Genomic DNA, 141,941 nt, shown 5'->3' with positions numbered 1-141,941 from the left:
CCCTCCTCACATTACGGACCCCATTTGAGTTAGGATTAGGGTTAGGGTTAGGAGAGAGAATAAGCGTGGAGCCCTGTGTGGAGTGGGGCTGCAAAGGCCATGCCAAAGCATATGCGGCGCTGCAACAACACTCCTCCCAACACCACTTGGGCCTCTCCGACCTCAAGGGCACTGTATGGCTCCCGTGCAGGCCTCCCCTCCCATTAGGGTCCCCGTTGGCATTAGGCCTAGGGTTAGGTTTAGGAAAGAGAGAAAGTGGAGAGCCCCATGTGGAGTGGGGCTGCAAAGGCCATGCCAAAGCACATGTGGAACTACAACAACATTCCTCCCAACACCACATGGGCCTTTTTGACAACAAGCATGCTCCAGACTTCTGGTACAGGCCCCGCCTCACATTAGGGTCCCCGTTGGCATTAGGCCTAGGGTTAGGGTTAGGAAAGAGAGAAAGCGTGGAGCCCCATGTGGAGTGGGGCTGCAAAGGCCATGCCAAAGCACATGCGGCGCTGCAACAACACTCCTCCCAACACTGCTTGGGCCTCTCCGACCTCAAGGGCGCTGTATGGTTTCCATGCAGGCCACCCCTCACATTAGGGTCCCCGTTGGCATTAGGCCTAGGGTTAGGGTTAGGAAAGAGAGAAAGCGTGGAGCCCCATGTGGAGTGGGGCTGCAAAGGCCATGCCAAAGCACATGTGGCACTACAACAACATTCCTCCCAACATCACTTGGGCCTCTCCAAAAACAAGGGCGATATATGTCTCTGGTGGAGGCCCCGCCTCCCATTAGTGTCCCCGTTGGCATTAGGCCTAGGGTTAGGGTTAGGAAAGGAAGAAAGCGTGGAGCCCCATGTGGAGTGGGGCTGCAAAGGCCATGCCAAAGCACATGCAGCGCTGCAACAACACTCCTCCCAACACCACTTGGGCCTTTCCAAAAACAAGTGCGCTGTACGGCTCCCGTGCAGGCCTCCCCTCACATTAGGGTACCCGTTGGTGTTAGGGTTAGGGTTAGGGTTAGGAAAGAGAGAAAGCGTGGAGCCCCATGTGGAGTGGGGCTGCATAGGCCATGCCAAAGCACATGTGGAACTACAACAACATTCCTCCCAACACCACTTGGGCCTTTCCGACAACAAGCATGCTCCAGGCTTCTGGTACAGGCCCCACCTCACATTAGGGACCCCGTTGGCATTAGGCCTAGGGTTAGGTTTAGGAAAGGGAGAAAGCGTGGAGCCCCATGTGGAGTGGGGCTGCAAAGGCCATGCCAAAGCACATGCGGCGCTGCAACAACACTCCTCCCAACACCACATGGGCCTCTCCAAAAACAAGGGCGCTGTATGGCTCCCGTGCAGGCCTCCCCTCACATTAGGGTACCCGTTTGCGTTAGGCCTAGGGTTAGGGTTAGGAAAGGGAGAAAGCGTGGAGCCCCATGTGGAGTGGGGCTGCAAGGGCCATGCCAAAGCACATGCCGCGCTGCAACAACACTCCTCCCAACACCACTTGGGCCTTTCCGAGAACAAGCATGCTCCAGTCCTCTGGTACAGGCCCCGCCTCATATTACGGACCCCATTTGGGTTAGGATTAGGGTTAGGGTTAGGAGAGAGAATAAGCGTGGAGCCCCGTGTGGAGTGGGGCTGCAAAGGCCATGCCAAAGCACATGCGGCGCTGCAACAACATTCCTCCCAACACCGCTTGGGCCTCTCCGACCTCAAGGGCGCTGTATGGCTCCCGTGCAGGCCTCCCCTCACATTAGTGTCCCCGTTGGCATTAGGCCTAGGGTTAGGTTTAGGAAGGAGAGAAAGCGTGGAGCCCCATGTTGAGTGGGGCTGCAAAGGCCTTGCCAAAGCACATGTGGAACTACAACAACATTCCTCCCAACACCACTTGGGCCTTTCCGACAACAAGCATGCTCCAGGCTTCTGGTACAGGCCTCGCCTCACATTAGGGTCCCCGTTGGCATTAGGCCTAGGGTTAGGGTTAGGAAAGAGAGAAAGCGTGGAGCCCCATGTTGAGTGGGGCTGCAAAGGCCTTGCCAAAGCACATGTGGCACTACAACAACATTCTTCCCAACACCACTTGGGCCTTTCCGACAACAAGCATGCTCCAGGCTTCTGGTACAGGCCTCCCCTCACATTAGGGTCCCCGTTGGCATTACGCCTAGGGTTAGGGTTAGGAAAGAGAGAAAGCGTGGAGCCCCATGTGGAGTGGGGCTGCAAAGGCCATGCCAAAGCACATGTGGCACTACAACAACATTCCTCCCAACACCACTTGGGCCTTTCCGACAACAAGCATGCTCCAGGCTTCTGGTACAGGCCCCGCCTCACATTAGGGTCCCCGTTGGTGTTAGGGTTAGGGTTAGGGTTAGGAAAGAGAGAAAGCGTGGAGCCCCATGTGGAGTGGGGCTGCAAAGGCCATGCCAAAGCACATGCGGCGCTGCAACAACACTCCTCCCAACACCACTTGGGCCTCTCCGACCTCAAGGGCGATGTATGGCTTCCATGCAGGCCACCCCTCACATTAGGGTCCCCGTTGGCATTAGGCCTAGGGTTAGGGTTAAGAAAGGGAGAAAGCGTGGAGCCCCATGTGGAGTGGGGCTGCAAAGGCCATGCCAAAGCACATGCAGCGCTGCAACAACACTCCTCCCAACACCACTTGGGCCTCTCCAAAAACAAGGGCGCTGTACGGCTCCCGTGCAGGCCATCCCTCACATTAGGGTACCCCTTGGTGTTAGGCCTAGGGTTAGTGTTAGGAAAGAGAGAAAGCGTGGAGCCCCATGTGGAGTGGGGCTGCAAAGGCCATGACAAAGCACATGTGGCACTACAACAACAGTCCTCCCAACACAACTTGGGCCTTTCCGACAACAAGCATGCTCCAGTCCTCTGGTACAGGCCCCTCCTCACATTACGGACCCCATTTGAGTTAGGATTAGGGTTAGGGTTAGGAGAGAGAATAAGCGTGGAGCCCTGTGTGGAGTGGGGCTGCAAAGGCCATGCCAAAGCATATGCGGCGCTGCAACAACACTCCTCCCAACACCACTTGGGCCTCTCCGACCTCAAGGGCACTGTATGGCTCCCGTGCAGGCCTCCCCTCCCATTAGGGTCCCCGTTGGCATTAGGCCTAGGGTTAGGTTTAGGAAAGAGAGAAAGTGGAGAGCCCCATGTGGAGTGGGGCTGCAAAGGCCATGCCAAAGCACATGTGGAACTACAACAACATTCCTCCCAACACCACATGGGCCTTTTTGACAACAAGCATGCTCCAGGCTTCTGGTACAGGCCCCGCCTCACATTAGGGTCCCCGTTGGCATTAGGCCTAGGGTTAGGGTTAGGAAAGAGAGAAAGCGTGGAGCCCCATGTGGAGTGGGGCTGCAAAGGCCATGCCAAAGCACATGCGGCGCTGCAACAACACTCCTCCCAACACTGCTTGGGCCTCTCCGACCTCAAGGGCGCTGTATGGTTTCCATGCAGGCCACCCCTCACATTAGGGTCCCCGTTGGCATTAGGCCTAGGGTTAGGGTTAGGAAAGAGAGAAAGCGTGGAGCCCCATGTGGAGTGGGGCTGCAAAGGCCATGCCAAAGCACATGTGGCACTACAACAACATTCCTCCCAACATCACTTGGGCCTCTCCAAAAACAAGGGCGATATATGTCTCTGGTGGAGGCCCCGCCTCCCATTAGTGTCCCCGTTGGCATTAGGCCTAGGGTTAGGGTTAGGAAAGGAAGAAAGCGTGGAGCCCCATGTGGAGTGGGGCTGCAAAGGCCATGCCAAAGCACATGCAGCGCTGCAACAACACTCCTCCCAACACCACTTGGGCCTTTCCAAAAACAAGTGCGCTGTACGGCTCCCGTGCAGGCCTCCCCTCACATTAGGGTACCCGTTGGTGTTAGGGTTAGGGTTAGGGTTAGGAAAGAGAGAAAGCGTGGAGCCCCATGTGGAGTGGGGCTGCATAGGCCATGCCAAAGCACATGTGGAACTACAACAACATTCCTCCCAACACCACTTGGGCCTTTCCGACAACAAGCATGCTCCAGGCTTCTGGTACAGGCCCCACCTCACATTAGGGACCCCGTTGGCATTAGGCCTAGGGTTAGGTTTAGGAAAGGGAGAAAGCGTGGAGCCCCATGTGGAGTGGGGCTGCAAAGGCCATGCCAAAGCACATGCGGCGCTGCAACAACACTCCTCCCAACACCACATGGGCCTCTCCAAAAACAAGGGCGCTGTATGGCTCCCGTGCAGGCCTCCCCTCACATTAGGGTACCCGTTTGCGTTAGGCCTAGGGTTAGGGTTAGGAAAGGGAGAAAGCGTGGAGCCCCATGTGGAGTGGGGCTGCAAGGGCCATGCCAAAGCACATGCCGCGCTGCAACAACACTCCTCCCAACACCACTTGGGCCTTTCCGAGAACAAGCATGCTCCAGTCCTCTGGTACAGGCCCCGCCTCATATTACGGACCCCATTTGGGTTAGGATTAGGGTTAGGGTTAGGAGAGAGAATAAGCGTGGAGCCCCGTGTGGAGTGGGGCTGCAAAGGCCATGCCAAAGCACATGCGGCGCTGCAACAACATTCCTCCCAACACCGCTTGGGCCTCTCCGACCTCAAGGGCGCTGTATGGCTCCCGTGCAGGCCTCCCCTCACATTAGTGTCCCCGTTGGCATTAGGCCTAGGGTTAGGTTTAGGAAGGAGAGAAAGCGTGGAGCCCCATGTTGAGTGGGGCTGCAAAGGCCTTGCCAAAGCACATGTGGAACTACAACAACATTCCTCCCAACACCACTTGGGCCTTTCCGACAACAAGCATGCTCCAGGCTTCTGGTACAGGCCTCGCCTCACATTAGGGTCCCCGTTGGCATTAGGCCTAGGGTTAGGGTTAGGAAAGAGAGAAAGCGTGGAGCCCCATGTTGAGTGGGGCTGCAAAGGCCTTGCCAAAGCACATGTGGCACTACAACAACATTCTTCCCAACACCACTTGGGCCTTTCCGACAACAAGCATGCTCCAGGCTTCTGGTACAGGCCTCCCCTCACATTAGGGTCCCCGTTGGCATTACGCCTAGGGTTAGGGTTAGGAAAGAGAGAAAGCGTGGAGCCCCATGTGGAGTGGGGCTGCAAAGGCCATGCCAAAGCACATGTGGCACTACAACAACATTCCTCCCAACACCACTTGGGCCTTTCCGACAACAAGCATGCTCCAGGCTTCTGGTACAGGCCCCGCCTCACATTAGGGTCCCCGTTGGTGTTAGGGTTAGGGTTAGGGTTAGGAAAGAGAGAAAGCGTGGAGCCCCATGTGGAGTGGGGCTGCAAAGGCCATGCCAAAGCACATGCGGCGCTGCAACAACACTCCTCCCAACACCACTTGGGCCTCTCCGACCTCAAGGGCGCTGTATGGCTTCCATGCAGGCCACCCCTCACATTAGGGTCCCCGTTGGCATTAGGCCTAGGGTTAGGGTTAAGAAAGGGAGAAAGCGTGGAGCCCCATGTGGAGTGGGGCTGCAAAGGCCATGCCAAAGCACATGCAGCGCTGCAACAACACTCCTCCCAACACCACTTGGGCCTCTCCAAAAACAAGGGCGCTGTACGGCTCCCGTGCAGGCCATCCCTCACATTAGGGTACCCCTTGGTGTTAGGCCTAGGGTTAGTGTTAGGAAAGAGAGAAAGCGTGGAGCCCCATGTGGAGTGGGGCTGCAAAGGCCATGACAAAGCACATGTGGCACTACAACAACAGTCCTCCCAACACAACTTGGGCCTTTCCGACAACAAGCATGCTCCAGTCCTCTGGTACAGGCCCCTCCTCACATTACGGACCCCATTTGAGTTAGGATTAGGGTTAGGGTTAGGAGAGAGAATAAGCGAGGAGCCCCATGTGGAGTGGGGCTGCAAGGGCCATGCCAAAGCATATGCGGCGCTGCAACAACACTCCTCCCAACACCACTTGGGCCTCTCCGACCTCAAGGGCACTGTATGGCTCCCGTGCAGGCCTCCCCTCCCATTAGGGTCCCCGTTGGCATTAGGCCTAGGGTTAGGTTTAGGAAAGAGAGAAAGTGGAGAGCCCCATGTGGAGTGGGGCTGCAAAGGCCATGCCAAAGCACATGTGGAACTACAACAACATTCCTCCCAACACCACATGGGCCTTTTTGACAACAAGCATGCTCCAGGCTTCTGGTACAGGCCCCGCCTCACATTAGGGTCCCCGTTGGTGTTAGGGTTAGGGTTAGGGTTAGGAAAGAGAGAAAGCGTGGAGCCCCATGTGGAGTGGGGCTGCAAAGGCCATGCCAAAGCACATGCGGCGCTGCAACAACACTCCTCCCAACACCACTTGGGCCTCTCCGACCTCAAGGGCGATGTATGGCTTCCATGCAGGCCACCCCTCACATTAGGGTCCCCGTTGGCATTAGGCCTAGGGTTAGGGTTAAGAAAGGGAGAAAGCGTGGAGCCCCATGTGGAGTGGGGCTGCAAAGGCCATGCCAAAGCACATGCAGCGCTGCAACAACACTCCTCCCAACACCACTTGGGCCTCTCCAAAAACAAGGGCGCTGTACGGCTCCCGTGCAGGCCATCCCTCACATTAGGGTACCCCTTGGTGTTAGGCCTAGGGTTAGTGTTAGGAAAGAGAGAAAGCGTGGAGCCCCATGTGGAGTGGGGCTGCAAAGGCCATGACAAAGCACATGTGGCACTACAACAACAGTCCTCCCAACACAACTTGGGCCTTTCCGACAACAAGCATGCTCCAGTCCTCTGGTACAGGCCCCTCCTCACATTACGGACCCCATTTGAGTTAGGATTAGGGTTAGGGTTAGGAGAGAGAATAAGCGAGGAGCCCCATGTGGAGTGGGGCTGCAAGGGCCATGCCAAAGCATATGCGGCGCTGCAACAACACTCCTCCCAACACCACTTGGGCCTCTCCGACCTCAAGGGCACTGTATGGCTCCCGTGCAGGCCTCCCCTCCCATTAGGGTCCCCGTTGGCATTAGGCCTAGGGTTAGGTTTAGGAAAGAGAGAAAGTGGAGAGCCCCATGTGGAGTGGGGCTGCAAAGGCCATGCCAAAGCACATGTGGAACTACAACAACATTCCACCGAACACCACATGGGCCTTTTTGACAACAAGCATGCTCCAGGCTTCTGGTACAGGCCCCGCCTCACATTAGGGTCCCCGTTGGCATTAGGCCTAGGGTTAGGGTTAGGAAAGAGAGAAAGCGTGGAGCCCCATGTGGAGTGGGGCTGCAAAGGCCATGCCAAAGCACATGCGGCGCTGCAACAACACTCCTCCCAACACCACTTGGGCCTCTCCGACCTCAAGGGCGATGTATGGCTTCCATGCAGGCCACCCCTCACATTAGGGTCCCCGTTGGCATTAGGCCTAGGGTTAGGGTTAAGAAAGGGAGAAAGCGTGGAGCCCCATGTGGAGTGGGGCTGCAAAGGCCATGCCAAAGCACATGCAGCGCTGCAACAACACTCCTCCCAACACCACTTGGGCCTCTCCAAAAACAAGGGCGCTGTACGGCTCCCGTGCAGGCCATCCCTCACATTAGGGTACCCCTTGGTGTTAGGCCTAGGGTTAGTGTTAGGAAACAGAGAAAGCGTGGAGCCCCATGTGGAGTGGGGCTGCAAAGGCCATGACAAAGCACATGTGGCACTACAACAACAGTCCTCCCAACACCACTTGGGCCTTTCCGACAACAAGCATGCTCAGGTCCTCTGGTACAGGCCCCTCCTCACATTACGGACCCCATTTGAGTTAGGATTAGGGTTAGGGTTAGGAGAGAGAATAAGCGTGGAGCCCTGTGTGGAGTGGGGCTGCAAAGGCCATGCCAAAGCATATGCGGCGCTGCAACAACACTCCTCCCAACACCACTTGGGCCTCTCCGACCTCAAGGGCACTGTATGGCTCCCGTGCAGGCCTCCCCTCCCATTAGGGTCCCCGTTGGCATTAGGCCTAGGGTTAGGTTTAGGAAAGAGAGAAAGTGGAGAGCCCCATGTGGAGTGGGGCTGCAAAGGCCATGCCAAAGCACATGTGGAACTACAACAACATTCCTCCCAACACCACATGGGCCTTTTTGACAACAAGCATGCTCCAGGCTTCTGGTACAGGCCCCGCCTCACATTAGGGTCCCCGTTGGCATTAGGCCTAGGGTTAGGGTTAGGAAAGAGAGAAAGCGTGGAGCCCCATGTGGAGTGGGGCTGCAAAGGCCATGGCAAAGCACATGCGGCGCTGCAACAACACTCCTCCCAACACTGCTTGGGCCTCTCCGACCTCAAGGGCGCTGTATGGTTTCCATGCAGGCCACCCCTCACATTAGGGTCCCCGTTGGCATTAGGCCTAGGGTTAGGTTTAGGAAGGAGAGAAAGCGTGGAGCCCCATGTGGAGTGGGGCTGCAAAGGCCATGCCAAAGCACATGTGGCACTACAACAACACTCCTCCCAACACCACTTGGGCCTTTCCAAAAACAAGTGCGCTGTACGGCTCCCGTGCAGGCCTCCCCTCACATTAGGGTACCCGTTGGTGTTAGGGTTAGGGTTAGGGTTAGGAAAGAGAGAAAGCGTGGAGCCCCATGTGGAGTGGGGCTGCATAGGCCATGCCAAAGCACATGTGGCACTACAACAACATTCCTCCCAACACCACTTGGGCCTTTCCGACAACAAGCATGCTCCAGGCTTCTGGTACAGGCCCCACCTCACATTAGGGACCCCGTTGGCATTAGGCCTAGGGTTAGGGTTAGGAAAGGGAGAAAGCGTGGAGCCCCATGTGGAGTGGGGCTGCAAAGGCCATGCCAAAGCACATGCGGCGCTGCAACAACACACCTCCCAACACCACATGGGCCTCTCCAAAAACAAGGGCGCTGTATGGCTCCCGTGCAGGACTCCCCTCACATTAGGGTACCCGTTGGTGTTAGGGTTAGGGTTAGGGTTAGGAAAGGGAGAAAGCGTGGAGCCCCATGTGGAGTGGGGCTGCAAGGGCCATGCCAAAGCACATGCCGCGCTGCAACAACACTCCTCCCAACACCACTTGGGCCTTTCCGAGAACAAGCATGCTCCAGTCCTCTGGTACAGGCCCCGCCTCATATTACGGACCCCATTTGGGTTAGGATTAGGGTTAGGGTTAGGAGAGAGAATAAGCGTGGAGCCCTGTGTGGAGTGGGGCTGCAAAGGCCATGCCAAAGCACATGCGGCGCTGCAACAACATTCCTCCCAACACCGCTTGGGCCTCTCCGAACTCAAGGGCGCTGTATGGCTCCCGTGCAGGCCTCCCCTCACATTAGTGTCCCCGTTGGCATTAGGCCTAGGGTTAGGTTTAGGAAGGAGAGAAAGCGTGGAGCCCCATGTGGAGTGGGGCTGCAAAGGCCTTGCCAAAGCACATGTGGAACTACAACAACATTCCTCCCAACACCACTTGGGCCTTTCCGACAACAAGCATGCTCCAGGCTTCTGGTACAGGCCTCGCCTCACATTAGGGTCCCCGTTGGCATTAGGCCTAGGGTTAGGGTTAGGAAAGAGAGAAAGCGTGGAGCCCCATGTTGAGTGGGGCTGCAAAGGCCTTGCCAAAGCACATGTGGCACTACAACAACATTCTTCCCAACACCACTTGGGCCTTTCCGACAACAAGCATGCTCCAGGCTTCTGGTACAGGCCTCCCCTCACATTAGGGTCCCCGTTGGCATTACGCCTAGGGTTAGGGTTAGGAAAGAGAGAAAGCGTGGAGCCCCATGTGGAGTGGGGCTGCAAAGGCCATGCCAAAGCACATGTGGCACTACAACAACATTCCTCCCAACACCACTTGGGCCTTTCCGAAAACAAGCATGCTCCAGGCTTCTGGTACAGGCCCCGCCTCACATTAGGGTCCCCGTTGGTGTTAGGGTTAGGGTTAGGGTTAGGAAAGAGAGAAAGCGTGGAGCCCCATGTGGAGTGGGGCTGCAAAGGCCATGCCAAAGCACATGCGGCGCTGCAACAACACTCCTCCCAACACCACTTGGGCCTCTCCGACCTCAAGGGCGATGTATGGCTTCCATGCAGGCCACGCCTCCCATTAGGGTCCCCGTTGGCATTAGGCCTAGGGTTAGGGTTAAGAAAGGGAGAAAGCGTGGAGCCCCATGTGGAGTGGGGCTGCAAAGGCCATGCCAAAGCACATGCGGCGCTGCAACAACACTCCTCCCAACACCACTTGGGCCTCTCCAAAAACAATGGCGCTGTACGGCTCCCGTGCAGGCCTCCCCTCACATTAGGGTACCCCTTGGTGTTAGGCCTAGGGTTAGTGTTAGGAAAGAGAGAAAGCGTGGAGCCCCATGTGGAGTGGGGCTGCAAAGGCCATGACAAAGCACATGTGGCACTACAACAACAGTCCTCCCAACACCACTTGGGCCTTTCCGACAACAAGCATGCTCCAGTCCTCTGGTACAGGCCCCTCCTCACATTACGGACCCCATTTGAGTTAGGATTAGGGTTAGGGTTAGGAGAGAGAATAAGCGTGGAGCCCTGTGTGGAGTGGGGCTGCAAAGGCCATGCCAAAGCATATGCGGCGCTGCAACAACACTCCTCCCAACACCACCTGGGCCTCTCCGACCTCAAGGGCACTGTATGGCTCCAGTGTAGGCCTCCCGTCCCATTAGGGTCCCCGTTGGCATTAGGCCTAGGGTTAGGTTTAGGAAAGAGAGAAAGTGGAGAGCCCCATGTGGAGTGGGGCTGCAAAGGCCATGCCAAAGCACATGCAGCGCTGCAACAACATTCCTCCCAACACCACTTGGGCCTCTCCGACCTCAAGGGCGCTGTATGGCTCCCGTGCAGGCCTCCCCTCCCATTAGAGTCCCCGTTGGCAATAGGCCTAGTGTTAGGGTTAGGAAAGAGAGAAAGCGGAGAGCCCCATGTGGAGTGGGGCTGCAAAGGCCATGCCAAAGCACATGTGGAACTACAACAACATTCCTCCCAACACCACTTGGGCCTTTCCGACAACAAGCATGCTCCAGGCTTCTGGTACAGGCCCCACCTCACATTAGGGTCCCCGTTGGCATTAGGCCTAGGGTTAGGGTTAGGAAAGGGAGAAAGCGTGGAGCCCCATGTGGAGTGGGGCTGCAAGGGCCATGCCAAAGCACATGCAGCGCTGCAACAACACTCCTCCCAACACCACTTGGGCCTCTCCAAAAACAAGGGCGCTGTATGGCTTCCATGTAGGCCTCCCCTCACATAAGGGTCCCCGTTGGCATTAGGCCTAGGGTTAGGGTTAGGAAAGAGGGAAAGCGTGGAGCCCCATGTGGAGTGGGGCTGCAAAGGCCATGCCAAAGCACATGTGGAACTACAACAACATTCCTCCCAACACCACTTGGGCCTTTCCGACAACAAGCATGCTCCAGGCTTCTGGTACAGGCCTCGCCTCACATTAGGGTCCCCGTTGGCATTAGGCCTTGGTTTAGGGTTAGGAAAGAGAGCAAGCGTGGAGGCCCATGTGGAGTGGGGCTGCAAAGGCCATGCCAAAGCACCTGCGGCGCTGCAAGAACACTCCTCCCAACACCACTTGGGCCTCTCCAAAAACAAGGGCGATGTATGGCTTCCATGTAGGCACCCCTCACATTAGTGTCCCCGTTGGCATTAGGCCTAGGGTTAGGGTTAGGAAAGAGAGAAAGCGTGGAGGCCCATGTGGAGTGGGGCTGCAAAGGCCATGCCAAAGCACATGTGGCACTACAACAACATTCCTCCCAACACCACTTGGGCCTCTCCAAAAACAAGGGCGATGTATGTCTCTGGTGGAGGCCCCGCCTCCCATTAGTGTCCCCGTTGGCATTAGGCCTAGGGTTAGGGTTAGGAAAGGGAGAAAGCGTGGAGCCCCATGTGGAGTGGGGCTGCAAAGGCCATGCCAAAGCACATGCAGCGCTGCAACAACACTCCTCCCAACACCACTTGGGCCTTTCCAAAAACAAGGGCGCTGTACGGCTCCCGTGCAGGCCTCCCCTCACATTAGGGTACCCGTTGGTGTTAGGGTTAGGGTTAGGGTTAGGAAAGGGAGAAAGCGTGGAGCCCCATGTGGAGTGGGGCTGCAAGGGCCATGCCAAAGCACATGCGGCGCTGCAACAACACTCCTCCCAACACCACTTGGGCCTTTCCGACAACAAGCATGCTCCAGTCCTCTGGTACAGGCCCCGCCTCATATTACGGACCCCATTTGGGTTAGGATTAGGGTTAGGGTTAGGAGAGAGAATAAGCGTGGAGCCCTGTGTGGAGTGGGGCTGCAAAGGCCATGCAAAAGCACATGCGGCGCTGCAACAACATTCCTCCCAACACCGCTTGGGCCTCTCCGACCTCAAGGGCGCTGTATGGCTCCCGTGCAGGCCTCCCCTCACATTAGTGTCCCCGTTGGCATTAGGCCTAGGGTTAGGTTTAGGAAGGAGAGAAAGCGTGGAGCCCCATGTGGAGTGGGGCTGCAAAGGCCTTGCCAAAGCACATGTTGAACTACAACAACATTCCTCCCAACACCACTTGGGCCTTTCCGACAACAAGCATGCTCCAGGCTTCTGGTACAGGCCTCGCCTCACATTAGGGTCCCCGTTGGCATTACGCCTAGGGTTAGGGTTAGGAAAGAGAGAAAGCGTGGAGCCCAATGTGGAGTGGGGCTGCAAAGGCCATGCCAAAGCACATGTGGCACTACAACAACATTCCTCCCAACACCACTTGGGCCTTTCCGACAACAAGCATGCTCCAGGCTTCTGGTACAGGCCCCGCCTCACATTAGGGTCACCGTTGGTGTTAGGGTTAGGGTTAGGGTTAGGAAAGAGAGAAAGCGTGGAGCCCCATGTGGAGTGGGGCTGCAAAGGCCATGCCAAAGCACATGTGGCGCTGCAACAACACTCCTCCCAACACCACTTGGGCCTCTCCAAAAACAAGGGCGATGTATGTCTCTGGTGGAGGCCCCGCCTCCCATTAGTGTCCCCGTTGCCATTAGGCCTAGGGTTAGGGTTAAGAAAGGGAGAAAGCGTGGAGCCCCATGTGGAGTGGGGCTGCAAAGGCCATGCCAAAGCACATGCAGCGCTGCAACAACACTCCTCCCAACACCACTTGGGCCTCTCCAAAAACAAGGGCGCTGTACGGCTCCCGTGCAGGCCTCCGCTCACATTAGGGTACCCCTTGGTGTTAGGCCTAGGGTTAGGGTTAGGAAAGGGAGAAAGCGTGGAGCCCCATGTGGAGTGGGGCTGCAAAGGCCATGACAAAGCACATGTGGCGCTGCAACAACAGTCCTCCCAACACCACTTGGGCCTTTCCGACAACAAGCATGCTCCAGTCCTCTGGTACAGGCCCCTCCTCACATTACGGACCCCATTTGAGTTAGGATTAGGCTTAGGGTTAGGAGAGAGAATAAGCGTGGAGCCCCATGTGGAGTGGGGCTGCAAAGGCCATGCCAGAGCATATGCTGCGCTGCAACAACACTCCTCCCAACACCACCTGGGCCTCTCCGACCTCAAGGGCACTGTATGGCTCCAGTGTAGGCCTCCCCTCCCATTAGGGTCCCCGTTGGCATTAGGCCTAGGGTTAGGTTTAGGAAAGAGAGAAAGTGGAGAGCCCCATGTGGAGTGGGGCTGCAAAGGCCATGCGAAAGCACCTGCGGCGCTGCAACAACACTCCTCCCAACACCACTTAGGCCTCTCCGACCTCAAGGGCGCTGTATGGCTCCCGTGCAGGCCTCCCCTCACATTAGGGTCCCCGTTGGCGTTAGGCCTAGGGTTAGGGTTAGGAAAGACAGAAAGCGTGGAGCCCCATGTGGAGTGGGGCTGCAAAGGCCATGCCAAAGCACATGTGGAACTACAACAACATGCCTCCCAACACCACATGGGCCTTTCCCACAACAAGCATGCTCCAGTCCTCTGGTACAGGCCCCACCTCACATTAGGGACCCCATTTGGGTTAGGGTTAGGGTTAGGGTTAGGAAAGAGAATAAGCGTGGAGCCCCGTGTGGAGTGGGGCTGCAAAGGCCATGCCAAAGCACATGCCGCGCTGGAAGAACAGTCCTCCCAACACCACTTGGGCCTTTCTGACAACAAGGGTACTGTATGCCTCCTCTGGAGGTCCCACCTCACATTGGGGACCCCGTTGGCATTAGGGCTAGGGTTAGGGTTAGGAAAGGGAGAAAGCGTGGAGCCCCATGTAGAGTGGGGCTGCAAGGGCCATGCCAAAGCACATGCGGCACTGCAACAACACTCCTCCCAACACCGCTTGGGCCTCTCCGACCTCAAGGGCGCTGTATGGCTCCCGTGCAGGCCACCCCTCACATTAGGGTACCCGTTGGCGTTAGGGTTAGGGTTAGGGTTAGGAAAGAGAGAAAGCGTGGAGCCCCATGTGGAGTGGGGCTGCAAGGGCCATGCCAAAGCTCATGCGGCGCTGCAACAACACTATTTCCAACACCGCTTGGGCCTTTCCGAGAACAAGCATGCTCCAGTCCTCTGGTACAGGCCCCGCCTCACATTAGGGAACCCATTTGGGTTAGGGTTAGGGTTAGGGTTAGGAAAGAGAATAAGCGTGGAGCCCCGTGTGGAGTGGGGCTGCAAAGGCCATGCCAAAGCACATGCCGCGCTGGAAGAACAGTCCTCCCAACACTACTTGGGCCTTTCCGACAACAAGGGTACTGTATGCCTCCTCTGGAGGTCCCACCTCACATTACGGACCCCGTTGGCATTAGGCATAGGGTTAGGGTTAGGAAAGGGAGAAAGCGTGGAGCCCCATGTGGAGTGGGGCTGCAAGGGCCATGCCAAAGCACATGCGGCACTGCAACAACACTCCTCCCAACACCACTTGGGCCTTTCCGACAACAAGCATGCTCCAGGCTTCTGGTACAGGCTCCACCTCACATTAGGGACCCCGTTGGCATTAGGCCTAGGGTTAGGGTTAGGAAAGAGAGAAAGTGGAGAGCCCCATGTGGAGTGGAGCTGCAAAGGCCATGCCAAAGCACATGTGGCACTACAACAACACTCCTCCCAACACCACTTGGGCCTTTCCGACAACAAGCATGCTCCAGGCTTCTGGTACAGGCTCCACCTCACATTAGGGACCCCGTTGGCATTAGGCCTAGGGTTAGGGTTAGGAAAGGGAGAAAGCGTGGAGCCCTATGTAGAGTGGGGCTGCAAAGGCCATGCCAAAGCACATGCCGCGCTGCAACAACATTCCTCCCAACACCACTTGGGCCCCTCCGACCTCAAGGGCGCTGTTTGGCTCCCGTGCAGGCCTCCCCTCACATTAGGGTACCCGTTGGCGTTAGGGTTAGGGTTAGGGTTAGGAAAGAGAGAAAGCGTGGAGCCCCATGTGGAGTGGGGCTGCAAGGGCCATTCCAAAGCACATGTGGCACTACAACAACATTCCTCCCAACACCACTTGGGCCTTTCCCATAACAAGAATACTCCAGGCTTCTGGTACAGGCCCCGCCTCACATTAGGGTCCCCGTTGGCATTAGGCCTAGGGTTAGGGTTAGGAAAGGGAGAAAGCGTGGAGCCCCATGTAGAGTGGGGCTGCAAGCGCCATGCCAAAGCACATGCGGCGCTGCAACAAAACTCCTCCCAACACCGCTTGGGCCTCTCCAAAAACAAGGGCGCTGTATGACTTCCATGTAGGCCACCCCTCACATTAGGGTCCCCGTTGGAATTAGGCCTAGGGTTAGGATTAGGAAAGAGAGAAAGCGTGGAGCCCCATGTGGAGTGGGGCTGCAAAGGCCATGCCAAAGCACATGCGGCGCTGCAACAACACTCCTCCCAACACCGCTTGGGCCTCTGCGACCTCAAGGGCGATGTATGGCTTCCATGCAGGCCCCGCCTCACATTAGGGTCCCCGTTGGCATTAGGCCTAGGGTTAGGGTTAGGAAAGAGAGAAAGTGTGGAGCCCCATGTGGAGTGGGGCTGCAAAGGCCATGCCAAAGCACATGCGGCGCTGCAACAACACTCCTCCCAACACCACTTTTGCCTCTCCAAAAACAAGGGCGATGTATGGCTTCCATGTAGGCACCCCTCACATTAGTGTCCCCGTTGGCATTAGGCCTAGGGTTAGGGTTAGGAAAGAGAGAAAGCGTGGAGCCCCATGTGGAGTGGGGCTGCAAAGGCCATGCCAAAGCACATGTGGCACTGCAACAACATTCCTCCCAACACCACTTGGGCCTTTCCGACAACAAGCATGCTCCAGGCTTCTGGTACAGGCCCCGCCTCACATTAGGGTCCCCGTTCGCGTTAGGGTTAGGGTTAGGGTTAGGAAAGAGAGAAAGCGTGGAGCCCCATGTGGAGTGGGGCTGCAAAGGCCATGCCAAAGCACATGCAGCGCTGCAACAACACTCCTCCCAACACCAATTGGGGCTCTCCGACCTCAAGGGCGCTGTATGGCTCCCGTGCAGGCCTCCCCTCACATTTGGGTCCCCGTTGGCATTAGGCCTAGGGTTAGGGTTAGGAAAGGGAGAAAGCGTGGAGCCCCATGTGGAGTGGGGCTGCAAAGGCCATGCCAAAGCACATGTTGCACTGCAACAACATTATTTCCAACACCGCTTGGGCCTGTCCGAGAACACGCATGCTGCAGTCCTCTGGTACAGGCCCCGCCTCACATTAGGGACCCCATTTGGTTTAGGATTATGGTTAGGGTTAGGAAAGAGAATAAGCGTTGAGCCCCGTGTGGAGTGGGGCTGCAAAGGCCATGCCAAAGCACCTGCGGCGTTGCAACAACACTCCTCCCAAAACCACTTGGGCCCCTCCGACCTCAAGGGCGCTGTATGGCTCCCGTGCAGGCCACCCCTCACATTAGGGTACCCGTTGGCTTTAGGGTTAGGGTTAGGGTTAGGAAAGAGAGAAAGCGTGGAGCCCCATGTGGAGTGGGGCTGCAAAGGCCATGCCAAAGCACATGTGGAACTACAACAACATGCCTCCCAACACCACATGGGCCTTTCCCACAACAAGCATGCTCCAGTCCTCTGGTACAGGCCCCACCTCACATTAGGGACCCCGTTTGGGTTAGGGTTAGGGTTAGGGTTAGGAAAGAGAATAAGCGTGGAGCCCCGTGTGGAGTGGGGCTGCAAAGGCCATGCCAAAGCACATGCCGCGCTGGAAGAACAGTCCTCCCAACACCACTTGGGCCTTTCTGACAACAAGGGTACTGTATGCCTCCTCTGGAGGTCCCACCTCACATTGGGGACCCCGTTGGCATTAGGGCTAGGGTTAGGGTTAGGAAAGGGAGAAAGCGTGGAGCCCCATGTAGAGTGGGGCTGCAAGGGCCATGCCAAAGCACATGCGGCACTGCAACAACACTCCTCCCAACACCGCTTGGGCCTCTCCGACCTCAAGGGCGCTGTATGGCTCCCGTGCAGGCCACCCCTCACATTAGGGTACCCGTTGGCGTTAGGGTTAGGGTTAGGGTTAGGAAAGAGAGAAAGCGTGGAGCCCCATGTGGAGTGGGGCTGCAAGGGCCATGCCAAAGCACATGCGGCGCTGCAACAACACTATTTCCAACACCGCTTGGGCCTTTCCGAGAACAAGCATGCTCCAGTCCTCTGGTACAGGCCCCGCCTCACATTAGGGACCCCATTTGGGTTAGGGTTAGGGTTAGGGTTAGGAAAGAGAATAAGCGTGGAGCCCCGTGTGGAGTGGGGCTGCAAAGGCCATGCCAAAGCACATGCCGCGCTGGAAGAACAGTCCTCCCAACACTACTTGGGCCTTTCCGACAACAAGGGTACTGTATGCCTCCTCTGGAGGTCTCACCTCACATTACGGACCCCGTTGGCATTAGGCATAGGGTTAGGGTTAGGAAAGGGAGAAAGCGTGGAGCCCCATGTAGAGTGGGGCTGCAAGGGCCATGCCAAAGCACATGCGGCGCTGCAACAACACTCCTCCCAACACCGCTTGGGCCTTTCCGACCTCAAGGGCGCTGTATGGCTCCCGTGCAGGCCACCCCTCACATTAGGGTCCCCGTTGGCATTAGGCCTAGGGTTAGGGTTAGGAAAGAGAGAAAGTGGAGAGCCCCATGTGGAGTGGAGCTGCAAAGGCCATGCCAAAGCACATGTGGCACTACAACAACACTCCTCCCAACACCACTTGGGCCTTTCCGACAACAAGCATGCTCCAGGCTTCTGGTACAGGCTCCACCTCACATTAGGGACCCCATTTGGGTTAGGATTAGGGTTAGGGTTAGGAAAGGGAGAAAGCGTGGAGCCCTATGTAGAGTCGGGCTGCAAAGGCCATGCCAAAGCACATGCCGCGCTGCAACAACATTCCTCCCAACACCACTTGGGCCCCTCCGACCTCAAGGGCGCTGTTTGGCTCCCGTGCAGGCCTCCCCTCACATTAGGGTACCCGTTGGCGTTAGGGTTAGGGTTAGGGTTAGGAAAGAGAGAAAGCGTGGAGCCCCATGTGGAGTGGGGCTGCAAGGGCCATGCCAAAGCACATGTGGCACTACAACAACATTCCTCCCAACACCACTTGGGCCTTTCCCATAACAAGAATACTCCAGGCTTCTGGTACAGGCCCCGCCTCACCTTAGGGTCCCCGTTGGCATTAGGCCTAGGGTTAGGGTTAGGAAAGGGAGAAAGCGTGGAGCCCCATGTAGAGTGGGGCTGCAAAGGCCATGCCAAAGCACATGCCGCGCTGCAACAAAACTCCTCCCAACACCGCTTGGGCCTCTCCAAAAACAAGGGCGCTGTATGACTTCCATGTAGGCCACCCCTCACATTAGGGTCCCCGTTGGAATTAGGCCTAGGGTTAGGATTAGGAAAGGGAGAAAGTGTGGAGCCCCATGTGGAGTGGGGCTGCAAAGGCCATGCCAAAGCACATGCGGCGCTGCAACAACACTCCTCCCAACACCACTTGGGCCTCTCCGACCTCAAGGGCGCTGTATGGCTCCCGTGCAGGCCTCCCCTCACATTAGGGTCCCCGTTGGTGTTAGGCCTAGGGTTAGGGTTAGGAAACAGAGAAAGTGGAGAGCCCCATGTGGAGTGGGGCTGCAAAGGCCATGCCAAAGCACATGTGGAACTACAACAACATTCCTCCCAACACCACTTGGGCCTTTCCGACAACAAGCATGCTCCAGTCCTCTGTTACAGGCCCCGCCTCACATTACGGACCCCATTTGGGTTAGGCCTAGGGTTAGGGTTAGGAGAGAGAATAAGCGTGGAGCCCCATGTGGAGTGGGGCTGCAAAGGCCATGCCAAAGCACATGCGACGCTGCAACAACACTCCTCCCAACACCGCTTGGGCCTGTCCAACTTCAAGGGCGCTGTATGGCTTCCATGTAGGCACCCCTCACATTAGTGTCCCCGTTGGCATTAGGCCTAGGGTTAGGGTTAGGAAAGACAGAAAGCGTGGAGCCCCATGTCGAGTGGGGCTGCAAGGGCCATGCCAAAGCACATGCCGCGCTGCAACAGCACTCCTCCCAACACCACTTGGGTCTTTCCCACAACAAGCATGTTCCAGTATCTCTGGTACAGGCCCCGCCTCACATTAGGGACCCCATTTGGGTTAGGGTTAGGGTTTGGGTTAGGAAAGACAATAAGCGTGGAGCCCCGTGTGGAGTGGGGCTGCAAAGGCCATGCCAAAGCACATGCCGTGCTGGAAGAACAGTCCTCCCAACACTACTTGGGCCTTTCCGACAACAAGGGTACTGTATGCCTCCTCGGGAGGTCCCACCTCACATTACGGACCCCGTTGGCATTAGGCATAGGGTTAGGGTTAGGAAAGGGAGAAAGCGTGGAGCCCCATGTAGAGTGGGGCTGCAAGGGCCATGCCAAAGCACATGCGGCACTGCAACAACACTCCTCCCAACACCGCTTGGGCCTTTCCGACCTCAAGGGCGCTGTATGGCTCCCGTGCAGGCCACCCCTCACATTAGGGTCCCCGTTGGCATTAGGCCTAGGGTTAGGGTTAGGAAAGAGAGAAAGTGGAGAGCCCCATGTGGAGTGGAGCTGCAAAGGCCATGCCAAAGCACATGTGGCACTACAACAACACTCCTCCCAACACCACTTGGGCCTTTCCGACAACAAGCATGCTCCAGGCTTCTGGTACAGGCTCCACCTCACATTAGGGACCCCGTTGGCATTAGGCCTAGGGTTAGGGTTAGGAAAGGGAGAAAGCGTGGAGCCCTATGTAGAGTCGGGCTGCAAAGGCCATGCCAAAGCACATGCCGCACTGCAACAACATTCCTCCCAACACCACTTGGGCCCCTCCGACCTCAAGGGCGCTGTTTGGCTCCCGTGCAGGCCTCCCCTCACATTAGGGTACCCGTTGGCGTTAGGGTTAGGGTTAGGGTTAGGAAAGAGAGAAAGCGTGGAGCCCCATGTGGAGTGGGGCTGCAAGGGCCATGCCAAAGCACATGTGGCACTACAACAACATTCCTCCCAACACCACTTGGGCCTTTCCCATAACAAGAATACTCCAGGCTTCTGGTACAGGCCCCGCCTCACCTTAGGGTCCCCGTTGGCATTAGGCCTAGGGTTAGGGTTAGGAAAGGGAGAAAGCGTGGAGCCCCATGTAGAGTGGGGCTGCAAGCGCCATGCCAAAGCACATGCGGCGCTGCAACAAAACTCCTCCCAACACCGCTTGGGCCTCTCCAAAAACAAGGGCGCTGTATGACTTCCATGTAGGCCACCCCTCACATTAGGGTCCCCGTTGGAATTAGGCCTAGGGTTAGGATTAGGAAAGAGAGAAAGCGTGGAGCCCCATGTGGAGTGGGGCTGCAAAGGCCATGCCAAAGCACATGCGGCGCTGCAACAACACTCCTCCCAACACCACTTGGGCCTCTCCGACCTCAAGGGCGCTGTATGGCTCCCGTGCAGGCCTCCCCTCACATTAGGGTCCCCGTTGGTGTTAGGCCTAGGGTTAGGGTTAGGAAACAGAGAAAGTGGAGAGCCCCATGTGGAGTGGGGCTGCAAAGGCCATGCCAAAGCACATGTGGAACTACAACAACATTCCTCCCAACACCACTTGGGCCTTTCCGACAACAAGCATGCTCCAGTCCTCTGTTACAGGCCCCGCCTCACATTACGGACCCCATTTGGGTTAGGCCTAGGGTTAGGGTTAGGAGAGAGAATAAGCGTGGAGCCCCATGTGGAGTGGGGCTGCAAAGGCCATGCCAAAGCACATGCGACGCTGCAACAACACTCCTCCCAACTCCGCTTGGGCCTGTCCAACTTCAAGGGCGCTGTATGGCTTCCATGTAGGCACCCCTCACATTAGTGTCCCCGTTGGCATTAGGCCTAGGGTTAGGGTTTGGAAAGACAGAAAGCGTGGAGCCCCATGTCGAGTGGGGCTGCAAGGGCCATGCCAAAGCACATGCCGCGCTGCAACAGCACTCCTCCCAACACCACTTGGGTCTTTCCCACAACAAGCATGTTCAAGTATCTCTGGTACAGGCCCCGCCTCACATTAGGGACCCCATTTGGGTTAGGGTTAGGGTTTGGGTTAGGAAAGACAATAAGCGTGGAGCCCCGTGTGGAGTGGGCCTGCAAAGGCCATGCCAAAGCACATGCCGTGCTGGAAGAACAGTCCTCCCAACACTACTTGGGCCTTTCCGACAACAAGGGTACTGTATGCCTCCTCGGGAGGTCCCACCTCACATTACGGACCCCGTTGGCATTAGGCATAGGGTTAGGGTTAGGAAAGGGAGAAAGCGTGGAGCCCCATGTAGAGTGGGGCTGCAAGGGCCATGCCAAAGCACATGCGGCACTGCAACAACACTCCTCCCAACACCGCTTGGGCCTTTCCGACCTCAAGGGCGCTGTATGGCTCCCGTGCAGGCCACCCCTCACATTAGGGTCCCCGTTGGCATTAGGCCTAGGGTTAGGGTTAGGAAAGAGAGAAAGTGGAGAGCCCCATGTGGAGTGGAGCTGCAAAGGCCATGCCAAAGCACATGTGGCACTACAACAACACTCCTCCCAACACCACTTGGGCCTTTCCGACAACAAGCATGCTCCAGGCTTCTGGTACAGGCTCCACCTCACATTAGGGACCCCGTTGGCATTAGGCCTAGGGTTAGGGTTAGGAAAGGGAGAAAGCGTGGAGCCCTATGTAGAGTCGGGCTGCAAAGGCCATGCCAAAGCACATGCCGCGCTGCAACAACATTCCTCCCAACACCACTTGGGCCCCTCCGACCTCAAGGGCGCTGTTTGGCTCCCGTGCAGGCCTCCCCTCACATTAGGGTACCCGTTGGCGTTAGGGTTAGGGTTAGGGTTAGGAAAGAGAGAAAGCGTGGAGCCCCATGTGGAGTGGGGCTGCAAGGGCCATGCCAAAGCACATGTGGCACTACAACAACATTCCTCCCAACACCACTTGGGCCTTTCCCATAACAAGAATACTCCAGGCTTCTGGTACAGGCCCCGCCTCACCTTAGGGTCCCCGTTGGCATTAGGCCTAGGGTTAGGGTTAGGAAAGGGAGAAAGCGTGGAGCCCCATGTAGAGTGGGGCTGCAAGCGCCATGCCAAAGCACATGCGGCGCTGCAACAAAACTCCTCCCAACACCGCTTGGGCCTCTCCAAAAACAAGGGCGCTGTATGACTTCCATGTAGGCCACCCCTCACATTAGGGTCCCCGTTGGAATTAGGCCTAGGGTTAGGATTAGGAAAGAGAGAAAGCGTGGAGCCCCATGTGGAGTGGGGCTGCAAAGGCCATGCCAAAGCACATGCGGCGCTGCAACAACACTCCTCCCAACACCGCTTGGGCCTCTGCGACCTCAAGGGCGATGTATGGCTTCCATGCAGGCCCCGCCTCACATTAGGGTTGCCGTTGGCATTAGGCCTAGGGTTAGGGTTAGGAAAGAGAGAAAGCGTGGAGCCCCATGTGGAGTGGGGCTGCAAAGGCCATGCCAAAGCACATGCGGCGCTGCAACAACACTCCTCCCAACACCACTTTTGCCTCTCCAAAAACAAGGGCGATGTATGGCTTCCATGTAGGCACCCCTCACATTAGTGTCCCCGTTGGCATTAGGCCTAGGGTTAGGGTTAGGAAAGAGAGAAAGCGTGGAGCCCCATGTGGAGTGGGGCTGCAAAGGCCATGCCAAAGCACATGTGGCACTGCAACAACATTCCTCCCAACACCACTTGGGCCTTTCCGACAACAAGCATGCTCCAGGCTTCTGGTACAGGCCCCGCCTCACATTAGGGTCCCCGTTCGCGTTAGGGTTAGGGTTAGGGTTAGGAAAGAGAGAAAGCGTGGAGCCCCATGTGGAGTGGGGCTGCAAAGGCCATGCCAAAGCACATGCAGCGCTGCAACAACACTCCTCCCAACACCACTTGGGCCTCTCCGACCTCAAGGGCGCTGTATGGCTCCCGTGCAGGCCTCCCCTCACATTAGGGTCCCCGTTGGCATTAGGCCTAGGGTTAGGGTTAGGAAAGGGAGAAAGCGTGGAGCCCCATGTGGAGTGGGGCTGCAAGGGCCATGCCAAAGCACATGTTGCACTGCAACAACATTATTTCCAACACCGCTTGGGCCTGTCCGAGAACACGCATGCTCCAGTCCTCTGGTACAGGCCCCGCCTCACATTAGGGACCCCATTTGGTTTAGGATTAGGGTTAGGGTTAGGAAAGAGAATAAGCGTTGAGCCCCGTGTGGAGTGGGGCTGCAAAGGCCATGCCAAAGCACCTGCGGCGTTGCAACAACACTCCTCCCAAAACCACTTGGGCCCCTCCGACCTCAAGGGCGCTGTATGGCTCCCGTGCAGGCCACCCCTCACATTAGGGTACCCGTTGGCTTTAGGGTTAGGGTTAGGGTTAGGAAAGAGAGAAAGCGTGGAGCCCCATGTGGAGTGGGGCTGCAAAGGCCATGCCAAAGCACATGTGGAACTACAACAACATGCCTCCCAACACCACATGGGCCTTTCCCACAACAAGCATGCTCCAGTCCTCTGGTACAGGCCCCACCTCACATTAGGGACCCCATTTGGGTTAGGGTTAGGGTTAGGGTTAGGAAAGAGAATAAGCGTGGAGCCCCGTGTGGAGTGGGGCTGGAAAGGCCATGCCAAAGCACATGCCGCGCTGGAAGAACAGTCCTCCCAACACCACTTGGGCCTTTCTGACAACAAGGGTACTGTATGCCTCCTCTGGAGGTCCCACCTCACATTGGGGACCCCGTTGGCATTAGGGCTAGGGTTAGGGTTAGGAAAGGGAGAAAGCGTGGAGCCCCATGTAGAGTGGGGCTGCAAGGGCCATGCCAAAGCACATGCGGCACTGCAACAACACTCCTCCCAACACCGCTTGGGCCTCTCCGACCTCAAGGGCGCTGTATGGCTCCCGTGCAGGCCACCCCTCACATTAGGGTACCCGTTGGCGTTAGGGTTAGGGTTAGGGTTAGGAAAGAGAGAAAGCGTGGAGCCCCATGTGGAGTGGGGCTGCAAGGGCCATGCCAAAGCACATGCGGCGCTGCAACAACACTATTTCCAACACCGCTTGGGCCTTTCCGAGAACAAGCATGCTCCAGTCCTCTGGTACAGACCCCGCCTCACATTACAGGCCCCATTTGGGTTAGGATTAGGGTTAGGGTTAGGAGAGAGAATAAGCGTGGAGCCCTGTGTGGAGTGGGGCTGCAAAGGCCATGCCAAAGCACCTGTGGCGCTGCAACAACACTCCTCCCAACACCACTTGGGCCTCTCCGACCTCAAGGGCGCTGTATGGCTCCCGTGCAGGCCTCCCCTCACATTAGGGTCCCCGTTGGCGTTAGGCCTAGGGTTAGGGTTAGGAAACAGAGAAAGTGGAGAGCCCCATGTGGAGTGGGGCTGCAAAGGCCATGCCAAAGCACATGTGGAACTACAACAACATTCCTCCCAACACCACTTGGGCCTTTCCGACAACAAGCATGCTCCAGGCTTCTGGTACAGGCCCCGCCTCATATTAGGGACCCCGTTGGCATTAGGCCTAGGGTTAGGGTTAGGAAAGGGAGAAAGCGTGGAGCCCCATGTGGAGTGGGGCTGCAAAGGCCATGCCAAAGCACATGCAGCGCTGTAACAACACTCCTCCCAACACCACTTGGGCCTCTCCGAAAACAAGGGCGCTGTATGGCTCCCGTACAGGCCTCCCCTCCCATTAGGGTCCCCGTTGGTGTTAGGCCTAGGGTTAGGGTTAGGAAAGAGAGAAAGCGTGGAGCCCCATGTGGAGTGGGGCTGCAAGGGCCATGCCAAAGCACATGTGGAACTACAACAACATTCCTCCCAACACCACTTGGGCCTTTCCGACCACAATCATGCTCCAGGCTTCTGGTACAGGCCCCGCCTCACATTAGGGTCCCCGTTGGCATTAGGCCTAGGGTTAGGGTTAGGAAAGAGAGAAAGCGTGGAGCCCCATGTGGAGTGGGGCTGCAAAGGCCATGCCAAAGCACATGCCGCGCTGCAACAGCACTCCTCCCCACAACACTTGGGTCTTTCCCACAACAAGCATGTTCCAGTATCTCTGGTACAGGCCCCGCCTCACATTAGGGACCCCATTTGGGTTAGGGTTAGGGTTAGGGTTAGGAAAGAGAATAAGCGTGGAGCCCCGTGTGGAGTGGGGCTGCAAAGGCCATGCCAAAGCACATGCCGCGCTGGAAGAACAGCCCTCCCAACACCACTTGGGCCTTTCCGACAACAAGGGTACTGTATGCCTCCTCTGGAGGTCCCACCTCACATTAGGGTCCCCGTTGGCATTAGGCCTAGGGTTAGGTTTAGGAAAGAGAGAAAGCGTGGAGCCCCATGTAGAGTGGGGCTGCAAGGGCCAGGCCAAAGCACATGCGGCGCTGCAACAACACTCCTCCCAACACCGCTTGGGTCTCTCCGACCTCAAGGGCGCTGTATGGCTTCCATGTAGGCCACCCCTCACATTAGGGTCTCCGTTGGCATTAGGCCTAGGGTTAGGGTTAGGAAAGAGAGAAAGCGGAGAGCCCCATGTGGAGTGGGGCTGCAAAGGCCATGCCAAAGCACCTGCGGCGCTGCAACAACACTCCTCCCAACACCACTTGGGCCTCTCCAAAAACAAGGGCGATGTATGGCTTCCATGTAGGCACCCCTCACATTAGTGTCCCCGTTGGCATTAGGCCTAGGGTTAGGGTTAGGAAAGAGAGAAAGCGTGGAGCCCCATGTGGAGTGGGGCTGCAAAGGCCATGCCAAAGCACATGTGGCACTGCAACAACATTCCTCCCAACACCACTTGGGCCTTTCCGACAACAAGCATGCTCCAGGCTTCTGGTACAGGCCCCGCCTCACATTAGGGTCCCCGTTCGCGTTAGGGTTAGGGTTAGGGTTAGGAAAGAGAGAAAGCGTGGAGCCCCATGTGGAGTGGGGCTGCAAAGGCCATGCCAAAGCACATGCGGCGCTGCAACAACACTCCTCCCAACACCACTTGGGCCTCTCCGACCTCAAGGGCGCTGTATGGCTCCCGTGCAGGCCTCCCCTCACATTAGGGTCCCCGTTGGCATTAGGCCTAGGGTTAGGGTTAGGAAAGGGAGAAAGCGTGGAGCCCCATGTGGAATGGGGCTGCAAAGGCCATGCCAAAGTACATGTTGCACTGCAACAACATTATTTCCAACACCGCTTGGGCCTGTCCGAGAACACGCATGCTCCAGTCCTCTGGTACAGGCCCCGCCTCACATTAGGGACCCCATTTGGTTTAGGATTAGGGTTAGGGTTAGGAAAGAAAATAAGCGTTGAGCCCCGTGTGGAGTGGGGCTGCAAAGGCCATGCCAAAGCACCTGCGGCGTTGCAACAACACTCCTCCCAAAACCACTTGGGCCCCTCCGACCTCAAGGGCGCTGTATGGCTCCCGTGCAGGCCACCCCTCACATTAGGGTACCCGTTGGCTTTAGGGTTAGGGTTAGGGTTAGGAAAGAGAGAAAGCGTGGAGCCCCATGTGGAGTGGGGCTGCAAAGGCCATGCCAAAGCACATGTGGAACTACAACAACATGCCTCCCAACACCACATGGGCCTTTCCCACAACAAGCATGCTCCAGTCCTCTGGTACAGGCCCCGCCTCACATTAGGGACCCCATTTCGGTTAGGGTTAGGGTTAGGGTTAGGAAAGAGAATAAGTGTGGAGCCCCGTGTGGAGTGCGGCTGGAAAGGCCATGCCAAAGCACATGCCGCGCTGGAAGAACATTCCTCCCAACACCACTTGGGCCTCTCCGACCTCAAGGGCGCTGTATGGCTCCCGTGCAGGCCTCCCCTCACATTAGGGTCCCCGTTGGCATTAGGCCTAGGGTTAGGGTTAGGAAAGAGAGAAAGTGTGGAGCCCCATGTGGAGTGGGGCTGCAAAGGCCATGCCAAAGCACTTGCCGCGCTGCAACAACACTCCATCCAACACCACTTGGGCCTCTCCAAAAACAAGGGCGATGTATGGCTTCCATGTAGGCACCCCTCACATTAGTGTCCCCGTTGGTATTAGGCCTAGGGTTAGGGTTAGAAAAGAGAGAAAGTGTGGAGCCCCATGTGGAGTGGGGCTGCAAAGGCCATGCCAAAGCACATGCGGCACTGCAACAAAACTCCTCCCAACACCGCTTGGGCCTCTCCAAAAACAAGGGCGATGTATGGCTTCCATGTAGGCCACCCCTCACATTAGTGTCCCCGTTGGTATTAGGCCTACGGTTAGGTTTAGGAAAGAGAGAAAGCGGAGAGCCCCATGTGGAGTGGGGCTGCAAAGGCCATGCCAAAGCACATGCGGCGCTGCAAGAACACTCCTCCCAACACCACTTGGGCCTCTCCGACCTCAAGGGCGCTGTATGGCTCCCGTGCAGGCCTCCCCTCACATTGGGGTCCCCGTTGGCATTAGGCCTAGGGTTAGGGTTAGGAAAGGGAGAAAGCGTGGAGCCCCATGTGGAGTGGGGCTGCAAAGGCCATGCCAAAGCACATGCCGCGCTGCAACAACACTCCTCCCAACACCACTTTGGCCCCTCCGAACTCAACGGCGCTGTATGGCTCCCGTGTAGGCCTCCCCTCACATTAGGGTCCCCGTTGGCGTTATGCCTAGGGTTAGGGTTAGGAAAGGGAGAAAGCGTGGAGCCCCATGTGGAGTGGGGCTGCAAGGGCCATGCCAAAGCACATGCGGTGCTTCAACAACATTATTTTCAACACCACTTGGGCCTGTCCGAGAACAAGCATGCTCCAGGCTTCTGGTACAGGCCCCGCCTCACATTAGGGTCCCCGTTGGCATTAGGCCTAGGGTTAGGGTTAGGAAAGAGAGAAAGTGTGGAGCCCCATGTGGAGTGGGGCTGCAAAGGCCCTGCCAAAGCACTTGCCGCCCTGCAACAACACTCCTCCCAACACCACTTGGGCCTATCCAAAACAAGGGCGATGTATGGCTTCCATGTAGGCACCCCTCACATTAGTGTCCCTGTTGGTTTTAGGGTTATGGTTAGGGTTAGGAAAGAGAGAAAGAGTGGAGCCCCATGTGGAGTGGGGCTGCAAAGGCCATGCCAAAGCACATGCGGCACTTCAACAACACTCCTCCCAACACCGCTTGGGCCTCTCCAAAAACAAGGGCGCTGTATGGCTTCCATGTAGGCCACCCCTCACATTAGGGTCCCCGTTGGTATTAGGCCTAGGGTTAGGTTAAGGAAAGAGAGAAAGCGGAGAGCCCCATGTGGAGTGGGGCTGCAAAGGCCATGCCAAAGCACATGCGGCGCTGCAACAACACTCCTCCCAACACCACTTGGGCCTCTCCGACCTCAAGGGCGCTGTATGGCTCCCGTGCAGGCCTCCCCTCACATTGGGGTCCCCGTTGGCATTAGGCCTAGGGTTAGGGTTAGGAAAGGGAGAAAGCGTGGAGCCCCATGTGGAGTGGGGCTGCAAAGGCCATGCCAAAGCACATGCGGCGCTGCAACAACACTCCTCCCAACACCACTTTGGCCCCTCCGAACTCAACGGCGCAGTATGGCTCCCGTGCAGGCCACCCCTCACATTAGGGTACCTGTTGGCGTTAGGCCTAGGGTTAGGGTTAGGAAAGAGAGAAAGCGTGGAGCCCCATGTGGAGTGGGGCTGCAAGGGCCATGCCAAAGCACATGCGGCGCTGCAACAACATTATTTCCAACACCACTTGGGCCTTTCCGACAACAAGCATGCTCCAGTCCTCTGGTACAGGCCCTGCCTCACATTACGGACCCCATTTGGGTTAGGATTAGGGTTAGGGTTAGGAGAGAGAATAAGCGTGGAGCCCTGTGTGGAGTGGGGCTGCAAAGGTCATGCCAAAGCACATGCAGCGCTGCAACAACATTCCTCCCAACACCACTTGGGCCCCTCCGACCTCAAGGGCGCTGTTTGGCTCCCGTGCAGGCCTCCCCTCACATTAGGGTACCCGTTGGCGTTAGGGTTAGGGTTAGGGTTAGGAAAGAGAGAAAGCGTGGAGCCCCATGTGGAGTGGGGCTGCAAGGGCCATGCCAAAGCACATGTGGCACTACAACAACATTCCTCCCAACACCACTTGGGCCTTTCCCATAACAAGAATACTCCAGGCTTCTGGTACAGGCCCCGCCTCACCTTAGGGTCCCCGTTGGCATTAGGCCTAGGGTTAGGGTTAGGAAAGGGAGAAAGCGTGGAGCCCCATGTAGAGTGGGGCTGCAAGCGCCATGCCAAAGCACATGCGGCGCTGCAACAAAACTCCTCCCAACACCGCTTGGGCCTCTCCAAAAACAAGGGCGCTGTATGACTTCCATGTAGGCCACCCCTCACATTAGGGTCCCCGTTGGAATTAGGCCTAGGGTTAGGATTAGGAAAGAGAGAAAGCGTGGAGCCCCATGTGGAGTGGGGCTGCAAAGGCCATGCCAAAGCACATGCGGCGCTGCAACAACACTCCTCCCAACACCGCTTGGGCCTCTGCGACCTCAAGGGCGATGTATGGCTTCCATGCAGGCCCCGCCTCACATTAGGGTTGCCGTTGGCATTAGGCCTAGGGTTAGGGTTAGGAAAGAGAGAAAGCGTGGAGCCCCATGTGGAGTGGGGCTGCAAAGGCCATGCCAAAGCACATGCGGCGCTGCAACAACACTCCTCCCAACACCACTTTTGCCTCTCCAAAAACAAGGGCGATGTATGGCTTCCATGTAGGCACCCCTCACATTAGTGTCCCCGTTGGCATTAGGCCTAGGGTTAGGGTTAGGAAAGAGAGAAAGCGTGGAGCCCCATGTGGAGTGGGGCTGCAAAGGCCATGCCAAAGCACATGTGGCACTGCAACAACATTCCTCCCAACACCACTTGGGCCTTTCCGACAACAAGCATGCTCCAGGCTTCTGGTACAGGCCCCGCCTCACATTAGGGTCCCCGTTCGCGTTAGGGTTAGGGTTAGGGTTAGGAAAGAGAGAAAGCGTGGAGCCCCATGTGGAGTGGGGCTGCAAAGGCCATGCCAAAGCACATGCAGCGCTGCAACAACACTCCTCCCAACACCACTTGGGCCTCTCCGACCTCAAGGGCGCTGTATGGCTCCTGTGCAGGCCTCCCCTCACATTAGGGTCCCCGTTGGCATTAGGCCTAGGGTTAGGGTTAGGAAAGGGAGAAAGCGTGGAGCCCCATGTGGAGTGGGGCTGCAAGGGCCATGCCAAAGCACATGTTGCACTGCAACAACATTATTTCCAACACCGCTTGGGCCTGTCCGAGAACACGCATGCTCCAGTCCTCTGGTACAGGCCCCGCCTCACATTAGGGACCCCATTTGGTTTAGGATTAGGGTTAGGGTTAGGAAAGAGAATAAGCGTTGAGCCCCGTGTGGAGTGGGGCTGCAAAGGCCATGCCAAAGCACCTGCGGCGTTGCAACAACACTCCTCCCAAAACCACTTGGGCCCCTCCGACCTCAAGGGCGCTGTATGGCTCCCGTGCAGGCCACCCCTCACATTAGGGTACCCGTTGGCTTTAGGGTTAGGGTTAGGGTTAGGAAAGAGAGAAAGCGTGGAGCCCCATGTGGAGTGGGGCTGCAAAGGCCATGCCAAAGCACATGTGGAACTACAACAACATGCCTCCCAACACCACATGGGCCTTTCCCACAACAAGCATGCTCCAGTCCTCTGGTACAGGCCCCACCTCACATTAGGGACCCCATTTGGGTTAGGGTTAGGGTTAGGGTTAGGAAAGAGAATAAGCGTGGAGCCCCGTGTGGAGTGGGGCTGGAAAGGCCATGCCAAAGCACATGCCGCGCTGGAAGAACAGTCCTCCCAACACCACTTGGGCCTTTCTGACAACAAGGGTACTGTATGCCTCCTCTGGAGGTCCCACCTCACATTGGGGACCCCGTTGGCATTAGGGCTAGGGTTAGGGTTAGGAAAGGGAGAAAGCGTGGAGCCCCATGTAGAGTGGGGCTGCAAGGGCCATGCCAAAGCACATGCGGCACTGCAACAACACTCCTCCCAACACCGCTTGGGCCTCTCCGACCTCAAGGGCGCTGTATGGCTCCCGTGCAGGCCACCCCTCACATTAGGGTACCCGTTGGCGTTAGGGTTAGGGTTAGGGTTAGGAAAGAGAGAAAGCGTGGAGCCCCATGTGGAGTGGGGCTGCAAGGGCCATGCCAAAGCACATGCGGCGCTGCAACAACACTATTTCCAACACCGCTTGGGCCTTTCCGAGAACAAGCATGCTCCAGTCCTCTGGTACAGACCCCGCCTCACATTACAGGCCCCATTTGGGTTAGGATTAGGGTTAGGGTTAGGAGAGAGAATAAGCGTGGAGCCCTGTGTGGAGTGGGGCTGCAAAGGCCATGCCAAAGCACCTGTGGCGCTGCAACAACACTCCTCCCAACACCACTTGGGCCTCTCCGACCTCAAGGGCGCTGTATGGCTCCCGTGCAGGCCTCCCCTCACATTAGGGTCCCCGTTGGCGTTAGGCCTAGGGTTAGGGTTAGGAAACAGAGAAAGTGGAGAGCCCCATGTGGAGTGGGGCTGCAAAGGCCATGCCAAAGCACATGTGGAACTACAACAACATTCCTCCCAACACCACTTGGGCCTTTCCGACAACAAGCATGCTCCAGGCTTCTGGTACAGGCCCCGCCTCATATTAGGGACCCCGTTGGCATTAGGCCTAGGGTTAGGGTTAGGAAAGGGAGAAAGCGTGGAGCCCCATGTGGAGTGGGGCTGCAAAGGCCATGCCAAAGCACATGCAGCGCTGTAACAACACTCCTCCCAACACCACTTGGGCCTCTCCGAAAACAAGGGCGCTGTATGGCTCCCGTACAGGCCTCCCCTCCCATTAGGGTCCCCGTTGGTGTTAGGCCTAGGGTTAGGGTTAGGAAAGAGAGAAAGCGTGGAGCCCCATGTGGAGTGGGGCTGCAAGGGCCATGCCAAAGCACATGTGGAACTACAACAACATTCCTCCCAACACCACTTGGGCCTTTCCGACCACAATCATGCTCCAGGCTTCTGGTACAGGCCCCGCCTCACATTAGGGTCCCCGTTGGCATTAGGCCTAGGGTTAGGGTTAGGAAAGAGAGAAAGCGTGGAGCCCCATGTGGAGTGGGGCTGCAAAGGCCATGCCAAAGCACATGCCGCGCTGCAACAGCACTCCTCCCCACAACACTTGGGTCTTTCCCACAACAAGCATGTTCCAGTATCTCTGGTACAGGCCCCGCCTCACATTAGGGACCCCATTTGGGTTAGGGTTAGGGTTAGGGTTAGGAAAGAGAATAAGCGTGGAGCCCCGTGTGGAGTGGGGCTGCAAAGGCCATGCCAAAGCACATGCCGCGCTGGAAGAACAGCCCTCCCAACACCACTTGGGCCTTTCCGACAACAAGGGTACTGTATGCCTCCTCTGGAGGTCCCACCTCACATTAGGGTCCCCGTTGGCATTAGGCCTAGGGTTAGGTTTAGGAAAGAGAGAAAGCGTGGAGCCCCATGTAGAGTGGGGCTGCAAGGGCCAGGCCAAAGCACATGCGGCGCTGCAACAACACTCCTCCCAACACCGCTTGGGTCTCTCCGACCTCAAGGGCGCTGTATGGCTTCCATGTAGGCCACCCCTCACATTAGGGTCTCCGTTGGCATTAGGCCTAGGGTTAGGGTTAGGAAAGAGAGAAAGCGGAGAGCCCCATGTGGAGTGGGGCTGCAAAGGCCATGCCAAAGCACCTGCGGCGCTGCAACAACACTCCTCCCAACACCACTTGGGCCTCTCCAAAAACAAGGGCGATGTATGGCTTCCATGTAGGCACCCCTCACATTAGTGTCCCCGTTGGCATTAGGCCTAGGGTTAGGGTTAGGAAAGAGAGAAAGCGTGGAGCCCCATGTGGAGTGGGGCTGCAAAGGCCATGCCAAAGCACATGTGGCACTGCAACAACATTCCTCCCAACACCACTTGGGCCTTTCCGACAACAAGCATGCTCCAGGCTTCTGGTACAGGCCCCGCCTCACATTAGGGTCCCCGTTCGCGTTAGGGTTAGGGTTAGGGTTAGGAAAGAGAGAAAGCGTGGAGCCCCATGTGGAGTGGGGCTGCAAAGGCCATGCCAAAGCACATGCGGCGCTGCAACAACACTCCTCCCAACACCACTTGGGCCTCTCCGACCTCAAGGGCGCTGTATGGCTCCCGTGCAGGCCTCCCCTCACATTAGGGTCCCCGTTGGCATTAGGCCTAGGGTTAGGGTTAGGAAAGGGAGAAAGCGTGGAGCCCCATGTGGAATGGGGCTGCAAAGGCCATGCCAAAGTACATGTTGCACTGCAACAACATTATTTCCAACACCGCTTGGGCCTGTCCGAGAACACGCATGCTCCAGTCCTCTGGTACAGGCCCCGCCTCACATTAGGGACCCCATTTGGTTTAGGATTAGGGTTAGGGTTAGGAAAGAAAATAAGCGTTGAGCCCCGTGTGGAGTGGGGCTGCAAAGGCCATGCCAAAGCACCTGCGGCGTTGCAACAACACTCCTCCCAAAACCACTTGGGCCCCTCCGACCTCAAGGGCGCTGTATGGCTCCCGTGCAGGCCACCCCTCACATTAGGGTACCCGTTGGCTTTAGGGTTAGGGTTAGGGTTAGGAAAGAGAGAAAGCGTGGAGCCCCATGTGGAGTGGGGCTGCAAAGGCCATGCCAAAGCACATGTGGAACTACAACAACATGCCTCCCAACACCACATGGGCCTTTCCCACAACAAGCATGCTCCAGTCCTCTGGTACAGGCCCCGCCTCACATTAGGGACCCCATTTCGGTTAGGGTTAGGGTTAGGGTTAGGAAAGAGAATAAGTGTGGAGCCCCGTGTGGAGTGCGGCTGGAAAGGCCATGCCAAAGCACATGCCGCGCTGGAAGAACATTCCTCCCAACACCACTTGGGCCTCTCCGACCTCAAGGGCGCTGTATGGCTCCCGTGCAGGCCTCCCCTCACATTAGGGTCCCCGTTGGCATTAGGCCTAGGGTTAGGGTTAGGAAAGAGAGAAAGTGTGGAGCCCCATGTGGAGTGGGGCTGCAAAGGCCATGCCAAAGCACTTGCCGCGCTGCAACAACACTCCATCCAACACCACTTGGGCCTCTCCAAAAACAAGGGCGATGTATGGCTTCCATGTAGGCACCCCTCACATTAGTGTCCCCGTTGGTATTAGGCCTAGGGTTAGGGTTAGAAAAGAGAGAAAGTGTGGAGCCCCATGTGGAGTGGGGCTGCAAAGGCCATGCCAAAGCACATGCGGCACTGCAACAAAACTCCTCCCAACACCGCTTGGGCCTCTCCAAAAACAAGGGCGATGTATGGCTTCCATGTAGGCCACCCCTCACATTAGTGTCCCCGTTGGTATTAGGCCTACGGTTAGGTTTAGGAAAGAGAGAAAGCGGAGAGCCCCATGTGGAGTGGGGCTGCAAAGGCCATGCCAAAGCACATGCGGCGCTGCAAGAACACTCCTCCCAACACCACTTGGGCCTCTCCGACCTCAAGGGCGCTGTATGGCTCCCGTGCAGGCCTCCCCTCACATTGGGGTCCCCGTTGGCATTAGGCCTAGGGTTAGGGTTAGGAAAGGGAGAAAGCGTGGAGCCCCATGTGGAGTGGGGCTGCAAAGGCCATGCCAAAGCACATGCCGCGCTGCAACAACACTCCTCCCAACACCACTTTGGCCCCTCCGAACTCAACGGCGCTGTATGGCTCCCGTGTAGGCCTCCCCTCACATTAGGGTCCCCGTTGGCGTTATGCCTAGGGTTAGGGTTAGGAAAGGGAGAAAGCGTGGAGCCCCATGTGGAGTGGGGCTGCAAGGGCCATGCCAAAGCACATGCGGTGCTTCAACAACATTATTTTCAACACCACTTGGGCCTGTCCGAGAACAAGCATGCTCCAGGCTTCTGGTACAGGCCCCGCCTCACATTAGGGTCCCCGTTGGCATTAGGCCTAGGGTTAGGGTTAGGAAAGAGAGAAAGTGTGGAGCCCCATGTGGAGTGGGGCTGCAAAGGCCCTGCCAAAGCACTTGCCGCCCTGCAACAACACTCCTCCCAACACCACTTGGGCCTATCCAAAACAAGGGCGATGTATGGCTTCCATGTAGGCACCCCTCACATTAGTGTCCCTGTTGGTTTTAGGGTTATGGTTAGGGTTAGGAAAGAGAGAAAGAGTGGAGCCCCATGTGGAGTGGGGCTGCAAAGGCCATGCCAAAGCACATGCGGCACTTCAACAACACTCCTCCCAACACCGCTTGGGCCTCTCCAAAAACAAGGGCGCTGTATGGCTTCCATGTAGGCCACCCCTCACATTAGGGTCCCCGTTGGTATTAGGCCTAGGGTTAGGTTAAGGAAAGAGAGAAAGCGGAGAGCCCCATGTGGAGTGGGGCTGCAAAGGCCATGCCAAAGCACATGCGGCGCTGCAACAACACTCCTCCCAACACCACTTGGGCCTCTCCGACCTCAAGGGCGCTGTATGGCTCCCGTGCAGGCCTCCCCTCACATTGGGATCCCCGTTGGCATTAGGCCTAGGGTTAGGGTTAGGAAAGGGAGAAAGCGTGGAGCCCCATGTGGAGTGGGGCTGCAAAGGCCATGCCAAAGCACATGCGGCGCTGCAACAACACTCCTCCCAACACCACTTTGGCCCCTCCGAACTCAACGGCGCAGTATGGCTCCCGTGCAGGCCACCCCTCACATTAGGGTACCTGTTGGCGTTAGGCCTAGGGTTAGGGTTAGGAAAGAGAGAAAGCGTGGAGCCCCATGTGGAGTGGGGCTGCAAGGGCCATGCCAAAGCACATGCGGCGCTGCAACAACATTATTTCCAACACCACTTGGGCCTTTCCGACAACAAGCATGCTCCAGTCCTCTGGTACAGGCCCTGCCTCACATTACGGACCCCATTTGGGTTAGGATTAGGGTTAGGGTTAGGAGAGAGAATAAGCGTGGAGCCCTGTGTGGAGTGGGGCTGCAAAGGTCATGCCAAAGCACATGCAGCGCTGCAACAACATTCCTCCCAACACCACTTGGGCCTCTCCGACCTCAAGGGCGTTGTAGGGCTCCCGTGCAGGCCTCCCCTCACATTAGGGTCCCCGTTGGCATTAGGCCTAGGGTTAGGGTTAGGAAAGAGAGAAAGTGGAGAGCCCCATGTGGAGTGGGGCTGCAAAGGCCATGCCAAAGCACATGTGGAACTACAACAACATGCCTCCCAACACCACATGGGCCTTTCCCACAACAAGCATGCTCCAGTCCTCTGGTACAGGCCCCACCTCACATTAGGGACCCCATTTGGGTTAGGGTTAGGGTTAGGGTTAGGAAAGAGAATAAGCGTGGAGCCCCGTGTGGAGTGGGGCTGGAAAGGCCATGCCAAAGCACATGCCGCGCTGGAAGAACAGTCCTCCCAACACCACTTGGGCCTTTCCGACAACAAGGGTACTGTATGCCTCCTCTGGAGGTCCCACCTCACATTGGGGACCCCGTTGGCATTAGGGCTAGGGTTAGGGTTAGGAAAGGGAGAAAGCGTGGAGCCCCATGTAGAGTGGGGCTGCAAGGGCCATGCCAAAGCACATGCGGCACTGCAACAACACTCCTCCCAACACCGCTTGGGCCTCTCCGACCTCAAGGGCGCTGTATGGCTCCCGTGCAGGCCACCCCTCACATTAGGGTACCCGTTGGCGTTAGGGTTAGGGTTAGGGTTAGGAAAGAGAGAAAGCGTGGAGCCCCATGTGGAGTGGGGCTGCAAGGGCCATGCCAAAGCACATGCGGCGCTGCAACAACACTATTTCCAACACCGCTTGTGCCTTTCCGAGAACAAGCATGCTCCAGTCCTCTGGTACAGGCCCCGCCTCACATTACAGGCCCCATTTGGGTTAGGATTAGGGTTAGGGTTAGGAGATAGAATAAGCGTGGAGCCCTGTGTGGAGTGGGGCTGCAAAGGCCATGCCAAAGCACATGCGGCGCTGCAACAACACTCCTCCCAACACCACTTGGGCCTCTCCGACCTCAAGGGCGCTGTATGGCTCCCGTGCAGGCCTCCCCTCACATTAGGGTCCCCGTTGGCATTAGGCCTAGGGTTAGGGTTAGGAAACAGAGAAAGTGGAGAGCCGCATGTGGAGTGGGGCTGCAAAGGCCATGCCAAAGCACATGTGGAACTACAACAACATTCCTCCCAACACCACTTGGGCCTTTCCGACAACAAGCATGCTCCAGGCTTCTGGTACAGGCCCCGCCTCATATTAGGGACCCCGTTGGCATTAGGCCTAGGGTTAGGGTTAGGAAAGGGAGAAAGCGTGGAGCCCTATGTAGAGTGGGGCTGCAAAGGCCATGCCAAAGCACATGCAGCGCTGTAACAACACTCCTCCCAACACCACTTGGGCCTCTCCGAAAACAAGGGCGCTGTATGGCTCCCGTACAGGCCTCCCCTCCCATTAGGGTCCCCGTTGGTATTAGGCCTAGGGTTAGGGTTAGGAAAGAGAGAAAGCGTGGAGCCCCATGTGGAGTGGGGCTGCAAAGGCCATGCCAAAGCACATGCCGCGCTGCAACAGCACTCCTCCCCACAACACTTGGGTCTTTCCCACAACAAGCATGTTCCAGTATCTCTGGTACAGGCACCGCCTCACATTACGGAACCCATTTGGGTTAGGGTTAGGGTTAGGGTTAGGAAAGAAAATAAGCGTGGAGCCCCGTGTGGAGTGGGGCTGCAAAGGCCATGCCAAAGCACATGCCGCGCTGGAAGAACAGCCCTCCCAACACCACTTGGGCCTTTCCGACAACAAGGGTACTGTATGCCTCCTCTGGAGGTCCCACCTCACATTAGGGTCCCCGTTGGCATTAGGCCTAGGGTTAGGTTTAGGAAAGAGAGAAAGCGTGGAGCCCCATGTAGAGTGGGGCTGCAAGGGCCATGCCAAAGCACATGCGGCGCTGCAACAACACTCCTCCCAACACCACTTGGGCCTCTCCAAAAACAAGGGCGATGTATGGCTTCCATGTAGGCAACCCCTCACATTAGGGTCTCCGTTGGCATTAGGCCTAGGGTTAGGGTTAGGAAAGAGAGAAAGCGGAGAGCCCCATGTGGAGTGGGGCTGCAAAGCCCATGCCAAAGCACCTGCGGCGCTGCAACAACACTCCTCCCAACACCACTTGGGCCTCTCCAAAAACAAGGGCGATGTATGGCTTCCATGTAGGCACCCCTCACATTAGTGTCCCCGTTGGCATTAGGCCTAGGGTTAGGGTTAGGAAAGAGAGAAAGCGTGGAGCCCCATGTGGAGTGGGGCTGCAAAGGCCATGCCAAAGCACATGTGGCACTGCAACAACACTCCTCCCAACACCACTTGGGCCTCTCCGACCTCAAGGGCGCTGTATGGCTCCCGTGCAGGCCTCCCCTCACATTAGGGTCCCCGTTGGCATTAGGCCTAGGGTTAGGGTTAGGAAAGAGAGAAAGCGGAGAGCCCCATGTGGAGTGGGGCTGCAAGGGCCATGCCAAAGCACATGTGGCACTACAACAACATTCCTCCCAACACCACTTGGGCCTTTCCGACAACAAGCATGCTCCAGTCCTCTGGTACAGGCCCCGCCTCACCTTAGGGTCCCCGTTGGCATTAGGCCGAGGGTTAGGGTTAGGAAAGGGAGAAAGCGTGGAGCCCCATGTAGAGCGGGGCTGCAAGCGCCATGCCAAAGCACATGCGGCGCTGCAACAAAACTCCTCCCAACACCGCTTGGGCCTCTCCAAAAACAAGGGCGCTGTATGACTTCCATGTAGGCCACCCCTCACATTAGGGTCCCCGTTGGAATTAGGCCTAGGGTTAGGATTAGGAAAGAGAGAAAGCGTGGAGCCCCATGTGGAGTGGGGCTGCAAAGGCCATGCCAAAGCACATGCGGCGCTGCAACAACACTCCTCCCAACACCGCTTGGGCCTCTGCGACCTCAAGGGCGATGTATGGCTTCCATGCAGGCCCCGCCTCACATTAGGGTCCCCGTTGGTATTAGGCCTAGGGTTAGGGTTAGGAAAGAGAGAAAGCGTGGAGCCCCATGTGGAGTGGGGCTGCAAAGGCCATGCCAAAGCACACGCGGCGCTGCAACAACACTCCTCCCAACACCACTTTTGCCTCTCCAAAAACAAGGGCGATGTATGGCTTCCATGTAGGCACCCCTCACATTAGTGTCCCCATTGGCATTAGGCCTAGGGTTAGGGTTAGGAAAGAGAGAAAGCGGAGAGCCCCATGTGGAGTGGGGCTGCAAAGCCCATGCCAAAGCACCTGCGGCGCTGCAACAACACTCCTCCCAACACCACTTGGGCCTCTCCAAAAACAAGGGCGATGTATGGCTTCCATGTAGGCACCCCTCACATTAGTGTCCCCGTTGGCATTAGGCCTAGGGTTAGGGTTAGGAAAGAGAGAAAGCGTGGAGCCCCATGTGGAGTGGGGCTGCAAAGGCCATGCCAAAGCACATGTGGCACTGCAACAACATTCCTCCCAACACCACTTGGGCCTTTCCGACAACAAGCATGCTCCAGGCTTCTGGTACAGGCCCCGCCTCACATTAGGGTCCCCGTTCGCGTTAGGGTTAGGGTTAGGGTTAGGAAAGAGAGAAAGCGTGGAGCCCCATGTGGAGTGGGGCTGCAAAGGCCATGCCAAAGCACATGCAGCGCTGCAACAACACTCCTCCCAACACCACTTGGGCCTCTCCGACCTCAAGGGCGCTGTATGGCTCCCGTGCAGGCCTCCCCTCACATTAGGGTCCCCGTTGGCATTAGGCCTAGGGTTAGGGTTAGGAAAGGGAGAAAGCGTGGAGCCCCATGTGGAGTGGGGCTGCAAAGGCCATGCCAAAGCACATGTGGAACTACAACAACATGCCTCCCAACACCACTTGGGCCTTTCCCACAACAAGCATGCTCCAGTCCTCTGGTACAGGCCCCGCCTCACATTAGGGACCCCATTTCGGTTAGGGTTAGGGTTAGGGTTAGGAAAGAGAATAAGCGTGGAGCCCCGTGTGGAGTGGGGCTGGAAAGGCCATGCCAAAGCACATGCCGCGCTGGAAGAACAGTCCTCCCAACACCACTTGGGCCTTTCCGACAACAAGGGTACTGTATGCCTCCTCTGGAGGTCCCACCTCACATTGGGGACCCCGTTGGCATTAGGGCTAGGGTTAGGGTTAGGAAAGGGAGAAAGCGTGGAGCCCCATGTAGAGTGGGGCTGCAAGGGCCATGCCAAAGCACATGCGGCACTGCAACAACACTCCTCCCAACACCACTTGGGCCTCTCCGACCTCAAGGGCGCTGTATGGCTCCCGTGCAGGCCACCCCTCACATTAGGGTATCCGTTGGCGTTAGGGTTAGGGTTAGGGTTAGGAAAGAGAGAAAGCGTGGAGCCCCATGTGGAGTGGGGCTGCAAAGGCCATGCCAAAGCACATGCGGCGCTGCAACAACACTATTTCCAACACCGCTTGGGCCTTTCCGAGAACAAGCATGCTCCAGTCCTCTGGTACAGGCCCCGCCTCACATTACAGGCCCCATTTGGGTTAAGATTAGGGTTAGGGTTAGGAGAGAGAATAAGCGTGGAGCCCTGTGTGGAGTGGGGCTGCAAAGGCCATGCCAAAGCACATGCGGCGCTGCAACAACACTCCTCCCAACACCACTTGGGCCTCTCCAAAAACAAGGGCGCTGTATGGCTCCCGTGCAGGCCTCCCCTCACATTAGGGTCCCCGTTGGCATTAGGCCTAGGGTTAGGGTTAGGAAAGAGAGAAAGCGGAGAGCCCCATGTGGAGTGGGGCTGCAAAGGCCATGCCAAAGCACATGTGGAACTACAACAACATTCCTCCCAACACCACTTGGGCCTTTCCGACAACAAGCATGCTCCAGTCCTCTGGTACAGGCCTCGCCTCACATTACGGACCCCATTTGGGTTAGGCCTAGGGTTAGGGTTAGGAGAGAGAATAAGCGTGGAGCCCCATGTGGAGTGGGGCTGCAAAGGCCATGCCAAAGCACATGCGACGCTGCAACAACACTCCTCCCAACACCGCTTGGGCCTCTCCAACTTCAAGGGCGCTGTATGGCTTCCATGTAGGCACCCCTCACATTAGTGTCCCCGTTGGCATTAGGCCTAGGGTTAGGGTTAGGAAATGGAGAAAGCGTGGAGCCCCATGTGGAGTGGGGCTGCAAGGGCCATGCCAAAGCACATGCCGCGCTGCAACAGCACTCCTCCCAACACCACTTGGGTCTTTCCCACAACAAGCATGTTCCAGTATCTCTGGTACAGGCCCCGCCTCACATTAGGGACCCCATTTGGGTTAGGGTTAGGGTTAGGGTTAGGAAAGAGAATAAGCGTGGAGCCCCGTGTGGAGTGGGGCTGCAAAGGCCATGCCAAAGCACATGCCGCGCTGGAAGAACAGTCCTCCCAACACTACTTGGGCCTTTCCGACAACAAGGGTACTGTATGCCTCCTCTGGAGGTCCCACCTCACATTAAGGACCCCGTTGGCATTAGGCCTAGGGTTAGGGTTAGGAAAGGGAGAAAGCGTGGAGCCCCATGTAGAGTGGGGCTGCAAGGGCCATGCCAAAGCACATGCGGCGCTGCAACAACACTCCTCCCAACACCGCTTGGGCCTTTCCGACCTCAAGGGCGCTGTATGGCTCCCGTGCAGGCCTCCCCTCACATTAGGGTCCCAGTTGGCATTAGGCCTAGGGTTAGGGTTAGGAAAGAGAGAAAGTGGAGAGCCCCATGTGGAGTGGAGCTGCAAAGGCCATGCCAAAGCACATGTGGCTCTACAACAACACTCCTCCCAACACCACTTGGGCCTTTCCGACAACAAGCATGCTCCAGGCTTCTGGTACAGGCTCCACCTCACATTAGGGACCCCGTTGGCATTAGGCCTAGGGTTAGGGTTAGGAAAGGGAGAAAGCGTGGAGCCCTATGTAGAGTGGGGCTGCAAAGGCCATGCCAAAGCACATGCCGCGCTGCAACAACATTCCTCCCAACACCACTTGGGCCCCTCCGACCTCAAGGGCGCTGTTTGGCTCCCGTGCAGGCCTCCCCTCACATTAGGGTACCCGTTGGCGTTAGGGTTAGGGTTAGGGTTAGGAAAGAGAGAAAGCGTGGAGCCCCATGTGGAGTGGGGCTGCAAAGGCCATGCCAAAGCACATGTGGCACTACAACAACATTCCTCCCAACACCACTTGGGCCTTTCCCATAACAAGAATACTCCAGGCTTCTGGTACAGGCCCCGCCTCACCTTAGGGTCCCCGTTGGCATTAGGCCTAGGGTTAGGGTTAGGAAAGGGAGAAAGCGTGGAGCCCCATGTAGAGCGGGGCTGCAAGCGCCATGCCAAAGCACATGCGGCGCTGCAACAAAACTCCTCCCAACACCGCTTGGGCCTCTCCAAAAACAAGGGCGCTGTATGACTTCCATGTAGGCCACCCCTCACATTAGGGTCCCCGTTGGAATTAGGCCTAGGGTTAGGATTAGGAAAGAGAGAAAGCGTGGAGCCCCATGTGGAGTGGGGCTGCAAAGGCCATGCCAAAGCACATGCGGCGCTGCAACAACACTCCTCCCAACACCGCTTGGGCCTCTGCGACCTCAAGGGCGATGTATGGCTTCCATGCAGGCCCCGCCTCACATTAGGGTCCCCGTTGGCATTAGGCCTAGGGTTAGGGTTAGGAAAGAGAGAAAGCGTGGAGCCCCATGTGGAGTGGGGCTGCAAAGGCCATGCCAAAGCACCTGCGGCGCTGCAACAACACTCCTCCCAACACCACTTTTGCCTCTCCAAAAACAAGGGCGATGTATGGCTTCCATGTAGGCACCCCTCACATTAGTGTCCCCATTGGCATTAGGCCTAGGGTTAGGGTTAGGAAAGAGAGAAAGCGGAGAGCCCCATGTGGAGTGGGGCTGCAAGGGCCATGCCAAAGCACCTGCGGCGCTGCAACAACACTCCTCCCAACACCACTTGGGCCTCTCCAAAAACAAGGGCGATGTATGGCTTCCATGTAGGCACCCCTCACATTAGTGTCCCCGTTGGCATTAGGCCTAGGGTTAGGGTTAGGAAAGAGAGAAAGCGTGGAGCCCCATGTGGAGTGGGGCTGCAAAGGCCATGCCAAAGCACATGTGGCACTGCAACAACATTCCTCCCAACACCACTTGGGCCTTTCCGACAACAAGCATGCTCCAGGCTTCTGGTACAGGCCCCGCCTCACATTAGGGTCCCCGTTCGCATTAGGGTTAGGGTTAGGGTTAGGAAAGAGAGAAAGCGTGGAGCCCCATGTGGAGTGGGGCTGCAAAGGCCATGCCAAAGCACATGCAGCGCTGCAACAACACTCCTCCCAACACCACTTGGGCCTCTCCGACCTCAAGGGCGCTGTATGGCTCCCGTGCAGGCCTCCCCTCACATTAGGGTCCCCGTTGGCATTAGGCCTAGGGTTAGGGTTAGGAAAGGGAGAAAGCGTGGAGCCCCATGTGGAGTGGGGCTGCAAAGGCCATGCCAAAGCACATGTGGAACTACAACAACATGCCTCCCAACACCACTTGGGCCTTTCCCACAACAAGCATGCTCCAGTCCTCTGGTACAGGCCCCGCCTCACATTAGGGACCCCATTTCGGTTAGGGTTAGGGTTAGGGTTAGGAAAGAGAATAAGCGTGGAGCCCCGTGTGGAGTGGGGCTGGAAAGGCCATGCCAAAGCACATGCCGCGCTGGAAGAACAGTCCTCCCAACACCACTTGGGCCTTTCTGACAACAAGGGTACTGTATGCCTCCTCTGGAGGTCCCACCTCACATTGGGGACCCCGTTGGCATTAGGGCTAGGGTTAGGGTTAGGAAAGGGAGAAAGCGTGGAGCCCCATGTAGAGTGGGGCTGCAAGGGCCATGCCAAAGCACATGCGGCACTGCAACAACACTCCTCCCAACACCACTTGGGCCTCTCCGACCTCAAGGGCGCTGTATGGCTCCCGTGCAGGCCACCCCTCACATTAGGGTATCCGTTGGCGTTAGGGTTAGGGTTAGGGTTAGGAAAGAGAGAAAGCGTGGAGCCCCATGTGGAGTGGGGCTGCAAAGGCCATGCCAAAGCACATGCGGCGCTGCAACAACACTATTTCCAACACCGCTTGGGCCTTTCCGAGAACAAGCATGCTCCAGTCCTCTGGTACAGGCCCCGCCTCACATTACAGGCCCCATTTGGGTTAAGATTAGGGTTAGGGTTAGGAGAGAGAATAAGCGTGGAGCCCTGTGTGGAGTGGGGCTGCAAAGGCCATGCCAAAGCACATGCGGCGCTGCAACAACACTCCTCCCAACACCACTTGGGCCTCTCCGACCTCAAGGGCGCTGTATGGCTCCCGTGCAGGCCTCCCCTCACATTAGGGTCCCCGTTGGCATTAGGCCTAGGGTTAGGGTTAGGAAAGAGAGAAAGCGGAGAGCCCCATGTGGAGTGGGGCTGCAAAGGCCATGCCAAAGCACATGTGGAACTACAACAACATTCCTCCCAACACCACTTGGGCCTTTCCGACAACAAGCATGCTCCAGTCCTCTGGTACAGGCCCCGCCTCACATTACGGACCCCATTTGGGTTAGGCCTAGGGTTAGGGTTAGGAGAGAGAATAAGCGTGGAGCCCCATGTGGAGTGGGGCTGCAAAGGCCATGCCAAAGCACATGCGACGCTGCAACAACACTCCTCCCAACACCGCTTGGGCCTCTCCAAATTCAAGGGCGCTGTATGGCTTCCATGTAGGCGCCCCTCACATTAGTGTCCCCGTTGGCATTAGGCCTAGGGTTAGGGTTAGGAAAGAGAGAAAGCGTGGAGCCCCATGTGGAGTGGGGCTGCAAGGGCCATGCCAAAGCACATGCCGCGCTGCAACAGCACTCCTCCCAACACCACTTGGGTCTTTCCCACAACAAGCATGTTCCAGTATCTCTGGTACAGGCCCCGCCTCACATTAGGGACCCCATTTGGGTTAGGGTTAGGGTTAGGGTTAGGAAAGAGAATAAGCGTGGAGCCCCGTGTGGAGTGGGGCTGCAAAGGCCATGCCAAAGCACATGCCGCGCTGGAAGAACAGTCCTCCCAACACTACTTGGGCCTTTCCGACAACAACGGTACTGTATGCCTCCTCTGGAGGTCCCACCTCACATTAAGGACCCCGTTGGCATTAGGCCTAGGGTTAGGGTTAGGAAAGGGAGAAAGCGTGGAGCCCCATGTAGAGTGGGGCTGCAAGGGCCATGCCAAAGCACATGCGGCGCTGCAACAACACTCCTCCCAACACCGCTTGGGCCTTTCCGACCTCAAGGGCGCTGTATGGCTCCCGTGCAGGCCACCCCTCACATTAGGGTCCCAGTTGGCATTAGGCCTAGGGTTAGGGTTAGGAAAGAGAGAAAGTGGAGAGCCCCATGTGGAGTGGAGCTGCAAAGGCCATGCCAAAGCACATGTGGCTCTACAACAACACTCCTCCCAACACCACTTGGGCCTTTCCGACAACAAGCATGCTCCAGGCTTCTGGTACAGGCTCCACCTCACATTAGGGACCCCGTTGGCATTAGGCCTAGGGTTAGGGTTAGGAAAGGGAGAAAGCGTGGAGCCCTATGTAGAGTGGGGCTGCAAAGGCCATGCCAAAGCACATGCCGCGCTGCAACAACATTCCTCCCAACACCACTTGGGCCCCTCCGACCTCAAGGGCGCTGTTTGGCTCCCGTGCAGGCCTCCCCTCACATTAGGGTACCCGTTGGCGTTAGGGTTAGGGTTAGGGTTAGGAAAGAGAGAAAGCGTGGAGCCCCATGTGGAGTGGGGCTGCAAGGGCCATTCCAAAGCACATGTGGCACTACAACAACATTCCTCCCAACACCACTTGGGCCTTTCCCATAACAAGAATACTCCAGGCTTCTGGTACAGGCTCCACCTCACATTAGGGACCCCGTTGGCATTAGGCCTAGGGTTAGGGTTAGGAAAGGGAGAAAGCGTGGAGCCCTATGTAGAGTGGGGCTGCAAAGGCCATGCCAAAGCACATGCCGCGCTGCAACAACATTCCTCCCAACACCACTTGGGCCCCTCCGACCTCAAGGGCGCTGTTTGGCTCCCGTGCAGGCCTCCCCTCACATTAGGGTACCCGTTGGCGTTAGGGTTAGGGTTAGGGTTAGGAAAGAGAGAAAGCGTGGAGCCCCATGTGGAGTGGGGCTGCAAGGGCCATGCCAAAGCACATGTGGCACTACAACAACATTCCTCCCAACACCACTTGGGCCTTTCCCATAACAAGAATACTCCAGGCTTCTGGTACAGGCCCCGCCTCACCTTAGGGTCCCCGTTGGCATTAGGCCTAGGGTTAGGGTTAGGAAAGGGAGAAAGCGTGGAGCCCCATGTAGAGCGGGGCTGCAAGCGCCATGCCAAAGCACATGCGGCGCTGCAACAAAACTCCTCCCAACACCGCTTGGGCCTCTCCAAAAACAAGGGCGCTGTATGACTTCCATGTAGGCCACCCCTCACATTAGGGTCCCCGTTGGAATTAGGCCTAGGGTTAGGATTAGGAAAGAGAGAAAGCGTGGAGCCCCATGTGGAGTGGGGCTGCAAAGGCCATGCCAAAGCACATGCGGCGCTGCAACAACACTCCTCCCAACACCGCTTGGGCCTCTGCGACCTCAAGGGCGATGTATGGCTTCCATGCAGGCCCCGCCTCACATTAGGGTCCCCGTTGGCATTAGGCCTAGGGTTAGGGTTAGGAAAGAGAGAAAGCGTGGAGCCCCATGTGGAGTGGGGCTGCAAAGGCCATGCCAAAGCACCTGCGGCGCTGCAACAACACTCCTCCCAACACCACTTTTGCCTCTCCAAAAACAAGGGCGATGTATGGCTTCCATGTGGGCACCCCTCACATTAGTGTCCCCATTGGCATTAGGCCTAGGGTTAGGGTTAGGAAAGAGAGAAAGCGTGGAGCCCCATGTGGAGTGGGGCTGCAAAGGCCATGCCAAAGCACATGCGGCGCTGCAACAACATTCCTCCCAACACCACTTGGGCCTTTCCGACAACAAGCATGCTCCAGGCTTCTGGTACAGGCCCCGCCTCACATTAGGGTCCCCGTTCGCGTTAGGGTTAGGGTTAGGGTTAGGAAAGAGAGAAAGCGTGGAGCCCCATGTGGAGTGGGGCTGCAAAGGCCATGCCAAAGCACATGCAGCGCTGCAACAACACTCCTCCCAACACCACTTGGGCCTCTCTGACCTCAAGGGCGCTGTATGGCTCCCGTGCAGGCCTCCCCTCACATTAGGGTCCCCGTTGGCATTAGGCCTAGGGTTAGGGTTAGGAAAGGGAGAAAGCGTGGAGCCCCATGTGGAGTGGGGCTGCAAAGGCCATGCCAAAGCACATGTTGCACTGCAACAACATTATTTCCAACACCGCTTGGGCCTGTCCGAGAACACGCATGCTCCAGTCCTCTGGTACAGGCCCCGCCTCACATTAGGGACCCCATTTGGTTTAGGATTAGGGTTAGGGTTAGGAAAGAGAATAAGCGTTGAGCCCCGTGTGGAGTGGGGCTGCAAAGGCCATGCCAAAGCACCTGCGGCGTTGCAACAACACTCCTCCCAAAACCACTTGGGCCCCTCCGACCTCAAGGGCGCTGTATGGCTCCCGTGCAGGCCACCCCTCACATTAGGGTACCCGTTGGCTTTAGGGTTAGGGTTAGGGTTAGGAAAGAGAGAAAGCGTGGAGCCCCATGTGGAGTGGGGCTGCAAAGGCCATGCCAAAGCACATGCGACGCTGCAACAACACTCCTCCCAACACCGCTTGGGCCTCTCCAACTTCAAGGGCGCTGTATGGCTTCCATGTAGGCACCCCTCACATTAGTGTCCCCGTTGGCATTAGGCCTAGGGTTAGGGTTAGGAAAGAGAGAAAGCGTGGAGCCCCATGTGGAGTGGGGCTGCAAGGGCCATGCAAAGCACATGCCGCGCTGCAACAGCACTCCTCCCAACACCACTTGGGTCTTTCCCACAACAAGCATGTTCCAGTATCTCTGGTACAGGCCCCGCCTCACATTAGGGACCCCATTTGGGTTAGGGTTAGGGTTAGGGTTAGGAAAGAGAATAAGCGTGGAGCCCCGTGTGGAGTGGGGCTGCAAAGGCCATGCCAAAGCACATGCCGCGCTGGAAGAACAGTCCTCCCAACACTACTTGGGCCTTTCCGACAACAAGGGTACTGTATGCCTCCTCTGGAGGTCCCACCTCACATTAAGGACCCCGTTGGCATTAGGCCTAGGGTTAGGGTTAGGAAAGGGAGAAAGCGTGGAGCCCCATGTGGAGTGGGGCTGCAAGGGCCATGCCAAAGCACATGCGGCGCTGCAACAAAACTCCTCCCAACACCGCTTGGGCCTCTCCAAAAACAAGGGCGCTGTATGACTTCCATGTAGGCCACCCCTCACATTAGGGTCCCCGTTGGAATTAGGCCTAGGGTTAGGATTAGGAAAGAGAGAAAGCGTGGAGCCCCATGTGGAGTGGGGCTGCAAAGGCCATGCCAAAGCACATGCGGCGCTGCAACAACACTCCTCCCAACACCGCTTGGGCCTCTGCGACCTCAAGGGCGATGTATGGCTTCCATGCAGGCCCCGCCTCACATAAGGGTCCCTGTTGGCATTAGGCCTAGGGTTAGGGTTAGGAAAGGGAGAAAGCGTGGAGCCCCATGTGGAGTGGGGCTGCAAAGGCCATGCCAAAGCACCTGCGGCGCTGCAACAACACTCCTCCCAACACCACTTTTGCCTCTCCAAAAACAAGGGCGATGTATGGCTTCCATGTAGGCACCCCTCACATTAGTGTCCCCGTTGGCATTAGGCCTAGGGTTAGGGTTAGGAAAGAGAGAAAGCATGGAGCCCCATGTGGAGTGGGGCTGCAAAGGCCATGCCAAAGCACATGTGGCACTGCAACAACATTCCTCCCAACACCACTTGGGCCTTTCCGACAACAAGCATGCTCCAGGCTTCTGGTACAGGCCCCGCCTCACATTAGGGTCCCCGTTCGCGTTAGGGTTAGGGTTAGGGTTAGGAAAGAGAGAAAGCGTGGAGCCCCATGTGGAGTGGGGCTGCAAAGGCCATGCCAAAGCACATGCAGCGCTGCAACAACACTCCTCCCAACACCACTTGGGCCTCTCCGACCTCAAGGGCGCTGTATGGCTCCCGTGCAGGCCTCCCCTCACATTAGGGTCCCCGTTGGCATTAGGCCTAGGGTTAGGGTTAGGAAAGGGAGAAAGCGTGGAGCCCCATGTGGAGTGGGGCTGCAAAGGCCATGCCAAAGCACATGTTGCACTGCAACAACATTATTTCCAACACCGCTTGGGCCTGTCCGAGAACACGCATGCTCCAGTCCTCTGGTACAGGCCCCGCCTCACATTACGGACCCCATTTGGGTTAGGATTAGGGTTAGGGTTCGGAGAGAGAATAAGCGTGGAGCCCTGTGTGGAGTGGGGCTGCAAAGGCCATGCCAAAGCACATGCGGCGCTGCAACAACATTATTTCCAACACCGCTTGGGCCTTTCCGAGAACAAGCATGCTCCAGTCCTCTGGTACAGGCCCCGCCTCACATTACGGACCCCATTTGGGTTAGGATTAGGGTTAGGGTTAGGAGAGAGAATAAGCGTGGAGCCCCATGTAGAGTGGGGCTGCAAGCGCCATGCCAAAGCACATGCGGCGCTGCAACAAAACTCCTCCCAACACCGCTTGGGCCTCTCCAAAAACAAGGGCGCTGTATGACTTCCATGTAGGCCACCCCTCACATTAGGGTCCCCGTTGGAATTAGGCCTAGGGTTAGGATGAGGAAAGAGAGAAAGCGTGGAGCCCCATGTGGAGTGGGGCTGCAAAGGCCATGCCAAAGCACATGCGGCGCTGGAAGAACAGTCCTCCCAACACCACTTGGGCGTTTCCGACAACAAGGGTACTGTATGCCTCCTCTGGAGGTCCCACCTCACATTAAGGACCCCGTTGGCATTAGGGCTAGGGTTAGGGTTAGGAAAGGGAGAAAGCGTGGAGCCCCATGTAGAGTGGGGCTGCAAGGGCCATGCCAAAGCACATGCGGCACTGCAACAACACTCCTCCCAACACCGCTTGGGCCTTTCCGACCTCAAGGGCGCTGTATGGCTCCCGTGCAGGCCACCCCTCACAATAGGGTCCCCTTTGGCATTAGGCCTAGGGTTAGCTTTAGGAAAGAGAGAAAGTGGAGAGCCCCATGTGGAGTGGAGCTGCAAAGGCCATGCCAAAGCACATGTGGCACTACAACAACACTCCTCCCAACACCACTTGGGCCTTTCCGACAACAAGCATGCTCCAGGCTTCTGGTACAGGCCCCGCCTCACATTAGGGTCCCCGTTGGCATTAGGCCTAGGGTTAGGGTTAGGAAAGGGAGAAAGCGTGGAGCCCCATGTGGAGTGGGGCTGCAAAGGCCATGCCAAAGCACATGCCGCGCTGCAACAACATTCCTCCCAACACCACTTTGGCCCCTCCGACCTCAAGGGCGCTGTTTGGCTCCCGTGCAGGCCTCCCCTCACATTAGGGTACCCGTTGGCGTTAGGGTTAGGGTTAGGGTTAGGAAAGAGAGAAAGCGTGGAGCCCCATGTGGAGTGGGGCTGCAAGGGCCATGCCAAAGCACATGTGGCACTACAACAACATTCCTCCCAACACCACTTGGGCCTTTCCCATAACAAGAATACTCCAGGCTTCTGGTACAGGCCCCGCCTCACCTTAGGGTCCCCGTTGGCATTAGGCCTAGGGTTAGGGTTAGGAAAGGGAGAAAGCGTGGAGCCCCATGTAGAGTGGGGCTGCAAGCGCCATGCCAAAGCACATGCGGCGCTGCAACAAAACTCCTCCCAACACCGCTTGGGCCTCTGCAAAAACAAGGGCGCTGTATGACTTCCATGTAGGCCACCCCTCACATTAGGGTCCCCGTTGGAATTAGGCCTAGGGTTAGGATTAGGAAAGAGAGAAAGCGTGGAGCCCCATGTGGAGTGGGGCTGCAAAGGCCATGCCAAAGCACATGCGGCGCTGCAACAACACTCCTCCCAACACCGCTTGGGCCTCTCCGACCTCAAGGGCGATGTATGGCTTCCATGCAGGCCACCCCTCACATTAGGGTCCCCGTTGGCATTAGGCCTAGGGTTAGGGTTAGGAAAGAGAGAAAGCGTGGAGCCCCATGTGGAGTGGGGCTGCAAAGGCCATGCCAAAGCACCTGCGGCGCTGCAACAACACTCCTCCCAACACCACTTTTGCCTCTCCAAAAACAAGGGCGATGTATGGCTTCCATGTAGGCACCCCTCACATTAGTGTCCCCGTTGGCATTAGGCCTAGGGTTAGGGTTAGGAAAGAGAGAAAGCGTGGAGCCCCATGTGGAGTGGGGCTGCAAAGGCCATGCCAAAGCACATGTGGCACTGCAACAACATTCCTCCCAACACCACTTGGGCCTTTCCGACAACAAGCATGCTCCAGGCTTCTGGTACAGGCCCCGCCTCACATTAGGGTCCCCGTTCGCGTTAGGGTTAGGGTTAGGGTTAGGAAAGAGAGAAAGCGTGGAGCCCCATGTGGAGTGGGGCTGCAAAGGCCATGCCAAAGCACATGCAGCGCTGCAGCAACACTCCTCCAAACACCACTTGGGCCTCTCCGACCTCAAGGGCGCTGTATGGCTCCCGTGCAGGCGTCCCCTCCCATTAGGGTCCCCGTTGGCATTAGGCCTAGGGTAAGGGTTAGGAAAGGGAGAAAGCGTGGAGCCCCATGTGGAGTGGGGCTGCAAAGGCCATGCCAAAGCACATGTTGCACTGCAACAACATTATTTTCAACACCGCTTGGGCCTGTCCGAGAACACGCATGCTCCAGTCCTCTGGTACAGGCCCCGCCTCACATTAGGGACCCCATTTGGTTTAGGATTAGGGTTAGGGTTAGGAAAGAGAATAAGCGTTGAGCCCCGTGTGGAGTGGGGCTGCAAAGGCCATGCCAAAGCACCTGCGGCGTTGCAACAACACTCCTCCCAAAACCACTTGGGCCCCTCCGACCTCAAGGGCGCTGTATGGCTCCCGTGCAGGCCACCCCTCACATTAGGGTCCCCGTTGGCTTTAGGGTTAGGGTTAGGGTTAGGAAAGAGAGAAAGCGTGGAGCCCCATGTGGAGTGGGGCTGCAAAGGCCATGCCAAAGCACATGCCGCGCTGCAACAGCACTCCTCCCCACAACACTTGGGTCTTTCCCACAACAAGCATGTTCCAGTATCTCTGGTACAGGCCCCGCCTCACATTAGGGACCCCATTTGGGTTAGGGTTAGGGTTAGGGTTAGGAAAGAGAATAAGCGTGGAGCCCCGTGTGGAGTGGGGCTGCAAAGGCCATGCCAAAGCACATGCCGCGCTGGAAGAACAGTCCTCCCAACACCACTTGGGCCTTTCTGACAACAAGGGTACTGTATGCCTCCTCTGGAGGTCCCACCTCACATTGGGGACCCCGTTGGCATTAGGGCTAGGGTTAGGGTTAGGAAAGGGAGAAAGCGTGGAGCCCCATGTAGAGTGGGGCTGCAAGGGCCATACCAAAGCACATGCGGCACTGCAACAACACTCCTCCCAACACCACTTCGGCCTCTCCGACCTCAAGGGCGCTGTATGGCTCCCGTGCAGGCCACCCCTCACATTAGGGTACCCGTTGGCGTTAGGGTTAGGGTTAGGGTTAGGAAAGAGAGAAAGCGTGGAGCCCCATGTGGAGTGGGGCTGCAAGGGCCATGCCAAAGCACATGCCGCGCTGCAACAACACTATTTCCAACACCACTTGGGCCTTTCCGAGAACAAGCATGCTCCAGTCCTCTGGTACAGGCCCCGCCTCACATTACAGGCCCCATTTGGGTTAGGATTAGGGTTAGGGTTAGGAAAGAGAGAAAGCGTGGAGCCCCATGTGGTGTGGGGCTGCAAGGACCATGCCCAAGCACATGCGGCGCTGCAACAACACTCCTCCCAACACCACTTGGGCCTCTCCGACCTCAAGGGCGCTGTATGGCTCCCGTGCAGGCCTCCCCTCCCATTAGGGTCCCCGTTGGCATTAGGCCTAGGGTTAGGGTTAGGAAAGAGAGAAAGCGGAGAGCCCCATGTGGAGTGGGGCTGCAAAGGCCATGCCAAAGCACATGTGGAACTACAACAACATTCCTCCCAACACCACTTGGGCCTTTCCGACAACAAGCGTGCTCCAAGCTTCTGGTACAGGCCCCTCCTCATATTAGGGACCCCGTTGGCATTAGGCCTAGGGTTAGGGTTAGGAAAGGGAGAAAGCGTGGAGCCCTATGTAGAGTGGGGCTGCAAAGGCCATGCCAAAGCACATGCAGCGCTGTAACAACACTCCTCCCAACACCACTTGGGCCTCTCCGAAAACAAGGGCGCTGTATGGCTCCCGTACAGGCCTCCCCTCCCATTAGGGTCCCCGTTGGTGTTAGGCCTAGGGTTAGGGTTAGGAAAGAGAGAAAGCGTGGAGCCCCATGTGGAGTGGGGCTGCAAGGGCCATGCCAAAGCACATGTGGAACTACAACAACATTCCTCCCAACACCACTTGGGCCTTTCCGACCACAAGCATGCTCCAGGCTTCTGGTACAGGCCCCGCCTCACATTAGGGTCCCCATTGGCATTAGGCCTAGGGTTAGGGTTAGGAAAGAGAGAAAGCGTGGAGCCCCATGTGGAGTGGGGCTGCAAAGGCCATGCCAAAGCACATGCCGCGCTGCAACAGCACTCCTCCCCACAACACTTGGGTCTTTCCCACAACAAGCATGTTCCAGTATCTCTGGTACAGGCCCCGCCTCACATTACGGACCCCATTTGGGTTAGGGTTAGGGTTAGGGTTAGGAAAGAGAATAAGCGTGGAGCCCCGTGTGGAGTGGGGCTGCAAAGGCCATGCCAAAGCACATGCCGCGCTGGAAGAACAGCCCTCCCAACACCATTTGGGCCTTTCCGACAACAAGGGTACTGTATGCCTCCTCTGGAGGTCCCACCTCACATTAGGGTCCCCGTTGGCATTAGGCCTAGGGTTAGGTTTAGGAAAGAGACAAAGCGTGGAGCCCCATGTAGAGTGGGGCTGCAAGGGCCATGCCAAAGCACATGCGGCGCTGCAACAACACTCCTCCCAACACCGCTCGGGCCTCTCCGACCTCAAGGGCGCTGTATGGCTTCCATGTAGGCCACCCCTCACATTAGGGTCTCCGTTGGCATTAGGCCTAGGGTTAGGGTTAGGAAAGAGAGAAAGCGTGGAGCCCCATGTGGAGTGGGGCTGCAAAGCCCATGCCAAAGCACCTGCGGCGCTGCAACAACACTCCTCCCAACACCACTTGGGCCTCTCCAAAAACAAGGGCGATGTATGGCGTCCATGTAGGCACCCCTCACATTAGTGTCCCCGTTGGCATTAGGCCTAGGGTTAGGGTTAGGAAAGAGAGAAAGCGTGGAGCCCCATGTGGAGTGGGGCTGCAAAGGCCATGCCAAAGCACATGCCGCGCTGCAACAGCACTCCTCCCCACAACACTTGGGTCTTTCCCACAACAAGCATGTTCCAGTATCTCTGGTACAGGCCCCGCCTCACATTAGGGACCCCATTTGGATTAGGGTTAGGGTTAGGAAAGAGAATAAGCGTGGAGCCCCGTGTGGAGTGGGGCTGCAAAGGCCATGCCAAAGCACATGCCGCGCTGGAAGAACAGTCCTCCCAACACCACTTGGGCCTTTCCGACAACAAGGGTACTGTATGCCTCCTCTGGAGGTTCCACCTCACATTAGGGACCCCGTTGGCATTAGGCCTAGGGTTAGGTTTAGGAAAGAGAGAAAGCGTGGAGCCCCATGTGGAGTCGGGCTGCAAAGGCCATGCCAAAGCACCTGCGGCGCTGCAACAACACTCCTCCCAACACCACTTTGGCCCCTCCGACCTCAAGGGCGCTGTATGGCTCCCGTGTAGGCCTCCCCTCACATTAGGGTACCTGTTGGCGTTAGTCCTAGGGTTAGGGTTAGGAAAGGGAGAAAGCGTGGAGCCCCATGTGGAGTGGGGCTGCAAGGGCCATGCCAAAGCACATGCGGTGCTGCAACAACATTATTTCCAACACCGCTTGGGCCTGTCCGAGAACAAGCATGCTCCAGTCCTCTGGTATAGGCCCCGCCTCACATTACGGACCCCATTTGGGTTAGGATTAGGGTTAGGGTTCGGAGAGAGAATAAGCGTGGAGCCCTGTGTGGAGTGGGGCTGCAAAGGCCATGCCAAAGCACATGCGGCGCTGCAACAACATTATTTCCAACACCGCTTGGGCCTTTCCGAGAACAAGCATGCTCCAGTCCTCTGGTACAGGCCCCGCCTCACATTACGGACCCCATTTGGGTTAGGATTAGGGTTAGGGTTAGGAGAGAGAATAAGCGTGGAGCCCCATGTAGAGTGGGGCTGCAAGCGCCATGCCAAAGCACATGCGGCGCTGCAACAAAACTCCTCCCAACACCGCTTGGGCCTCTCCAAAAACAAGGGCGCTGTATGACTTCCATGTAGGCCACCCCTCACATTAGGGTCCCCGTTGGAATTAGGCCTAGGGTTAGGGTTAGGAAAGGGAGAAAGCGTGGAGCCCCATGTGGAGTGGGGCTGCAAAGGTCATGCCAAAGCACATGCGGCGCTGCAACAACACTCCTCCCAACACCGCTTGGGCCTCTCCAAAAACAAGGGCGATGTATGGCTTCCATGCAGGCCACCCCTCACATTTGGGTCCCCGTTGGCATTAGGCCTAGGGTTAGGGTTAGGAAAGAGAGAAAGCGTGGAGTCCCATGTGGAGTGGGGCTGCAAAGGCCATGCCAAAGCACATGCGGCGCTGCAACACCATTCCTCCCAACACCACTTGGGCCTCTCCGACAACAAGCATGCTCCAGGCTTCTGGTACAGGCCCCGCCTCATATTAGGGACCCCGTTGGCATTAGGCCTAGGGTTAGGGTTAGGAAAGGGAGAAAGCGTGGAGCCCTATGTAGAGTCGGGCTGCAAAGGCCATGCCAAAGCACATGCAGCGCTGTAACAACACTCCTCCCAACACCACTTGGGCCTCTCCGAAAATAAGGGCGCTGTATGGCTCCCGTACAGGCCTCCCCTCCCATTAGGGTCCCCGTTGGTGTTAGGCCTAGGGTTAGGGTTAGGAAAGAGAGAAAGCGTGGAGCCCCATGTGGAGTGGGGCTGCAAGGGCCATGCCAAAGCACATGTGGAACTACAACAACATTCCTCCCAACACCACTTGGGCCTTTCCGACAACAAGCATGCTCCAGGCTTCTGGTACAGGCCCCGCCTCACATTAGGGTCCCCGTTGGCATTAGGCCTAGGGTTAGGGTTAGGAAAGAGAGAAAGCGTGGAGCCCCATGTGGAGTGGGGCTGCAAAGGCCATGCCAAAGCACATGCCGCGCTGCAACAGCACTCCTCCCCACAACACTTGGGTCTTTCCCACAACAAGCATGTTCCAGTATCTCTGGTACAGGCCCCGCCTCACATTACGGACCCCATTTGGGTTAGGGTTAGGTTAGGGTTAGGAAAGAGAATAAGCGTGGAGCCCCATGTGGAGTGGGGCTGCAAAGGCCATGCCAAAGCACATGCTGCGCTGGAAGAACAGCCCTCCCAACACCATTTGGGCCTTTCCGACAATAAGGGTACTGTATGCCTCCTCTGGAGGTCCCACCTCACATTAGGGTCCCCGTTGGCATTAGGCCTAGGGTTAGGGTTAGGAAAGAGAGAAAGCGTGGAGCCCCATGTAGAGTGGGGCTGCAAGGGCCATGTCAAAGCACATGCGGCGCTGCAACAACACTCCTCCCAACACCGCTTGGGCCTCTCCAAAAACAAGGGCGATGTATGGCTTCCATGTAGGCCACCCCTCACATTAGGGTCTCCGTTGGCATTAGGCCTAGGGTTAGGGTTAGGAAAGAGAGAAAGCGGAGAGCCCCATGTGGAGTGGGGCTGCAAAGCCCATGCCAAAGCACCTGCGGCGCTGCAACAACACTCCTCCCAACACCACTTGGGCCTCTCCAAAAACAAGGGCGATGTATGGCTTCCATGTAGGCACCCCTCACATTAGTGTCCCCGTTGGCATTAGGCCTAGGGTTAGGGTTAGGAAAGAGAGAAAGCGTGGAGCCCCATGTGGAGTGGGGCTGCAAAGGCCATGCCAAAGCACATGCCGCGCTGCAACAGCACTCCTCCCCACAACACTTGGGTCTTTCCCACAACAAGCCTGTTCCAGTATCTCTGGTACAGGCCCCGCCTCACATTAGGGACCCCATTTGGGTTAGGGTTAGGTTTAGGAAAGAGAATAAGCGTGGAGCCCCGTGTGGAGTGGGGCTGCAAAGGCCATGCCAAAGCACATGCCGCGCTGGAAGAACAGTCCTCCCAACACCACTTGGGCCTTTCCGACAACAAGGGTACTGTATGCCTCCTCTGGAGGTCCCACCTAACATTAGGGACCCCGTTGGCATTAGGCCTAGGGTTAGGTATAGGAAAGAGAGAAAGCGTGGAGCCCCATGTAGAGTGGGGCTGCAAGGGCCATGCCAAAGCACATGCGGCGCTGCAACAACACTCCTCCCAACACCGCTTGGGCCTCTCCGACCTCAAGGGCGCTGTATGGCTTCCATGTAGGCCACCCCTCACATTAGGGTCCCCGTTGGCATTAGGCCTAGGGTTAGGGTTAGGAAAGGGAGAAAGCGTGGAGCCCCATGTGGAGTGGGGCTGCAAAGGCCATGCCAAAGCACATGCGGCGCTGCAACAACACTCCTCCCAACACCACTTTGGCCCCTCCGACCTCAAGGGCGCTGTATGGCTCCCGTGTAGGCCTCCCCTCACATTAGGGTACCTGTTGGCGTTAGTCCTAGGGTTAGGGTTAGGAAAGGGAGAAAGCGTGGAGCCCCATGTGGAGTGGGGCTGCAAGGGCCATGCCAAAGCACATGCGGTGCTGCAACAACATTATTTCCAACACCACTTGGGCCTGTCCGAGAATAAGCATGCTCCAGTCCTCTGGTATAGGCCCCGCCTCACATTACGGACCCCATTTGGGTTAGGATTAGGGTTAGGGTTCGGAGAGAGAATAAGCGTGGAGCCCTGTGTGGAGTGGGGCTGCAAAGGCCATGCCAAAGCACATGCGGCGCTGCAACAACATTATTTCCAACACCGCTTGGGCCTTTCCGAGAACAAGCATGCTCCAGTCCTCTGGTACAGGCCCCGCCTCACATTACGGACCCCATTTGGGTTAGGATTAGGGTTAGGGTTAGGAGAGAGAATAAGCGTGGAGCCCCATGTAGAGTGGGGCTGCAAGCGCCATGCCAAAGCACATGCGGCGCTGCAACAAAACTCCTCCCAACACCGCTTGGGCCTCTCCAAAAACAAGGGCGCTGTATGACTTCCATGTAGGCCACCCCTCACATTAGGGACCCCGTTGGAATTAGGCCTAGGGTTAGGGTTAGGAAAGGGAGAAAGCGTGGAGCCCCATGTGGAGTGGGGCTGCAAAGGTCATGCCAAAGCACATGCGGCGCTGCAACAACACTCCTCCCAACACCGCTTGGGCCTCTCCGACCTCAAGGGCGCTGTATGGCTTCCATGTAGGCCACCCCTCACATTAGGGTCCCCGTTGGCATTAGGCCTAGGGTTAGGGTTAGGAAAGGGAGAAAGCGTGGAGCCCCATGTGGAGTGGGGCTGCAAAGGCCATGCCAAAGCACATGCGGCGCTGCAACAACACTCCTCCCAACACCACTTTGGCCCCTCCGACCTCAAGGGCGCTGTATGGCTCCCGTGTAGGCCTCCCCTCACATTAGGGTACCTGTTGGCGTTAGTCCTAGGGTTAGGGTTAGGAAAGGGAGAAAGCGTGGAGCCCCATGTGGAGTGGGGCTGCAAGGGCCATGCCAAAGCACCTGCGGTGCTGCAACAACATTATTTCCAACACCACTTGGGCCTGTCCGAGAATAAGCATGCTCCAGTCCTCTGGTATAGGCCCCGCCTCACATTACGGACCCCATTTGGGTTAGGATTAGGGTTAGGGTTCGGAGAGAGAATAAGCGTGGAGCCCTGTGTGGAGTGGGGCTGCAAAGGCCATGCCAAAGCACATGCGGCGCTGCAACAACATTATTTCCAACACCGCTTGGGCCTTTCCGAGAACAAGCATGCTCCAGTCCTCTGGTACAGGCCCCGCCTCACATTACGGACCCCATTTGGGTTAGGATTAGGGTTAGGGTTAGGAGAGAGAATAAGCGTGGAGCCCCATGTAGAGTGGGGCTGCAAGCGCCATGCCAAAGCACATGCGGCGCTGCAACAAAACTCCTCCCAACACCGCTTGGGCCTCTCCAAAAACAAGGGCGCTGTATGACTTCCATGTAGGCCACCCCTCACATTAGGGACCCCGTTGGAATTAGGCCTAGGGTTAGGGTTAGGAAAGGGAGAAAGCGTGGAGCCCCATGTGGAGTGGGGCTGCAAAGGTCATGCCAAAGCACATGCGGCGCTGCAACAACACTCCTCCCAACACCGCTTGGGCCTCTCCAAAAACAAGGGCGATGTATGGCTTCCATGCAGGCCACCCCTCACATTTGGGTCCCCGTTGGCATTAGGCCTAGGGTTAGGGTTAGGAAAGAGAGAAAGCGTGGAGCCCCATGTGGAGTGGGGCTGCAAAGGCCATGCCAAAGCACATGCGGCGCTGCAACACCATTCCTCCCAACACCACTTGGGCCTCTCCGACAACAAGCATGCTCCAGGCTTCTGGTACAGGCCCCGCCTCATATTAGGGACCCCGTTGGCATTAGGCCTAGGGTTAGGGTTAGGAAAGGGAGAAAGCGTGGAGCCCTATGTAGAGTCGGGCTGCAAAGGCCATGCCAAAGCACATGCAGCGCTGTAACAACACTCCTCCCAACACCACTTGGGCCTCTCCGAAAATAAGGGCGCTGTATGGCTCCCGTACAGGCCTCCCCTCCCATTAGGGTCCCCGTTGGTGTTAGGCCTAGGGTTAGGGTTAGGAAAGAGAGAAAGCGTGGAGCCCCATGTGGAGTGGGGCTGCAAGGGCCATGCCAAAGCACATGTGGAACTACAACAACATTCCTCCCAACACCACTTGGGCCTTTCCGACCACAAGCATGCTCCAGGCTTCTGGTACAGGCCCCGCCTCACATTAGGGTCCCCGTTGGCATTAGGCCTAGGGTTAGGGTTAGGAAAGAGAGAAAGCGTGGAGCCCCATGTGGAGTGGGGCTGCAAAGGCCATGCCAAAGCACATGCCGCGCTGCAACAGCACTCCTCCCCACAACACTTGGGTCTTTCCCACAACAAGCATGTTCCAGTATCTCTGGTACAGGCCCCGCCTCACATTACGGACCCCATTTGGGTTAGGGTTAGGTTAGGGTTAGGAAAGAGAATAAGCGTGGAGCCCCATGTGGAGTGGGGCTGCAAAGACCATGCCAAAGCACCTGCGGCGCTGCAACAACACTCCTCCCAACACCACTTGGGCCTCTCCAAAAACAAGGGTACTGTATGCCTCCTCTGGAGGTCCCACCTCACATTAGGGTCCCCGTTGGCATTAGGCCTAGGGTTAGGGTTAGGAAAGAGAGAAAGCGTGGAGCCCCATGTAGAGTGGGGCTGCAAGGGCCATGTCAAAGCACATGCGGCGCTGCAACAACACTCCTCCCAACACCGCTCGGGCCTCTCCGACCTCAAGGGCGCTGTATGGCTTCCATGTAGGCCACCCCTCACATTAGGGTCTCCGTTGGCATTAGGCCTAGGGTTAGGGTTAGGAAAGAGAGAAAGCGTGGAGCCCCATGTGGAGTGGGGCTGCAAAGGCCCTGCCAAAGCACCTGCGGCGCTGCAACAACACTCCTCCCAACACCACTTGGGCCTCTCCAAAAACAAGGGCGATGTATGGCTTCCATGTAGGCACCCCTCCCATTAGTGTCCCCGTTGGCATTAGGCCTAGGGTTAGGGTTAGGAAAGAGAGAAAGCGTGGAGCCCCATGTGGAGTGGGGCTGCAAAGGCCATGCCAAAGCACATGCCGCGCTGCAACAGCACTCCTCCCCACAACACTTGGGTCTTTCCCACAACAAGCATGTTCCAGTATCTCTGGTACAGGCCCCGCCTCACATTAGGGACCCCATTTGGATTAGGGTTAGGGTTAGGAAAGAGAATAAGCGTGGAGCCCCGTGTGGAGTGGGGCTGCAAAGGCCATGCCAAAGCACATGCCGCGCTGGAAGAACAGTCCTCCCAACACCACTTGGGCCTTTCCGACAACAAGGGTACTGTATGCCTCCTCTGGAGGTTCCACCTCACATTAGGGACCCCGTTGGCATTAGGCCTAGGGTTAGGTTTAGGAAAGAGAGAAAGCGTGGAGCCCCATGTGGAGTGGGGCTGCAAAGGCCATGCCAAAGCACCTGCGGCGCTGCAACAACACTCCTCCCAACACCACTTTGGCCCCTCCGACCTCAAGGGCGCTGTATGGCTCCCGTGTAGGCCTCCCCTCACATTAGGGTACCTGTTGGCGTTAGTCCTAGGGTTAGGGTTAGGAAAGGGAGAAAGCGTGGAGCCCCATGTGGAGTGGGGCTGCAAGGGCCATGCCAAAGCACATGCGGTGCTGCAACAACATTATTTCCAACACCGCTTGGGCCTGTCCGAGAACAAGCATGCTCCAGTCCTCTGGTATAGGCCCCGCCTCACATTACGGACCCCATTTGGGTTAGGATTAGGGTTAGGGTTCGGAGAGAGAATAAGCGTGGAGCCCTGTGTGGAGTGGGGCTGCAAAGGCCATGCCAAAGCACATGCGGCGCTGCAACAACATTATTTCCAACACCGCTTGGGCCTTTCCGAGAACAAGCATGCTCCAGTCCTCTGGTACAGGCCCCGCCTCACATTACGGACCCCATTTGGGTTAGGATTAGGGTTAGGGTTAGGAGAGAGAATAAGCGTGGAGCCCCATGTAGAGTGGGGCTGCAAGCGCCATGCCAAAGCACATGCGGCGCTGCAACAAAACTCCTCCCAACACCGCTTGGGCCTCTCCAAAAACAAGGGCGCTGTATGACTTCCATGTAGGCCACCCCTCACATTAGGGTCCCCGTTGGAATTAGGCCTAGGGTTAGGGTTAGGAAAGGGAGAAAGCGTGGAGCCCCATGTGGAGTGGGGCTGCAAAGGTCATGCCAAAGCACATGCGGCGCTGCAACAACACTCCTCCCAACACCGCTTGGGCCTCTCCAAAAACAAGGGCGATGTATGGCTTCCATGCAGGCCACCCCTCACATTTGGGTCCCCGTTGGCATTAGGCCTAGGGTTAGGGTTAGGAAAGAGAGAAAGCGTGGAGTCCCATGTGGAGTGGGGCTGCAAAGGCCATGCCAAAGCACATGCGGCGCTGCAACACCATTCCTCCCAACACCACTTGGGCCTCTCCGACAACAAGCATGCTCCAGGCTTCTGGTACAGGCCCCGCCTCATATTAGGGACCCCGTTGGCATTAGGCCTAGGGTTAGGGTTAGGAAAGGGAGAAAGCGTGGAGCCCTATGTAGAGTCGGGCTGCAAAGGCCATGCCAAAGCACATGCAGCGCTGTAACAACACTCCTCCCAACACCACTTGGGCCTCTCCGAAAATAAGGGCGCTGTATGGCTCCCGTACAGGCCTCCCCTCCCATTAGGGTCCCCGTTGGTGTTAGGCCTAGGGTTAGGGTTAGGAAAGAGAGAAAGCGTGGAGCCCCATGTGGAGTGGGGCTGCAAGGGCCATGCCAAAGCACATGTGGAACTACAACAACATTCCTCCCAACACCACTTGGGCCTTTCCGACCACAAGCATGCTCCAGGCTTCTGGTACAGGCCCCGCCTCACATTAGGGTCCCCGTTGGCATTAGGCCTAGGGTTAGGGTTAGGAAAGAGAGAATAAGCGTGGAGCCCCATGTGGAGTGGGGCTGCAAAGGCCATGCCAAAGCACATGCCGCGCTGCAACAGCACTCCTCCCCACAACACTTGGGTCTTTCCCACAACAAGCATGTTCCAGTATCTCTGGTACAGGCCCCGCCTCACATTACGGACCCCATTTGGGTTAGGGTTAGGTTAGGGTTAGGAAAGAGAATAAGCGTGGAGCCCCATGTGGAGTGGGGCTGCAAAGGCCATGCCAAAGCACATGCTGCGCTGGAAGAACAGCCCTCCCAACACCATTTGGGCCTTTCCGACAATAAGGGTACTGTATGCCTCCTCTGGAGGTCCCACCTCACATTAGGGTCCCCGTTGGCATTAGGCCTAGGGTTAGGGTTAGGAAAGAGAGAAAGCGTGGAGCCCCATGTAGAGTGGGGCTGCAAGGGCCATGTCAAAGCACATGCGGCGCTGCAACAACACTCCTCCCAACACCGCTTGGGCCTCTCCAAAAACAAGGGCGATGTATGGCTTCCATGTAGGCCACCCCTCACATTAGGGTCTCCGTTGGCATTAGGCCTAGGGTTAGGGTTAGGAAAGAGAGAAAGCGGAGAGCCCCATGTGGAGTGGGGCTGCAAAGCCCATGCCAAAGCACCTGCGGCGCTGCAACAACACTCCTCCCAACACCACTTGGGCCTCTCCAAAAACAAGGGCGATGTATGGCTTCCATGTAGGCACCCCTCACATTAGGGTCCCCGTTGGCATTAGGCCTAGGGTTAGGGTTAGGAAAGAGAGAAAGCGTGGAGCCCCATGTGGAGTGGGGCTGCAAAGGCCATGCCAAAGCACATGCCGCGCTGCAACAGCACTCCTCCCCACAACACTTGGGTCTTTCCCACAACAAGCCTGTTCCAGTATCTCTGGTACAGGCCCCGCCTCACATTAGGGACCCCATTTGGGTTAGGGTTAGGTTTAGGAAAGAGAATAAGCGTGGAGCCCCGTGTGGAGTGGGGCTGCAAAGGCCATGCCAAAGCACATGCCGCGCTGGAAGAACAGTCCTCCCAACACCACTTGGGCCTTTCCGACAACAAGGGTACTGTATGCCTCCTCTGGAGGTCTCACCTAACATTAGGGACCCCGTTGGCATTAGGCCTAGGGTTAGGTATAGGAAAGAGAGAAAGCGTGGAGCCCCATGTAGAGTGGGGCTGCAAGGGCCATGCCAAAGCACATGCGGCGCTGCAACAACACTCCTCCCAACACCGCTTGGGCCTCTCCGACCTCAAGGGCGCTGTATGGCTTCCATGTAGGCCACCCCTCACATTAGGGTCCCCGTTGGCATTAGGCCTAGGGTTAGGGTTAGGAAAGGGAGAAAGCGTGGAGCCCCATGTGGAGTGGGGCTGCAAAGGCCATGCCAAAGCACATGCGGCGCTGCAACAACACTCCTCCCAACACCACTTTGGCCCCTCCGACCTCAAGGGCGCTGTATGGCTCCCGTGTAGGCCTCCCCTCACATTAGGGTACCTGTTGGCGTTAGTCCTAGGGTTAGGGTTAGGAAAGGGAGAAAGCGTGGAGCCCCATGTGGAGTGGGGCTGCAAGGGCCATGCCAAAGCACATGCGGTGCTGCAACAACATTATTTCCAACACCACTTGGGCCTGTCCGAGAATAAGCATGCTCCAGTCCTCTGGTATAGGCCCCGCCTCACATTACGGACCCCATTTGGGTTAGGATTAGGGTTAGGGTTCGGAGAGAGAATAAGCGTGGAGCCCTGTGTGGAGTGGGGCTGCAAAGGCCATGCCAAAGCACATGCGGCGCTGCAACAACATTATTTCCAACACCGCTTGGGCCTTTCCGAGAACAAGCATGCTCCAGTCCTCTGGTACAGGCCCCGCCTCACATTACGGACCCCATTTGGGTTAGGATTAGGGTTAGGGTTAGGAGAGAGAATAAGCGTGGAGCCCCATGTAGAGTGGGGCTGCAAGCGCCATGCCAAAGCACATGCGGCGCTGCAACAAAACTCCTCCCAACACCGCTTGGGCCTCTCCAAAAACAAGGGCGCTGTATGACTTCCATGTAGGCCACCCCTCACATTAGGGACCCCGTTGGAATTAGGCCTAGGGTTAGGGTTAGGAAAGGGAGAAAGCGTGGAGCCCCATGTGGAGTGGGGCTGCAAAGGTCATGCCAAAGCACATGCGGCGCTGCAACAACACTCCTCCCAACACCGCTTGGGCCTCTCCGACCTCAAGGGCGCTGTATGGCTTCCATGTAGGCCACCCCTCACATTAGGGTCCCCGTTGGCATTAGGCCTAGGGTTAGGGTTAGGAAAGGGAGAAAGCGTGGAGCCCCATGTGGAGTGGGGCTGCAAAGGCCATGCCAAAGCACATGCGGCGCTGCAACAACACTCCTCCCAACACCACTTTGGCCCCTCCGACCTCAAGGGCGCTGTATGGCTCCCGTGTAGGCCTCCCCTCACATTAGGGTACCTGTTGGCGTTAGTCCTAGGGTTAGGGTTAGGAAAGGGAGAAAGCGTGGAGCCCCATGTGGAGTGGGGCTGCAAGGGCCATGCCAAAGCACCTGCGGTGCTGCAACAACATTATTTCCAACACCACTTGGGCCTGTCCGAGAATAAGCATGCTCCAGTCCTCTGGTATAGGCCCCGCCTCACATTACGGACCCCATTTGGGTTAGGATTAGGGTTAGGGTTCGGAGAGAGAATAAGCGTGGAGCCCTGTGTGGAGTGGGGCTGCAAAGGCCATGCCAAAGCACATGCGGCGCTGCAACAACATTATTTCCAACACCGCTTGGGCCTTTCCGAGAACAAGCATGCTCCAGTCCTCTGGTACAGGCCCCGCCTCACATTACGGACCCCATTTGGGTTAGGATTAGGGTTAGGGTTAGGAGAGAGAATAAGCGTGGAGCCCCATGTAGAGTGGGGCTGCAAGCGCCATGCCAAAGCACATGCGGCGCTGCAACAAAACTCCTCCCAACACCGCTTGGGCCTCTCCAAAAACAAGGGCGCTGTATGACTTCCATGTAGGCCACCCCTCACATTAGGGACCCCGTTGGAATTAGGCCTAGGGTTAGGGTTAGGAAAGGGAGAAAGCGTGGAGCCCCATGTGGAGTGGGGCTGCAAAGGTCATGCCAAAGCACATGCGGCGCTGCAACAACACTCCTCCCAACACCGCTTGGGCCTCTCCAAAAACAAGGGCGATGTATGGCTTCCATGCAGGCCACCCCTCACATTTGGGTCCCCGTTGGCATTAGGCCTAGGGTTAGGGTTAGGAAAGAGAGAAAGCGTGGAGCCCCATGTGGAGTGGGGCTGCAAAGGCCATGCCAAAGCACATGCGGCGCTGCAACACCATTCCTCCCAACACCACTTGGGCCTCTCCGACAACAAGCATGCTCCAGGCTTCTGGTACAGGCCCCGCCTCATATTAGGGACCCCGTTGGCATTAGGCCTAGGGTTAGGGTTAGGAAAGGGAGAAAGCGTGGAGCCCTATGTAGAGTCGGGCTGCAAAGGCCATGCCAAAGCACATGCAGCGCTGTAACAACACTCCTCCCAACACCACTTGGGCCTCTCCGAAAATAAGGGCGCTGTATGGCTCCCGTACAGGCCTCCCCTCCCATTAGGGTCCCCGTTGGTGTTAGGCCTAGGGTTAGGGTTAGGAAAGAGAGAAAGCGTGGAGCCCCATGTGGAGTGGGGCTGCAAGGGCCATGCCAAAGCACATGTGGAACTACAACAACATTCCTCCCAACACCACTTGGGCCTTTCCGACCACAAGCATGCTCCAGGCTTCTGGTACAGGCCCCGCCTCACATTAGGGTCCCCGTTGGCATTAGGCCTAGGGTTAGGGTTAGGAAAGAGAGAAAGCGTGGAGCCCCATGTGGAGTGGGGCTGCAAAGGCCATGCCAAAGCACATGCCGCGCTGCAACAGCACTCCTCCCCACAACACTTGGGTCTTTCCCACAACAAGCATGTTCCAGTATCTCTGGTACAGGCCCCGCCTCACATTACGGACCCCATTTGGGTTAGGGTTAGGTTAGGGTTAGGAAAGAGAATAAGCGTGGAGCCCCATGTGGAGTGGGGCTGCAAAGACCATGCCAAAGCACCTGCGGCGCTGCAACAACACTCCTCCCAACACCACTTGGGCCTCTCCAAAAACAAGGGTACTGTATGCCTCCTCTGGAGGTCCCACCTCACATTAGGGTCCCCGTTGGCATTAGGCCTAGGGTTAGGGTTAGGAAAGAGAGAAAGCGTGGAGCCCCATGTAGAGTGGGGCTGCAAGGGCCATGTCAAAGCACATGCGGCGCTGCAACAACACTCCTCCCAACACCGCTTGGGCCTCTCCAAAAACAAGGGCGATGTATGGCTTCCATGTAGGCCACCCCTCACATTAGGGTCTCCGTTGGCATTAGGCCTAGGGTTAGGGTTAGGAAAGAGAGAAAGCGGAGAGCCCCATGTGGAGTGGGGCTGCAAAGCCCATGCCAAAGCACCTGCGGCGCTGCAACAACACTCCTCCCAACACCACTTGGGCCTCTCCAAAAACAAGGGCGATGTATGGCTTCCATGTAGGCACCCCTCACATTAGTGTCCCCGTTGGCATTAGGCCTAGGGTTAGGGTTAGGAAAGAGAGAAAGCGTGGAGCCCCATGTGGAGTGGGGCTGCAAAGGCCATGCCAAAGCACATGCCGCGCTGCAACAGCACTCCTCCCCACAACACTTGGGTCTTTCCCACAACAAGCCTGTTCCAGTATCTCTGGTACAGGCCCCGCCTCACATTAGGGACCCCATTTGGGTTAGGGTTAGGTTTAGGAAAGAGAATAAGCGTGGAGCCCCGTGTGGAGTGGGGCTGCAAAGGCCATGCCAAAGCACATGCCGCGCTGGAAGAACAGTCCTCCCAACACCACTTGGGCCTTTCCGACAACAAGGGTACTGTATGCCTCCTCTGGAGGTCCCACCTCACATTAGGGTCCCCGTTGGCATTAGGCCTAGGGTTAGGTTTAGGAAAGAGAGAAAGCGTGGAGCCCCATGTAGAGTGGGGCTGCAAGGGCCATGCCAAAGCACATGCGGCGCTGCAACAACACTCCTCCCAACACCGCTTGGGCCTCTCCGACCTCAAGGGCGCTGTATGGCTTCCATGTAGGCCACCCCTCACATTAGGGTCCCCGTTGGCATTAGGCCTAGGGTTAGGGTTAGGAAAGGGAGAAAGCGTGGAGCCCCATGTGGAGTGGGGCTGCAAAGGCCATGCCAAAGCACATGCGGCGCTGCTACAACACTCCTCCCAACACCACTTTGGCCCCTCCGACCTCAAGGGCGCTGTATGGCTCCCGTGTAGGCCTCCCCTCACATTAGGGTACCTGTTGGCGTTAGTCCTAGGGTTAGGGTTAGGAAAGGGAGAAAGCGTGGAGCCCCATGTGGAGTGGGGCTGCAAGGGCCATGCCAAAGCACATGCGGTGCTGCAACAACATTATTTCCAACACCACTTGGGCCTGTCCGAGAATAAGCATGCTCCAGTCCTCTGGTATAGGCCCCGCCTCACATTACGGACCCCATTTGGGTTAGGATTAGGGTTAGGGTTCGGAGAGAGAATAAGCGTGGAGCCCTGTGTGGAGTGGGGCTGCAAAGGCCATGCCAAAGCACATGCGGCGCTGCAACAACATTCCTCCCAACACCGCTTGGGCCTTTCCGAGAACAAGCATGCTCCAGTCCTCTGGTACAGGCCCCGCCTCACATTACGGACCCCATTTGGGTTAGGATTAGGGTTAGGGTTAGGAGAGAGAATAAGCGTGGAGACCCATGTAGAGTGGGGCTGCAAGCGCCATGCCAAAGCACATGCGGCGCTGCAACAAAACTCCTCCCAACACCGCTTGGGCCTCTCCAAAAACAAGGGCGCTGTATGACTTCCATGTAGGCCACCCCTCACATTAGGGACCCCGTTGGAATTAGGCCTAGGGTTAGGGTTAGGAAAGGGAGAAAGCGTGGAGCCCCATGTGGAGTGGGGCTGCAAAGGTCATGCCAAAGCACATGCCGCGCTGCAACAACACTCCTCCCAACACCGCTTGGGCCTCTCCGACCTCAAGGGCGCTGTATGGCTTCCATGTAGGCCACCCCTCACATTAGGGTCCCCGTTGGCATTAGGCCTAGGGTTAGGGTTAGGAAAGGGAGAAAGCGTGGAGCCCCATGTGGAGTGGGGCTGCAAAGGCCATGCCAAAGCACATGCGGCGCTGCAACAACACTCCTCCCAACACCACTTTGGCCCCTCCGACCTCAAGGGCGCTGTATGGCTCCCGTGTAGGCCTCCCCTCACATTAGGGTACCTGTTGGCGTTAGTCCTAGGGTTAGGGTTAGGAAAGGGAGAAAGCGTGGAGCCCCATGTGGAGTGGGGCTGCAAGGGCCATGCCAAAGCACATGCGGTGCTGCAACAACATTATTTCCAACACCACTTGGGCCTGTCCGAGAATAAGCATGCTCCAGTCCTCTGGTATAGGCCCCGCCTCACATTACGGACCCCATTTGGGTTAGGATTAGGGTTAGGGTTCGGAGAGAGAATAAGCGTGGAGCCCTGTGTGGAGTGGGGCTGCAAAGGCCATGCCAAAGCACATGCGGCGCTGCAACAACATTATTTCCAACACCGCTTGGGCCTTTCCGAGAACAAGCATGCTCCAGTCCTCTGGTACAGGCCCCGCCTCACATTACGGACCCCATTTGGGTTAGGATTAGGGTTAGGGTTAGGAGAGAGAATAAGCGTGGAGCCCCATGTAGAGTGGGGCTGCAAGCGCCATGCCAAAGCACATGCGGCGCTGCAACAAAACTCCTCCCAACACCGCTTGGGCCTCTCCAAAAACAAGGGCGCTGTATGACTTCCATGTAGGCCACCCCTCACATTAGGGACCCCGTTGGAATTAGGCCTAGGGTTAGGGTTAGGAAAGGGAGAAAGCGTGGAGCCCCATGTGGAGTGGGGCTGCAAAGGTCATGCCAAAGCACATGCGGCGCTGCAACAACACTCCTCCCAACACCGCTTGGGCCTCTCCGACCTCAAGGGCGATGTATGGCTTCCATGCAGGCCACCCCTCACATTAGGGTCCCCGTTGGCATTAGGCCTAGGGTTAGGGTTAGGAAAGAGAGAAAGCGTGGAGCCCCATGTGGAGTGGGGCTGCAAAGGCCATGCCAAAGCACCTGCGGCGCTGCAACAACACTCCTCCCAACACCACTTTTGACTCTCCAAAAACAAGGGCGATGTATGGCTTCCATGTAGGCACCCCTCACATTAGTGTCCCCGTTGGCATTAGACCTAGGGTTAGGGTTAGGAAAGAGAGAAAGCGTGGAGCCCCATGTGGAGTGGGGCTGCAAAGGCCATGCCAAAGCACATGTGGCACTGCAACAACATTCCTCCCAACACCACTTGGGCCTTTCCGACAACAAGCATGCTCCAGGCTTCTGGTACAGGCCCCGCCTCACATTAGGGTCCCCGTTTGCGTTAGGGTTAGGGTTAGGGTTAGGAAAGAGAGAAAGCGTGGAGCCCCATGTGGAGTGGGGCTGCAAAGGCCATGCCAAAGCACCTGCGGCGCTGCAACAACACTCCTCCCAACACCACTTTGGCCCCTCCGACCTCAAGGGCGCTGTATGGCTCCCGTGCAGGCCTCCCCTCACATTAGGGTCCCCGTTGGCATTAGGCCTAGGGTTAGGGTTAGGAAAGGGAGAAAGCGTGGAGCCCCATGTGGAATGGGGCTGCAAAGGCCATGCCAAAGCACATGTTGCACTGCAACAACATTATTTCCAACACCGCTTGGGCCTGTCCGAGAACACGCATGCTCCAGTCCTCTGGTACAGGCCCCGCCTCACATTAGGGACCCCATTTGGTTTAGGATTAGGGTTAGGGTTAGGAAAGAGAATAAGCGTGGAGCCCCGTGTGGAGTGGGGCTGCAAAGGCCATGCCAAAGCACCTGCGGCGTTGCAACAACACTCCTCCCAAAACCACTTGGGCCCCTCCGACCTCAAGGGCGCGGTATGGCTCCCGTGCAGGCCACCCCTCACATTAGGGTACCCGTTGGCTTTAGGGTTAGGGTTAGGGTTAGGAAAGAGAGAAAGCGTGGAGCCCCATGTGGAGTGGGGCTGCAAAGGCCATGCCAAAGCACATGTGGAACTACAACAACATGCCTCCCAACACCACATGGGCCTTTCCCACAACAAGCATGCTCCAGTCCTCTGGTACAGGCCCCGCCTCACATTAGGGACCCCATTTGGGTTAGGATTAGGGTTAGGGTTAGGAAAGAGAATAAGCGTGGAGACCCGTGTGGAGTGGGGCTGCAAAGGCCATGCCAAAGCACATGCCGCGCTGGAAGAACAGTCCTCCCAACACCACTTGGGCCTTTCCGACAACAAGGGTACTGTATGCCTCCTCTGGAGGTCCCACCTCACATTGGGGACCCCGTTGGCATTAGGGCTAGGGTTAGGGTTAGGAAAGGGAGAAAGCGTGGAGCCCCATGTAGAGTGGGGCTGCAAGGGCCATGCCAAAGCACATGTGGCACTGCAACAACACTCCTCCCAACACCGCTTGGGCCTCTCCGACCTCAAGGGCGCTGTATGGCTCCCGTGCAGGCCACCCCTCACATTAGGGTACCCGTTGGCGTTAGGGTTAGGGTTAGGGTTAGGAAAGAGAGAAAGCGTGGAGCCCCATGTGGAGTGGGGCTGCAAGGGCCATGCCAAAGCACATGCGGCGCTGCAACAACACTATTTCCAACTCCGCTTGGGCCTTTCCGAGAACAAGCATGCTCCAGTCCTCTGGTACAGGCCCCGCCTCACATTACAGGCCCCATTTGGGTTAGGATTAGGCTTAGGGTTCGGAGAGAGAATAAGCGTGGAGCCCTGTGTGGAGTGGGGCTGCAAAGGCCATGCCAAAGCACATGCGGCGCTGCAACAACACTCCTCCCAACACCACTTGGGCCTCTCCGACCTCAAGGGCGCTGTATGGCTCCCGTGCAGGCCTCCCCTCACATTAGGGTCCCCGTTGGCATTAGGCCTAGGGTTAGGGTTAGGAAACAGAGAAAGTGGAGAGCCGCATGTGGAGTGGGGCTGCAAAGGCCATGCCAAAGCACATGTGGAACTACAACAACATTCCTCCCAACACCACTTGGGCCTTTCCGACAACAAGCATGCTCCAGTCCTCTGGTACAGGCCCCGCCTCATATTAGGGTCCCCGTTGGCGTTAGGGTTAGGGTTAGGGTTAGGAAAGGGAGAAAGCGTGGAGCCCCATGTAGAGTGGGGCTGCAAAGGCCATGCCAAAGCACATGCAGCGCTGTAACAACACTCCTCCCAACACCACTTGGGCCTCTCCGAAAACAAGGGCGCTGTATGGCTCCCGTACAGGCCTCCCCTCCCATTAGGGTCCCCGTTGGTGTTAGGCCTAGGGTTAGGGTTAGGAAAGAGAGAAAGCGTGGAGCCCCATGTGGAGTGGGGCTGCAAGGGCCATGCCAAAGCACATGTGGAACTACAACAACATTCCTCCCAACACCACTTGGGCCTTTCCGACCACAAGCATGCTCCAGGCTTCTGGTACAGGCCCCGCCTCACATTAGGGTCCCCGTTGGCATTAGGCCTAGGGTTAGGGTTAGGAAAGAGAGAAAGCGTGGAGCCCCATGTGGAGTGGGGCTGCAAAGGCCATGCCAAAGCACATGCTGCGCTGCAACAGCACTCCTCCCCACAACACTTGGGTCTTTCCCACAACAAGCATGTTCCAGTATCTCTGGTACAGGCCCCGCCTCACATTAGGGACCCCATTTGGGTTAGGGTTAGGGTTAGGAAAGAGAATAAGCGTGGAGCCCCGTGTGGAGTGGGGCTGCAAAGGCCATGCCAAAGCACATGCCGCGCTGGAAGAACAGTCCTCCCAACACCACTTGGGCCTTTCCGACCTCAAGGGCGCTGTATGCCTCCTCTGGAGGTCCCACCTCACATTAGGGACCCCGTTGGCATTAGGCCTAGGGTTAGGTTTAGGAAAGAGAGAAAGCGTGGAGCCCCATGTAGAGTGGGGCTGCAAGGGCCATGCCAAAGCACATGCGGCGCTGCAACAACACTCCTCCCAACACCGCTTGGGCCTCTCCGACCTCAAGGGCGCTGTATGGCTCCCGTGCAGGCCTCCCCTCACATTAGGGTACCCGTTGGCGTTAGGCCTAGGGTTAGGGTTAGGAAAGGGAGAAAGCGTGGAGCCCCATGTGGAGTGGGGCTGCAAGGGCCATGCCAAAGCACATGCGGTGCTGCAACAACATTATTTCCAACACCGCTTGGGCCTGTCCGAGAATAAGCATGCTCCAGTCCTCTGGTATAGGCCCCGCCTCACATTACGGACCCCATTTGGGTTAGGATTAGGGTTAGGGTTCGGAGAGAGAATAAGCGTGGAGCCCTGTGTGGTGTGGGGCTGCAAAGGCCATGCCAAAGCACATGCGGCGCTGCAACAACATTATTTCCAACACGGCTTGGGCCTTTCCGAGAACAAGCATGCTCCAGTCCTCTGGTACAGGCCCCGCCTCACATTACGGACCCCATTTGGGTTAGGGTTAGGGTTAGGGTTAGGAAAGAGAATAAGCGTGGAGCCCCGTGTGGAGTGGGGCTGGAAAGGCCATGCCAAAGCACATGCCGCGCTGGAAGAACAGTCCTCCCAACACCACTTGGGCCTTTCTGACAACAAGGGTACTGTATGCCTCCTTTGGAGGTCCCACCTCACATCAAGGACCGCGTTGACATTCGGCCTAGGGTTAGGGTTAGGAAAGGGAGAAAGCGTGGAGCCCCATGTAGAGTGGGGCTGCAAGGGCCATGCCAAAGCACATGCGGCACTGCAACAACACTCCTCCAAACACCGCTTGGGCCTCTCCGACCTCAAGGGCGCTGTATGGCTCCCGTGCAGGCCACCCCTCACATTAGGGTACCCGTTGGCGTTAGGGTTAGGGTTAGGGTTAGGAAAGAGAGAAAGCGTGGAGCCCCATGTGGAGTGGGGCTGCAAGGGCCATGCCAAAACACATGCGGCGCTGCAACAACACTATTTCCAACACCGCTTGGGCCTTTCCGAGAACAAGCATGCTCCAGTCCTCTGGTACAGGCCCCGCCTCACATTACAGGCCCCATTTGGGTTAGGATTAGGGTTAGGGTTAGGAGAGAGAATAAGCGTGGAGCCCTGTGTGGAGTGGGGCTGCAAAGGCCATGCCAAAGCACATGCCGCGCTGCAACAAAACTCCTCCCAACACCACATGGGCCTCTCCGACCTCAAGGGCGCTGTATGGCTCCCGTGCAGGCCTCCCCTCACATTAGGGTCCCCGTTGGCATTAGGCCTAGGGTTAGGGTTAGGAAAGAGAGAAAGCGTGGAGCCCCATGTGGAGTGGGGCTGCAAAGGCCATGCCAAAGCACATGCGGCGCTGCAACAACATTCCTCCCAACACCACTTGGGCCTTTCCGAGAACAAGCATGCTCCAGGCTTCTGGTACAGGCCCCGCCTCATATTAGGGACCCCGTTGGCATTAGGCCTAGGGTTAGGGTTAGGAAAGGGAGAAAGCGTGGAGCCCTGTGTGGAGTGGGGCTGCAAAGGCCATGCCAAAGCACATGCCGCGCTGCAACAAAACTCCTCCCAACACCACTTCGGCCTCTCCGACCTCAAGGGCGCTGTATGGCTCCCGTGCAGGCCTCCCCTCACATTAGGGTCCCCGTTGGCATTAGGCCTAGGGTTAGGGTTAGGAAAGAGAGAAAGCGTGGAGCCCCATGTGGAGTGGGGCTGCAAAGCCCATGCCAAAGCACATGCGGCGCTGCAACAACATTCCTCCCAACACCACTTGGGCCTTTCCGACAACAAGCATGCTCCAGGCTTCTGGTACAGGCCCCGCCTCATATTAGGGACCCCGTTGGCATTAGGCCTAGGGTTAGGGTTAGGAAAGGGAGAAAGCGTGGAGCCCTATGTAGAGTGGGGCTGCAAAGGCCATGCCAAAGCACATGCAGCGCTGTAACAACACTCCTCCCAACACCACTTGGGCCTCTCCGAAAACAAGGGCGCTGTATGGCTCCCGTACAGGCCTCCCCTCCCATTAGGGTCCCCGTCGGTGTTAGGCCTAGGGTTAGGGTAAGGAAAGAGAGAAAGCGTGGAGCCCCATGTGGAGTGGGGCTGCAAGGGCCATGCCAAAGCACATGTGGAACTACAACAACATTCCTCCGAACACCACTTGGGCCTTTCCGACCACAAGCATGCTCCAGGCTTCTGGTACAGGCCCCGCCTCACATTAGGGTCCCCGTTGGCATTAGGCCTAGGGTTAGGGTTAGGAAAGAGAGAAAGCGTGGAGCCCCATGTGGAGTGGGGCTGCAAAGGCCATGCCAAAGCACATGCCGCGCTGCAACAGCACTCCTCCCCACAACACTTGGGTCTTTCCCATAACAAGCATGTTCCAGTATCTCTGGTCCAGGCGCCGCCTCACATTACGGACCCCATTTGGGTTAGGGTTAGGGTTAGGGTTAGGAAAGAGAATAAGCGTGGAGCCCCGTGTGGAGTGGGGCTGCAAAGGCCATGCCAAAGCACATGCCGCGCTGGAAGAACAGCCCTCCCAACACCACTTGGGCCTTTCCGACAACAAGGGTACTGTATGCCTCCTCTGGAGGTCCCACCTCACATTAGGGTCCCCGTTGTCATTAGGCCTAGGGTTAGGGTTAGGAAAGGGAGAAAGCCTGGAGCCCCATGTGGAGTGGGGCGGCAAAGGCCATGCCAAAGCACATGCGGCGCTGCAACAACACTCCTCCCAAAACCACTTGGGCCTCTCCGACCTCAAGGGCGCTGTATGGCTCCCGTGCAGGCCTCCCCTCCCATTAGGGTCCCCGTTGGTGTTAGGCCTAGGGTTAGGGTTAGGAAAGAGAGAAAGCGTGGAGCCCCATGTGGAGTGGGGCTGCAAGGACCATGCCAAAGCACATGCCGCGCTGCAACAACATTCCTCCCAACACCACGTTGGCCTTTCCGACAACAAGCATGCTCCAGTCCTCTGGTACAGGCCCCGCCTCACATTAGGGACCCCATTTGGTTTAGGATTAGGGTTAGGGTTAGGAAAGAGAATAAGCGTGGAGCCCCGTGTGGAGTGGGGCTGCAAAGGCCATGCCAAAGCACATGCCGCGCTGGAAGAACAGTCCTCCCAACACCACTTGGGCCTTTCCGACAACAAGGGTACTGTATGCCTCCTCTGGAGGTCCCACCTCACATTAGGGTCCCCGTTGGCATTAGGCCTAGGGTTAGGGTTAGGAAAGGGAGAAAGCGTGGAGCCCCATGTGGAGTGGGGTTGCAAGGGCCATGCCAAAGCACATGCGGCGCTGCAACAACACTCCTCCCAACACCACTTGGGCCTCTCCAAAAACAAGGGCGCTGTATGGCTTCCATGTAGGCCACCCCTCACATTAGTGTCCCCGTTGGCATTAGGCCTAGGGTTAGGGTTAGGAAAGGGAGAAAGCGTGGAGCCCCATGTGGAGTGGGGCTGCAAAGGCCATGCCAAAGCACATGCGGCGCTGCAACAACACTCCTCCCAACACCACTTGGGCCTTTCCGAGAACAAGCATGCTCCAGTCCTCTGGTACAGGCCCCGCCTCACATTAGGGACCCCATTTGGGTTAGGATTAGGGTTAGGGTTAGGAAAGAGAATAAGCGTGGAGCCCTGTATGGTGTGGGGCTGCAAAGGCCATGCCAAAGCACATGTGGAACTACAACAACACTCCTCCCAACACCACTTGGGCCTCTCCAAAAACAAGGGCGCTGTATGGCTCCCGTACAGGCCTCCCCTCACATTAGGGTCCCCATTGGCATTAGGCCTAGGGTTAGGGTTAGGAAAGGGAGAAAGCGTGGAGCCCCATGTGGAGTGGGGCTGCAAAGGCCATGCCAAAGCACATGCCGTGCTGCAACAACACTCCTCCCAACACCACTTCGGCCTCTCCGACCTCAAGGGCGCTGTATGGCTTCCATGTAGGCCACCCCTCACATTAGGGTCTCCGTTGGCATTAGGCCTAGGGTTAGGGTTAGGAAAGAGAGAAAGCGGAGAGCCCCATGTGGAGTGGGGCTGCAAAGCCCATGCCAAAGCACCTGCGGCGCTGCAACAACACTCCTCCCAACACCACTTGGGCCTCTCCAAAAACAAGGGCGATGTATGGCTTCCATGTAGGCACCCCTCACATTAGTGTCCCCGTTGGCATTAGGCCTAGGGTTAGGGTTAGGAAAGAGAGAAAGCGTGGAGCCCCATGTGGAGTGGGGCTGCAAAGGCCATGCCAAAGCACATGCCGCGCTGCAACAGCACTCCTCCCCACAACACTTGGGTCTTTCCAACAACAAGCATGTTCCAGTATCTCTGGTACAGGCCCCGCCTCACATTAGGGACCCCATTTGGGTTAGGGTTAGGGTTAGGAAAGAGAATAAGCGTGGAGCCCCGTGTGGAGTGGGGCTGCAAAGGCCATGCCAAAGCACATGCCGCGCTGGAAGAACAGTCCTCCCAACACCACTTGGGCCTTTCCGACAACAAGGGTACTGTATGCCTCCTCTGGAGGTCCCACCTCACATTAGGGACCCCGTTGGCATTAGGCCTAGGGTTAGGTTTAGGAAAGAGAGAAAGCGTGGAGCCCCATGTGGTGTGGGGCTGCAAGGGCCATGCCAAAGCACATGCGGCGCTGCAACAACACTCCTCCCAACACTACTTGGGCCTCTCCGACAACAAGGGCGATGTATGGCTTCCATGCAGGCCTCCCCTCACATTAGTGTCCCCGTTGGCATTAGGCCTAGGGTTAGGGTTAGGAAAGGGAGAAAGCGTGGAGCCCCATGTGGAGTGGGGCTGCAAAGGCCATGCCAAAGCACATGCCGCCCTGGAAGAACAGTCCTCCCAACACCACATGGGCCTTTCCGACAACAAGCATGCTCCAGGCTTCTGGTACAGGCCCCGCCTCACATTAGGGTCCCCGTTGGTGTTAGGGCCTAGGGTTAGGGTTAGGAAAGGGAGAAAGCGTGGAGCAACATGTGGAGTGGGGCTGCAAGGGCCATGCCAAAGCACATGCGGCGCTGCAACAACACTCCTCCCAACACCACTAGGGCCTTTCCGAAAACAAGGGCGATGTATGGCTTCCATGCAGGCCACCCCTCCCATTAGGGTCCCCGTTGGCATTAGGCCTAGGGTTAGGGTTAGGAAAGGGAGAAAGCGTGGAGCCCCATGTGGAGTGGGGCTGCAAGGGCCATGCCAAAGCACATGCGGCGCTGCAACAACATTATTTCCAACACCGCTTGGGCCTTTCCGAGAACAAGCATGCTCCAGTCCTCTGGTACAGGCCCCGCCTCACATTAGGGACCCCATTTGGGTTAGGATTAGGGTTAGGGTTAGGAAAGAGAATAAGCGTGGAGCCCTGTATGGTGTGGGGCTGCAAAGGCCATGCCAAAGCACATGTGGAACTACAACAACACTCCTCCCAACACCACTTGGGCCTCTCCGACCTCAAGGGTGCTTTATGGCTCCCGTACAGGCCTCCCCTCACATTAGGGTCCCCATTGGCATTAGGCCTAGGGTTAGGGTTAGGAAAGGGAGAAAGCGTGGAGCCCCATGTGGAGTGGGGCTGCAAGGGCCATGCCAAAGCACATGGGGCGCTGCAACAACACTCCTCCCAACACCACTTCGGCCTCTCCGACCTCAAGGGCGCTGTATGGCTCCCGTGCAGGCCTCCCCTCCCATTAGGGTCCCCGTTGGCATTAGGCCTAGGGTTAGGGTTAGGAAAGGGAGAAAGCGTGGAGCCCCATGTGGAGTGGGGCTGCAAAGGCCATGCCAAAGCACATGTGGAACTACAACAACACTCCTCCCAACACCACTTGGGCCTCTCCGACAACAAGGGCGCTGTATGGCTTCCATGTAGGCACCCCTCACATTAGGGTCCCCGTTGGCATTAGGCCTAGGGTTAGGGTTAGGAAAGGGAGAAAGCGTGGAGCCCCATGTGGAGTGGGGCTGCAAAGGCCATGCCAAAGCACATGCGGCGCTGCAACAACACTCCTCCCAACACCACTTGGGCCTTTCCGAGAACAAGCATGCTCCAGTCCTCTGGTACAGGCCCCGCCTCACATTAGGGACCCCATTTGGGTTAGGATTAGGGTTAGGGTTAGGAAAGAGAATAAGCGTGGAGCCCTGTATGGTGTGGGGCTGCAAAGGCCATGCCAAAGCACATGTGGAACTACAACAACACTCCTCCCAACACCACTTGGGCCTCTCCGACCTCAAGGGTGCTTTATGGCTCCCGTACAGGCCTCCCCTCACATTAGGGTCCCCATTGGCATTAGGCCTAGGGTTAGGGTTAGGAAAGGGAGAAAGCGTGGAGCCCCATGTGGAGTGGGGCTGCAAGGGCCATGCCAAAGCACATGGGGCGCTGCAACAACACTCCTCCCAACACCACTTGGGCCTCTCCGACCTCAAGGGCGCTGTATGGCTCCCGTGCAGGCCTCCCCTCCCATTAGGGTCCCCGTTGGCATTAGGCCTAGGGTTAGGGTTAGGAAAGGGAGAAAGCGTGGAGCCCCATGTGGAGTGGGGCTGCAAAGGCCATGCCAAAGCACATGTGGAACTACAACAACATTCCTCCCAACACCACTTGGGCCTCTCCGACAACAAGGGCGCTGTATGGCTTCCATGTAGGCACCCCTCACATTAGGGTCCCCGTTGGCATTAGGCCTAGGGTTAGGGTTAGGAAAGGGAGAAAGCGTGGAGCCCCATGTGGAGTGGGGCTGCAAAGGCCATGCCAAAGCACATGCGGCGCTGCAACAACACTCCTCCCAACACCACTTGGGCCTTTCCGAGAACAAGCATGCTCCAGTCCTCTGGTACAGGCCCCGCCTCACATTAGGGACCCCATTTGGGTTAGGATTAGGGTTAGGGTTAGGAAAGAGAATAAGCGTGGAGCCCTGTATGGTGTGGGGCTGCAAAGGCCATGCCAAAGCACATGTGGAACTACAACAACACTCCTCCCAACACCACTTGGGCCTCTCCGACCTCAAGGGTGCTTTATGGCTCCCGTACAGGCCTCCCCTCACATTAGGGTCCCCATTGGCATTAGGCCTAGGGTTAGGGTTAGGAAAGGGAGAAAGCGTGGAGCCCCATGTGGTGTGGGGCTGCAAGGGCCATGCCAAAGCACATGCGGCGCTGCAACAACACTCCTCCCAACACCACTTGGGCCTCTCCGACCTCAAGGGCGCTGTATGCCTCCCGTGCAGGCCTCCCCTCACATTAGTGTCCCCTTGGTATTAGGCCTAGGGTTAGGGTTAGGAAAGGGAGAAAGCGTGGAGCCCCATGTGGAGTGGGGCTGCAAAGGCCATGCCAAAGCACATGCGGTGTTGCAACAACACTCCTCCCAACACCACTTGGGCCTTTCCGACCACAAGGGCGCTGTATGGCTTCCATGTAGGCACCCCTCCCATTAGGGTCCCCGTTGGCATTAGGCCTAGGGTTAGGGTTAGGAAAGAGAGAAAGCGTGGAGCCCCATGTGGAGTGGGGCTGCAAAGGCCATGCCAAAGCACATGCGGCGCTGCAACAACATTCCTCCCAACACCGCTTGGGCCTTTCCGACAACAAGCATGCTCCAGGCTTCTGGTACAGGCCCCGCCTCACATTAGGGTCCCCGTTGGTATTAGGCCTAGGGTTAGGGTTAGGAAAGGGAGAAAGCGTGGAGCCCCATGTGGAGTGGGGCTGCAAAGGCCATGCCAAAGCACATGCCGCGCTGCAACAACATTATTTCCAACACCGCTTGGGCCTTTCCGAGAACAAGCATTCTCCAGTCCTCTGGTACAGGCCCCGCCTCACATTAGGGACCCCATTTTGGTTAGGATTAGGGTTAGGGTTAGGAAAGAGAATAAGCGTGGAGCCCTGTGTGGTGTGGGGCTGCAAAGGCCATGCCAAAGCACATGTGGAACTACAACAACATTTCTCCCAACACCACTTGGGCCTTTCCGACAACAAGCATGCTCCAGGCTTCTGGTACAGGCCGCACCTCACATTAGGGACCCCGTTGGCATTAGGCTTAGGGTTAGGGTTAGGAAAGGGAGAAAGCGTGGAGCCCCATGTAGAGTAGGGCTGAAAAGTCCATGCCAAAGCACATGCGGCGCTGCAACAACACTCCTCCCAACACCACTTGGGCCTCTCCGACTTCAAGGGCGCTGTATGGCTCCGGTGCAGGCCTCCCCTCCCATTAGGGTCCCCGTTGGCATTAGGCCTAGGGTTAGGGTTAGGAAAGGGAGAAAGCGTGGAGCCCCATGTGGAGTGGGGCTGCAAAGGCCATGCCAAAGCACATGCGGCGCTGCAACAACACTCCTCCCAACACCACTAGGGCCTCTCCGACAACAAGCATGCTCCAGGCTTCTGGTACAGGCCCCGCCTCACATTAGGGTCCCCGTTGGTGTTAGGGCCTAGGGTTAGGGTTAGGAAAGAGAGAAAGCGTGGAGCCCCATGTGGAGTGGGGCTGCAAGGGCCATTCCAAAGCACATGCGACGCTGCAACAACACTCCTCCCAACACCGCTTGGGCCTCTCCAAAAACAAGGGCGATGTATGGCTCCCGTGCAGGCCTCCCCTCCCATTAGGGTCCCCGTTGGCATTAGGCCTAGGGTTAGGGTTAGGAAAGGGAGAAAGCGTGGAGCCCCATGTGGTGTGGGGCTGCAAGGGCCATGCCAAAGCACATGCGGCGCTGCAACAACACTCCTCCCAAAACCACTTGGGCCTCTCCGACCTCAAGGGCGCTGTATGCCTTCCGTGCAGGCCTCCCCTCACATTAGTGTTCCCTTGGTATTAGGCCTTGGGTTAGGGTTAGGAAAGGGAGAAAGCGTGGAGCCCCATGTGGAGTGGGGCTGCAAAGGCCATGCCAAAGCACATGCGGTGTTGCAACAACACTCCTCCCAACACCACATGGGCCTTTCCGACAACAAGGGCGATGTATGGCTTCCATGCAGGCCACCCCTCACATTAGGGTCCCCGTTGGCATTAGGCCTAGGGTTAGGGTTAGGAAAGGGAGAAAGCGTGGAGCCCCATGTGGAGTGGGGCTGCAAAGGCCATGCCAAAGCACATGCGGCGCTGCAACAACACTCCTCCCAACACCACTTGGGCCTTTCCGACAACAAGCATGCTCCAGTCCTCTGGTACAGGCCCCGCCTCACATTAGGGTCCCCGTTGGTATTAGGCCTAGGGTTAGGGTTAGGAAAGGGAGAAAACGTGGAGCCCCATGTGGAGTGGGGCTGCAAAGGCCATGCCAAAGCACATGACGCGCTGCAACAACATTATTTCCAACACCGCTTGGGCCTTTCCGAGAACAAGCATTCTCCAGTCCTCTGGTACAGGCCCCGCCTCACATTAGGGACCCCATGTGGGTTAGGATTAGGGTTAGGGTTAGGAAAGAAAATAAGCGTGGAGCCCTATGTGGTGTGGGGCTGCAAAGGCCATGCCAAAGCACATGTGGAACTACAACAACATTCCTCCCAACACCACATGGGCCTTTCCGACAACAAGCATGCTCCAGGCTTCTGGTACAGGCCCCGCCTCACATTAGGGTCCCCGTTGGTGTTAGGGTTACGGTTAGGGTTAGGAAAGAGAGAAAGCGTGGAGCCCCGTGTGGAGTGGGGCTGCAAAGGCCATGCCAAAGCACATGCGGCGCTGCAACAACACTCCTCCCAACACCACTTGGGCCTCTCCGACAACAAGCATGCTCCAGGCTTCTGGTACAGGCCTCCCCTCACATTAGGGTCCCCGTTGGTGTTAGGGCCTAGGGTTAAGTTTAGGAAAGAGAGAAAGCATGGAGCTCCATGTGGAGTGGGGCTGCAAGGGCCATGCCAAAGCACATGCGGCGCTGCAACAACATTCCTCCCAACACCACTTGGGCCTTTCCGAGAACAAGCATGCTCCAGGCTTCTGGTACAGGCCCCGCCTCACATTAGGGTCCCCGTTGGCATTAGGCCTAGGGTTAGGGTTAGGAAAGGGAGAAAGCGTGGAGCCCCATGTGGAGTGGGGCTGCAAAGGCCATGCCAAAGCACATGCCGCGCTGCAACAACACTCCTCCCAACACCACTTGGGCCTCTCCGACCTCAAGGGCGCTGTATGGCTCCCGTGCAGGCCTCCCCTCCCATTAGGGTCCCCGTTGGCATTAGGCCTAGGGTTAGGGTTAGGAAAGGGAGAAAGCGTGGAGCCCCATGTGGAGTGGGGCTGCAAAGGCCATGCCAAAGCACATGCCGCCCTGGAAGAACACTCCTCCCAACACCACTTGGGCCTTTCCGACAACAAGCATGCTCCAGGCTTCTGGTACAGGCCCCGCCTCACATTAGGGTCCCCGTTGGTGTTAGGGTTAGGGTTAGGGTTAGGAAAGGGAGAAAGCGTGGAGCCCCATGTGGAGTGGGGCTGCAAGGGCCATGCCAAATCACATGCGGCACTGCAACAACACTCCTCCCAAAACTACTTGGGCCTCTCCGACCTCAAGGGCGCTGTATGGCTCCCGTGCAGGCCTCCCCTCCCATTAGGGTCCCCGTTGGCATTAGGCCTTGGGTTAGGGTTAGGAAAGGGAGAAAGCGTGGAGCCCCATGTGGAGTGGGGCTGCAAAGGCCATGCCAAAGCACATGCGGCGCTGCAACAACATTCCTCCCAACACCACTTGGGCCTTTCCGACAACAAGCATGCTCCAGGCTTCTGGTACAGGCCCCACCTCACATTAGGGACCCCGTTGGCATTAGGCCTAGGGTTAGGGTTAGGAAAGGGAGAAAGCGTGGAGCCCCATGTGGAGTGGGGCTGCAAAGGCCATGCCAAAGCACATGCGGCGCTGCAACAACACTCCTCCCAACACCACTTGGGCCTCTCCAAAAACAAGGGCGCTGTATGGCTTCCATGCAGGCCTCCCCTCCCATTAGGGTCCCCGTTGGCATTAGGCCTAGGGTTAGGGTTAGGAAAGGGAGAAAGCGTGGAGCCCCATGTGGAGTGGGGCTGCAAAGGCCATGCCAAAGCACATGCGGTGCTGCAACAACACTCCTCTCAACACCACTTGGGCCTTTCCGACAACAAGCATGCTCCAGGCTTCTGGTACAGGCCCCGCCTCACATTAGGGACCCCGTTGGTGTTAGGGTTAGGGTTAGGGTTAGGAAAGAGAGAAAGCGTGGAGCCCCATGTGGTGTGGGGCTGCAAGGACCATGCCAAAGCACATGCGGCGCTGCAACAACACTCCTCCCAACACCACTTGGGCCTCTCCGACCTCAAGGGCGCTGTATGCCTCCCGTGCAGGCCTCCCCTCACATTAGTGTCCCCGTTGGTATTAGGCCTAGGGTTAGGGTTAGGAAAGGGAGAAAGCGTGGAGCCCATTGTGGAGTGGGGCTGCAAAGGGCATGCCAAAGCACATGCGGCGTTGCAACAACACTGCTCCCAACACCACTTGGGCCTCTCCGACAACAAGGGCGATGTATGGCTTCCCGTGCAGGCCTCCCCTCCCATTAGGGTCCCCGTTGGCATTAGGCCTAGGGTTAGGGTTAGAAAAGGGAGAAAGCGTGGAGCCCCATGTGGAGTGGGGCTGCAAAGGCCATGCCAAAGCACATGCGGCGCTCCAACAACATTATTTCCAACACCGCTTGGGCCTTTCCGACAACAAGCATGTTCCAGTCCTCTGGTACAGGCCCCGCCTCACATTAGGGACCCCATTTGGGTTAGGGTTAGGGTTAGGGTTAGGAAAGAGAATAAGCGTGGAGCCCTGTGTGGTGTGGGGCTGCAAAGGCCATGCCAAAGCACATGTGGAACTACAACAACATTCCTCCCAACACCACTTGGGCCTTTCCAACAACAAGCATGCCCCAGGCTTCTGGTACAGGCCCCGCCTCACATTAGGGACCCCGTTGGCATTAGGCCTAGGGTTAGGGTTAGGAAAGGGAGAAAGCGTCGAGCCCTATGTAGAGTGGGGCTGCAAAGGCCATGCCAAAGCACATGCGGCGCTGCAACAACACTCCTCCCAACACCACTTGGGCCTCTCCGACCTCAAGGGCGCTGTATGGCTCCCGTGCAGGCCTCCCCTCCCATTAGGGTCCCCGTTGGCATTAGGCCTAGGGTTAGGGTTAGGAAAGGGAGAAAGCGTGGAGCCCCATGTGGAGTGGGGCTGCAAAGGCCATGCCAAAGCACATGTGGAACTACAACAACATTCCTCCCAACACCACTTGGGCCTTTCCGACAACAAGCATGCTCCAGGCTTCTGGTACAGGCCCCACCTCACATTAGGGACCCCGTTGGCATTAGGCCTAGGGTTAGGGTTAGGAAAGGGAGAAAGCGTGGAGCCCCATGTGGAGTGGGGCTGCAAAGGCCATGCCAAAGCACATGCGGCGCTGCAACAACACTCCTCCCAACACCACTTGGGCCTCTCCGACCTCAAGGGCGCTGTATGGCTCCCGTGCAGGCCTCCCCTCCCATTAGGGTCCCCGTTGGCATTAGGCCTAGGGTTAGGGTTAGGAAAGGGAGAAAGCGTGGAGCACCATGTGGAGTGGGGCTGCAAAGGCCATGCCAAAGCACATGCGGCGCTCCAACAACATTATTTCCAACACCGCTTGGGCCTTTCCGAGAACAAGCATGCTCCAGGCTTCTGGTACAGGCCCCGCCTCACATTAGGGACCCCATTTGGGTTAGGATTAGGGTTAGGGTTAGGAAAGAGAATAAGCGTGGAGCCCTGTGTGGTGTGGGGCTGCAAAGGCCATGCCAAAGCACATGTGGAACTACAACAACATTCCTCCCAACACCACTTGGGCCTTTCCGACAACAAGCATGCTCCAGGCTTCTGGTACAGGCCCCGCCTCACATTAGGGTCCCCGTTGGTGTTAGGCCTAGGGTTAGGGTTAGGAAAGAGAGAAAGCGTGGAGCCCCATGTGGAGTGGGGCTGCAAGGGCCATGCCAAAGCACATGCGGCGCTGCAACAACACTCCTCCCAACACCACTTGGGCCTTTCCGACAACAAGCATGCTCCAGGCTTCTGGTACAGGCCCCACCTCACATTAGGGTCCCCGTTGGCATTAGGCCTAGGGTTAGGGTTAGGAAAGGGAGAAAGCGTCGAGCCCCATGTGGAGTGGGGCTGCAAAGGCCATGCCAAAGCACATGCGGCGCTGCAACAACACTCCTCCCAACACCACTTGGGCCTCTCCGACCTCAAGGGCGCTGTATGGCTTCCATGCAGGCCTCCCCTCACATTAGGGTCCCCGTTGGCATTAGGCCTAGGGTTAGGGTTAGGAAAGGGAGAAAGCGTGGAGCCCCATGTGGAGTGGGGCTGCAAAGGCCATGCCAAAGCACATGCAGTGCTGCAACAACACTCCTCTCAACACCACTTGGGCCTTTCCGACAACAAGCATGCTCCAGGCTTCTGGTACAGGCCCCGCCTCACATTAGGGACCCCGTTGGCGTTAGGCCTAGGGTTAGGGTTAGGAAAGGGAGAAAGCGTCGAGCCCCATGTGGAGTGGGGCTGCAAAGGCCATGCCAAAGCACATGCGGCGCTGCAACAACACTCCTCCCAACACCACTTGGGCCTCTCCGACCTCAAGGGCGCTGTATGCCTCCCGTGCAGGCCTCCCCTCACATTAGTGTCCCCTTGGTATTAGGCCTAGGGTTAGGGTTAGGAAAGGGAGAAAGCGTGGAGCCCCATGTGGAGTGGGGCTGCAAAGGCCATGCCAAAGCACATGCGGTGTTGCAACAACACTCCTCCCAACACCACTTGGGCCTTTCCGACCACAAGGGCGCTGTATGGCTTCCATGTAGGCACCCCTCCCATTAGGGTCCCCGTTGGCATTAGGCCTAGGGTTAGGGTTAGGAAAGAGAGAAAGCGTGGAGCCCCATGTGGAGTGGGGCTGCAAAGGCCATGCCAAAGCACATGCGGCGCTGCAACAACATTCCTCCCAACACCGCTTGGGCCTTTCCGACAACAAGCATGCTCCAGGCTTCTGGTACAGGCCCCGCCTCACATTAGGGTCCCCGTTGGTATTAGGCCTAGGGTTAGGGTTAGGAAAGGGAGAAAGCGTGGAGCCCCATGTGGAGTGGGGCTGCAAAGGCCATGCCAAAGCACATGCCGCGCTGCAACAACATTATTTCCAACACCGCTTGGGCCTTTCCGAGAACAAGCATTCTCCAGTCCTCTGGTACAGGCCCCGCCTCACATTAGGGACCCCATTTTGGTTAGGATTAGGGTTAGGGTTAGGAAAGAGAATAAGCGTGGAGCCCTGTGTGGTGTGGGGCTGCAAAGGCCATGCCAAAGCACATGTGGAACTACAACAACATTTCTCCCAACACCACTTGGGCCTTTCCGACAACAAGCATGCTCCAGGCTTCTGGTACAGGCCGCACCTCACATTAGGGACCCCGTTGGCATTAGGCTTAGGGTTAGGGTTAGGAAAGGGAGAAAGCGTGGAGCCCCATGTAGAGTAGGGCTGAAAAGTCCATGCCAAAGCACATGCGGCGCTGCAACAACACTCCTCCCAACACCACTTGGGCCTCTCCGACTTCAAGGGCGCTGTATGGCTCCGGTGCAGGCCTCCCCTCCCATTAGGGTCCCCGTTGGCATTAGGCCTAGGGTTAGGGTTAGGAAAGGGAGAAAGCGTGGAGCCCCATGTGGAGTGGGGCTGCAAAGGCCATGCCAAAGCACATGCGGCGCTGCAACAACACTCCTCCCAACACCACTAGGGCCTCTCCGACAACAAGCATGCTCCAGGCTTCTGGTACAGGCCCCGCCTCACATTAGGGTCCCCGTTGGTGTTAGGGCCTAGGGTTAGGGTTAGGAAAGAGAGAAAGCGTGGAGCCCCATGTGGAGTGGGGCTGCAAGGGCCATTCCAAAGCACATGCGACGCTGCAACAACACTCCTCCCAACACCGCTTGGGCCTCTCCAAAAACAAGGGCGATGTATGGCTCCCGTGCAGGCCTCCCCTCCCATTAGGGTCCCCGTTGGCATTAGGCCTAGGGTTAGGGTTAGGAAAGGGAGAAAGCGTGGAGCCCCATGTGGTGTGGGGCTGCAAGGGCCATGCCAAAGCACATGCGGCGCTGCAACAACACTCCTCCCAAAACCACTTGGGCCTCTCCGACCTCAAGGGCGCTGTATGCCTTCCGTGCAGGCCTCCCCTCACATTAGTGTTCCCTTGGTATTAGGCCTTGGGTTAGGGTTAGGAAAGGGAGAAAGCGTGGAGCCCCATGTGGAGTGGGGCTGCAAAGGCCATGCCAAAGCACATGCGGTGTTGCAACAACACTCCTCCCAACACCACATGGGCCTTTCCGACAACAAGGGCGATGTATGGCTTCCATGCAGGCCACCCCTCACATTAGGGTCCCCGTTGGCATTAGGCCTAGGGTTAGGGTTAGGAAAGGGAGAAAGCGTGGAGCCCCATGTGGAGTGGGGCTGCAAAGGCCATGCCAAAGCACATGCGGCGCTGCAACAACACTCCTCCCAACACCACTTGGGCCTTTCCGACAACAAGCATGCTCCAGTCCTCTGGTACAGGCCCCGCCTCACATTAGGGTCCCCGTTGGTATTAGGCCTAGGGTTAGGGTTAGGAAAGGGAGAAAACGTGGAGCCCCATGTGGAGTGGGGCTGCAAAGGCCATGCCAAAGCACATGACGCGCTGCAACAACATTATTTCCAACACCGCTTGGGCCTTTCCGAGAACAAGCATTCTCCAGTCCTCTGGTACAGGCCCCGCCTCACATTAGGGACCCCATGTGGGTTAGGATTAGGGTTAGGGTTAGGAAAGAAAATAAGCGTGGAGCCCTATGTGGTGTGGGGCTGCAAAGGCCATGCCAAAGCACATGTGGAACTACAACAACATTCCTCCCAACACCACATGGGCCTTTCCGACAACAAGCATGCTCCAGGCTTCTGGTACAGGCCCCGCCTCACATTAGGGTCCCCGTTGGTGTTAGGGTTACGGTTAGGGTTAGGAAAGAGAGAAAGCGTGGAGCCCCGTGTGGAGTGGGGCTGCAAAGGCCATGCCAAAGCACATGCGGCGCTGCAACAACACTCCTCCCAACACCACTTGGGCCTCTCCGACAACAAGCATGCTCCAGGCTTCTGGTACAGGCCTCCCCTCACATTAGGGTCCCCGTTGGTGTTAGGGCCTAGGGTTAAGTTTAGGAAAGAGAGAAAGCATGGAGCTCCATGTGGAGTGGGGCTGCAAGGGCCATGCCAAAGCACATGCGGCGCTGCAACAACATTCCTCCCAACACCACTTGGGCCTTTCCGAGAACAAGCATGCTCCAGGCTTCTGGTACAGGCCCCGCCTCACATTAGGGTCCCCGTTGGCATTAGGCCTAGGGTTAGGGTTAGGAAAGGGAGAAAGCGTGGAGCCCCATGTGGAGTGGGGCTGCAAAGGCCATGCCAAAGCACATGCCGCGCTGCAACAACACTCCTCCCAACACCACTTGGGCCTCTCCGACCTCAAGGGCGCTGTATGGCTCCCGTGCAGGCCTCCCCTCCCATTAGGGTCCCCGTTGGCATTAGGCCTAGGGTTAGGGTTAGGAAAGGGAGAAAGCGTGGAGCCCCATGTGGAGTGGGGCTGCAAAGGCCATGCCAAAGCACATGCCGCCCTGGAAGAACACTCCTCCCAACACCACTTGGGCCTTTCCGACAACAAGCATGCTCCAGGCTTCTGGTACAGGCCCCGCCTCACATTAGGGTCCCCGTTGGTGTTAGGGTTAGGGTTAGGGTTAGGAAAGGGAGAAAGCGTGGAGCCCCATGTGGAGTGGGGCTGCAAGGGCCATGCCAAATCACATGCGGCACTGCAACAACACTCCTCCCAAAACTACTTGGGCCTCTCCGACCTCAAGGGCGCTGTATGGCTCCCGTGCAGGCCTCCCCTCCCATTAGGGTCCCCGTTGGCATTAGGCCTTGGGTTAGGGTTAGGAAAGGGAGAAAGCGTGGAGCCCCATGTGGAGTGGGGCTGCAAAGGCCATGCCAAAGCACATGCGGCGCTGCAACAACATTCCTCCCAACACCACTTGGGCCTTTCCGACAACAAGCATGCTCCAGGCTTCTGGTACAGGCCCCACCTCACATTAGGGACCCCGTTGGCATTAGGCCTAGGGTTAGGGTTAGGAAAGGGAGAAAGCGTGGAGCCCCATGTGGAGTGGGGCTGCAAAGGCCATGCCAAAGCACATGCGGCGCTGCAACAACACTCCTCCCAACACCACTTGGGCCTCTCCAAAAACAAGGGCGCTGTATGGCTTCCATGCAGGCCTCCCCTCCCATTAGGGTCCCCGTTGGCATTAGGCCTAGGGTTAGGGTTAGGAAAGGGAGAAAGCGTGGAGCCCCATGTGGAGTGGGGCTGCAAAGGCCATGCCAAAGCACATGCGGTGCTGCAACAACACTCCTCTCAACACCACTTGGGCCTTTCCGACAACAAGCATGCTCCAGGCTTCTGGTACAGGCCCCGCCTCACATTAGGGACCCCGTTGGTGTTAGGGTTAGGGTTAGGGTTAGGAAAGAGAGAAAGCGTGGAGCCCCATGTGGTGTGGGGCTGCAAGGACCATGCCAAAGCACATGCGGCGCTGCAACAACACTCCTCCCAACACCACTTGGGCCTCTCCGACCTCAAGGGCGCTGTATGCCTCCCGTGCAGGCCTCCCCTCACATTAGTGTCCCCGTTGGTATTAGGCCTAGGGTTAGGGTTAGGAAAGGGAGAAAGCGTGGAGCCCATTGTGGAGTGGGGCTGCAAAGGGCATGCCAAAGCACATGCGGCGTTGCAACAACACTGCTCCCAACACCACTTGGGCCTCTCCGACAACAAGGGCGATGTATGGCTTCCCGTGCAGGCCTCCCCTCCCATTAGGGTCCCCGTTGGCATTAGGCCTAGGGTTAGGGTTAGAAAAGGGAGAAAGCGTGGAGCCCCATGTGGAGTGGGGCTGCAAAGGCCATGCCAAAGCACATGCGGCGCTCCAACAACATTATTTCCAACACCGCTTGGGCCTTTCCGACAACAAGCATGTTCCAGTCCTCTGGTACAGGCCCCGCCTCACATTAGGGACCCCATTTGGGTTAGGGTTAGGGTTAGGGTTAGGAAAGAGAATAAGCGTGGAGCCCTGTGTGGTGTGGGGCTGCAAAGGCCATGCCAAAGCACATGTGGAACTACAACAACATTCCTCCCAACACCACTTGGGCCTTTCCAACAACAAGCATGCCCCAGGCTTCTGGTACAGGCCCCGCCTCACATTAGGGACCCCGTTGGCATTAGGCCTAGGGTTAGGGTTAGGAAAGGGAGAAAGCGTCGAGCCCTATGTAGAGTGGGGCTGCAAAGGCCATGCCAAAGCACATGCGGCGCTGCAACAACACTCCTCCCAACACCACTTGGGCCTCTCCGACCTCAAGGGCGCTGTATGGCTCCCGTGCAGGCCTCCCCTCCCATTAGGGTCCCCGTTGGCATTAGGCCTAGGGTTAGGGTTAGGAAAGGGAGAAAGCGTGGAGCCCCATGTGGAGTGGGGCTGCAAAGGCCATGCCAAAGCACATGTGGAACTACAACAACATTCCTCCCAACACCACTTGGGCCTTTCCGACAACAAGCATGCTCCAGGCTTCTGGTACAGGCCCCACCTCACATTAGGGACCCCGTTGGCATTAGGCCTAGGGTTAGGGTTAGGAAAGGGAGAAAGCGTGGAGCCCCATGTGGAGTGGGGCTGCAAAGGCCATGCCAAAGCACATGCGGCGCTGCAACAACACTCCTCCCAACACCACTTGGGCCTCTCCGACCTCAAGGGCGCTGTATGGCTCCCGTGCAGGCCTCCCCTCCCATTAGGGTCCCCGTTGGCATTAGGCCTAGGGTTAGGGTTAGGAAAGGGAGAAAGCGTGGAGCACCATGTGGAGTGGGGCTGCAAAGGCCATGCCAAAGCACATGCGGCGCTCCAACAACATTATTTCCAACACCGCTTGGGCCTTTCCGAGAACAAGCATGCTCCAGGCTTCTGGTACAGGCCCCGCCTCACATTAGGGACCCCATTTGGGTTAGGATTAGGGTTAGGGTTAGGAAAGAGAATAAGCGTGGAGCCCTGTGTGGTGTGGGGCTGCAAAGGCCATGCCAAAGCACATGTGGAACTACAACAACATTCCTCCCAACACCACTTGGGCCTTTCCGACAACAAGCATGCTCCAGGCTTCTGGTACAGGCCCCGCCTCACATTAGGGTCCCCGTTGGTGTTAGGCCTAGGGTTAGGGTTAGGAAAGAGAGAAAGCGTGGAGCCCCATGTGGAGTGGGGCTGCAAGGGCCATGCCAAAGCACATGCGGCGCTGCAACAACACTCCTCCCAACACCACTTGGGCCTTTCCGACAACAAGCATGCTCCAGGCTTCTGGTACAGGCCCCACCTCACATTAGGGTCCCCGTTGGCATTAGGCCTAGGGTTAGGGTTAGGAAAGGGAGAAAGCGTCGAGCCCCATGTGGAGTGGGGCTGCAAAGGCCATGCCAAAGCACATGCGGCGCTGCAACAACACTCCTCCCAACACCACTTGGGCCTCTCCGACCTCAAGGGCGCTGTATGGCTTCCATGCAGGCCTCCCCTCCCATTAGGGTCCCCGTTGGCATTAGGCCTAGGGTTAGGGTTAGGAAAGGGAGAAAGCGTGGAGCCCCATGTGGAGTGGGGCTGCAAAGGCCATGCCAAAGCACATGCAGTGCTGCAACAACACTCCTCTCAACACCACTTGGGCCTTTCCGACAACAAGCATGCTCCAGGCTTCTGGTACAGGCCCCGCCTCACATTAGGGACCCCGTTGGTGTTAGGGTTAGGGTTAGGGTTAGGAAAGAGAGAAAGTGTGGAGCCCCATGTGGAGTGGGGCTGCAAGGGCCATGCCAAAGCACCTGCGGCGCTGCAACAACACTCCTCCCAACACCACTTGGGCCTCTCCGACCTCAAGTGCGCTGTATGCCTCCCGTGCAGGCCTCCCCTCACATTAGTGTCCCCGTTGGCATTAGGCCTAGGGTTAGGGTTAGGAAAGGGAGAAAGCGTGGAGCCCCATGTGGAGTGGGGCTGCAAAGGCCATGCCAAAGCACATGCCGCGCTGCAACAACACTGCTCCCAACACCACTTGGGCCTCTCCGACAACAAGCATGCTCCAGTCCTCTGGTACAGGCCCCGCCTCACATTAGGGACCCCATTTGGGTTAGGATTAGGGTTAGGGTTAGGAAAGAGAATAAGCGTGGAGCCCTGTATGGTGTGGGGCTGCAAAGGCCATGCCAAAGCACATGTGGAACTACAACAACACTCCTCCCAACACCACTTGGGCCTCTCCGACCTCAAGGGTGCTTTATGGCTCCCGTACAGTCCTCCCCTCACATTAGGGTCCCCATTGTCATTAGGCCTGGGTTTAGGGTTAGGAAAGGGAGAAAGCGTGGAGCCCCATGTGGAGTGGGGCTGCAAAGGCCATGCCAAAGCACATGCGGCGCTGCAACAACATTCCTCCCAACACCGCTTGGGCCTCTCCGACAACTAGCATGCTCCAGGCTTCTGGTACAGGCCCCGCCTCACATTAGGGTCCCCGTTGGTATTAGGCCTAGGGTTAGGGTTAGGAAAGGGAGAAAACGTGGAGCCCCATGTGGAGTGGGGCTGCAAAGGCCATGCCAAAGCACATGCCGCGCTGCAACAACATTATTTCCAACACCGCTTGGGCCTTTCCAACAACAAGCATGCTCCAGTCCTCTGGTACAGGCCCCGCCTCACATTAGGGACCCCATTTGGGTTAGGATTAGGGTTAGGGTTAGGAAAGAGAATTAGCGTGGAGCCCTATGTGGTGTGGGGCTGCAAAGGCCATGCCAAAGCACATGTGGAACAACAACAACATTCCACCGAACACCACATGGGCCTTTCCGACAACAAGCATGCTCCAGGCTTCTGGTACAGGCCCCGCCTCACATTAGGGTCCCCGTTGGTGTTAGGCCTAGGGTTAGGGTTAGGAAAGAGAGAAAGCGTGGAGCCCCATGTGGAGTGGGGCTGCAAGGGCCATGCCAAAGCACATGCGGCGCTGCAACAACACTCCTCCCAACACCACTTGGGCCTCTCCGACCTCAAGGGCGCTGTATGCCTCCCGTGCAGGCCTCCCCTCCCATTAGGGTCCCCGTTGGCATTAGGCCTAGGGTTAGGGTTAGGAAAGGGAGAAAGCGTGGAGCCCCATGTGGAGTGGGGCTGCAAGGGCCATGCCAAAGCACATGCGGCGCTGCAACAACACTCCTCCCAACACCACTTGGGCCTTTCCGACAACAAGCATGCTCCAGGCTTCTGGTACAGGCCCCACCTCACATTAGGGACCCCGTTGGCATTAGGCCTAGGGTTAGGGTTAGGAAAGGGAGAAAGCGTCGAGCCCCATGTGGAGTGGGGCTGCAAAGGCCATGCCAAAGCACATGCGGCGCTGCAACAACACTCCTCCCAACACCACTTGGGCCTCTCCGACCTCAAGGACGCTGTATGGCTTCCATGCAGGCCTCCCCTCACATTAGGGTACCCGTTGGCATTAGGCCTAGGGTTAGGGTTAGGAAAGGGAGAAAGCGTGGAGCCCCATGTGGAGTGGGGTTGCAAAGGCCATGCCAAAGCACATGCAGTGCTGCAACAACACTCCTCTCAACACCACTTGGGCCTTTCCGACAACAAGCATGCTCCAGGCTTCTGGTACAGGCCCCGCCTCACATTAGGGACCCCGTTGGTGTTAGGGTTAGGGTTAGGGTTAGGAAAGAGAGAAAGTGTGGAGCCCCATGTGGAGTGGGGCTGCAAGGGCCATGCCAAAGCACATGCGGCGCTGCAACAACACTCCTCCCAACACCACTTGGGCCTCTCCGACCTCAAGTGCGCTGTATGCCTCCGGTGCAGGCCTCCCCTCACATTAGGGTCCCCGTTGGCATTAGGCCTAGGGTTAGGGTTAGGAAAGGGAGAAAGCGTGGAGCCCCATGTGGAGTGGGGCTGCAAAGGCCATGCCAAAGCACATGCCGCGCTGCAACAACACTGCTCCCAACACCACTTGGGCCTCTCCGACAACAAGCATGCTCCAGTCCTCTGGTACAGGCCCCGCCTCACATTAGGGACCCCATTTGGGTTAGGATTAGGGTTAGGGTTAGGAAAGAGAATAAGCGTGGAGCCCTGTATGGTGTGGGGCTGCAAAGGCCATGCCAAAGCACATGTGGAACTACAACAACACTCCTCCCAACACCACTTGGGCCTCTCCGACCTCAAGGGTGCTTTATGGCTCCCGTACAGGCCTCCCCTCACATTAGGGTCCCCATTGTCATTAGGCCTAGGTTTAGGGTTAGGAAAGGGAGAAAGCGTCGAGCCCCATGTGGAGTGGGGCTGCAAAGGCCATGCCAAAGCACATGCGGCGCTGCAACAACATTCCTCCCAACACCGCTTGGGCCTCTCCGACAACTAGCATGCTCCAGGCTTCTGGTACAGGCCCCGCCTCACATTAGGGTCCCCGTTGGTATTAGGCCTAGGGTTAGGGTTAGGAAAGGGAGAAAACGTGGAGCCCCATGTGGAGTGGGGCTGCAAAGGCCATGCCAAAGCACATGCCGCGCTGCAACAACATTATTTCCAACACCGCTTGGGCCTTTCCAACAACAAGCATGCTCCAGTCCTCTGGTACAGGCCCCGCCTCACATTAGGGACCCCATTTGGGTTAGGATTAGGGTTAGGGTTAGGAAAGAGAATTAGCGTGGAGCCCTATGTGGTGTGGGGCTGCAAAGGCCATGCCAAAGCACATGTGGAACAACAACAACATTCCTCCGAACACCACATGGGCCTTTCCGACAACAAGCATGCTCCAGGCTTCTGGTACAGGCCCCGCCTCACATTAGGGTCCCCGTTGGTGTTAGGGTTAGGGTTAGGGTTAGGAAAGAGAGAAAGCGTGGAGCCCCATGTGGAGTGGGGCTGCAAAGGCCATGCCAAAGCACATGCGGCGCTGCAACAACATTCCTCCCAACACCACTTGGGCCTTTCCGACAACAAGCATGCTCCAGGCTTCTGGTACAGGCCCCACCTCACATTAGGGACCCCGTTGGCATTAGGCCTAGGGTTAGGGTTAGGAAAGGGAGAAAGCGTCGAGCCCCATGTGGAGTGGGGCTGCAAAGGCCATGCCAAAGCACATGCCGCGCTGCAACAACATTATTTCCAACACCGCTTGGGCCTTTCCGACAACAAGCATGCTCCAGTCCTCTGGTACAGGCCGCGCCTCACATTAGGGACCCCATTTGGGTTAGGATTAGGGTTAGGGTTAGGAAAGAGAATAAGCGTGGAGCCCTGTATGGTGTGGGGCTGCAAAGGCCATGCCAAAGCACATGTGGAACTACAACAACATTCCTCCCAATACAACTTGGGCCTCTCCCACCTCAAGGGTGCTTTATGGCTCCCGTGCAGGCCTCCCCTCACATTAGGGTCCCCATTGGCATTAGGCCTAGGGTTAGGGTTAGGAAAGGGAGAAAGCGTGGAGCCCCATGTGGAGTGGGGCTGCAAAGGCCATGCCAAAGCACATGCCGCGCTGCAACAACACTCCTCCCAACACCACTTGGGCCTCTCCGACCTCAAGGGCGCTGTATGGCTCCCGTGCAGGCCTCCCCTCCCATTAGGGTCCCCGTTGGCATTAGGCCTAGGGTTAGGGTTAGGAAAGGGAGAAAGCGTGGAGCCCCATGTGGAGTGGGGCTGCAAAGGCCATGCCAAAGCACATGCCGCCCTGGAAGAACACTCCTCCCAACACCACTTGGGCCTTTCCGACAACAAGCATGCTCCAGGCTTCTGGTACAGGCCCCGCCTCACATTAGGGTCCCCGTTGGTGTTAGGGTTAGGGTTAGGGTTAGGGTTAGGAAAGAGAGAAAGCGTGGAGCCCCATGTGGTGTGGGGCTGCAAGGGCCATTCCAAAGCACATGCGGCGCTGCAACAACACTCCTCCCAACACCGCGTGGGCCTCTCCAAAAACAAGGGCCATGTATGGCTCCCGTGCAAGCCTCCCCTCCCATTAGGGTCCCCGTTGGCATTAGGCCTAGGGTTAGGTTTAGGAAAGGGAGAAAGTGTGGAGCAACATGTGGAGTGGGGCTGCAAAGGCCATGCCAAAGCACATGCAGCGCTGCAACAACATTATTTCCAACACCGCTTGGGCCTTTCTGAGAACAAGCATGCTCCAGGCTTCTGGTACAGGCCTCGCCTCACATTAGGGACCCCATTTGGGTTAGGATTAGGGTTAGGGTTAGGAAAGAGAATAAGCGTGGAGCCCCATGTGGAGTGGGGCTGCAAAGGCCATGCCAAAGCACATGTGGAACTACAACAACATTCCACCGAACACCACATGGGGCTTTCCGACAACAAGCATGCTCCAGGCTTCTGGTACAGGCCCCACCTCACATTAGGGTCCCCGTTGGTGTTAGGCCTAGGGTTAGGGTTAGGAAAGAGAGAAAGCGTGGAGCCCCATGTGGAGTGGGGCTGCAAGGGCCATGCCAAAGCACATGCGGCGCTGCAACAACACTCCTCCCAACACCACTTGGGCCTCTCCGACCTCAAGGGCGCTGTATGGCTCCCGTGCAGGCCTCCCCTCCCATTAGGGTCCCCGTTGGCATTAGGCCTAGGGTTAGGGTTAGGAAAGGGAGAAAGCGTGGAGCCCCATGTGGTGTGGGGCTGCAAGGGCCATGCCAAAGCACATGCGGCGCTGCAACAACACTCCTCCCAACACCGCTTGGGCCTCTCCAAAAACAAGGGCGCTGTATGGCTCCCGTGCAGGCCTCCCCTCACATTAGGGTCCCCGTTGGCATTAGGCCTAGGGTTAGGGTTAGGAAAGGGAGAAAGCGTGGAGCCCCATGTGGAGTGGGGCTGCAAAGGCCATGCCAAAGCACATGCGGTGTTGCAACAACACTCCTCCCAACACCGCTTGGGCCTCTCCGACAACTAGCATGCTCCAGGCTTCTGGTACAGGCCCCGCCTCACATTAGGGTCCCCGTTGGTATTAGGCCTAGGGTTAGGGTTAGGAAAGGGAGAAAACGTGGAGCCCCATGTGGAGTGGGGCTGCAAAGGCCATGCCAAAGCACATGCCGCGCTGCAACAACATTATTTCCAACACCGCTTGGGCCTTTCCAACAACAAGCATTCTCCAGTCCTCTGGTACAGGCCCCGCCTCACATTAGGGACCCCATGTGGGTTAGGATTAGGGTTAGGGTTAGGAAAGAGAATAAGCGTGGAGCCCTATGTGGTGTGGGGCTGCAAAGGCCATGCCAAAGCACATGTGGAACAACAACAACATTCCTCCGAACACCACATGGGCCTTTCCGAGAACAAGCATGCTCCAGGCTTCTGGTACAGGCCCCGCCTCACCTTAGGGTCTCCGTTGGTGTTAGGGTTAGGGTTAGGGGTAGGAAAGAGAGAAAGCGGATAGCCCCATGTGGAGTGGGGCTGCAAAGGCCATGCCAAAGCACATGCCGCGCTGCAACAACACTCCTCCCAACACCACTTGGGTCTTTCCCACAACAAGAATGCTCCAGTCCTCTGGTACAGGCCCCACCTCACATTAGGGACCCCATTTGGGTTAGGGTTAGGGTTAGGGTTAGGAAAGAGAATAAGCGGAGAGCCCCATGTGGAGTGGGGCTGCAAAGGCCATGCCAAAGCACCTGCGGCGCTGTAACAACACTCCTCCCAACACCACTTGGGCCTCTCCAAAAAGAAGGGCGAGGTATGTCTCTGGTGGAGGCCCCGCCTCCCATTAGGGTCCCCGTTGGCATTAGGCCTAGGGTTAGGGTTAGGAAAGGGAGAAAGCGTGGAGCCCCATGTGGAGTGGGGCTGCAAAGGCCATGCCAAAGCACATGTGGAACTACAACAACATTCCTCCCAACACCACTTGGGCCTTTCCGACAACAAGCATGCTCCAGGCTTCTGGTACAGGCCCCGCCTCACATTAGGGTCCCCGTTGGTGTTAGGGTTAGGGTTAGGGTTAGGAAAGAGAGAAAGCGTGGAGCCCCATGTGGAGTGGGGCTGCAAAGGCCATGCCAAAGCACATGCGGAACTACAAGAATATTCCTCTCAACACCACTTCGGCCTTTCCGACAGCAAGGGTGATGTATGGCTTCCATGCAGGCCTCCCCTCACATTAGGGTCCCCGTTGGCATTAGGCCTAGGGTTAGGTTTAGGAAAGGGAGAAAGTGTGGAGCAACATGTGGAGTGGGGCTGCAAAGGCCATGCCAAAGCACATGCAGCGCTGCAACAACATTATTTCCAACACCGCTTGGGCCTTTCTGAGAACAAGCATGCTCCAGGCTTCTGGTACAGGCCTCGCCTCACATTAGGGACCCCATTTGGGTTAGGATTAGGGTTAGGGTTAGGAAAGAGAATAAGCGTGGAGCCCCATGTGGAGTGGGGCTGCAAAGGCCATGCCAAAGCACATGTGGAACTACAACAACATTCCACCGAACACCACATGGGCCTCTCCGACCTCAAGGGCACTGTATGGCTCCCGTGCAGGCCTCCCCTCCCATTAGGGTCCCCGTTGGCATTAGGCCTAAGGTTAGGTTTAGGAAAGAGAGAAAGTGGAGAGCCCCATGTGGAGTGGGGCTGCAAAGGCCATGCCAAAGCACATGTGGAACTACAACAACATTCCTCCCAACACCACTTGGGCCTTTCCGACAACAAGCATGCTCCAGGCTTCTGGTACAGGCCCCGCCTCACCTTAGGGTCTCCGTTGGTGTTAGGGTTAGGGTTAGGGGTAGGAAAGAGAGAAAGCGGATAGCCCCATGTGGAGTGGGGCTGCAAAGGCCATGCCAAAGCACATGCCGCGCTGCAACAACACTCCTCCCAACACCACTTGGGTCTTTCCCACAACAAGAATGCTCCAGTCCTCTGGTACAGGCCCCACCTCACATTAGGGACCCCATTTGGGTTAGGGTTAGGGTTAGGGTTAGGAAAGAGAATAAGCGGAGAGCCCCATGTGGAGTGGGGCTGCAAAGGCCATGCCAAAGCACCTGCGGCGCTGTAACAACACTCCTCCCAACACCACTTGGGCCTCTCCAAAAAGAAGGGCGAGGTATGTCTCTGGTGGAGGCCCCGCCTCCCATTAGGGTCCCCGTTGGCATTAGGCCTAGGGTTAGGGTTAGGAAAGGGAGAAAGCGTGGAGCCCCATGTGGAGTGGGGCTGCAAAGGCCATGCCAAAGCACATGTGGAACTACAACAACATTCCTCCCAACACCACTTGGGCCTTTCCGACAACAAGCATGCTCCAGGCTTCTGGTACAGGCCCCGCCTCACATTAGGGTCCCCGTTGGTGTTAGGGTTAGGGTTAGGGTTAGGAAAGAGAGAAAGCGTGGAGCCCCATGTGGAGTGGGGCTGCAAAGGCCATGCCAAAGCACATGCGGAACTACAAGAATATTCCTCTCAACACCACTTCGGCCTTTCCGACAGCAAGGGTGATGTATGGCTTCCATGCAGGCCTCCCCTCACATTAGGGTCCCCGTTGGCATTAGGCCTAGGGTTAGGTTTAGGAAAGGGAGAAAGTGTGGAGCAACATGTGGAGTGGGGCTGCAAAGGCCATGCCAAAGCACATGCAGCGCTGCAACAACATTATTTCCAACACCGCTTGGGCCTTTCTGAGAACAAGCATGCTCCAGGCTTCTGGTACAGGCCTCGCCTCACATTAGGGACCCCATTTGGGTTAGGATTAGGGTTAGGGTTAGGAAAGAGAATAAGCGTGGAGCCCCATGTGGAGTGGGGCTGCAAAGGCCATGCCAAAGCACATGTGGAACTACAACAACATTCCACCGAACACCACATGGGGCTTTCCGACAACAAGCATGCTCCAGGCTTCTGGTACAGGCCCCGCCTCACATTAGGGTCCCCGTTGGTGTTAGGCCTAGGGTTAGGGTTAGGAAAGAGAGAAAGCGTGGAGCCCCATGTGGAGTGGGGCTGCAAGGGCCATGCCAAAGCACATGCGGCGCTGCAACAACACTCCTCCCAACACCACTTGGGCCTCTCCGACCTCAAGGGCGCTGTATGGCTCCCGTGCAGGCCTCCCCTCCCATTAGGGTCCCCGTTGGCATTAGGCCTAGGGTTAGGGTTAGGAAAGGGAGAAAGCGTGGAGCCCCATGTGGTGTGGGGCTGCAAGGGCCATGCCAAAGCACATGCGGCGCTGCAACAACACTCCTCCCAACACCGCTTGGGCCTCTCCAAAAACAAGGGCGCTGTATGGCTCCCGTGCAGGCCTCCCCTCACATTAGGGTCCCCGTTGGCATTAGGCCTAGGGTTAGGGTTAGGAAAGGGAGAAAGCGTGGAGCCCCATGTGGAGTGGGGCTGCAAAGGCCATGCCAAAGCACATGCGGTGTTGCAACAACACTCCTCCCAACACCGCTTGGGCCTCTCCGACAACTAGCATGCTCCAGGCTTCTGGTACAGGCCCCGCCTCACATTAGGGTCCCCGTTGGTATTAGGCCTAGGGTTAGGGTTAGGAAAGGGAGAAAACGTGGAGCCCCATGTGGAGTGGGGCTGCAAAGGCCATGCCAAAGCACATGCCGCGCTGCAACAACATTATTTCCAACACCGCTTGGGCCTTTCCAACAACAAGCATGCTCCAGTCCTCTGGTACAGGCCCCGCCTCACATTAGGGACCCCATGTGGGTTAGGATTAGGGTTAGGGTTAGGAAAGAGAATAAGCGTGGAGCCCTATGTGGTGTGGGGCTGCAAAGGCCATGCCAAAGCACATGTGGAACTACAACAACATTCCTCCGAACACCACATGGGCCTTTCCGAGAACAAGCATGCTCCAGGCTTCTGGTACAGGCCCCGCCTCACATTAGGGTCCCCGTTGGTGTTAGGGTTAGGGTTAGGGTTAGGGTTAGGAAAGAGAGAAAGCGTGGAGCCCCATGTGGAGTGGGGCTGCAAGGGCCATGCCAAAGCACATGCGGCGCTGCAACAACATTCCTCCCAACACTACTTGGGCCTCTCCGACCTCAAGGGCGCTGTATGGCTCCCGTGCAGGCCTCCCCTCCCATTAGGGTCCCCGTTGGCATTAGGCCTAGGGTTAGGGTTAGGAAAGGGAGAAAGCGTGGAGCCCCATGTGGAGTGGGGCTGCAAAGGCCATGCCAAAGCACATGCGGCGCTGCAACAACATTCCTCCCAACACCACTTGGGCCTTTCCGAGAACAAGCATGCTCCAGGCTTCTGGTACAGGCCCCACCTCACATTAGGGACCCCGTTGGCATTAGGCCTAGGGTTAGGGTTAGGAAAGGGAGAAAGCGTGGAGCCCCATGTGGAGTGGGGCTGGAAAGGCCATGCCAAAGCACATGGGGCGCTGCAACAACACTCCTCCCAACACCACTTGGGCCTCTCCGACCTCAAGGGCGCTGTATGGCTCCCGTGCAGGCCTCCCCTCCCATTAGGGTCCCCGTTGGCATTAGGCCTAGGGTTAGGGTTAGGAAAGGGAGAAAGCGTGGAGCCCCATGTGGAGTGGGGCTGCAAAGGCCATGCCAAAGCACATGCGGTGTTGCAACAACACTCCTCCCAACACCACTTGGGCCTTTCCGACAACAAGGGCGATGTATGCCTCCCGTGCAGGCCACCCCTCACATTAGGGTCCCCGTTGGCATTAGGCCTAGGGTTAGGGTTAGGAAAGGGAGAAAGCGTGGAGCCCCATGTGGAGTGGGGCTGCAAAGGCCATGCCAAAGCACATGCGGCGCTGCAACAACATTCCTCCCAACACCGCTTGGGCCTCTCCGACAACTAGCATGCTCCAGGCTTCTGGTACAGGCCCCGCCTCACATTAGGGTCCCCGTTGGTATTAGGCCTAGGGTTAGGGTTAGGAAAGGGAGAAAACGTGGAGCCCCATGTGGAGTGGGGCTGCAAAGGCCATGCCAAAGCACATGCGGCGCTCCAACAACATTATTTCCAACACCGCTTGGGCCTTTCCGAGAACAAGCATTCTCCAGTCCTCTGGTACAGGCCCCGCCTCACATTAGGGACCCCATGTGGGTTAGGATTAGGGTTAGGGTTAGGAAAGAGAATAAGCGTGGAGCCCTATGTGGTGTGGGGCTGCAAAGGCCATGCCAAAGCACATGTGGAACTACAACAACATTCCTCCCAACACCACATGGGCCTTTCCGACAACAAGCATGCTCCAGGCTTCTGGTACAGGCCCCGCCTCACATTAGGGTCCCCGTTGGTGTTAGGGTTAGGGTTAGGGTTAGGAAAGAGAGAAAGCGTGGAGCCCCATGTGGAGTGGGGCTGCAAAGGCCATGCCAAAGCACATGCGGCGCTGCAACAACATTCCTCCCAACACCACTTGGGCCTTTCCGACAACAAGCATGCTCCAGGCTTCTGGTACAGGCCCCACCTCACATTAGGGACCCCGTTGGCATTAGGCCTAGGGTTAGGGTTAGGAAAGGGAGAAAGCGTCGAGCCCCATGTGGAGTGGGGCTGCAAAGGCCATGCCAAAGCACATGCCGCGCTGCAACAACATTATTTCCAACACCGCTTGGGCCTTTCCGACAACAAGCATGCTCCAGTCCTCTGGTACAGGCCGCGCCTCACATTAGGGACCCCATTTGGGTTAGGATTAGGGTTAGGGTTAGGAAAGAGAATAAGCGTGGAGCCCTGTATGGTGTGGGGCTGCAAAGGCCATGCCAAAGCACATGTGGAACTACAACAACATTCCTCCCAATACAACTTGGGCCTCTCCCACCTCAAGGGTGCTTTATGGCTCCCGTGCAGGCCTCCCCTCACATTAGGGTCCCCATTGGCATTAGGCCTAGGGTTAGGGTTAGGAAAGGGAGAAAGCGTGGAGCCCCATGTGGAGTGGGGCTGCAAAGGCCATGCCAAAGCACATGCCGCGCTGCAACAACACTCCTCCCAACACCACTTGGGCCTCTCCGACCTCAAGGGCGCTGTATGGCTCCCGTACAGGCCTCCCCTCCCATTAGGGTCCCCGTTGGCATTAGGCCTAGGGTTAGGGTTAGGAAAGGGAGAAAGCGTGGAGCCCCATGTGGAGTGGGGCTGCAAAGGCCATGCCAAAGCACATGCCGCCCTGGAAGAACACTCCTCCCAACACCACTTGGGCCTTTCCGACAACAAGCATGCTCCAGGCTTCTGGTACAGGCCCCGCCTCACATTAGGGTCCCCGTTGGTGTTAGGGTTAGGGTTAGGGTTAGGGTTAGGAAAGAGAGAAAGCGTGGAGCCCCATGTGGTGTGGGGCTGCAAGGGCCATTCCAAAGCACATGCGGCGCTGCAACAACACTCCTCCCAACACCGCGTGGGCCTCTCCAAAAACAAGGGCCATGTATGGCTCCCGTGCAAGCCTCCCCTCCCATTAGGGTCCCCGTTGGCATTAGGCCTAGGGTTAGGTTTAGGAAAGGGAGAAAGTGTGGAGCAACATGTGGAGTGGGGCTGCAAAGGCCATGCCATAGCACATGCAGCGCTGCAACAACATTATTTCCAACACCGCTTGGGCCTTTCTGAGAACAAGCATGCTCCAGGCTTCTGGTACAGGCCTCGCCTCACATTAGGGACCCCATTTGGGTTAGGATTAGGGTTAGGGTTAGGAAAGAGAATAAGCGTGGAGCCCCATGTGGAGTGGGGCTGCAAAGGCCATGCCAAAGCACATGTGGAACTACAACAACATTCCACCGAACACCACATGGGCCTTTCCGACAACAAGCATGCTCCAGGCTTCTGGTACAGGCCCCGCCTCACATTAGGGTCCCCGTTGGTGTTAGGCCTAGGGTTAGGGTTAGGAAAGAGAGAAAGCGTGGAGCCCCATGTGGAGTGGGGCTGCAAGGGCCATTCGAAAGCACATGCGGCGCTGCAACAACACTCCTCCCAACACCACTTGGGCCTCTCCGACCTCAAGGGCGCTGTATGGCTCCCGTGCAGGCCTCCCCTCCCATTAGGGTCCCCGTTGGCATTAGGCCTAGGGTTAGGGTTAGGAAAGGGAGAAAGCGTGGAGCCCCATGTGGTGTGGGGCTGCAAGGGCCATGCCAAAGCACATGCGGCGCTGCAACAACACTCCTCCCAACACCGCTTGGGCCTCTCCAAAAACAAGGGCGCTGTATGGCTCCCGTGCAGGCCTCCCCTCACATTAGGGTCCCCGTTGGCATTAGGCCTAGGGTTAGGGTTAGGAAAGGGAGAAAGCGTGGAGCCCCATGTGGAGTGGGGCTGCAAAGGCCATGCCAAAGCACATGCGGTGTTGCAACAACACTCCTCCCAACACCGCTTGGGCCTCTCCGACAACTAGCATGCTCCAGGCTTCTGGTACAGGCCCCGCCTCACATTAGGGTCCCCGTTGGTATTAGGCCTAGGGTTAGGGTTAGGAAAGGGAGAAAACGTGGAGCCCCATGTGGAGTGGGGCTGCAAAGGCCATGCCAAAGCACATGCGGCGCTGCAACAACATTATTTCCAACACCGCTTGGGCCTTTCCGAGAACAAGCATGCTCCAGTCCTCTGGTACAGGCCCCGCCTCACATTAGGGACCCCATGTGGGTTAGGATTAGGGTTAGGGTTAGGAAAGAGAATAAGCGTGGAGCCCTATGTGGTGTGGGGCTGCAAAGGCCATGCCAAAGCACATGTGGAACTACAACAACATTCCTCCGAACACCACATGGGCCTTTCCGAGAACAAGCATGCTCCAGGCTTCTGGTACAGGCCCCGCCTCACATTAGGGTCCCCGTTGGTGTTAGGGTTAGGGTTAGGGTTAGGGTTAGGAAAGAGAGAAAGCGTGGAGCCCCATGTGGAGTGGGGCTGCAAGGGCCATGCCAAAGCACATGCGGCGCTGCAACAACATTCCTCCCAACACTACTTGGGCCTCTCCGACCTCAAGGGCGCTGTATGGCTCCCGTGCAGGCCTCCCCTCCCATTAGGGTCCCCGTTGGCATTAGGCCTAGGGTTAGGGTTAGGAAAGGGAGAAAGCGTGGAGCCCCATGTGGAGTGGGGCTGCAAAGGCCATGCCAAAGCACATGCGGCGCTGCAACAACATTCCTCCCAACACCACTTGGGCCTTTCCGAGAACAAGCATGCTCCAGGCTTCTGGTACAGGCCCCACCTCACATTAGGGACCCCGTTGGCATTAGGCCTAGGGTTAGGGTTAGGAAAGGGAGAAAGCGTGGAGCCCCATGTGGAGTGGGGCTGCAAAGGCCATGCCAAAGCACATGGGGCGCTGCAACAACACTCCTCCCAACACCACTTGGGCCTCTCCGACCTCAAGGGCGCTGTATGGCTCCCGTGCAGGCCTCCCCTCCCATTAGGGTCCCCGTTGGCATTAGGCCTAGGGTTAGGGTTAGGAAAGGGAGAAAGCGTGGAGCCCCATGTGGAGTGGGGCTGCAAAGGCCATGCCAAAGCACATGCGGTGTTGCAACAACACTCCTCCCAACACCACTTGGGCCTTTCCGACAACAAGGGCGATGTATGCCTCCCGTGCAGGCCACCCCTCACATTAGGGTCCCCGTTGGCATTAGGCCTAGGGTTAGGTTTAGGAAAGGGAGAAAACGTGGAGCCCCATGTGGAGTGGGGCTGCAAAGGCCATGCCAAAGCACATGCGGCGCTCCAACAACATTATTTCCAACACCGCTTGGGCCTTTCCGAGAACAAGCATTCTCCAGTCCTCTGGTACAGGCCCCGCCTCACATTAGGGACCCCATGTGGGTTAGGATTAGGGTTAGGGTTAGGAAAGAGAATAAGCGTGGAGCCCTATGTGGTGTGGGGCTGCAAAGGCCATGCCAAAGCACATGTGGAACTACAACAACATTCCTCCCAACACCACATGGGCCTTTCCGACAACAAGCATGCTCCAGGCTTCTGGTACAGGCCCCGCCTCACATTAGGGTCCCCGTTGGTGTTAGGGTTAGGGTTAGGGTTAGGAAAGAGAGAAAGCGTGGAGCCCCATGTGGAGTGGGGCTGCAAGGGCCATTCCAAAGCACATGCGGCGCTGCAACAACACTCCTCCCAACACCACATGGGCCTCTCCAAAAACAAGGGCGCTGTATGGCTCCCGTGCAGGACTCCCCTCACATTAGGGTACCCGTTGGTGTTAGGGTTAGGGTTAGGGTTAGGAAAGGGAGAAAGCGTGGAGCCCCATGTGGAGTGGGGCTGCAAAGGCCATGCCAAAGCACATGCAGTGCTGCAACAACATTCCTCCCAACACCACTTGGGCCTTTCCGACAACAAGCATGCTCCAGGCTTCTGGTACAGGCCCCACCTCACATTAGGGACCCCGTTGGCATTAGGCCTAGGGTTAGGGTTAGGAAAGGGAGAAAGCGTGGAGCCCCATGTGGAGTGGGGCTGCAAAGGCCATGCCAAAGCACATGCGGCGCTGCAACAACATTATTTCCAACACCGCTTGGGCCTTTCCGACAACAAGCATGCTCGAGTCCTCTGGTACAGGCCGCGCCTCACATTAGGGACCCCATTTGGGTTAGGATTAGGGTTAGGGTTAGGAAAGAGAATAAGCATGGAGCCCTGTATGGTGTGGGGCTGCAAAGGCCATGCCAAAGCACATATGGAACTACAACAACATTCCTCCCAATACAACTTGGGCCTTTCCCACCTCAAGGGTGCTTTATGGCTCCCGTGCAGGCCTCCCCTCACATTAGGGTCCCCATTGGCATTAGGCCTAGGGTTAGGGTTAGGAAAGGGAGAAAGCATGGAGCCCCATGTGGAGTGGGGCTGCAAAGGCCATGCCAAAGCACATGCCGCGCTGCAACAACACTCCTCACAACACCACTTGGGCCTCTCCGACCTCAAGGGCGCTGTATGGCTCCCGTGCAGGCCTCCCCTCCCATTAGGGTCCCCGTTGGCATTAGGCCTAGGGTTAGGGTTAGGAAAGGGAGAAAGCGTGGAGCCCCATGTGGAGTGGGGCTGCAAAGGCCATGCCAAAGCACATGCTGCCCTGGAAGAACACTCCTCCCAACACCACTTGGGCCTTTCCGACAACAAGCATGCTCCATGCTTCTGGTACAGGCCCCGCCTCACATTAGGGTCCCCGTTGCTGTTAGGCCTAGGGTTAGGGTTAGGGTTAGGAAAGGGAGAAAGCGTGGAGCCCCATGTGGTGTGGGGCTGAAAGGGCCATTCCAAAGCACATGCGGCGCTGCAACAACACTCCTCCCAACACCGCGTGGGCCTCTCTAAAAACAAGGGCCATGTATGGCTCCCGTGCAAGCCTCCCCTCCCATTAGGGTCCCCGTTGGCATTAGGCCTAGGGTTAGGTTTAGGAAAGGGAGAAAGCGTGGAGCAACATGTGGAGTGGGGCTGCAAAGGCCATGCCAAAGCACATGCAGCGCTGCAACAACATTATTTCCAACACCGCTTGGGCCTTTCTGAGAACAAGCATGCTCCAGGCTTCTGGTACAGGCCTCGCCTCACATTAGGGACCCCATTTGGGTTAGGATTAGGGTTTGGGTTAGGAAAGAGAATAAGCGTGGAGCCCTATGTGGTGTGGGGCTGCAAAGGCCATGCCAAAGCACATGTGGAACTACAACAACATTCCACCGAACACCACATGGGCCTTTCCGACAACAAGCATGCTCCAGGCTTCTGGTACAGGCCCCGCCTCACATTAGGGTCCCCGTTGGTGTTAGGCCTAGGGTTAGGGTTAGGAAAGAGAGAAAGCGTGGAGCCCCATGTGGAGTGGGGCTGCAAAGGCCATGCCAAAGCACATGCAGCGCTGCAACAACACTCCTCCCAACACCACTTGGGCCTCTCCGAAAACAAGGGCGCTGTATGGCTCCCGTGCAGGCCTCCCCTCCCATTAGGGTCCCCGTTGGCATTAGGCCTAGGGTTAGGGTTAGGAAAGGGAGAAAGCGTGGAGCCCCATGTGGTGTGGGGCTGCAAGGGCCATGCCAAAGCACATGCGGCGCTGCAACAACACTCCTCCCAACACCGCTTGGGCCTCTCCAAAAACAAGGGCGCTGTATGGCTCCCGTGCAGGCCTCCCCTCCCATTAGGGTCCCCGTTGGCATTAGGCCTAGGGTTAGGGTTAGGAAAGGGAGAAAACGTGGAGCCCCATGTGGAGTGGGGCTGCAAAGGCCATGCCAAAGCACATGCGGTGTTGCAACAACACTCCTCCCAACACCACTTGGGCCTTTCCGACAACAAGGGCGCTGTATGCCTCCCGTGCAGGCCACCCCTCACATTAGGGTCCCCGTTGGCATTAGGCCTAGGGTTAGGGTTAGGAAAGGGAGAAAGCATGGAGCCCCATGTGGAGTGGGGCTGCAAAGGCCATGCCAAAGCACATGCCGCGCTGCAACAACATTATTTCCAACACCGCTTGGGCCTTTCCGAGAACAAGCATTCTCCAGTCCTCTGGTACAGGCCCCGCCTCACATTAGGGACCCCATGTGGGTTAGGATTAGGGTTAGGGTTAGGAAAGAGAATAAGCGTGGAGCCCTATGTGGTGTGGGGCTGCAAAGGCCATGCCAAAGCACATGTGGAACTACAACAACATTCCTCCGAACACCACATGGGCCTTTCCGACAACAAGCATGCTCCAGGCTTCTGGTACAGGCCCCGCCTCACATTAGGGTCCCCGTTGGTGTTAGGGTTAGGGTTAGGGTTAGGAAAGAGAGAAAGCGTGGAGCCCCATGTGGAGTGGGGCTGCAAGGGCCATTCGAAAGCACATGCGGCGCTGCAACAACACTCCTCCCAACACCACTTGGGCCTCTCCGACCTCAAGGGCGCTGTATGGCTCCCGTGCAGGCCCCACCTCACATTAGGGACCCCGTTGGCATTAGGCCTAGGGTTAGGGTTAGGAAAGGGAGAAAGCGTCGAGCCCCATGTGGAGTGGGGCTGCAAAGGCCATGCCAAAGCACATGCGGCGCTGCAACAACACTCCTCCCTACACCACTTGGGCCTCTCCGACCTCAAGGGCGCTGTATGGCTCCCGTGCAGGCCTCCCCTCACATTAGGGTCCCCGTTGGCATTAGGCCTAGGGTTAGGGTTAGGAAAGAGAGAAAGCGTGGAGCCCCATGTGGAGTGGGGCTGCAAAGGCCATGCCAAAGCACATGCGGTGCTGCAACAACACTCCTCTCAACACCACTTGGGCCTTTCCGACAACAAGCATGCTCCAGGTTTCTGGTACAGGCCCCACCTCACATTAGGGACCCCGTTGGTGTTAGGGTTAGGGTTAGGGTTAGGAAAGAGAGAAAGCGTGGAGCCCCATGTGGAGTGGGGCTGCAAGGGCCATGCCAAAGCACACGCGGCGCTGCAACAACACTCCTCCCAACACTACTTGGGCCTCTCCGACAACAAGGGCGATGTATGGCTTCCATGCAGGCCTCCCCTCACATTAGTGTCCCCGTTGGCATTAGGCCTAGGGTTAGGGTTAGGAAAGGGAGAAAGCGTGGAGCCCCATGTGGAGTGGGGCTGCAAGGGCCATGCCAAAGCACATGCGGCGCTGCAACAACATTATTTCCAACACCGCTTGGGCCTTTCCGAGAACAAGCATGCTCCAGTCCTCTGGTACAGGCCCCGCCTCACATTAGGGACCCCATTTGGGTTAGGATTAGGGTTAGGGTTAGGAAAGAGAATAAGCGTGGAGCCCTGTATGGTGTGGGGCTGCAAAGGCCATTCCAAAGCACATGTGGAACTACAACAACACTCCTCCCAACACCACTTGGGCCTCTCCGACCTCAAGGGTGCTTTATGGCTCCCGTACAGGCCTCCCCTCACATTAGGGTCCCCGTTGGCATTAGGCCTAGGGTTAGGGTTAGGAAAGGGAGAAAGCGTGGAGCCCCATGTGGAGTGGGGCTGCAAAGGCCATGCCAAAGCACATGGGGCGCTGCAACAACACTCCTCCCAACACCACTTGGGCCTCTCCGACCTCAAGGGCGCTGTATGGCTCCCGTGCAGGCCTCCCCTCCCATTAGGGTCCCCGTTGGCATTAGGCCTAGGGTTAGGGTTAGGAAAGGGAGAAAGCGTGGAGCCCCATGTGGAGTGGGGCTGCAAGGGCCATGCCAAAGCACATGCCGCCCTGGAAGAACACTCCTCCCAACACCACATGGGCCTTTCCGACAACAAGCATGCTCCAGGCTTCTGGTACAGGCCCCACCTCACATTAGGGACCCCGTTGGCATTAGGCCTAGGGTTAGGGTTAGGAAAGGGAGAAAGCGTGGAGCCCCATGTGGAGTGGGGCTGGAAAGGCCATGCCAAAGCACATGGGGCGCTGCAACAACACTCCTCCCAACACCACTTGGGCCTCTCCGACCTCAAGGGCGCTGTATGGCTCCCGTGCAGGCCTCCCCTCCCATTAGGGTCCCCGTTGGCATTAGGCCTAGGGTTAGGGTTAGGAAAGGGAGAAAGCGTGGAGCCCCATGTGGAGTGGGGCTGCAAAGGCCATGCCAAAGCACATGCGGCGCTGCAACAACACTCCTCTCAACACCACTTGGGCCTTTCCGACAACAAGCATGCTCCAGGCTTCTGGTACAGGCCCCGCCTCACATTAGGGTCCCCGTTGGTGTTAGGGTTACGGTTAGGGTTAGGAAAGAGAGAAAGCGTGGAGCCCCATGTGGAGTGGGGCTGCAAAGGCCATGCCAAAGCACATGGGGCGCTGCAACAACACTCCTCCCAACACCACTTGGGCCTCTCCGACAACAAGGGCGCTGTATGGCTCCCGTGCAGGCCTCCCCTCCCATTAGGGTCCCCGTTGGCATTAGGCCTAGGGTTAGGGTTAGGAAAGGGAGAAAGCGTGGAGCCCCATGTGGTGTGGGGCTGCAAGGGCCATGCCAAAGCACATGCGGCGCTGCAACAACACTCCTCCCAACACCGCTTGGGCCTCTCCAAAAACAAGGGCGCTGTATGGCTCCCGTGCAGGCCTCCCCTCCCATTAGGGTCCCCGTTGGCATTAGGCCTAGGGTTAGGGTTAGGAAAGGGAGAAAGCGTGGAGCCCCATGTGGAGTGGGGCTGCAAAGGCCATGCCAAAGCACATGCGGTGTTGCAACAACACTCCTCCCAACACCACTTGGGCCTTTCCGACAACAAGGGCGATGTATGCCTCCCGTGCAGGCCACCCCTCACATTAGGTTCCCCGTTGGCATTAGGCCTAGGGTTAGGGTTAGGAAAGGGAGAAAGCATGGAGCCCCATGTGGAGTGGGGCTGCAAAGGCCATGCCAAAGCACATGCCGCGCTGCAACAACATTATTTCCAACACCGCTTGGGCCTTTCCGAGAACAAGCATTCTCCAGTCCTCTGGTACAGGCCCCGCCTCACATTAGGGACCCCATGTGGGTTAGGATTAGGGTTAGGGTTAGGAAAGAGAATAAGCGTGGAGCCCTATGTGGTGTGGGGCTGCAAAGGCCATGCCAAAGCACATGTGGAACTACAACAACATTCCTCCGAACACCACATGGGCCTTTCCGACAACAAGCATGCTCCAGGCTTCTGGTACAGGCCCCGCCTCACATTAGGGTCCCCGTTGGTGTTAGGGTTAGGGTTAGGGTTAGGAAAGAGAGAAAGCGTGGAGCCCCATGTGGAGTGGGGCTGCAAGGGCCATTCGAAAGCACATGCGGCGCTGCAACAACACTCCTCCCAACACCACTTGGGCCTCTCCGACCTCAAGGGCGCTGTATGGCTCCCGTGCAGGCCCCACCTCACATTAGGGACCCCGTTGGCATTAGGCCTAGGGTTAGGGTTAGGAAAGGGAGAAAGCGTGGAGCCCCATGTGGAGTGGGGCTGCAAAGGCCATGCCAAAGCACATGCGGCGCTGCAACAACACTCCTCCCTACACCACTTGGGCCTCTCCGACCTCAAGGGCGCTGTATGGCTCCCGTGCAGGCCTCCCCTCACATTAGGGTCCCCGTTGGCATTAGGCCTAGGGTTAGGGTTAGGAAAGAGAGAAAGCGTGGAGCCCCATGTGGAGTGGGGCTGCAAAGGCCATGCCAAAGCACATGCGGTGCTGCAACAACACTCCTCTCAACACCACTTGGGCCTTTCCGACAACAAGCATGCTCCAGGTTTCTGGTACAGGCCCCACCTCACATTAGGGACCCCGTTGGTGTTAGGGTTAGGGTTAGGGTTAGGAAAGAGAGAAAGCGTGGAGCCCCATGTGGAGTGGGGCTGCAAGGGCCATGCCAAAGCACACGCGGCGCTGCAACAACACTCCTCCCAACACTACTTGGGCCTCTCCGACAACAAGGGCGATGTATGGCTTCCATGCAGGCCTCCCCTCACATTAGTGTCCCCGTTGGCATTAGGCCTAGGGTTAGGGTTAGGAAAGGGAGAAAGCGTGGAGCCCCATGTGGAGTGGGGCTGCAAGGGCCATGCCAAAGCACATGCGGCGCTGCAACAACATTATTTCCAACACCGCTTGGGCCTTTCCGACAACAAGCATGCTCCAGTCCTCTGGTACAGGCCCCGCCTCACATTAGGGACCCCATTTGGGTTAGGATTAGGGTTAGGGTTAGGAAAGAGAATAAGCGTGGAGCCCTGTATGGTGTGGGGCTGCAAAGGCCATTCCAAAGCACATGTGGAACTACAACAACACTCCTCCCAAGACCACTTGGGCCTCTCCGACCTCAAGGGTGCTTTATGGCTCCCGTACAGGCCTCCCCTCACATTAGGGTCCCCATTGGCATTAGGCCTAGGGTTAGGGTTAGGAAAGGGAGAAAGCGTGGAGCCCCATGTGGAGTGGGGCTGCAAAGGCCATGCCAAAGCACATGGGGCGCTGCAACAACACTCCTCCCAACACCACTTCGGCCTCTCCGACCTCAAGGGCGCTGTATGGCTCCCGTGCAGGCCTCCCCTCACATTAGGGTCCCCGTTGGCATTAGGCCTAGGGTTAGGGTTAGGAAAGGGAGAAAGCGTGGAGCCCCATGTGGAGTGGGGCTGCAAGGGCCATGCCAAAGCACATGCCGCCCTGGAAGAACACTCCTCCCAACACCACATGGGCCTTTCCGACAACAAGCATGCTCCAGGCTTCTGGTACAGGCCCCACCTCACATTAGGGACCCCGTTGGCATTAGGCCTAGGGTTAGGGTTAGGAAAGGGAGAAAGCGTGGAGCCCCATGTGGAGTGGGGCTGCAAAGGCCATGCCAAAGCACATGCGGCGCTGCAACAACACTCCTCCCAACACCACTTGGGCCTCTCCGACCTCAAGGGCGCTGTATGGCTCCCGTGCAGGCCTCCCCTCCCATTAGGGTCCCCGTTGGCATTAGGCCTAGGGTTAGGGTTAGGAAAGGGAGAAAGCGTGGAGCCCCATGTGGAGTGGGGCTGCAAGGGCCATGCCAAAGCACATGCCGCCCTGGAAGAACACTCCTCCCAACACCACATGGGCCTTTCCGACAACAAGCATGCTCCAGGCTTCTGGTACAGGCCCCACCTCACATTAGGGACCCCGTTGGCATTAGGCCTAGGGTTAGGGTTAGGAAAGGGAGAAAGCGTCGAGCCCCATGTGGAGTGGGGCTGCAAAGGCCATGCCAAAGCACATGCGGCGCTGCAACAACACTCCTCCCAACACCACTTGGGCCTCTCCGACCTCAAGGGCGCTGTATGGCTCCCGTGCAGGCCTCCCCTCCCATTAGGGTCCCCGTTGGCATTAGGCCTAGGGTTAGGGTTAGGAAAGGGAGAAAGCGTGGAGCCCCATGTGGAGTGGGGCTGCAAAGGCCATGCCAAAGCACATGCCGCGCTGCAACAACACTCCTCCGAACACCACATGGGCCTTTCCGACAACAAGCATGCTCCAGGCTTCTGGTACAGGCCCCGCCTCACATTAGGGTCCCCGTTGGTGTTAGGCCTAGGGTTAGGGTTAGGAAAGAGAGAAAGCGTGGAGCCCCATGTGGAGTGGGGCTGCAAGGGCCATTCGAAAGCACATGCGGCGCTGCAACAACACTCCTCCCAACACCACTTGGGCCTCTCCGACCTCAAGGGCGCTGTATGGCTCCCGTGCAGGCCCCACCTCACATTAGGGACCCCGTTGGCATTAGGCCTAGGGTTAGGGTTAGGAAAGGGAGAAAGCGTCGAGCCCCATGTGGAGTGGGGCTGCAAAGGCCATGCCAAAGCACATGCGGCGCTGCAACAACACTCCTCCCTACACCACTTGGGCCTCTCCGACCTCAAGGGCGCTGTATGGCTCCCGTGCAGGCCTCCCCTCACATTAGGGTCCCCGTTGGCATTAGGCCTAGGGTTAGGGTTAGGAAAGAGAGAAAGCGTGGAGCCCCATGTGGAGTGGGGCTGCAAAGGCCATGCCAAAGCACATGCGGTGCTGCAACAACACTCCTCTCAACACCACTTGGGCCTTTCCGACAACAAGCATGCTCCAGGTTTCTGGTACAGGCCCCACCTCACATTAGGGACCCCGTTGGTGTTAGGGTTAGGGTTAGGGTTAGGAAAGAGAGAAAGCGTGGAGCCCCATGTGGAGTGGGGCTGCAAGGGCCATGCCAAAGCACACGCGGCGCTGCAACAACACTCCTCCCAACACTACTTGGGCCTCTCCGACAACAAGGGCGATGTATGGCTTCCCGTGCAGGCCTCCCCTCCCATTAGGGTCCCCGTTGGCATTAGGCCTAGGGTTAGGGTTAGGAAAGGGAGAAAGCGTGGAGCCCCATGTGGAGTGGGGCTGCAAGGGCCATGCCAAAGCACATGCGGCGCTGCAACAACATTATTTCCAACACCGCTTGGGCCTTTCCGAGAACAAGCATGCTCCAGTCCTCTGGTACAGGCCCCGCCTCACATTAGGGACCCCATTTGGGTTAGGATTAGGGTTAGGGTTAGGAAAGAGAATAAGCGTGGAGCCCTGTATGGTGTGGGGCTGCAAAGGCCATTCCAAAGCACATGTGGAACTACAACAACACTCCTCCCAAGACCACTTGGGCCTCTCCGACCTCAAGGGTGCTTTATGGCTCCCGTACAGGCCTCCCCTCACATTAGGGTCCCCATTGGCATTAGGCCTAGGGTTAGGGTTAGGAAAGGGAGAAAGCGTGGAGCCCCATGTGGAGTGGGGCTGCAAAGGCCATGCCAAAGCACATGCGGCGCTGCAACAACACTCCTCCCAACACCACTTCGGCCTCTCCGACCTCAAGGGCGCTGTATGGCTCCCGTGCAGGCCTCCCCTCCCATTAGGGTCCCCGTTGGCATTAGGCCTAGGGTTAGGGTTAGGAAAGGGAGAAAGCGTGGAGCCCCATGTGGAGTGGGGCTGCAAAGGCCATGCCAAAGCACATGCCGCCCTGGAAGAACACTCCTCCCAACACCACATGGGCCTTTCCGACAACAAGCATGCTCCAGGCTTCTGGTACAGGCCCCACCTCACATTAGGGACCCCGTTGGCATTAGGCCTAGGGTTAGGGTTAGGAAAGGGAGAAAGCGTGGAGCCCCATGTGGAGTGGGGCTGCAAAGGCCATGCCAAAGCACATGCGGCGCTGCAACAACACTCCTCCCAACACCACTTGGGCCTCTCCGACCTCAAGGGCGCTGTATGGCTCCCGTGCAGGCCTCCCCTCCCATTAGGGTCCCCGTTGGCATTAGGCCTAGGGTTAGGGTTAGGAAAGGGAGAAAGCGTGGAGCCCCATGTGGAGTGGGGCTGCAAAGGCCATGCCAAAGCACATGCGGCGCTGCAACAACACTCCTCTCAACACCACTTGGGCCTTTCCGACAACAAGGGCGATGTATGGCTCCCGTGCAGGCCTCCCCTCACATTAGGGTCCCCGTTGGCATTAGGCCTAGGGTTAGGGTTAGGAAAGGGAGAAAGCGTGGAGCCCCATGTGGAGTGGGGCTGCAAAGGCCATGCCAAAGCACATGCGGCGCTGCAACAACATTCCTCCCAACACCGCTTGGGCCTCTCCGACAACTAGCATGCTCCAGGCTTCTGGTACAGGCCCCGCCTCACATTAGGGTCCCCGTTGGTATTAGGCCTAGGGTTAGGGTTAGGAAAGGGAGAAAACGTGGAGCCCCATGTGGAGTGGGGCTGCAAAGGCCATGCCAAAGCACATGCCGCGCTGCAACAACATTATTTCCAACACCGCTTGGGCCTTTCCGACAACAAGCATGCTCCAGTCCTCTGGTACAGGCCCCGCCTCACATTAGGGACCCCATGTGGGTTAGGATTAGGGTTAGGGTTAGGAAAGAGAATAAGCGTGGAGCCCTATGTGGTGTGGGGCTGCAAAGGCCATGCCAAAGCACATGTGGAACTACAACAACATTCCTCCGAACACCACATGGGCCTTTCCGAGAACAAGCATGCTCCAGGCTTCTGGTACAGGCCCCGCCTCACATTAGGGTCCCCGTTGGTGTAAGGGTTAGGGTTAGGGTTAGGAAAGAGAGAAAGCGTGGAGCCCCATGTGGAGTGGGGCTGCAAGGGCCATGCCAAAGCACATGCCGCGCTGCAACAACACTCCTCCCAACACTACTTGGGCCTCTCCGACCTCAAGGGCGCTGTATGGCTCCCGTGCAGGCCTCCCCTCCCATTAGGGTCCCCGTTGGCATTAGGCCTAGGGTTAGGGTTAGGAAAGGGAGAAAGCGTGGAGCCCCATGTGGAGTGGGGCTGCAAAGGCCATGCCAAAGCACATGCGGCGCTGCAACAACATTCCTCCCAACACCACTTGGGCCTTTCCGACAACAAGCATGCTCCAGGCTTCTGGTACAGGCCCCACCTCACATTAGGGACCCCGTTGGCATTAGGCCTAGGGTTAGGGTTAGGAAAGGGAGAAAGCGTGGAGCCCCATGTGGAGTGGGGCTGGAAAGGCCATGCCAAAGCACATGGGGCGCTGCAACAACACTCCTCCCAACACCACTTGGGCCTCTCCGACCTCAAGGGCGCTGTATGGCTCCCGTGCAGGCCTCCCCTCCCATTAGGGTCCCCGTTGGCATTAGGCCTAGGGTTAGGGTTAGGAAAGGGAGAAAGCGTGGAGCCCCATGTGGAGTGGGGCTGCAAAGGCCATGCCAAAGCACATGCGGTGTTGCAACAACACTCCTCCCAACACCACTTGGGCCTTTCCGACAACAAGGGCGATGTATGCCTCCCGTGCAGGCCACCCCTCACATTAGGGTCCCCGTTGGCATTAGGCCTAGGGTTAGGGTTAGGAAAGGGAGAAAGCGTGGAGCCCCATGTGGAGTGGGGCTGCAAAGGCCATGCCAAAGCACATGCGGCGCTGCAACAACATTCCTCCCAACACCGCTTGGGCCTCTCCGACAACTAGCATGCTCCAGGCTTCTGGTACAGGCCCCGCCTCACATTAGGGTCCCCGTTGGTGTTAGGGTTAGGGTTAGGGTTAGGAAAGAGAGAAAGCGTGGAGCCCCATGTGGAGTGGGGCTGCAAGGGCCATGCCAAAGCACATGCCACCCTGGAAGAACACTCCTACCAACACCACATGGGCCTTTCCGACAACAAGCATGCTCCAGGCTTCTGGTACAGGCCCCACCTCACATTAGGGACCCCGTTGGCATTAGGCCTAGGGTTAGGGTTAGGAAAGGGAGAAAGCGTCGAGCCCCATGTGGAGTGGGGCTGCAAAGGCCATGCCAAAGCACATGCGGCGCTGCAACAACACTCCTCCCAACACCACTTGGGCCTCTCCGACCTCAAGGGCGCTGTATGGCTCCCGTGCAAGCCTCCCCTCCCATTAGGGTCCCCGTTGGCATTAGGCCTAGGGTTAGGGTTAGGAAAGGGAGAAAGCGTGGAGCCCCATGTGGAGTGGGGCTGCAAAGGCCATGCAAAAGCACATGCGGCGCTGCAACAACACTCCTCTCAACACCACTTGGGCCTTTCCGACAACAAGCATGCTCCAGGCTTCTGGTACAGGCCCCGCCTCACATTAGGGTCCCCGTTGGTGTTAGGGTTAGGGTTAGGGTTAGGAAAGAGAGAAAGCGTGGAGCCCCATGTGGAGTGGGGCTGCAAGGGCCATTCGAAAGCACATGCGGCGCTGCAACAACACTCCTCCCAACACCACTTGGGCCTCTCTGACCTCAAGGGCGCTGTATGGCTCCCGTGCAGGCCCCACCTCACATTAGGGACCCCGTTGGCATTAGGCCTAGGGTTAGGGTTAGGAAAGGGAGAAAGCGTCGAGCCCCATGTGGAGTGGGGCTGCAAAGGCCATGCCAAAGCACATGCGGCGCTGCAACAACACTCCTCCCTACACCACTTGGGCCTCTCCGACCTCAAGGGCGCTGTATGGCTCCCGTGCAGGCCTCCCCTCACATTAGGGTCCCCGTTGGCATTAGGCCTAGGGTTAGGGTTAGGAAAGAGAGAAAGCGTGGAGCCCCATGTGGAGTGGGGCTGCAAAGGCCATGCCAAAGCACATGCGGTGCTGCAACAACACTCCTCTCAACACCACTTGGGCCTTTCCTACAACAAGCATGCTCCAGGTTTCTGGTACAGGCCCCACCTCACATTAGGGACCCCGTTGGTGTTAGGGTTAGGGTTAGGGTTAGGAAAGAGAGAAAGCGTGGAGCCCCATGTGGAGTGGGGCTGCAAGGGCCATGCCAAAGCACACGCGGCGCTGCAACAACACTCCTCCCAACACTACTTGGGCCTCTCCGACAACAAGGGCGATGTATGGCTTCCATGCAGGCCTCCCCTCACATTAGTGTCCCCGTTGGCATTAGGCCTAGGGTTAGGGTTAGGAAAGGGAGAAAGCGTGGAGCCCCATGTGGAGTGGGGCTGCAAGGGCCATGCCAAAGCACATGCGGCGCTGCAACAACATTATTTCCAACACCGCTTGGGCCTTTCCGAGAACAAGCATGCTCCAGTCCTCTGGTACAGGCCCCGCCTCACATTAGGGACCCCATGTGGGTTAGGATTAGGGTTAGGGTTAGGAAAGAGAATAAGCGTGGAGCCCTGTATGGTGTGGGGCTGCAAAGGCCATTCCAAAGCACATGTGGAACTACAACAACACTCCTCCCAAGACCACTTGGGCCTCTCCGACCTCAAGGGTGCTTTATGGCTCCCGTACAGGCCTCCCCTCACATTAGGGTCCCCATTGGCATTAGGCCTAGGGTTAGGGTTAGGAAAGGGAGAAAGCGTGGAGCCCCATGTGGAGTGGGGCTGCAAAGGCCATGCCAAAGCACATGCGGCGCTGCAACAACACTCCTCCCAACACCACTTCGGCCTCTCCGACCTCAAGGGCGCTGTATGGCTCCCGTGCAGGCCTCCCCTCCCATTAGGGTCCCCGTTGGCATTAGGCCTAGGGTTAGGGTTAGGAAAGGGAGAAAGCGTGGAGCCCCATGTGGAGTGGGGCTGCAAAGGCCATGCCAAAGCACATGCCGCCCTGGAAGAACACTCCTCCCAACACCACATGGGCCTTTCCGACAACAAGCATGCTCCAGGCTTCTGGTACAGGCCCCACCTCACATTAGGGACCCCGTTGGCATTAGGCCTAGGGTTAGGGTTAGGAAAGGGAGAAAGCGTGGAGCCCCATGTGGAGTGGGGCTGCAAAGGCCATGCCAAAGCACATGCGGCGCTGCAACAACACTCCTCCCAACACCACTTGGGCCTCTCCGACCTCAAGGGCGCTGTATGGTTCCCGTGCAGGCCTCCCCTCCCATTAGGGTCCCCGTTGGCATTAGGCCTAGGGTTAGGGTTAGGAAAGGGAGAAAGCGTGGAGCCCCATGTGGAGTGGGGCTGCAAAGGCCATGCCAAAGCACATGCGGCGCTGCAACAACACTCCTCTCAACACCACTTGGGCCTTTCCGACAACAAGGGCGATGTATGGCTCCCGTGCAGGCCACCCCTCACATTAGGGTCCCCGTTGGCATTAGGCCTAGGGTTAGGGTTAGGAAAGGGAGAAAGCGTGGAGCCCCATGTGGAGTGGGGCTGCAAAGGCCATGCCAAAGCACATGCGGCGCTGCAACAACATTCCTCCCAACACCGCTTGGGCCTCTCCGACAACTAGCATGCTCCAGGCTTCTGGTACAGGCCCCGCCTCACATTAGGGTCCCCGTTGGTATTAGGCCTAGGGTTAGGGTTAGGAAAGGGAGAAAACGTGGAGCCCCATGTGGAGTGGGGCTGCAAAGGCCATGCCAAAGCACATGCCGCGCTGCAACAACATTATTTCCAACACCGCTTGGGCCTTTCCGACAACAAGCATGCTCCAGTCCTCTGGTACAGGCCCCGCCTCACATTAGGGACCCCATGTGGGTTAGGATTAGGGTTAGGGTTAGGAAAGAGAATAAGCGTGGAGCCCTATGTGGTGTGGGGCTGCAAAGGCCATGCCAAAGCACATGTGGAACTACAACAACATTCCTCCGAACACCACATGGGCCTTTCCGAGAACAAGCATGCTCCAGGCTTCTGGTACAGGCCCCGCCTCACATTAGGGTCCCCGTTGGTGTAAGGGTTAGGGTTAGGGTTAGGAAAGAGAGAAAGCGTGGAGCCCCATGTGGAGTGGGGCTGCAAGGGCCATGCCAAAGCACATGCCGCGCTGCAACAACACTCCTCCCAACACTACTTGGGCCTCTCCGACCTCAAGGGCGCTGTATGGCTCCCGTGCAGGCCTCCCCTCCCATTAGGGTCCCCGTTGGCATTAGGCCTAGGGTTAGGGTTAGGAAAGGGAGAAAGCGTGGAGCCCCATGTGGAGTGGGGCTGCAAAGGCCATGCCAAAGCACATGCGGCGCTGCAACAACATTCCTCCCAACACCACTTGGGCCTTTCCGACAACAAGCATGCTCCAGGCTTCTGGTACAGGCCCCACCTCACATTAGGGACCCCGTTGGCATTAGGCCTAGGGTTAGGGTTAGGAAAGGGAGAAAGTGTCGAGCCCCATGTGGAGTGGGGCTGGAAAGGCCATGCCAAAGCACATGGGGCGCTGCAACAACACTCCTCCCAACACCACTTGGGCCTCTCCGACCTCAAGGGCGCTGTATGGCTCCCGTGCAGGCCTCCCCTCCCATTAGGGTCCCCGTTGGCATTAGGCCTAGGGTTAGGGTTAGGAAAGGGAGAAAGCGTGGAGCCCCATGTGGAGTGGGGCTGCAAAGGCCATGCCAAAGCACATGCGGTGTTGCAACAACACTCCTCCCAACACCACTTGGGCCTTTCCGACAACAAGGGCGATGTATGCCTCCCGTGCAGGCCACCCCTCACATTAGGGTCCCCGTTGGCATTAGGCCTAGGGTTAGGGTTAGGAAAGGGAGAAAGCGTGGAGCCCCATGTGGAGTGGGGCTGCAAAGGCCATGCCAAAGCACATGCGGCGCTGCAACAACATTCCTCCCAACACCGCTTGGGCCTCTCCGACAACTAGCATGCTCCAGGCTTCTGGTACAGGCCCCGCCTCACATTAGGGTCCCCGTTGGTATTAGGCCTAGGGTTAGGGTTAGGAAAGGGAGAAAACGTGGAGCCCCATGTGGAGTGGGGCTGCAAAGGCCATGCCAAAGCACATGCCGCGCTGCAACAACATTATTTCCAACACCGCTTGGGCCTTTCCGAGAACAAGCATTCTCCAGTCCTCTGGTACAGGCCCCGCCTCACATTAGGGACCCCATGTGGGTTAGGATTAGGGTTAGGGTTAGGAAAGAGAATAAGCGTGGAGCCCTATGTGGTGTGGGGCTGCAAAGGCCATGCCAAAGCACATGTGGAACTACAACAACATTCCTCCCAACACCACATGGGCCTTTCCGAGAACAAGCATGCTCCAGGCTTCTGGTACAGGCCTCGCCTCACATTAGGGTCCCCGTTGGTGTTAGGGTTAGGGTTAGGGTTAGGAAAGAGAGAAAGCGTGGAGCCCCATGTGGAGTGGGGCTGCAAGGGCCATGCCAAAGCACATGCGGCGCTGCAACAACACTCCTCCCAACACTACTTGGGCCTCTCCGACCTCAAGGGCGCTGTATGGCTCCCGTGCAGGCCTCCCCTCACATTAGGGTCCCCGTTGGCATTAGGCCTAGGGTTAGGGTTAGGAAAGGGAGAAAGCGTGGAGCCCCATGTGGAGTGGGGCTGCAAAGGCCATGCCAAAGCACATGCGGCGCTGCAACAACATTCCTCCCAACACCGCTTGGGCCTTTCCGACAACAAGCATGCTCCAGGCTTCTGGTACAGGCCCCACCTCACATTAGGGACCCCGTTGGCATTAGGCCTAGGGTTAGGGTTAGGAAAGGGAGAAAGCGTGGAGCCCCATGTGGAGTGGGGCTGCAAAGGCCATGCCAAAGCACATGCGGCGCTGCAACAACATTATTTCCAACACCGCTTGGGCCTTTCCGACAACAAGCATGCTCCAGTCCTCTGGTACAGGCCGCGCCTCACATTAGGGACCCCATTTGGGTTAGGATTAGGGTTAGGGTTAGGAAAGAGAATAAGCATGGAGCCCTGTATGGTGTGGGGCTGCAAAGGCCATGCCAAAGCACATGTGGAACTACAACAACATTCCTCCCAATACAACTTGGGCCTCTCCCACCTCAAGGGTGCTTTATGGCTCCCGTGCAGGCCTCCCCTCACATTAGGGTCCCCATTGGCATTAGGCCTAGGGTTAGGGTTAGGAAAGGGAGAAAGCGTGGAGCCCCATGTGGAGTGGGGCTGCAAAGGCCATGCCAAAGCACATGCCGCGCTGCAACAACACTCCTCCCAACACCACTTGGGCCTCTCCGACCTCAAGGGCGCTGTATGGCTCCCGTGCAGGCCTCCCCTCCCATTAGGGTCCCCGTTGGCATTAGGCCTAGGGTTAGGGTTAGGAAAGGGAGAAAGCGTGGAGCCCCATGTGGAGTGGGGCTGCAAAGGCCATGCCAAAGCACATGCCGCCCTGGAAGAACACTCCTCCCAACACCACTTGGGCCTTTCCGACAACAAGCATGCTCCAGGCTTCTGGTACAGGCCCCGCCTCACATTAGGGTCCCCGTTGCTGTTAGGCCTAGGGTTAGGGTTAGGGTTAGGAAAGAGAGAAAGCGTGGAGCCCAATGTGGTGTGGGGCTGCAAGGGCCATTCCAAAGCACATGCGGCGCTGCAACAACACTCCTCCCAACACCGCGTGGGCCTCTCTAAAAACAAGGGCCATGTATGGCTCCCGTGCAAGCCTCCCCTCCCATTAGGGTCCCCGTTGGCATTAGGCCTAGGGTTAGGTTTAGGAAAGGGAGAAAGCGTGGAGCAACATGTTGAGTGGGGCTGCAAAGGCCATGCCAAAGCACATGCAGCGCTGCAACAACATTATTTCCAACACCGCTTGGGCCTTTCTGAGAACAAGCATGCTCCAGGCTTCTGGTACAGGCCTCGCCTCACATTAGGGACCCCATTTGGGTTAGGATTAGGGTTTGGGTTAGGAAAGAGAATAAGCGTGGAGCCCTATGTGGAGTGAGGCTGCAAAGGCCATGCCAAAGCACATGTGGAACTACAACAACATTCCACCGAACACCACATGGGCCTTTCCGACAACAAGCCTGCTCCAGGCTTCTGGTACAGGCCCCGCCTCACATTAGGGTCCCCGTTGGTGTTAGGCCTAGGGTTAGGGTTAGGAAAGAGAGAAAGCGTGGAGCCCCATGTGGAGTGGGGCTGCAAAGGCCATGCCAAAGCACATGCAGCGCTGCAACAACACTCCTCCCAACACCACTTGGGCCTCTCCGAAAACAAGGGCGCTGTATGGCTCCCGTGCAGGCCTCCCCTCCCATTAGGGTCCCCGTTGGCATTAGGCCTAGGGTTAGGGTTAGGAAAGGGAGAAAGCGTGGAGCCCCATGTGGTGTGGGGCTGCAAGGGCCATGCCAAAGCACATGCGGCGCTGCAACAACACTCCTCCCAACACCGCTTGGGCCTCTCCAAAAACAAGGGCGCTGTATGGCTCCCGTGCAGGCCTCCCCTCCCATTAGGGTCCCCGTTGGCATTAGGCCTAGGGTTAGGGTTAGGAAAGGGAGAAAGCGTGGAGCCCCATGTGGAGTGGGGCTGCAAAGGCCATGCCAAAGCACATGCGGTGTTGCAACAACACTCCTCCCAACACCACTTGGGCCTTTCCGACAACAAGGGCGATGTATGCCTCCCGTGCAGGCCACCCCTCACATTAGGGTCCCCGTTGGCATTAGGCCTAGGGTTAGGGTTAGGAAAGGGAGAAAGCGTGGAGCCCCATGTGGAGTGGGGCTGCAAAGGCCATGCCAAAGCACATGCGGCGCTGCAACAACATTCCTCCCAACACCGCTTGGGCCTCTCCGACAACTAGCATGCTCCAGGCTTCTGGTACAGGCCCCGCCTCACATTAGGGTCCCCGTTGGTATTAGGCCTAGGGTTAGGGTTAGGAAAGGGAGAAAACGTGGAGCCCCATGTGGAGTGGGGCTGCAAAGGCCATGCCAAAGCACATGCCGCGCTGCAACAACATTATTTCCAACACCGCTTGGGCCTTTCCGAGAACAAGCATTCTCTAGTCCTCTGGTACAGGCCCCGCCTCACATTAGGGACCCCATGTGGGTTAGGATTAGGGTTAGGGTTAGGAAAGAGAATAAGCGTGGAGCCCTATGTGGTGTGGGGCTGCAAAGGCCATGCCAAAGCACATGTGGAACTACAACAACATTCCTCCGAACACCACATGGGCCTTTCCGACAACAAGCATGCTCCAGGCTTCTGGTACAGGCCCCGCCTCACATTAGGGTCCCCGTTGGTGTTAGGGTTAGGGTTAGGGTTAGGAAAGAGAGAAAGCGTGGAGCCCCATGTGGAGTGGGGCTGCAAGGGCCATTCGAAAGCACATGCGGCGCTGCAACAACACTCCTCCCAACACCACTTGGGCCTCTCCGACCTCAAGGGCGCTGTATGGCTCCCGTGCAGGCCCCACCTCACATTAGGGACCCCGTTGGCATTAGGCCTAGGGTTAGGGTTAGGAAAGGGAGAAAGCGTCGAGCCCCATGTGGAGTGGGGCTGCAAAGGCCATGCCAAAGCACATGCGGCGCTGCAACAACACTCCTCCCTACACCACTTGGGCCTCTCCGACCTCAAGGGCGCTGTATGGCTCCCGTGCAGGCCTCCCCTCACATTAGGGTCCCCGTTGGCATTAGGCCTAGGGTTAGGGTTAGGAAAGAGAGAAAGCGTGGAGCCCCATGTGGAGTGGGGCTGCAAAGGCCATGCCAAAGCACATGCGGCGCTGCAACAACATTATTTCCAACACCGCTTGGGCCTTTCCGAGAACAAGCATGCTCCAGTCCTCTGGTACAGGCCCCGCCTCACATTAGGGACCCCATTTGGGTTAGGATTAGGGTTAGGGTTAGGAAAGAGAATAAGCGTGGAGCCCTGTATGGTGTGGGGCTGCAAAGGCCATTCCAAAGCACATGTGGAACTACAACAACACTCCTCCCAACACCACTTGGGCATCTCCGACCTCAAGGGTGCTTTATGGCTCCCGTACAGGCCTCCCCTCACATTAGGGTCCCCATTGGCATTAGGCCTAGGGTTAGGGTTAGGAAAGGGAGAAAGCGTGGAGCCCCATGTGGAGTGGGGCTGCAAAGGCCATGCCAAAGCACATGGGGCGCTGCAACAACACTCCTCCCAACACCACTTCGGCCTCTCCGACCTCAAGGGCGCTGTATGGCTCCCGTGCAGGCCTCCCCTCCCATTAGGGTCCCCGTTGGCATTAGGCCTAGGGTTAGGGTTAGGAAAGGGAGAAAGCGTGGAGCCCCATGTGGAGTGGGGCTGCAAGGGCCATGCCAAAGCACATGCCGCCCTGGAAGAACACTCCTCCCAACACCACATGGGCCTTTCCGACAACAAGCATGCTCCAGGCTTCTGGTACAGGCCCCACCTCACATTAGGGTCCCCGTTGGCATTAGGCCTAGGGTTAGGGTTAGGAAAGGGAGAAAGCGTCGAGCCCCATGTGGAGTGGGGCTGCAAAGGCCATGCCAAAGCACATGCGGCGCTGCAACAACACTCCTCCCAACACCACTTGGGCCTCTCCGACCTCAAGGGCGCTGTATGGCTCCCGTGCAGGCCTCCCCTCCCATTAGGGTCCCCGTTGGCATTAGGCCTAGGGTTAGGGTTAGGAAAGGGAGAAAGCGTGGAGCCCCATGTGGAGTGGGGCTGCAAAGGCCATGCCAAAGCACATGCGTCGCTGCAACAACACTCCTCCCAACACCACTTGGGCCTTTCCGACAACAAGCATGCTCCAGGCTTCTGGTACAGGCCCCACCTCACATTAGGGACCCCGTTGGTGTTAGGGTTAGGGTTAGGGTTAGGAAAGAGAGAAAGCGTGGAGCCCCATGTGGAGTGGGGCTGCAAGGGCCATGCCAAAGCACACGCGGCGCTGCAACAACACTCCTCCCAACACTACTTGGGCCTCTCCGACAACAAGGGCGATGTATGGGTTCCATGCAGGCCTCCCCTCACATTAGTGTCCCCGTTGGCATTAGGCCTAGGGTTAGGGTTAGGAAAGGGAGAAAGCGTGGAGCCCCATGTGGAGTGGGGCTGCAAGGGCCATGCCAAAGCACATGCGGCGCTGCAACAACATTATTTCCAACACCGCTTGGGCCTTTCCGAGAACAAGCATGCTCCAGTCCTCTGGTACAGGCCCCGCCTCACATTAGGGACCCCATTTGGGTTAGGATTAGGGTTAGGGTTAGGAAAGAGAATAAGCGTGGAGCCCTGTATGGTGTGGGGCTGCAAAGGCCATTCCAAAGCACATGTGGAACTACAACAACACTCCTCCCAACACCACTTGGGCATCTCCGACCTCAAGGGTGCTTTATGGCTCCCGTACAGGCCTCCCCTCACATTAGGGTCCCCATTGGCATTAGGCCTAGGGTTAGGGTTAGGAAAGGGAGAAAGCGTGGAGCCCCATGTGGAGTGGGGCTGCAAAGGCCATGCCAAAGCACATGGGGCGCTGCAACAACACTCCTCCCAACACCACTTCGGCCTCTCCGACCTCAAGGGCGCTGTATGGCTCCCGTGCAGGCCTCCCCTCACATTAGGGTCCCCGTTGGCATTAGGCCTAGGGTTAGGGTTAGGAAAGGGAGAAAGCGTGGAGCCCCATGTGGAGTGGGGCTGCAAGGGCCATGCCAAAGCACATGCCGCCCTGGAAGAACACTCCTCCCAACACCACATGGGCCTTTCCGACAACAAGCATGCTCCAGGCTTCTGGTACAGGCCCCACCTCACATTAGGGACCCCGTTGGCATTAGGCCTAGGGTTAGGGTTAGGAAAGGGAGAAAGCGTCGAGCCCCATGTGGAGTGGGGCTGCAAAGGCCATGCCAAAGCACATGCGGCGCTGCAACAACACTCCTCCCAACACCACTTGGGCCTCTCCGACCTCAAGGGCGCTGTATGGCTCCCGTGCAGGCCTCCCCTCCCATTAGGGTCCCCGTTGGCATTAGGCCTAGGGTTAGGGTTAGGAAAGGGAGAAAGCGTGGAGCCCCATGTGGAGTGGGGCTGCAAAGGCCATGCCAAAGCACATGCGTCGCTGCAACAACACTCCTCCCAACACCACTTGGGCCTTTCCGACAACAAGCATGCTCCAGGCTTCTGGTACAGGCCCCGCCTCACATTAGGGTCCCCGTTGCTGTTAGGGTTAGGGTTAGGGTTAGGAAAGAGAGAAAGCGTGGAGCCCCATGTGGAGTGGGGCTGCAAGGGCCATTCGAAAGCACATGCGGCGCTGCAACAACACTCCTCCCAACACCACTTGGGCCTCTCCGACCTCAAGGGCGCTGTATGGCTCCCGTGCAGGCCCCACCTCACATTAGGGTCCCCGTTGGCATTAGGCCTAGGGTTAGGGTTAGGAAAGGGAGAAAGCGTCGAGCCCCATGTGGACTGGGGCTGCAAAGGCCATGCCAAAGCACATGCGGCGCTGCAACAACACTCCTCCCTACACCACTTGGGCCTCTCTGACCTCAAGGGCGCTGTATGGCTCCCGTGCAGGCCTCCCCTCCCATTAGGGTCCCCGTTGGCATTAGGCCTAGGGTTAGGGTTAGGAAAGAGAGAAAGCGTGGAGCCCCATGTGGAGTGGGGCTGCAAAGGCCATGCCAAAGCACATGCGGCGCTGCAACAACACTCCTCCCAACACCACTTGGGCCTCTCCGACCTCAAGGGCGCTGTATGGCTCCCGTGCAGGCCTCCCCTCCCATTAGGGTCCCCGTTGGCATTAGGCCTAGGGTTAGGGTTAGGAAAGGGAGAAAGCGTGGAGCCCCATGTGGAGTGGGGCTGCAAAGGCCATGCCAAAGCACATGCGTCGCTGCAACAACACTCCTCCCAACACCACTTGGGCCTTTCCGACAACAAGCATGCTCCAGGCTTCTGGTACAGGCCCCGCCTCACATTAGGGTCCCCGTTGGTGTTAGGCCTAGGGTTAGGGTTAGGAAAGAGAGAAAGCGTGGAGCCCCATGTGGAGTGGGGCTGCAAGGGCCATTCGAAAGCACATGCGGCGCTGCAACAACACTCCTCCCAACACCACTTGGGCCTCTCCGACCTCAAGGGCGCTGTATGGCTCCCGTGCAGGCCCCACCTCACATTAGGGTCCCCGTTGGCATTAGGCCTAGGGTTAGGGTTAGGAAAGGGAGAAAGCGTCGAGCCCCATGTGGACTGGGGCTGCAAAGGCCATGCCAAAGCACATGCGGCGCTGCAACAACACTCCTCCCTACACCACTTGGGCCTCTCTGACCTCAAGGGCGCTGTATGGCTCCCGTGCAGGCCTCCCCTCCCATTAGGGTCCCCGTTGGCATTAGGCCTAGGGTTAGGGTTAGGAAAGAGAGAAAGCGTGGAGCCCCATGTGGAGTGGGGCTGCAAAGGCCATGCCAAAGCACATGCGGTGCTGCAACAACACTCCTCTCAACACCACTTGGGCCTTTCCGACAACAAGCATGCTCCAGGTTTCTGGTACAGGCCCCACCTCACATTAGGGACCCCGTTGGTGTTAGGGTTAGGGTTAGGGTTAGGAAAGAGAGAAAGCGTGGAGCCCCATGTGGAGTGGGGCTGCAAGGGCCATGCCAAAGCACACGCGGCGCTGCAACAACACTCCTCCCAACACTACTTGGGCCTCTCCGACAACAAGGGCGATGTATGGCTTCCATGCAGGCCTCCCCTCACATTAGTGTCCCCGTTGGCATTAGGCCTAGGGTTAGGGTTAGGAAAGGGAGAAAGCGTGGAGCCCCATGTGGAGTGGGGCTGCAAGGGCCATGCCAAAGCACATGCGGCGCTCCAACAACATTATTTCCAACACCGCTTGGGCCTTTCCGAGAACAAGCATGCTCCAGTCCTCTGGTACAGGCCCCGCCTCACATTAGGGACCCCATTTGGGTTAGGATTAGGGTTAGGGTTAGGAAAGAGAATAAGCGTGGAACCCTGTATGGTGTGGGGCTGCAAAGGCCATTCCAAAGCACATGTGGAACTACAACAACACTCCTCCCAACACCACTTGGGCGTCTCCGACCTCAAGGGTGCTTTATGGCTCCCGTACAGGCCTCCCCTCACATTAGGGTCCCCATTGGCATTAGGCCTAGGGTTAGGGTTAGGAAAGGGAGAAAGCGTGGAGCCCCATGTGGAGTGGGGCTGCAAAGGCCATGCCAAAGCACATGGGGCGCTGCAACAACACTCCTCCCAACACCACTTCGGCCTCTCCGACCTCAAGGGCGCTGTATGGCTCCCGTGCAGGCCTCCCCTCACATTAGGGTCCCCGTTGGCATTAGGCCTAGGGTTAGGGTTAGGAAAGGGAGAAAGCGTGGAGCCCCATGTGGAGTGGGGCTGCAAGGGCCATGCCAAAGCACATGCCGCCCTGGAAGAACACTCCTCCCAACACCACATGGGCCTTTCCGACAACAAGCATGCTCCAGGCTTCTGGTACAGGCCCCACCTCACATTAGGGACCCCGTTGGCATTAGGCCTAGGGTTAGGGTTAGGAAAGGGAGAAAGCGTCGAGCCCCATGTGGAGTGGGGCTGCAAAGGCCATGCCAAAGCACATGCGGCGCTGCAACAACACTCCTCCCAACACCACTTGGGCCTCTCCGACCTCAAGGGCGCTGTATGGCTCCCGTGCAGGCCTCCCCTCCCATTAGGGTCCCCGTTGGCATTAGGCCTAGGGTTAGGGTTAGGAAAGGGAGAAAGCGTGGAGCCCCATGTGGAGTGGGGCTGCAAAGGCCATGCCAAAGCACATGCGTCGCTGCAACAACACTCCTCCCAACACCACTTGGGCCTTTCCGACAACAAGCATGCTCCAGGCTTCTGGTACAGGCCCCGCCTCACATTAGGGTCCCCGTTGCTGTTAGGGTTAGGGTTAGGGTTAGGAAAGAGAGAAAGCGTGGAGCCCCATGTGGAGTGGGGCTGCAAAGGCCATGCCAAAGCACATGCGTCGCTGCAACAACACTCCTCCCAACACCACTTGGGCCTCTCCGACCTCAAGGGCGCTGTATGGCTCCCGTGCAGGCCCCACCTCACATTAGGGTCCCCGTTGGCATTAGGCCTAGGGTTAGGGTTAGGAAAGGGAGAAAGCGTCGAGCCCCATGTGGACTGGGGCTGCAAAGGCCATGCCAAAGCACATGCGGCGCTGCAACAACACTCCTCCCTACACCACTTGGGCCTCTCTGACCTCAAGGGCGCTGTATGGCTCCCGTGCAGGCCTCCCCTCCCATTAGGGTCCCCGTTGGCATTAGGCCTAGGGTTAGGGTTAGGAAAGGGAGAAAGCGTGGAGCCCCATGTGGAGTGGGGCTGCAAAGGCCATGCCAAAGCACATGCGGTGCTGCAACAACACTCCTCTCAACACCACTTGGGCCTTTCCGACAACAAGCATGCTCCAGGTTTCTGGTACAGGCCCCACCTCACATTAGGGACCCCGTTGGTGTTAGGGTTAGGGTTAGGGTTAGGAAAGAGAGAAAGCGTGGAGCCCCATGTGGAGTGGGGCTGCAAGGGCCATGCCAAAGCACACGCGGCGCTGCAACAACACTCCTCCCAACACTACTTGGGCCTCTCCGACAACAAGGGCGATGTATGGCTTCCATGCAGGCCTCCCCTCACATTAGTGTCCCCGTTGGCATTAGGCCTAGGGTTAGGGTTAGGAAAGGGAGAAAGCGTGGAGCCCCATGTGGAGTGGGGCTGCAAGGGCCATGCCAAAGCACATGCGGCGCTCCAACAACATTATTTCCAACACCGCTTGGGCCTTTCCGAGAACAAGCATGCTCCAGTCCTCTGGTACAGGCCCCGCCTCACATTAGGGACCCCATTTGGGTTAGGATTAGGGTTAGGGTTAGGAAAGAGAATAAGCGTGGAACCCTGTATGGTGTGGGGCTGCAAAGGCCATTCCAAAGCACATGTGGAACTACAACAACACTCCTCCCAACACCACTTGGGCGTCTCCGACCTCAAGGGTGCTTTATGGCTCCCGTACAGGCCTCCCCTCACATTAGGGTCCCCATTGGCATTAGGCCTAGGGTTAGGGTTAGGAAAGGGAGAAAGCGTGGAGCCCCATGTGGAGTGGGGCTGCAAAGGCCATGCCAAAGCACATGGGGCGCTGCAACAACACTCCTCCCAACACCACTTCGGCCTCTCCGACCTCAAGGGCGCTGTATGGCTCCCGTGCAGGCCTCCCCTCCCATTAGGGTCCCCGTTGGCATTAGGCCTAGGGTTAGGGTTAGGAAAGGGAGAAAGCGTGGAGCCCCATGTGGAGTGGGGCTGCAAAGGCCATGCCAAAGCACATGCGGCGCTGCAACAACATTCCTCCCAACACCGCTTGGGCCTTTCCGACAACAAGCATGCTCCAGGCTTCTGGTACAGGCCCCACCTCACATTAGGGACCCCGTTGGCATTAGGCCTAGGGTTAGGGTTAGGAAAGGGAGAAAGCGTCGAGCCCCATGTGGAGTGGGGCTGCAAAGGCCATGCCAAAGCACATGCGGCGCTGCAACAACACTCCTCCCAACACCACTTGGGCCTCTCCGACCTCAAGGGCGCTGTATGGCTCCCGTGCAGGCCTCCCCTCCCATTAGGGTCCCCGTTGGCATTAGGCCTAGGGTTAGGGTTAGGAAAGGGAGAAAGTGTGGAGCCCCATGTGGAGTGGGGCTGCAAAGGCCATGCCAAAGCACATGCGGCGCTGCAACAACACTCCTCTCAACACCACTTGGGCCTTTCCGACAACAAGCATGCTCCAGGCTTCTGGTACAGGCCCCGCCTCACATTAGTGTCCCCGTTGGTGTTAGGGTTAGGGTTAGGGTTAGGAAAGAGAGAAAGCGTGGAGCCCCATGTGGAGTGGGGCTGCAAGGGCCATGCCAAAGCACATGGGGCGCTGCAACAACACTCCTCCCAACACTACTTGGGCCTCTCCGACAACAAGGGCGATGTATGGCTTCCATGCAGGCCTCCCCTCACATTAGTGTCCCCGTTGGCATTAGGCCTAGGGTTAGGGTTAGGAAAGGGAGAAAGCGTGGAGCCCCATGTGGAGTGGGGCTGCAAGGGCCATGCCAAAGCACATGCGGCGCTGCAACAACATTATTTCCAACACCGCTTGGGCCTTTCCGAGAACAAGCATGCTCCAGTCCTCTGGTACAGGCCCCGCCTCACATTAGGGACCCCATTTGGGTTAGGATTAGGGTTAGGGTTAGGAAAGAGAATAAGCGTGGAGCCCTGTATGGTGTGGGGCTGGAAAGGGCATGCCAAAGCACATGCCGCGCTGCAACAACACTCCTCCCAACACCACTTGGGCCTCTCCGACCTCAAGGGCGCTGTATGGCTCCCGTGCAGGCCTCCCCTCCCATTAGGGTCCCCGTTGGCATTAGGCCTAGGGTTAGGGTTAGGAAAGGGAGAAAGCGTGGAGCCCCATGTGGAGTGGGGCTGCAAGGGCCATGCCAAAGCACATGCGGCGCTGCAACAACACTCCTCCCAACACCACTTGGGCCTTTCCGAAAACAAGGGCGATGTATGGCTCCCGTGCAGGCCTCCCCTCACATTAGGGTCCCCGTTGGCATTAGGCCTAGGGTTAGGGTTAGGAAAGGGAGAAAGCGTGGAGCCCCATGTGGAGTGGGGCTGCAAAGGCCATGCCAAAGCACATGCGGCGCTGCAACAACATTATTTCCAACACCGCTTGGGCCTTTCCGAGAACAAGCATGCTCCAGTCCTCTGGTACAGGCCCCGCCTCACATTAGGGACCCCATTTGGGTTAGGATTAGGGTTAGGGTTAGGAAAGAGAATAAGCGTGGAGCCCTGTATGGTGTGGGGCTGCAAAGGCCATGCCAAAGCACATGTGGAACTACAACAACACTCCTCCCAACACCACTTGGGCCTCTCCGACCTCAAGGGTGCTTTATGGCTCCCGTACAGGCCTCCCCTCACATTAGGGTCCCCATTGGCATTAGGCCTAGGGTTAGGGTTAGGAAAGGGAGAAAGCGTCGAGCCCCATGTGGAGTGGGGCTGCAAGGGCCATGCCAAAGCACATGCGGCGCTGCAACAACATTATTTCCAACACCGCTTGGGCCTTTCCGACAACAAGCATGCTCCAGTCCTCTGGTACAGGCCCCGCCTCACATTAGGGACCCCATGTGGGTTAGGATTAGGGTTAGGGTTAGGAAAGAGAATAAGCGTGGAGCCCTATGTGGTGTGGGGCTGCAAAGGCCATGCCAAAGCACATGTGGAACTACAACAACATTCCTCCGAACACCACATGGGCCTTTCCGAGAACAAGCATGCTCCAGGCTTCTGGTACAGGCCCCGCCTCACATTAGGGTCCCCGTTGGTGTTAGGGTTAGGGTTAGGGTTAGGAAAGAGAGAAAGCGTGGAGCCCCATGTGGAGTGGGGCTGCAAGGGCCATTCCAAAGCACATGCGGCGCTGCAACAACACTCCTCCCAACACCACTTGGGCCTCTCCGACCTCAAGGGCGCTGTATGGCTCCCGTGCAGGCCTCCCCTCCCATTAGGGTCCCCGTTGGCATTAGGCCTAGGGTTAGGGTTAGGAAAGGGAGAAAGCGTGGAGCCCCATGTGGAGTGGGGCTGCAAAGGCCATGCCAAAGCACATGCGGCGCTGCAACAACATTCCTCCCAACACCACTTGGGCCTTTCCGACAACAAGCATGCTCCAGGCTTCTGGTACAGGCCCCACCTCACATTAGGGAACCGGTGGCATTAGGCCTAGGGTTAGGGTTAGGAAAGGGAGAAAGCGTCGAGCCCCATGTGGACTGGGGCTGCAAAGGCCATGCCAAAGCACATGCGGCGCTGCAACAACACTCCTCCCAACACCACTTGGACCTCTCTGAGAACAAGGGCGCTGTATGGCTTCCATGCAGGCCTCCCCTCACATTAGGGTCCCCGTTGGCATTAGGCCTAGGGTTAGGGTTAGGAAAGAGAGAAAGCGTGGAGCCCCATGTGGAGTGGGGCTGCAAAGGCCATGCCAAAGCACATGCCGCCCTGGAAGAACACTCCTCCCAACACCACTTGGGCCTTTCCGACAACAAGCATGCTCCAGGCTTCTGGTACAGGCCCCGCCTCACATTAGGGACCCCGTTGGTGTTAGGGTTAGGGTTAGGGTTAGGGTTAGGAAAGAGAGAAAGCGTGGAGCCCCATGTGGAGTGGGGCTGCAAGGGCCATGCCAAAGCACATGCCGCGCTGCAACAACATTATTTCCAACACCGCTTGGGCCTTTCCGACAACAAGCATGCTCCAGTCCTCTGGTACAGGCCCCGCCTCACATTAGGGACCCCATTTGGGTTAGGATTAGGGTTAGGGTTAGGAAAGAGAATAAGCGTGGAGCCCTGTATGGTGTGGGGCTGCAAAGGCCATGCCAAAGCACATGTGGAACTACAACAACACTCCTCCCAACACCACTTGGGCGTCTCCGACCTCAAGGGTGCTTTATGGCTCCCGTACAGGCCTCCCCTCACATTAGGGTCCCCATTGGCATTAGGCCTAGGGTTAGGGTTAGGAAAGGGAGAAAGCGTGGAGCCCCATGTGGAGTGGGGCTGCAAAGGCCATGCCAAAGCACATGGGGCGCTGCAACAACACTCCTCCCAACACCACTTCGGCCTCTCCGACCTCAAGGGCGCTGTATGGCTCCCGTGCAGGCCTCCCCTCCCATTAGGGTCCCCGTTGGCATTAGGCCTAGGGTTAGGGTTAGGAAAGGGAGAAAGCGTGGAGCCCCATGTGGAGTGGGGCTGCAAAGGCCATGCCAAAGCACATGCCGCCCTGGAAGAACACTCCTCCCAACACCTCTTGGGCCTTTCCGACAACAAGCATGCTCCAGGCTTCTGGTACAGGCCCCACCTCACATTAGGGACCCCGTTGGCATTAGGCCTAGGGTTAGGGTTAGGAAAGGGAGAAAGCGTCGAGCCCCATGTGGAGTGGGGCTGCAAAGGCCATGCCAAAGCACATGCGGCGCTGCAACAACACTCCTCCCAACACCACTTGGGCCTCTCCGACCTCAAGGGCGCTGTATGGCTCCCGTGCAGGCCTCCCCTCCCATTAGGGTCCCCGTTGGCATTAGGCCTAGGGTTAGGGTTAGGAAAGGGAGAAAGTGTGGAGCCCCATGTGGAGTGGGGCTGCAAAGGCCATGCCAAAGCACATGCGGCGCTGCAACAACACTCCTCTCAACACCACTTGGGCCTTTCCGACAACAAGCATGCTCCAGGCTTCTGGTACAGGCCCCGCCTCACATTAGGGTCCCCGTTGGTGTTAGGGTTAGGGTTAGGGTTAGGAAAGAGAGAAAGCGTGGAGCCCCATGTGGAGTGGGGCTGCAAGGGCCATGCCAAAGCACATGGGGCGCTGCAACAACACTCCTCCCAACACTACTTGGGCCTCTCCGACAACAAGGGCGATGTATGGCTTCCATGCAGGCCTCCCCTCACATTAGTGTCCCCGTTGGCATTAGGCCTAGGGTTAGGGTTAGGAAAGGGAGAAAGCGTGGAGCCCCATGTGGAGTGGGGCTGCAAGGGCCATGCCAAAGCACATGCGGCGCTGCAACAACATTATTTCCAACACCGCTTGGGCCTTTCCGAGAACAAGCATGCTCCAGTCCTCTGGTACAGGCCCCGCCTCACATTAGGGACCCCATTTGGGTTAGGGTTAGGGTTAGGGTTAGGAAAGAGAATAAGCGTGGAGCCCTGTATGGTGTGGGGCTGGAAAGGGCATGCCAAAGCACATGCCGCGCTGCAACAACACTCCTCCCAACACCACTTGGGCCTCTCCGACCTCAAGGGCGCTGTATGGCTCCCGTGCAGGCCTCCCCTCCCATTAGGGTCCCCGTTGGCATTAGGCCTAGGGTTAGGGTTAGGAAAGGGAGAAAGCGTGGAGCCCCATGTGGAGTGGGGATGCAAGGGCCATGCCAAAGCACATGCCGCGCTGCAACAACACTCCTCCCAACACCACTTGGGCCTTTCCGAAAACAAGGGCGATGTATGGCTCCCGTGCAGGCCTCCCCTCACATTAGGGTCCCCGTTGGCATTAGGCCTAGGGTTAGGGTTAGGAAAGGGAGAAAGCGTGGAGCCCCATGTGGAGTGGGGCTGCAAAGGCCATGCCAAAGCACATGCGGCGCTGCAACAACATTATTTCCAACACCGCTTGGGCCTTTCCGAGAACAAGCATGCTCCAGTCCTCTGGTACAGGCCCCGCCTCACATTAGGGACCCCATTTGGGTTAGGATTAGGGTTAGGGTTAGGAAAGAGAATAAGCGTGGAGCCCTGTATGGTGTGGGGCTGCAAAGGCCATGCCAAAGCACATGTGGAACTACAACAACACTCCTCCCAACACCACTTGGGCCTCTCCGACCTCAAGGGTGCTTTATGGCTCCCGTACAGGCCTCCCCTCACATTAGGGTCCCCATTGGCATTAGGCCTAGGGTTAGGGTTAGGAAAGGGAGAAAGCGTCGAGCCCCATGTGGAGTGGGGCTGCAAGGGCCATGCCAAAGCACATGCGGCGCTGCAACAACATTATTTCCAACACCGCTTGGGCCTTTCCGACAACAAGCATGCTCCAGTCCTCTGGTACAGGCCCCGCCTCACATTAGGGACCCCATGTGGGTTAGGATTAGGGTTAGGGTTAGGAAAGAGAATAAGCGTGGAGCCCTATGTGGTGTGGGGCTGCAAAGGCCATGCCAAAGCACATGTGGAACTACAACAACATTCCTCCGAACACCACATGGGCCTTTCCGAGAACAAGCATGCTCCAGGCTTCTGGTACAGGCCCCGCCTCACATTAGGGTCCCCGTTGGTGTTAGGGTTAGGGTTAGGGTTAGGAAAGAGAGAAAGCGTGGAGCCCCATGTGGAGTGGGGCTGCAAGGGCCATTCCAAAGCACATGCGGCGCTGCAACAACACTCCTCCCAACACCACTTGGGCCTCTCCGACCTCAAGGGCGCTGTATGGCTCCCGTGCAGGCCTCCCCTCCCATTAGGGTCCCCGTTGGCATTAGGCCTAGGGTTAGGGTTAGGAAAGGGAGAAAGCGTGGAGCCCCATGTGGAGTGGGGCTGCAAAGGCCATGCCAAAGCACATGCGGCGCTGCAACAACATTCCTCCCAACACCACTTGGGCCTTTCCGACAACAAGCATGCTCCAGGCTTCTGGTACAGGCCCCACCTCACATTAGGGAACCGGTGGCATTAGGCCTAGGGTTAGGGTTAGGAAAGGGAGAAAGCGTCGAGCCCCATGTGGAGTGGGGCTGCAAAGGCCATGCCAAAGCACATGCGGCGCTGCAACAACACTCCTCCCAACACCACTTGGACCTCTCTGAGAACAAGGGCGCTGTATGGCTTCCATGCAGGCCTCCCCTCACATTAGGGTCCCCGTTGGCATTAGGCCTAGGGTTAGGGTTAGGAAAGAGAGAAAGCGTGGAGCCCCATGTGGAGTGGGGCTGCAAAGGCCATGCCAAAGCACATGCCGCCCTGGAAGAACACTCCTCCCAACACCACTTGGGCCTTTCCGACAACAAGCATGCTCCAGGCTTCTGGTACAGGCCCCGCCTCACATTAGGGACCCCGTTGGTGTTAGGGTTAGGGTTAGGGTTAGGGTTAGGAAAGAGAGAAAGCGTGGAGCCCCATGTGGAGTGGGGCTGCAAGGGCCATGCCAAAGCACATGCCGCGCTGCAACAACACTCCTCCCAACACTACTTGGGCCTCTCCGACAACAAGGGCGATGTATGGCTTCCATGCAGGCCTCCCCTCACATTAGGGTCCCCGTTGGCATTAGGCCTAGGGTTAGGGTTAGGAAAGGGAGAAAGCGTGGAGCCCCATGTGGAGTGGGGCTGCAAGGGCCATGCCAAAGCACATGCGGCGCTGCAACAACATTATTTCCAACACCGCTTGGGCCTTTCCGAGAACAAGCATGCTCCAGTCCTCTGGTACAGGCCCCGCCTCACATTAGGGACCCCATGTGGGTTAGGATTAGGGTTAGGGTTAGGAAAGAGAATAAGCGTGGAGCCCTGTATGGTGTGGGGCTGCAAAGGCCATGCCAAAGCACATGCGGCGCTGCAACAACACTCCTCCCAACACCACTTGGGCCTCTCCGACCTCAAGGGCGCTGTATGGCTCCCGTGCAGGCCTCCCCTCCCATTAGGGTCCCCGTTGGCATTAGGCCTAGGGTTAGGGTTAGCAAAGGGAGAAAGCGTGGAGCCCCATGTGGAGTGGGGCTGCAAAGGCCATGCCAAAGCACATGCCGCCCTGGAAGAACAGTCCTCCCAACACCACATGGGCCTTTCCGACAACAAGCATGCTCCAGGCTTCTGGTACAGGCCCCGCCTCACATTAGCGTCCCCGTTGGTGTTAGGGCCTAGGGTTAGGGTTAGGAAAGGGAGAAAATCGTGGAGCCCCATGTGGAGTGGGGCTGCAAGGGCCATGCCAAAGCACATGCGGCGCTGCAACAACACTCCTCCCAACACCACTAGGGCCTTTCCGAAAACAAGGGCGATGTATGGCTTCCATGCAGGCCACCCCTCCCATTAGGGTCCCCGTTGGCATTAGGCCTAGGGTTAGGGTTAGGAAAGGGAGAAAGCGTGGAGCCCCATGTGGAGTGGGGCTGCAAGGGCCATGCCAAAGCACATGCGGCGCTGCAACAACATTATTTCCAACACCGCTTGGGCCTTTCCGACAACAAGCATGCTCCAGTCCTCTGGTACAGGCCCCGCCTCACATTAGGGACCCCATTTGGGTTAGGATTAGGGTTAGGGTTAGGAAAGAGAATAAGCGTGGAGCCCTGTATGGTGTGGGGCTGCAAAGGCCATGCCAAAGCACATGTGGAACTACAACAACACTCCTCCCAACACCACTTGGGCCTCTCCGACCTCAAGGGTGCTTTATGGCTCCCTTACAGGCCTCCCCTCAAATTAGGGTCCCCATTGGCATTAGGCCTAGGGTTAGGGTTAGGAAAGGGAGAAAGCGTGGAGCCCCATGTGGAGTGGGGCTGCAAAGGCCATGCCAAAGCACATGGGGCGCTGCAACAACACTCCTCCCAACACCACTTCGGCCTCTCCGACCTCAAGGGCGCTGTATGGCTCCCGTGCAGGCCTCCCCTCCCATTAGGGTCCCCGTTGGCATTAGGCCTAGGGTTAGGGTTAGGAAAGGGAGAAAGCGTGGAGCCCCATGTGGAGTGGGGCTGCAAGGGCCATGCCAAAGCACATGCCGCCCTGGAAGAACAGTCCTCCCAACACCACATGGGCCTTTCCGACAACAAGCATGCTCCAGGCTTCTGGTACAGGCCCCGCCTCACATTAGGGTCCCCGTTGGTGTTAGGGCCTAGGGTTAGGGTTAGGAAAGGGAGAAAGCGTGGAGCCCCATGTGGAGTGGGGCTGCAAGGGCCATGCCAAAGCACATGCGGCGCTGCAACAACACTCCTCCCAACACCACTAGGGCCTTTCCGAAAACAAGGGCGATGTATGGCTCCCGTGCAGGCCTCCCCTCTCATTAGGGTCCCCATTGGCATTAGGCCTAGGGTTAGGGTTAGGAAAGGGAGAAAGCGTGGAGCCCCATGTGGAGTGGGGCTGCAAAGGCCATGCCAAAGCACATGTGGAACTACAACAACATTCCTCCCAACACCACTTGGGCCTCTCCGACCACAAGGGCGCTGTATGGCTTCCATGTAGGCACCCCTCCCATTAGGGTCCCCGTTGGCATTAGGCCTAGGGTTAGGGTTAGGAAAGAGAGAAAGCGTGGAGCCCCATGTGGAGTGGGGCTGCAAAGGCCATGCCAAAGCACATGCGGCGCTGCAACAACATTATTTCCAACACCGCTTGGGCCTTTCCGAGAACAAGCATGCTCCAGTCCTCTGGTACAGGCCCCGCCTCACATTAGGGACCCCATTTGGGTTAGGATTAGGGTTAGGGTTAGGAAAGAGAATAAGCGTGGAGCCCTGTATGGTGTGGGGCTGCAAAGGCCATGCCAAAGCACATGCCGCGCTGCAACAACATTCCTCCCAACACCACTTGGGCCTCTCCGACCTCAAGGGCGCTGTATGGCTCCCGTGCAGGCCTCCCCTCCCATTAGGGTCCCCGTTGGCATTAGGCCTAGGGTTAGGGTTAGGAAAGGGAGAAAGCGTGGAGCCCCATGTGGTGTGGGGCTGCAAGGGCCATGCCAAAGCACATGCGGCGCTGCAACAACACTCCTCCCAACACCACTTGGGCCTTTCCGACAACAAGGGCGATGTATGGCTTCCATGCAGGCCACTCCTCACATTAGGGTCCCCGTTGGCATTAGGCCTAGGGTTAGGGTTAGGAAAGGGAGAAAGCGTGGAGCCCCATGTGGAGTGGGGCTGCAAAGGCCATGCCAAAGCACATGCGGCGCTGCAACAACATTCCTCCCAACACCGCTTGGGCCTTTCCGACAACAAGCATGCTCCAGGCTTCTGGTACAGGCCCCGCCTCACATTAGGGTCCCCGTTGGTATTAGGCCTAGGGTTAGGGTTAGGAAAGGGAGAAAGCGTCGAGCCCCATGTGGAGTGGGGCTGCAAAGGCCATGCCAAAGCACATGCCGCGCTGCAACAACATTATTTCCAACACCGCTTGGGCCTTTCCGAGAACAAGCATTCTCCAGTCCTCTGGTACAGGCCCCGCCTCACATTAGGGACCCCATTTTGGTTAGGATTAGGGTTAGGGTTAGGAAAGGGAATAAGCGTGGAGCCCTGTGTGGTGTGGGGCTGCAAAGGCCATGCCAAAGCACATGTGGAACTACAACAACATTTCTCCCAACACCACTTGGGCCTTTCCGACAACAAGAATGCTCCAGGCTTCTGGTACAGGCCGCACCTCACATTAGGGACCCCGTTGGCATTAGGCTTAGGGTTAGGGTTAGGAAAGGGAG

This window comes from Struthio camelus, chromosome 2, assembly GCF_040807025.1.
Source record: "Struthio camelus isolate bStrCam1 chromosome 2, bStrCam1.hap1, whole genome shotgun sequence".
Taxonomy (NCBI): domain Eukaryota; kingdom Metazoa; phylum Chordata; class Aves; order Struthioniformes; family Struthionidae; genus Struthio; species Struthio camelus.
The sequence above is the reverse complement of the archived record's forward strand: the minus strand, read 5'-3'. Positions refer to the sequence as shown.